Source organism: Tachypleus tridentatus, chromosome 5, assembly GCF_004210375.1.
Source record: "Tachypleus tridentatus isolate NWPU-2018 chromosome 5, ASM421037v1, whole genome shotgun sequence".
NCBI classification, from domain to species: domain Eukaryota; kingdom Metazoa; phylum Arthropoda; class Merostomata; order Xiphosura; family Limulidae; genus Tachypleus; species Tachypleus tridentatus.
The window spans coordinates 23,960,285-24,104,463 of NC_134829.1; the positions used below are offsets into that span (position 1 = coordinate 23,960,285).

The following is a 144,179-nucleotide window of genomic DNA, read 5'->3' on the forward strand; positions in this document are numbered from 1 at the left end:
TACTCTGAACTTCCCCCGTTTGAGCTCTAAGTAGGAAGTAATGTAAGTTTATTTGTTTGTTTTGAATTTCGCGCAAAGCTACACGATGATTATCTGCGTTAGTCGTCCCTAATTTAGCAGTGTAAGACAAGAGGAAGGGCAGCTAGGCATCATCACCCACCGCCAACTCTTGGGCTACTTTTTTACCAATGAATAGTGAGATTGAACGTCATGTTATAATGCCTCCACGATTGAAAGGGTGAACATGTTTGGTGTGAGGATGATTCGAACCCGCGTAGTATAACTAGTTCTTCTACGTGAAGATAGATTGAAAGCATGTTTCGACTCAAATATTGTTTGTTAAAAATTAAAATTAAATTAGAAACTTGGTGAACGTATAATAATAATAATAATCAAAATAGGCTAGTTCTCGTGGTTCACACCATACATGTTATCAGATACCTCTTCCAGAATTTGAGTATTTATACACCAGGAAAGAACAAATGGACATAGAAAACAGTCTAGACATCTTGTTACATGTAGTTTCTTAAATAATACTAATTAAAAAGGGCTTAACTGTGTTAATTATCCTTCGGTCTTCAAACAGAGATAAGCTGAACAAGTTTGCATTTTTACCTTATTAACATTGTTAACTGTGCTCGTTAAGATAATTAACAGCTACGCGTTAAACAAAGCCGTGAATTTCTTCAAACCTTGTAAGGTGTACGAAAGGAATCTAATTAGCAACGATTCCAATTAGATATGCCATTTACAAAAATGTTGCTATTAGAAAGAAACGAAATAGCAATATTAGCCTATTGTTTAATTAACGGTCATATGTTTGTATAAAGCAATAAACTGTCTACGTTGTTCCCAATGCAAACCCAGATCTTCAGTGTTATAAACCATCCAGCTTATCGCTGAGCCATTGAAAGGTTTAATTATTGAAAGCTTTAGGAGTCCTAGCAAGAACAATTCTAACATTCGTGACTGTGTTCGGATAACTTATGAGAAAGCGTTATCGTGTTCACTGCTTGAGAAACAAAGTAATTCAGAGTTCATAAATAATGAGAACTTTCACAGCCCAGCCATATCGTGTGATCCTGAAAAGATCTTAAAATACTTTGGATCGAATCCCCTTCCCATGCATGTGTGATTATAACGTTGGATCCATTCCATTAATGTTGTATAAGAGTGAGGATGAAGTCCTACTAAATTTCAATAGTTAACGATAGATGCAGTTGACCAGCTGTTACCAGTCTATCATTTCGAAATTAGGGACGACTAGCGCAGACTTCGTGTGGCTCTGCGCGAATATCCGGAACAAACGTGTGATCTAGTAATAGCCGTCTCTAACTTTCAATTATTAATGGATGGAAGACGACCAGCACTTGTCACTGCAAGGGTTTTGTCCAGCTCTTTGTGTTGAATAATGTGATTTGTTATTACTTTTATAAGAACCGCACAGTTAAAATTACGGAGAGTGTCAGCAACTTTGCGTCTTGAGTCCTGGACTTCTCCATAGGCAGTATAACATTTTAACCATTAACTTCATTGTTCATTTTATACGAAGAAGAATTTTTTCTTCTTTAAAATTGACGTCCTCAGGATTACCACTAATAGTAGTGAGTAAATATACCACAAACTAGAGCAATTTAAGTACAAATTACTTACAAATATTCTAAGTCATTTTCCATTTTCACCAGCAATTTCGAGATAGGCGTATTAGTTAAAAAAATATATTCTAACATGATAATGTTTCATGAACAAACTTAAAGCAAAAATACAACTAACTGTTTAAAATATGGTTTCATATTTAATAGAAACTAGTGTACATGTATTAAGTTCCATATTAAATCAGTTCCAATTATTGACCATACGTCACTTTCATCACACGTTACTGTGTGTATCGTGTATTTACCATGTTTCACTTTTATCCTACGTTACTGTGTCTAACGTGTATTTACCATGTTTCACTTTTATTCTACGTTACTGTGAGTACCGTGTATTTACCATGTTTCACTTCTATTCTACGTTACTGTGTGTACCGTGTATTTACCATGTTTCACTTCTATTCTACGTTACTGTGTGTACCGTGTATTTACCATGTTTCACTTTTATTCTACGTTACTGTATACACCGTATATTTACCATGTTTCACTTTTATTCTACGTTACTGTGTATACCGTATATTTACCATGTTTCACTTTTATTCTACGTTACTGTGTATACCGTGTATTTACCATGTTTCACTTTTATTCTGAGTCACTGTGTACACCGTGTATTTACCATGTTTCACTTTTATTCTGAGTCACTGTGTGCACCGTGTATTTACCATGTTTCACTTTTATTCTGAGTCACTGTGTGCACCGTGTATTTACCATGTTTCACTTTTATTCTACGTTACTGTGTACACCGTGTATTTACCATGTTTCACTTTTATTCTACGTTACTGTGTACACCGTGTATTTATCATATTTCACTTTTATTCTACGTTACAGTGTGTACCGTGTATTTACCATGTTTCAATTTTATTCTACGTTACTGTGTGCACCGTGTATATTTATCGTAATTTACTTTCTGTCTTATAAAGTTTCTGTGGCAAACTTGTCTTTAACCCTATTTCTTGTATGCAGCTATTCTTGGCTTTAACATAAAACCACTATAATTTAGTTTGATTCTTCAAGCATTACAAAAACAAGGGAGTAATGGAGCTATTATCTGATATAACGTAAAGATAGATTCCGTTTTCTTTATTTAACCTTAGAAATATTTCATTCCATCATTCTTTTGTCAAGTATTCCAGGTGGGACTCCAGTTTTATTCGCTGTAGATTTGAACATTTCTGTTTGAACATTAAAATAACTTTATAACTGGATGCAACAGTTTTCCAAATGCAATTAAATTATTGCAGAAAGAATTATTCATGGTAGCTCTTTCTTCATACTGTGAACCACTGAACGTGTTATTCATGTAACATAATCCACTAGGAGAAGCAGATTATACACGCATGTCTTGCTATCGTATGGGTGTTGTAACCCCTACCCCTTCAAGGAGAAACTAATTAAATTATTATCCTATTATCTAAATAATATCGTACAGAAACATGTGGTCGAATGATTTAAAACTTATATTTTGTTCTTTCAGCTTAAATAATAGAAAGCGAACGTCAGCCTTTCGCTTATGTTTGTACGTTCGATTTCAAAGATAAGCTCATTTCCTTTACAATGATAACTTTGTGTCTCCAAGATAAGCTGTAATCTAATTGTAACAGATTTAGCTCCTCCTTAAACCAGCAGGAGACAACGTCATCAGTGTGAGAACAAAACAATTTTTTTCAGTCTTTCTGAAAAGCAAATAATCAAATTACCAAAAGAAAGGAGTAAGATAAATATTTTGTTTGTTGTTATAAATTAAACTCCCGAATGTTATTGTACAGAAGAGTACTGACTGAAAAATGGTTTTTATGGCATCATCAACCAAATGTGCCTTCTGTTTAGTTGTTTGAGATTCATGTGAAGCCATATGAATGCTGGAAATACTCTTGTCAGGCTAAATAGTGAGATTTTACCCTCTATTTTAGAATGCACTTACAGCCCCAAAGTGACGAGCACGACTTGTGTTTGAGTAGCAAAGAGACTCGAGCCACGGATTCCCATCTCCTAAGTTTTTATTATACTGTATGCTTCTCTCTATGCATATATGCCCGCCAGTGGCTCGGCGGTATGTCTGCGGACTTACAACGCTAAAAATCGGGTTTCAATACCCGTGGTGGGGAGAGCAGAGATAGCCCATTGTGTTGCTTTGTGATTAATTCAAAACAACAACTCTCTCTCTCTCTCTCTCTCTCTATATATATATATATATATATATATATATAATGTGTATGTGTATAAGAGAGCAAATGAAGGAAAGAAAATTCGATTCTAAACTCTCAGAATATCAAACGGTTGAGAAGCATATATGTCATCACTTTATACAATTACTAACAAGTAAACTATACAAAACAGATTATTGAAATAATCGTATTATATTTTCCGACATTAGATTGGTTTATATCATCTTCAAATTAGCATACAAGTCATGTAAAAAATCACGTTTATTGCTGGGCGATTGGAAACGCCACAAATGTTCCCTTATAAACTGTTGGATTTTTATATTTATGGCAAAGCTACCAGGGCTGTCTGTCACTATTCCAAATTTTGAACTACTGTTCAGAGGGAAGATAACCTGTCAGAAACATTCCACTTTCCACGTCAGAAGACTGATTGTCACAAATATAATACACTAACTGCTTAAATTGCGAGGAATATTTTATGACATCATACAGATTTGAGCCCCGGTTCACCAGCTCTGAAATCCAATGTTGTATTAAAGGGCTGACTCTTGTACAAATTGTCTGAATATTTGAAATGGCTATAATTTTAAAGTTTGGCTTGATTTCCTTGGAATTTGCAAAGCTACTCGAGGGCTATCTGCGCTAGCCGTCCCTAATTTTGCAGTGTAAGACTAAAGGGAAGGCAGCTAGTCATCATTACCCTCCGCCAACACTTGGGCTACTCTTTTATCAACGAATAGTTGGATTGATGGTCACATTTTGACACATCCACGGCTGAAAGGGCAAGCATATTTGGTGCGACGAGGATTCGAACCCGCGACCCTCAGATTACGAGTCGAGTGCCTTAATGACCTGGCCATGCTGGGCTAGCTTAAAATTTGATTAGCATGAAAAATGAAACGTCAACCTCCAGCAAAGTTAAAAATCAGCCATCCTGATTTACAACGCTACAACAATAGTTCGATATCTTTCAGTGTACACAGTTTTTGCTATAAAAGAGAACACAGACACATTTTACTAAAAAAAAGACATGAAAGTAACAAAATTATTTGTATATTTTAATATGTTTTAAATAAAAATCTCAGGGTTGGGATAAATGTTTAAAAAAAAAGAGGAAGTGTATACAAAAATTAATGTAAAACTGATGTTGAAGAAGAAGTGTCTGATCTGACTGTTTTAATAGCACTGTCAAAGGGTCCACTGCTCCACTCGGTATTTAGTTGGCAAGTTTACAGAATACTGGTGAAAATTCGCAGATAATGATCCTCTTCCACCAGCTTCTCCATATTAGTATATGTACTCAATATGCTATCAAACTGAATCATACTAAAGAATTATAGAAGGTGTCACGGCGATCAAAGTTTGTGAAGTTAGTACTAAGGAGGTAAAAATTAAAATAACCCGCCAAACTTGTAAAAATTAGAAAATGAATGATGTAAGGGATCTTATTATTCTTCTGTGGCGTACTGAAGAACCTCTCAAGGGCCCAGCATGGCCAGGTGATTAAGGCACTCAACTCGCAATCCGAGGGTCGCGAGTTCGAATCCCTGTCACACCAAATATGCTTGCCCTTTTAGCCGTGAGTGCGTTATAATATGCGGTCAATCCCACTATTCGTTGGTAAAAGAGCGGCCCAAGAATTGGCGGTGGATGGTGAAGACTAGCTGCCTTCCCTCTAGTCTTACACTGCTAAATTAGGGACGGCTAGCGCAGATAGCTCTCGTGTAGCTTTGCGCGAAATTCAAAACAAACCAAACCAAGAACCCCTTAAAGTTTATGTTGATGTGTGGTCTAAAAATTTCAAAAGTTTTTCGTTCCAGACAGACATGAGCCACGATATAGTAAAGAGGATAGATTTAAAATGTCTAATAAAATAAAAAGTAGATATCAAGCACTACTTTTAGAGCTCGCAAGGATCAGGATGAAGTGTGTTACAAGAATTTAATATAGTTTCTTCTACGCTATATCTGGTTCCTTAATAACGTGATCATTCGTGAAAAAAAAAAAAAGAAAGATGAACTCCAAAGAGCCCGTAAGTCTTCAAAGAACAAGATGGTAAAGAAAAATAAACCTTTTAAAATATATATTCCAATAAGTCCCGGATTAGCACAAAATTTATTCAAGTAACTGAGAGTAATTATTTCTTTCATAATTTCACGCAGAACTGTCCAATAGTATCTGCCCATGACAGGAAATATTGAACTTACAGTACAGAGGAGAAGCAGCTAATCAATCGAACCCAACAGGAATCAAAGACACATTTTGCAGCTCAAGCCTGAATAGATTTTACATCCAGGAAAGAAATCTAGTGCAATTAAGTAATGAGAAACAAACATGGGTATCTAATCCGTTTCCTATAACTTGAAGTTTGTCTTAAGTGCTTAATTACATGCCTTTTTTGTTTCTTCTTAAACGGAATGCGTACCTAAATGTAAGACTAAAAAAGTTGGAGTAACCACACGCTGTTTTTAAAAGAAAATGATAACAACAAAAAAGATAGTTCTAGGTTGTGATCGTTCATTCGGAAAGACTAATATATTGATGTATTGAATACGACGCCAGTCAGTAAATATTTTATCTTGGGTGGGAGTCGAATACAGACACTTATCGATAATGAGATTAACTTCAGGAACTTCTACAATTACTTTTGATGCTTTTACCAAACATTCCACATTATAAAGATGGTCTAAGCTGATTCAATTTGACGTTTAGAGCGCCATAGAAGTAAACCCTGAAAAGGGTTATCTTAGTGCAAGAGCTCGATCTGTGCAGATCACAAAATCTCTATTAGGATCGATTAACAAACGTGAAGATTCAAGGTTCTGCCTTTTAGTTAAGCTCCACTATGTGACACGTTACTATACAGAAAAAAGTCAGCTTTCTTGTGAAAGATGAACATCAAGACGGGAATCTCTCTTTCAGAGAAATCTAACACAACTCTGTAAAGAATTAAGAGCATGTTCCGCTATACTCGTGTTATAGTGTTTGTTTGTTTTTGAATTTTCGCGCTGAGCTATATCAAAGACTATACGTTTACAGCTTTCCAGAAACTTGAAATAGAAAACTACAGGACGTAAATAACAAGGACGGAATTTTCCATACTCAACAACAGAAACTTGAAGCATTTATTAACAATAAAAATAAGACTTTCGAAAATCACACTAAAACCAACAACAATAACAATAACACGTCATGATCTTTAACATAAGGACAAAGGTTTCTCCCACTCATACCGTAATGTCCGTTTACAACCAAATACTAACTTTAAACAGATGTACTAACACCATCTGTGAACTACTCATTAATAGCTCCAACGATGTAAACACGTACATTGAATTGTCTCCCAAATAAATTCTACCTCCGACCCCACTAACTTAGTCACTTCTGCATCCCAACGAAACGAAACCCAAGAACGTTTTCAATGTCGTCGGTCTATTCTCTAAAACACTAACTGTGCCTCAACACAAACTTCTTATTAAATGTCTTAATTTTTTCCTATCCCTAAAAATATAGATAACTTTGAAGTTATTTCTGACCTCCGAGATCTTGAACACAGATTAAGACTTCCAGAGTTTTTCAGAAACAAACCACAGTCAAACATTCAAGTGGTTAACTATGACTCAAAAGTACGAAAGAATCTCTCCTATAGTGAACATACCACTCAAAGTACGAAAGAATCTCTCCTATAGTGAACATAACGCTCACAGTACGAAACCATCTCTCCTATAGTGAACATAACGCTCAAAGTACGAAACCATCTCTCCTATAGTGAACATAACGCTCAAAGTACGAAACAATCTCTCCTATAGTGAACATTACGCTCAAAGTTCACTGAAACATGAAAATTAAATTATTATTAAACTGCGACAAAGGCCTGAAAGCCTTAGAATCTTCTCTGAGAAAACTTAGGCAAATCCAGCACTTAATTCGTTACAAACTTAGCTGAACTGATGCTTAAACTTACTGGTTTTGAACTTAATAATGGAAATAATATTTGGCAAGAGGCAATCTAAGGATCGTGAGATACTGCACTTAGACTTCGGTCTCTCTTAACAATGTGATACTTTTATGATCTTGATTTTGTATATTCTGAAGGATCTATATTCAAACAAAAGGCACAGTTATGACAACCAAGATGTACCTAAACTATGTCAACAATTTTATTGTAGACTTAAAGATAAGATTGTTGGAAAGGTTCGCAGACAAACTAACTTTCTGGATATGCTACTTTGATGACATTTTTTCATTTGAATAAGAGACAAAGATCGATTACCGTCCATTCATAGACATGATAACATCTTTCAGCGTTTCAGACTACTCCACTACCGAATAAGTTTTTCCTTAGATGTAAACCTAATATTAAAAGATGCTGTTCCACATACTGATTTGTACCGAAAAGGAACGAATAAACCACAATATTTACATAATCAAAACTGTCACCCTCCACACACCAAATGCAAAAACACATTCAATCAAAACAGTTATTTTAAAGAGTAAATGCTCTTACAGTTAGAACTGTAACCATCACATTAATTATTTGAAACAAACTGTGACTGAAATAATTATAAACAAAACACTATCACCCAACAACTTAAAATTAACAATACACCACGTGAATCTGTCTTGAAACAATTACCTAAATCAAATTCTTTTTGTGTTCCACTGATTATTACCTATCACCCAAAATAATAAAAAAAATTATCTCGGATATTAAAGAGACACTTTTACCTCCAATTTAATGATGAACTGAAATCCATTTTTAAAGAAGTTCCTATCGTTTCTTTCAGGAAAAATAACATCTTATTTTATTCATCCTTAGTTCACGCTGAAGTCAACTTTAAGAAAAACCAGGTGAAAGTCATCGTTGCAATAGCAAAAGATGTCAAACTTGTTGGTTCATGCACAAAACAAACAAATTTTCCGATAAAGACAAACAAATCCATTTCAAATTCACTAAACAATTAACTTGCTCTAATTAAAATGATATCTACTTAGTCCAATGCTGAAAATTTAACTTTCAAAACGTAGGCCAAACCAAAACAACTATAGGGCGTTTTAATGACCACAAATAAACAATCAAACCAAACAAAGAACGTTTGGTCCCAAAACATTTTAACATGTCAGGTAAGCCTCTTAAAAACAATAAACTGACGGGTACATAGATAAATTTTACGTCTAACAGCAACAGGGAAATTAAAGAAGCTTACTGGATATCACGGTCAAATACTGTAACGTCAAATGGCATCAGTTTCGATCCTGGAATTGTTGACCTTTGCAAACTCTCTAAAAAAAATATTCAAAACTAAACTCATAAATAAACTTAGTTTACAATAACAGTAATACTCATGTTTTTACATTTCACTATACTACGTCACATTATTTATTTCCCACCAAATTTTGCCGCTATTTTAATATAAACTTAACTGATTAACATTTCTTTTCACTATTATCACACTTAAGTCTTTTATGCATTGTACACATATCTGAGGGTTGTGGATTCGAATCCCCGTCACACCAAAGATGCTCGCCCTTTTAGTCGTGGGGCATTATAAAGTTACGGCCAATCCCACTATTCGTTGGTAAAAGAGTAGCCCAATAGTTGGCGTGGGTGGTGCTGACTAGCTATCTTTCCTCTAGTCTTGCACTGTTAAATTACGGACGGCTAGCGCAGATGGCCCTCGTGTAGCTTTGCGCGAAATTCAAAAACAAGCAAACAAAAAACCTTTGACATAAACTAAATCTGGCGCCAACAACTCTAGGTTGTGATTGGCTAGTTATCAAGGCCAACTTATTTCGAACATCCTGTTTACGTGACGTCGACATATGTGCCTATATATTTCAGCACATTCATTAATCAAAACCTTTGATTTTCCTCAGGAAGAGTGGTGAACTATCCAAAAGCGCTAGAGTTTTGGGCCTGTTTTAAAAACTATAGAAAAGGTATATATTCAACAGTACCCAACATTATCCATTCTTTTACTTCACCTTGATGTCGCACACGTGGTATCAAAGTGCGAAGTGATTTGTTATAGTAACGAGACGCAAATCTTAAATCCTCGTTTTAATCTTTTAAGTGCATCGTCATTCAGGCCACATCCGGTCTGTACTATCGTGTTGGACAAATAATGTAGTACACCTATTTTACTATGTGAAGTGTTCATTCTATACGTTACCAATTCTCGCATGTAATTCTTTACATGCTTTTCAACTAACTACCACGCAAAAGTGCCTTGTTTATAACATTCGTGTAAAAAAACAAAACAGAAACCTACTTTTACCATCAAAGGTCGCGTGTCATCACATTTATAGTTTGCATCATTTATAAAGAGTACTTTTTATTCAAATGTTAAAAATGTTTACTAAAGTAAAATATTACACACAACTAAATTTATATACATATATACAAGGTGTGCATGTATGACTAAAATCAAATGTGCTGATAAACGTATTTCAGTATTCATGAACTATATTGTATTTTATTTCTAAGTAGTCACGATATTACCTTTGGTACCACACAAAATCAACTTGTTTAGATATGTTACAGTTTCAAGAGAAAAATAAGAATGAAAATTGCAACGAATCATGTTTTTCCGAGATATGTGAAGCAGCTGTTTTATTTTACTCAATTAACAACAATGTATAATATGTGAATTTCATATAACATGAACATCTCTTGGGATATGTGAAATGGCTGTTTTATTTTACTCAGTTAACAACAGTGTATAATATGTGAATTTCATATAACATGAACAGTTTCTTTCGTTCAGTGAAAGAAACTTATTTTTCCACTAATGTTTTACTAAGTTCCTTTTTAGAGCTGTTCCAATACATATATGTAATCACAGAGGAAAACAAACTTTTCTGCTATTCATTTTCCTCACAAAAAGTCTAAGATTGCTTACGAATACAGTTTCATTGCGCTACACGTAATCCAGTTTTGTTGCTGATATCCGCAGGAGACTGGAAAACATAATAAACGTAAAAGATGACACATCAGTATCGCTAAATAGCATCATAACGTTCGTTAAAACAAAACGACAAAAATATTGATTAGTCAGAGGGGCTAAACAATATCGATTAATAAATAGGTTTAGATGACATCAGTATTGATTCATAAAAAGAACTATGTGTTAAAAACATCGATTAATGAAAGAGACTAGACACCATTAACATTTAATAGTGAAATAGACTAGACACCATTAACATTTAGTAGTGAAATAGACTAGACACCATTAACATTTAGTAGTGAAATAGACTAAACACCATTAACATTTAGTAGAAAAATAGACTAAACACCATTAACATTTAGTAGTGAAATAGACTAGACAACATTAAGATTTAGTAGTGAAATAGACTAGACAACATTAACATTTAGTAGAGAAATAGACTAGACAACATTAACATTTGGTAGAGAAATAGACTAGACAACATTAACATCGAATATCGAAATAAACTAGACAACATTAACACCGATTGGTGGAAGAGACCAGACTACATTAACATTGAATAGCGATTTAGACTAGATAACATTAACATTAAATAGTGAAATAAACTAGACAACAGTAACATTTAGTAGTGAAATAGACTAGACAACATTAACATTTAGTAGTGAAATAGACTAGACAACATTAACATTTAGTAGAGAAATAGACTAGACAACATTAACATTTAGTAGTGAAATAGATTAGACAACATTAACATTTAGTAGTGAAATAGATTAGACAACATTAACATTTAGTAGTGAAATAGACTGGACAACATTAACATTTAGTAGAGAAATTGACTAGACACCATTAACATTTAGCAGTGAAATAGACTAGACAACATTAACATCGAATATCGAAATAAACTAGACAACATTAACACCGATTGGTGGAAGAGACCAGACAACATTAACACCGATTGGTGGAAGAGACCAGACAACATTAACATTGAATAGCGATTTAGACTAGATAATATTAACATTAAATAGTGAAATAAACTAGACAACAGTAACATTAAATAGTGAAATAGACTGGACAACAGCAACATTAAATAGTGAAATAGACTGGAAAACAGTAACATTAAATAGTGAAATAAACTAGACAACAGTAACATTAAATAGTGAAATAGACTGGACAACAGTAACATTAAATAGTAAAATAGATTGGACAACAGTAACATTAAATAGTAAAATAGATTGGACAACAGTAACATTAAATAGTGAAATAGACTAGACAACATTAACATTAAATAGTGAAATAAACTAGACAACATTAATATTAAATAGTGAAATAAACTAGACAACATTAACATTTAGTAGTGAAATAGACTAGACAACATTAACGTTTAGTTGAGAAATAGACTAAACACTATTAACATTTCGTAGTGAAATAAACTAGACAACATTAACATTTAGTGGAGAAGTAAACTAGACAACATTAACATTTAGTAGAGAAATAGACTAGACAACATTAAAATTTAGTAGAGAAATAGACTATACAACATTAACATTTAGTAGTGAAATAGACTAGACAACATTAACATTTAGTAGTGAAATAGACTAGACAACATTAACATTTGGTAGAGAAATAGACTATACAACATTAACATTTAGTAGTGAAATAGACTAGACAACATTAACATTTGGTAGAGAAATAGACTAGACAACATTAACATCGAATATCGAAATAAACTAGACAACATTAACACCGATTGGTGGAAGAGACCAGACTACATTAACATTGAATAGCGATTTAGACTAGATAACATTAACATTAAATAGTGAAATAAACTAGACAACAGTAACATTAAATAGTGAAATAGACTGGACAACAGCAACATTAAATAGTGAAATAGACTGGACAACAGTAACATTAAATAGTGAAATAAACTAGACAACAGTAACATTAAATAGTGAAATAGACTGGACAACAGTAACATTAAATAGTAAAATAGATTGGACAACAGTAACATTAAATAGTGAAATAGACTGGACAACATTACCACTAAATAGTGAAATAGACTAGACAACATTAACATTAAATAGTGAAATAAACTAGACAACATTAACATTTAGTAGTGAAATAGACTAGACAACATTAACGTTTAGTTGAGAAATAGACTAAACACTATTAACATTTAGTAGTGAAATAAACTAGACAACATTAACATTTAGTAGAGAAGTAGACTAGACAACATTAACATTTAGTAGAGAAATAGACTAGACAACATTAACATCGAATATCGAAATAAACTAGACAACATTAACATTTAGTGGAGAAGTAGACTAGACAACATTAACATTTAGTAGAGAAATAGACTAGACAACATTAACATTTAGTAGAGAAATAGACTATACAACATTAACATTTAGTAGTGAAATAGACTAGACAACATTAACATTTAGTAGTGAAATAGACTAGACAACATTAACATTTGGTAGAGAAATAGACTATACAACATTAACATTTAGTAGTGAAATAGACTAGACAACATTAACATTTGGTAGAGAAATAGACTAGACAACATTAACATCGAATATCGAAATAAACTAGACAACATTAACACCGATTGGTGGAAGAGACCAGACTACATTAACATTGAATAGCGATTTAGACTAGATAACATTAACATTAAATAGTGAAATAAACTAGACAACAGTAACATTAAATAGTGAAATAGACTGGACAACAGCAACATTAAATAGTGAAATAGACTGGACAACAGTAACATTAAATAGTGAAATAAACTAGACAACAGTAACATTAAATAGTGAAATAGACTGGACAACAGTAACATTAAATAGTAAAATAGATTGGACAACAGTAACATTAAATAGTGAAATAGACTGGACAACATTAACATTAAATAGTGAAATAGACTAGACAACATTAACATTAAATAGTGAAATAAACTAGACAACATTAACATTTAGTAGTGAAATAGACTAGACAACATTAACGTTTAGTTGAGAAATAGACTAAACACTATTAACATTTAGTAGTGAAATAAACTAGACAACATTAACATTTAGTAGAGAAGTAGACTAGACAACATTAACATTTAGTAGAGAAATAGACTAGGCAACATTAACATCGAATATCGAAATAAACTAGACAACATTAACATTTAGTGGAGAAGTAGACTAGACAACATTAACATTTAGTAGAGAAATAGACTATACAACATTAACATTTAGTAGTGAAATAGACTAGACAACATTAACATTTAGTAGTGAAATAGACTAGACAACATTAACATTTGGTAGAGAAATAGACTGGACAACATTAACATCGAATATCGAAATAAACTAGACAACATTAACATTTAGTTGAGAAATAGACTAAACACTATTAACATTTAGTAGTGAAATAAACTAGACAACATTAACATTTAGTAGAGAAGTAGACTAGACAACATTAACGTTTAGTAGAGAAATAGACTAGACAACATTAACATTTAGTGGAGAAGTAGACTAGACAACATTAACATTTAGTAGAGAAATAGACTAGACAACATTAACATTTAGTAGAGAAATAGACTATACAACATTAACATTTAGTAGTGAAATAGACTAGACAACATTAACATTTAGTAGTGAAATAGACTAGACAACATTAACATTTGGTAGAGAAATAGACTATACAACATTAACATTTGGTAGAGAAATAGACTAGACAACATTAACATCGAATATCGAAATAAACTAGACAACATTAACACCGATTGGTGGAAGAGACCAGACTACATTAACACTGAATAGCGATTTAGACTAGATAACATTAACATTAAATAGTGAAATAAACTAGACAACAGTAACATTAAATAGTGAAATAGACTGGACAACATTAACATTAAATAGTGAAATAGACTAGACAACATTAACATTAAATAGTGAAATAAACTAGACAACAGTAACAGTAAATAGTGAAAGAAACTGGACAACAGTAACATTAAATAGTGAAATAGACTATACAACATTAACATTAAATAGTGAAATAGACTGGACAACAGTAACATTAAATAGTGAAATAGAGTGGACAACATTAGCATTAAATAGTGAAAGAAAATAAAAAGCTCAAGTATTTGTTAATTAAACAGTCTTCAATTACATGAATATTTATTACTGAAATAGTCCATGTGACATCTTTAACTGATGAGAGAGCCTTTAAATAACAAAACTTTCCAACTGATAAAGTTTAACTTATGACAAATATTGGCTGATGAAAGAGACTGACAATTAGCTACTAAAAAGTGGCTAAAATACATGAATTATCGATTAGTAAATGAGACAAAATAAAAATATTGATTAGTGTAAGAAACTGAAAGATATCATTATCCATTAGTAAGAGAGATTTAAAAATACCAGTTATTGAAATAAACTGGTCGAAATGTCGACGAAATATTGACGAAAGAAACTAAATAATAAAACTTACCAACTGACGACAAAAATACCGATTGGTGAATGAAACTGAAAGACAACATTATGAATTAGAAAAAAAAGAGATTACAAATTTTTGTCAATTGTTGAAATAAACTAAACAAAATAAAAGTCTATTGACAAATGAAACTAAACAGTAAAACGTACCAACTAATGAGGAATAATTAACGAAGAAAATATGGATTGGTGAAAGAAATTGAATGAAATAATATTGATCGTTAAAAGATACTATTCAACACATATCCTTTGATAAAAAAAATACTATGCGACGTCCATATCAATTAGTTAAAGAAACAAACAACAAACATATCAAATGGTGTAGGGAAATAAATAACAAAAATTTTCGTAGTGAAATAAGTTAAAAGGCAAAAAAAAGTTGAGTGATGAAAGAGACTGAACAGCATCAATCAATATCAATTAGTTTGCAAAGACCAAACATCAGTTTTGGATGATGAAAAGAGACTAAGTTTGTCTGGCGAAAGATAACAAAAATATCGAATACTAAAACAGATCAAACGACATGAAAAATGGTTAATAAAAGACATTAATCAGGGTCAGTGTTAAGCACAACAAGGGAATAATTTAAATACAAATTGGTTAGTGGAAAAAGACTTATAACAATTAATATTAGTTAGCAAAAGAGACAACAATATCAGTTGGTAAACATTATCATCTCTTAATAAAACATATTAAATGATCACAATTGCGGTTAAGTGAATTACTAATTAATAAAAATATCAGTTGGGGAAATATTTAATTAGAACAACACTTGTTTTATTGAATGTACTAATTTAGAGTAATATCGGTTGAGAAATTATTACACGGCAACAGTTTCCGTCTGGTAGAATGTTGAATGAAATAATGTTGGATTGTGATGATGTTAAATTGCACTAGTGTGTAATGGAAAAGTTACTGAATGATATAATATCATTAGGGAAAGTTATTAATCGATACTGTTATTGGATGGTGAAAAAAACGCCCTTTATATCTCTTTATTTGCTTCATATTGCCTTCCCAAAAATTCTAAGTCTTATGTCGTCAGATGTCACATCATCAGTGTAACAACAAATGGTAAAATATTCAGCATTACCAGCATCAAATATAAGTTCATTGATGGATCTGAATAATGCATACATACTATAGTACACTATGTGAATGTGCAATAATCTCTTTGATGGGTCTATACAGTCTATGGATAGATATTCTATGAATCTTTAATGGCTTTTTACAGTATTGGCCAAAATGTTTGTACACTGTTCTAAATTGAAGTTATTGTATACATGCATGGAGTAATTATTGAGTGAATGCTAGAGTAGTAACGGAGAAGGCGTACTATTGGACAAATATGTATGAGTCGTTATTGTGGTCTGGATAAGTTGTTTTGTCCACATGTTCGTCAAAACACACATAAAAACCTGTTTTGTACAAAAATAGTGTATTTTGTATTTTTCGAAACAAACCAACACTTTGTTCAGACAGTTTATCAGTACTTAATGTAGAGTCATGTCTCGTCAAGTGGCAGAAGTTATAGGGCGTCAAATTGTCCACTGTCAAGTAATGATGTGAAGCAAACGAACATTGCCAGAACTGTACAGTGCATCTAGTGTACTGTATCCAAAATTACAAAACGTCATCGGATCACAGGAAACGTTTTATCCAGGAAAGTCAACTGGTAGACGCCGATAAACTCCTGTTCGAGATAACCGTATTTTAATCAGGTTAACACGTCGAGAATGAAAGAAGTCTTGTAATACCTTACAACAGGAATAGCATGAACACTTTCATGCAAAAATTTTAGAAGATGAGAGACTGACCGAACAGTGTTTTTCGCAAAAAGGGCTATCTTCAAACCGATATTAACAAGAATTCACTGCCATCACCGTGTTATTTGGACCAGACAATATGCCAACTTATTTTGACACTGGTGATATGTCATCGTTTCAGATAAATTCTAATTCTGGTTTGTTAAAATGGATGGTAGAATTCGTGTTTGTCATTTGCCTGAAGAACATATAAGAAAATACTGTTTTTTCTACAAGAAACAAACAGGTATGGTGCAGTACATGTTTGAGCAGCTATTCATCACGTTGGAAAAATTGCTTTTCATATACTCTTGGGAAACGTCAATGTCTCCTCGTACAGGCATCACATGATGATGATATTTCTGTCGTATGTCATGATAAAATTTGGTAATAATTTTGTTTTCTGGAATAGCGATGCCGCTGCCCAGAGTGCGTATATTGTACAGAATTATCTCGACCAGGAGGACATTACAAAAATGCCATGGTCAATAAAGACTCTAGACTCTAAAGCCAGTGGAACTGTTGGGTAGAAATGAGTCGGACAACTCATAACCATGACGCTAAACCAACTACTGTAACTTAGTTGCAGCACCTTTTGGTGACAAGTTGGGATAAATTCAAGGTGGGTTACATCAATAACCTCATTGACAACATGGGTGCGAAGAGGACCAACCAAGTACTGAATGTTTAATATCAACTGATATGAAGTTACAGACGTTATTTATAACACTTTGATGTTAAATTTTGTCATTATATGTATATATGTTTTGATAAGGTTTTGTTGTGATAGATGAAATGTGACACACCTTTTACAGGCGTCTGATAAAAATGTTTACTATTCTAATAAATCGTTGATGATGTTCATGACATCTGTCTCGTTATACAAAACCATGTATATGTAGATATTTGATATAACCTATAATTCTCGACTTGGCAGGGCTAAGTTTACTTTATTCCAGCTCAATAATATTGATTTTATTTGTTATAAAATATGTAAACATTTTGGCCAAGAATATACACGAGAAGTTCATCTGTGGGCGTCTGTAATCTACACACACTCACACATAAAACTACCGTCGATGGTTTTATGGTCTCTTAAACACATCCACAATAAGTTTATCATTTGGTCTTTATAACCTATGTGTTCTCACGTGGTCTGGTGATTAGAGCACTCGACTCTCAATTTGTTGGTCGCGAACTTGAATCTCGTAACCAAACATGTTCGCCGTATTAGCCATGAGGAAGCTATAATTTTACGGTCAATTCCACTATTATTTTATCCAAAGTAGCCTAAAAATTAGTAATTAGTGTGATATTGTTTAGCTGTCTTTTATCTAGACTATCAACTCAAAATTAGCGACGACTAGCCCTCAAATAGCATTGCGCGAAATTCAACAAGCAAAATTAAAATTTATGCATGCATACATCCTCAGTTCACCAGCGACGCTTGACAGTCCATGATACGTTCATCGATAGGCCTGTTTATTTGAAAGGTAAACACCAGAAAGAATGTCATTATGGCTTCTTTATCGCTATTGTACGTTTATAAGTTTCATTCATAGTTTTCTGAAAAAAAAAGAAAAACAAGCACCCAGAAAAAAGTGTTTGTTTATTTGTTTGTTTTTCGTATAGCAAAGCCACAAAGGGCTATCTGCTCAGCCCACCGAGAGGAATCGAACCCCTGATTTTAGCGTTGTAAATCCGGAGACATACCGCTGTACTAGCGGGGGGCAGAAAAAAAGTGTGTTTTTTTGTTAATGAAAATGCGTACAAAGGTTACTTTAACGATATACGTATATCGTGATTTCTTCAACATAGAAAAATTAAAGAACAGAATTAGCATGTTCTCTTGTAAAGGGATTTAACAACTAACAATAAAATATTCAGTTTAAAAAAGATGCTGTATGTGGTTACTGAAGCTTCTGGAAGACATCTCTGTTTAAATTATTGACTCAAACACAGATTCTTCTAGTCAGTCTGTTTTATACTATTGTGAGTAATTTAATCTACAATTCGAATTAGTCTGGAGACCTCAAAATGCAAATGTTGCAGCTTATGATAAAATACATTATGAAGAAAATATGAAGATAAGACTGGTACAAGTTCTTGCCTTTGTATTTGATGCCTTCCAGCTTAATGTAAGCATGCATATATTTAAGTAAAACTGTATATCCAAGGCAACGAAAGCTAGTAATGAGTCTATACTATATAATTTTATATTTATGTACGTGTGTGTATTACACACATATATTACAACTTATTTAACCAGAGCAAAATGAAAAATGTGTAGTACACAAAAGATATAAATAAACGCATGGTAGAAGTGTAAGAAAGTGAAAATGTATCATTGTAATAAGAGACGTATCTGCAAAAATAAACCCACACAGTGTCCCTAATTTAGTAGTATAAGCCATCACTGCCCACCGTCAATTCAGAAGTTATACTCTCTTACTAACGACTAGTGGGACTGACCGTACCATTATAACACTCCCCATGACTGAAAGGGAGATAGGGATTCGAACCTGCGACCGTCAGCTTGCGAATCGAGCGTCCTGACCACCTGCCCATATCGATCCCGTATAAACGAGAGAAAGAAACTGAGTTTGTTTATAATTAACAAGACAGCTATGTTAAATTCATCATAATAAATACACTTCAAGTTCATCATTTTCTCAGTATATACGATGGTGTATTTTTAAAATTTTACTCAACCAACGACATGACGAATTACTAGCTTTGGAAGTAGGACCTACCGAAAGGAAAGAACGTATATATTTACCCTTTATCAAATCCTTCTGGAAGTTTTCCATTTAAATTAAACTTCCCAGTTATTCCTGAATTTAGATCTGACTTACAACAGCTTCCCATGTGTTGAATGCTTATTAAACTGATAAACGTTGTGTTGTACTATTGTATGGCTCTTATTAAACTGATAAACGTTGTGTTGTACTATTGTATGGCTCTTATTAAACTGATAAACGTTGTGTTGTACTATTGTATGGCTCTTACTTCTTCAGGCACCTTTCTTCATCAAGAGATATTCTACGGTGCCAATGCCTAATTTATGTTATGGTATCATTTATTTATTTTAATGCACGGCTCAAGTGCTTATTGGCTTGTTTGAGGGCAATTTACTTGTAAGATGGCACATTTTCTGTTGATTAATGTTTAATGTGGAATCTATTATTCAGAAACTATATTATTTAAATAATTATTTACGTTTTCAATTATTCGAGCTTTTAGCTGAATAAAGTTTTTAAATTATTTAAAAATGGTAAAATGTTTTGGAGAAATGGAGACTTAAATTTAGCAAACATTATTTTTTTTTCTTCTTTCTTAAGTTGCTTTACCAACAGAGTCGCCCTCATGAAAAATACTAAATTTAGTGGATCGATACTTATGACTAAATGCACTTAACTGTCGAATCGATGTAGTTATTTATTGCTTTAGGATTAAGAGGCTTTCTAAAATAAAGCTGGCCCAGACTAAAGGCAAAACGCAGCTTGTTAGGCTTAACTGAAGTCTCAAGACTGTGTTACAATTTTGTAAATATGGCCATTTTTTATTGACGTTTTATCATCTTGTGGTATTTCAGAGATCTCCATACTTAAGATTATTGTTAGAAAATTCTTATAAATATATGTGATATTAAAAATATATAACTTCCAAAGACTGTACCCAAATATACAATAAAAAGTGTGTTATTTCATAGATATTTGTAAACGATAATAATTAAGAATTTCAATTACTAACAAAGTAAGTGTGTATCAAGCAGGAAGAAAACATGGAAAACATGTAAGAATGAAATTTATAGAATAGAGGTGACGAAACAACAACAAAGAAAAAAGAAAAATGTCCCTTTTAAGTCGCCAATTCCATACTTTCTTACGAATTGGATTTATAATTAGTCCATGGGGACATAAACTTCCTGCTGTCTTTGTTAAAAAAATTTTGTATCACGTGAATCGAAAACGTTTGTTACGAATTCAGTGAAAACGTCAGAGATCCTAATTTTCTCAGAAACCCCTTTAGGATTCTTGTTGAAAATTAAATTTCTGCATCTTCTATCTCAAATATTCTTTGAAACTAAGAATGTAGTTTGATAAATTACAACAAAGTATATTCTCACGAGATTTTTCAGCATTAATATATCATTTTTAATAATGATAACGTAGAGAAATGTTATATAATTTATTTTGTTTTCGGAAATTACCTTCTCAACTCTGTTTTCGTCAAATTGTAAATTATGGTACTTTTGACAGCAAGGACGGTAGTTGCTAAACGGCAGATTTGATATGCTCAAAGCAGGTAATTAAACATTCGAAAAAAGAACGACAACACCAACATCTCGAATTTTCAGTCACACAAACACTTTAGAGTTAAATGGCAGTTACTGTTTTCTATTAACGTGTGGTTAATATGGAATTTGATGTGATGCTCAGAAACTGTAATATTGTTTGTTCGTCTGTAAACCTTCATTTCCGTCTTGCGCTTCATGTTTTCAAGCAAATATTTTTCAAGTTCATCTATAATTTTATCCCAGCAACACAAAGAAGTTTACGTGATAAAAATGTGTAATTCGGTGAACTAATGTTATGGGCCTGGCTGCTCGTCACTTCACAAAAACGTTTGTCTTCGTGTCAGTTTAGAATGCCTGGTGAGTAGTTAATATAACGTAGAAAGCAAATTACGACATAATAATATTGATATAAGATATATGTGGTACAAAATTATCGTAATAATGACAGTAAAACGCGGAATTGCATTTGTCTTTCCTACAACACAATGATAATGTTATAAAACTTATAAAAACACATCTTTACACACTTTATTCATCTATGGGAATACGCAACAGTATTATTTAAATAATTATTAACATCTTCAGTTATTCTAGTTTTTAGCTGAATAAAGTTTTAAAATTATAATTTTGCTTTACAAACAGGAATACCAGCAACAGGTTTCTCCAGATCCGGATATAAGTGGCTCAATTAGTTTTATAGTTTCCTTAGTTAAAAGTTTCATTGCTTTAAATTCAATAATAATAATAAGATAACGAGAAAAGAGAACTTCGTGTAACCCTATTATTAGTGTAATGATTATTGAGATGCAATTGATATAATGAGCAATTTAAATTTTCCTAGTTTAGTGTTAACATGTTAGAGATAAAAATGGTAACAGCAACTATCATTTGACTTAACTCTGTTGCTAATGTAGAGTTGTTTAACACACAACCAACTCAATTCAAGTACATACGCTAATTTTCCTGCTTTCATGATCAGTGGATAAAGAATATTGTTAACACGTCAGAGATGAGACCAATTTGGCTCTCTTTACAGAACAAAAGAGTAGAACTGTTATAAAACAAAACAAAAAAACATGGTTTTGTTTAATAAAAGTGACAAACACAAGCATTTATTAATCATTTCTAATAAGAAAATCCAACAACTTCCTATTCGGGAAAATCCTGGCCACAATCACTTGATATTGTTTAAATAAGAATATTTCTATAAGATTTTAATCACAGAACTTAATAATTTTAAATTGGTGAATTTATTCTTCTGGATGGTCTTTGGAAATGTTGTTGTGACAACCTGCACTTACATTTGCCAGAAGCCACATCAGTCAACGGTATCATGTCATCGATAAAAGCTCCCTTGGAGTGTTTTAACAACAAAAGTTATTTCAAAACATCTTTCACCCTCACATTTCAGAGGTAGTTTATACCATATTTGATTTCCATTAAAATCGATATTTTTCACCCGAAAAGTGGAGCTGTATAGGTAATTCTGTATTAACAAATAAGATGTTCAGTGCCATGAACGTAATTTGCCTTTTCCTTTCAGCTGGTTGAAATTTACAGTGAACTGCATATATATCTGTTTGTTTGTTTGTTTTAGTGCAAAGCTAAAGAATCCACGTTATGTCCTCCACTACATTATATATGTTTATATATACATATATTAATAATTTTATTTTATAGTGCTCAAAATTACAAGAAAATCCGAGGGCTAGATGTGGCTCTGTGGTATGTATGCCAACTGCGGATTAAATGTCCAACATTGGAGATAAAGTACTACTGTTTAACATGCTTCACACTTTCACCTGAAAATGGTATAAAAGAAACAGTCAGTCCCGTTATTCGGTTCAAAAAGCCAAACGCGGCCCTTTTAGAAGCGAATTCTGTTGGCTGCTTTCTGTATGATGAGTAGTCCTTAATTAGGAGTAATACCTGAATTCTAGAATTCTCGGAATTGACAGCTTGAGTCACCTAACGTGTCATTTATGTTAACAATTTAATTATTAACAGAAGAAATGATTCAATTAAATTTTACTGTTGCCATAACAACAACGTCGACTCAAAACTTTCTTACGTGTCGGCTGTAACCGCTGAAAACGAAAATAAATCAAATAGTTTGAATAAGAAGTGAGTACTAGATAAAATACAAAAATTAATTAACTTATCTTAAGTGTCCTGAGATACAAAGTAGGTTTCAACTGGAGATCCTTAAAATTGTTTCTGGCAAAAAGAGTTGAGAAATAAGAAAAACTTTAACGAAATCTTTTGAATTTTTTTGTAATTTCTATGAAATATTAGGAAAACAAGAAAAATATCTGATAAATGAAAGAATTCCTCAGAGAATATGCTTTAAAATCTTTTTGGATTTTTGGAAAACATTTGGAAGCAAATAGAATTTTTCCGTGAAAATCCTGGAAATGGTGGTTATTTCTGAACAGTGTTTGAAAAACTAGTTTCTAAACAAAAAATATAGTTTAGGAAGCATATCTATAATATAAAACGCCTTCTTCATGGAGATATTTTTTTAAAACTTTAATAGTTTTTAAGAGAATACTTAGAACATTTCTAGTCTTCCATCTAATCATTCACCAAAGACAAATGATTCTGATTCTTAATGCTGAGCAAATGACAGTTGTTTTTTTTTTTGTGTGTGTGTGTGTTTTCTTATCGCAAAGCCACATCGGGCTATCCGCTGAGTCCACCGAGAGGAATCAAACCCCTGATTTTAGTGTTGTAAATCCGTAGACTTATCGCTGTATCAACGGGGACTTTATACATAATGTATACAGATGTTCAAACTAAAGAAAATAAAACATACGTTTAAATTTTAAGTACTGTCATTGTTTACCGTACCAATAATATTCTCTTCAAAAAGGAAAAATGAAGACATTTTTTATTCTCACTGAGTATGAAATATTTCGAGAATTATTGCACTAAACAATATATTTTCCGTGTTTCCGGAACTGACAAATTCACATATAATCTTCGCCCGAAACTAGAACCATTTGTCTGACTCCTTCTTTCAGTCATTAGAGCACGTGACTTTTCAATAAAACTCATGTTGTATGGCGAATTACGTTTTCTATATCCGCAGGATAAAGCTATATTTATGTTCACCCCATCTTTCATGTTATTTTTACTTTTTCTTTAAAGACTCTTTATTAGCCTTACAATATAGCTGGCTGGTGGTTTACGCGGTAAATGATCCACAAACTTCTTCGAATGTCAAAACCACGTGCTAGCTAAAAGTTTGCTCCAGCGAACAAATGAGAGCATCTTTACGCAGGTCACAAACCTCTAGAACAGTTTTTGTCTATCACAAACAGTGCAAAATTATACGCCATTTTTTTAACTTTAATTTTCATTTGACACGACGTCAACCTTTTCTCCAGGAACAGTTTTTTTTCGGCTGAGGTATTTGTTGTTTTTCTTTCTTGTTTCATAAGTCAGTAGCAAATGTTTACATTACAAACTGCTTAATGCATACATGTGAGGTGGAAATCAGGTTTATCTCAGTTGAAAAACACTAGGTATGGAATCGTAACAACAGCTCATTAGGTAAGAGACTAAATGTTGCAGGAAACATGATGCGAATGATATTGCAATGTTCGTCGTTGTGGAAGTAATTACTGTATAAAATTCTAAAGATTGAAACTGTTATGTTCTTGAATTGGTTACACCAATTGTTAGTCTTACACTAAAATAAATGTTTCTTCAGATTTAGCTTCTGCTCCTTGTAATAAAAATATTTAGTTTTTATAGACGCGTTATGACTTTATTACTCAGTAAAATGAATTCCTCTTACTTCAACTGAAAGAATTAGTTTAAATAATATAACTTGATATTTCGAAATAACGATTTCCAGTTGCGAACTGTACCTTAGGTTTGATCTTGAATTGTGCGTGTAAAAACTCAAACTTCGAAAATTTTAAACGTAATGACGTTCGCTTTAAAATGGAGGTTCTCTTCACTGTTTCACTAATGTATCAGTACTTTCTCGATATCTTCTCGAAGCCATCATATTATTTCTACCGCTACTAAACATAGCTGTAGTAAAAGGTGACTTGTGGTTCTAAATTTCCTCTGACCAATTTTTCAATAGCAAGTTAATATACTGAACTAAAGTTTTGAGGGTGTGAATAGGGTGAATATGAAGAACTCACGGAGGTAAATATTCAGCAAAAATCAATACAAAAATATGTCAAAAGACGAGGTTTTCCTCGAGTATTAACTATAAGTCCCCCAGAGGCTTGCGGTATGTCTGCGGCCTTACAGCGCTAAAAACCGGGTTTCGATACACGTGGTGGGCAGAGCACAGATAGCCCATTGTGTAGCTTTGTGCTTAATTTAAAACAACAACAACGTTAACTATAAACTGTATATTCTTAAGTTTGCAATTAAATATAAAGACAGTTTTTATTTTAAAAAATTCCGTTTCAAAAATTTGTTGTTCCACGTTCATACATAGAAACGTACGCGGCTTTTCTGCAATACATCTATGCTTAACCCAACAGTTCTTTAGAGAAATACTACAGCAACTGTTCGTGTTCTTAAAAAATCTCAAGAGGTTCACCTTAATTTGTACGACTATCACATACAGCTCTCGGCAGCACTTGGAACAAATTTATATCAACAGAAAAACGTTTTATGTCGGTTTTTTTAGATGTTGATTCCATGAAAACACCTGAGAACGTTAAAGGTAAAAAATACTGTTTCTGAGTTTAATGGCAAAAATCAAAGTAATAATCTCGAACCATCAACGTTTATTTTATGTTTTGTTGAGTTAATTAATAATGAAATATATTCACGAAAACAAAGTAACTATGATCCAAGGAAACAGAGTTTCAAAACCTAGGATATTTGATGTCACTTTTTGTAAAAAACAGATTATATTGCTATATGCTACCTGCTACAGGAAAAAAAAAAACTGGACTGATGTGCGTCACATCTTACAGGAAAAGGAATGTATTTAATGTCACGAAATACTGGAGACGAAGTGAAATGCTTTATGACATGAAATACATTAGACACAAAATTGATTGCTGCAAGTTACTAATTGCAAGTCACAAATTAGAAAGATGCATGTCACCAGGTACAGGAAACAAACTACACCTTAGAAGAAAAGGAAAAATATTTAACATCATGAGTTACAAGACACATACTGTTTCATGCATGCCATCAGTTACAAGAAAGGAACTGGGTCTTTTCATCCCAGGGAACCATTGCCTCTACTTCTGTTAATGTGAACTTTTCAGTTTCAGACAATCTATGTAGTACAGAAGTGTAGTTTGCTTTCACGGTATGTTACCAGTAATTTAAAGTATTCCAAACCTGTGCCAAGGGAAGGGAAGTGCCACATTGTTAAACATAGGTGCATATGTTTGAAGGCCATAACAATATATATCTATATACAATGGTTTGTTTGCTTGTTTTGAATTTTGCTCAAAGCTACATGAGGGATATCTGAGCTAGCCTTCCCTAATTTATCAGTGTGAGACCAGAGGGAAGGCAGCTAGTCATCACCACTCACCAACAGCTCTTGGGCTACTCTTTTACCGACGAATAGTGGGATTGGTCGTCACATTATAACACCCCACGGCTGAAAGGGCGAGCATGTTTGTGGTGACGGAGATTCGGATTACGAGTCGACTGCCTTATCCACCTGGCCATATCGGGCCGCGTTTTGTAACCTGAATCATGACACTATGCAACAAAATTTTTACTTTTTCTTGTTCCTGGGCAGAAAGTGTTATTTCCCAATTGCTTATGCCTAAAGTAAATGGAAAAGACATATTTTTCTCTTCAAACTTTGTTTTTGTGACCTGTGAGCATATAACGAAAACATGATGGGAGACTATATTTGGAGGCTGATACGTGAAAGTGATTTACATTACAGTCGCAAATCTCGAAAAAAGTACTCACTTTTGAATATTTTTGTATAACTTTAGTATAAATAACATGTAAATCTTGATTCATTGTTTTATTCAGACCTTATGTAAATGAAAATGTGCAAATTTGCTTGTTTTTACATGGAAAATAAATTAATTTCTAAATTTCATTATCCAGGTCACAAAAGCAAAGTTTGAAGGGAATAATGGCCATTTTCTGTACTTTTACAACATAAACAATTAAGGAATAACACATACTATCCAGGAACAAAATTTGTGTTGCATAGTGCAACGAGTCTGGTTAAAAACGCTAGAATTATAAATCTGGTAATAAACGTGTTCGGGCTATGGATCTTCTTAAATGTGTTTAGTTTGAACATATTTTGATTCTGGACCTAAGTATTTTTAGATAACAAACTTGACTAATCAAAACGTGTATGTGCTTTTAGTCTGATTAAATGGGGTTTTGTTTTGGACGTGTGGAAAATATTTGGTTGGAAAACCAAGCACTGATTAAAGTGTTTGGTTGTGTATTTTATTAATCGTGTTTACATTAAGTACTTAATTAAATGTTTCAAGGTTTTGTACTTGGTTAAACGTAATTCTGTTAAAATCCCTTCTTATTTATATTAAAATTGTGAACCTAAGAAGATATATTATCAATTAATTAAATTATTTTTTTCCAGATGGCGGTGGCAACGTTACTGATGTGCCTTCAGTCTGTCTTTATTGTAGGTTCCAGTGCTATTAATGCAGGTAACAGATCAATATATTCTTACCTAGAGTAAACGTTTCTTTGTGAACATATGAAGGAAACAAAACAAAGATTTGTTTAAAGTTATGATGCACTGTAAACAATACGTTGTGAACTTTTATAAGAATGTTTCCATTTGAATTCAACTTGAATTACACCAATCACAGTTTTATTATATATTAAATATGTTTGGCAAAATTATTTAAGTTCCTCAGTTACGAAGCTCGGTAGTTTGGTTAGCGATAGTAGCCTGTTGTGCAGTTTTGTGCTAAAAACAATAAAACAAGTTTAGTTGTGTGTTTTCAACACGTTAATCAAGAACTCTGTAAATAAATAAATACGATTTATGTTAACAATCAACACCATGATAATTAAAACTTATTATCTTGCAAGGCATTTGAACTTTGATAATGAAAATTATAATTACATGTTAAAAATATTGCTTCTGAAGGAAAAGGCAAGGAAACAAATACACCAATGTGAGATATCCTTAAATTATAGTTATTTAAAAATATTTATGTAAATAAAACTATAAGGACGTATTATGAAGAAAATGGATAAATAAACTTTGCTTTCAACATTGCAACCAAACTTGTAGGAAAATAAATCATATGTCAATTATTTTATATTAAATATATAAGGGGCTATCGATGCTCTGCCCACCACAGGTATCGAAACACTGTTTTTAGCGTTATAAGTCCAAATACATACTATGCCATTGAGGAGCAGTTTCTTGTTAAAAACCAAGTTACACTGTGGAATATCGGTGCATGCTACGGGTATCAAACCCCGATTTTTATTATTATAATTCCTTAGACTTAGCGCCTGTGCTACTAAGGGTTAATAAAAAATTAGAAAATAATTTCTACACATTTTAATTTTGATACGAATACTTAGTTTAGTTTACTTATTATAAGTTCGCTATCTTTCACAGTTTCATTTATTGTACCAGAATAATTTCTTCGTTCTGGAGACAGAGAATAACAAAGAGGTTTATCTGTACGTATCTATACGATCTTGCTTGCAACAAGAGTAGAAAGGAACGTTGAAAAACATCATCTAGTTTTATGGCCTCTTTCCCCTTGAGGAAAAAAAAATCAAAATTTGCGTTGATGTTTTTAAGGCAAGACACGGAGAGACGATGTTATTAAAAAATATATGGAATGATATCCTTAATAATTTATTTGTATCTGGTTTTCGTTTCACATGAAAATATATTTTGGTGATTTTTTTTATTGTTGTTTTTCGCGGTGAGGATTCTCAAGCAATTTATGTACATGATATGTTAAATAATTACAAGTAACACCTTTGCACTGAGTATTTTAAATTCCAAATTTGATTTTCAGAGATTCATTCAAATTACTCTTCCTCTGTGTGTTTATGTAATGATATATATCATTCAATCTCTTAGGTTGCCGATGTGTAGAGTTTGATACGACCTATGGGAAGGACTATGGTGTCTTTACATCACCTAACTGGCCAATTCCTTATGACGAAAACATCAACTGCTTATTATACACATTCATTGGCCAAGAAGACGAGCTTATAGAAATAACGTTTGATGAGTTTGATGTACAAAAATCTAACATAGAGTAAGCTGTTTGTCCAGCTTCGTTATGAATTTCAAACTAAGTTTTATTAACGTAAACATTAAATTGTTTTACATTCTAAATGTTGTTACACAAAAACTTCTTTGTTCCTACTTTTATCTTTAAAACAAAGTTAACAATTGAAATGTAGCTCTCTCTTAGGTAGTTTGGTGAATATCAGATACGTTATTACAGAATCTGCATGTTAGTTAACATGTGTTGTCCAGTATGAAGTTGTTTAACCCAAGTTCTCAAAATCACGTTTGAAAATTGATACATTGTAACCATTTTTATTATAACCAGAATAAGTATTATGTTAAAGTATTGAACGAGAATAATGCTTGCATTGTTATTAATGAACTGAGAAGACTGATTTTAAAGTGGAAAAATATTTTGCCTTAATTTTACCGAAATTCAAACGCGTTAAAAGATGAAATTGCTTTTTATGCAAATACATAAATAAATATACAATAGACTCAGATACTGAAATCCTCACCGAAAAGCAGCATAAAACGGTTGACACCCTCGACAGTCTTTCAAAACAACCATAATGACTAAACACTTTACTAGAACCTATATCTAATATCAGATTAGACCACCTTTCACAAGAATATTAACCTGAACTTTACGTAGCACAAACTGCATGAAGTGCTTTTTCACCGACAACAAATGTCTCTGTAATGAGATTCATAGGCGTCATCAGATAATTACTTTGGAAAGGGCGACTGAGATCGGGTTATTCTGCTAGCAAGGAAAATATGAACGAAGACAATGTCATGCTCTTTAAACCATTAAGGTACAACTGTGGTCGTATTTTGTGGTGGTCATGATCGTCCACAAAGTTTAGGTACACTCCAGCCGTTATTTGACCTTTAAACAAAATAAATAACCCAACTTCTACTAAAAGAGTTTTTGAAACATTATATTACACAACTTTCAGAGACACAATTTTACAGTTGTTACAAAAAAAGAAACATTCCCCTCTATTTTCATTTTTAACTGACATCTTTAAAGGCGACAGTGATACTTGAACCATCAAACCACATCAAATTCTTTCCCTTTAAACTCTAAACATTACTGAAATTATGTTTTCTTGTTTACACCCAAGAAATTAGGTCTTCTTACTTGCTTTCATCTGTCATATGACAGTTTCTGTGTAGTCCTTTGCACGTTACAACTAAAAATACTCGAATCTTGATTAAAGCTAAAAGGATGAGTCTACCAGAATATTGTATTTTACAGATCTATCTAGTTCTTATTAAATCGAGCTAAGGCCAGAAGACAGCGCACACATTTCTTTCTAGTAGCATATTTATTTTCTGTCAATTCTTGATGAGTTCCTTACACAAACAAATTTTCTGAACAATCTCAGACAGGTATATTTTGATTTAAAAAAAACCCTCTGCTGAACAGACATCCAATATCTACTCCATTGTCACCAAAACAAAAGTCAGAGCTAATATTCCTTGTCTAAGAATATTATAGTACATCTTTACAACAATAGAGCTTATAATTCATTTGAGACACGTGATCACCCTATTCCACATATGCAAGTGTATGAAATTTTCTATTAATTTGGATATTTTTGAAGAAATATTTACTCCGTATATAAATGGGCTATAGTAAAATTAATGTATTTAAAACAGATGAATGTTCCTTAAAACAGCTTTAAACAACCTTACTTTGTTAGCTTCATATGTACAATTTCTTATAGATTAGTTCACAAACCACTACGGCCCATCATGGCCAGATGGTTAGGGCGCTTGACGCGTAATATACTCGCCCTTAAAGCCGTAGAGGCGTTATAATGTAACAGTAAATTCCACTATTCGTTGGTAAAAGAGTAGCCCAAGAGTTGGCTGTGAGTGGTGATGACTAGCTGCCTTTCCTCTAGTCTTACACTGCTAAATTAGGGACGGCTAGCGCAGACAGCCCTCATATAGCTTTGCGCGAACTTCAAAAACAAACCAAACACTAAACGGTTTATATTTAGTTACGACCTCTGTCTTTATTAATTTTATTTTACTATAACTTTATTTCATGTTAGGATAGAAGTTAACGTTCTAGAGATGTGAATGTTTTTCAATATTCAAGTTTCTTTTGCCAGAATTAATAGTATCATTTGACTTTTATATCTATTTATGCACTCGCTTGCTCGGGAGCAGTTATAGAGGGATAATTATGCTTTCTGAGAACGATATTTAAATGATAATGCAGCGACATATCGCCTTTAGGGCAAACTGCGTTGTCATGGACAACGCATATGGGACTCTTTATAATTGGTGCAGGATGAACTCTTGACAATTTTACAATAAATACTGCAAAAGGTTAGACTTGTGGCTAAGGGATACGTACCACAGCTTTGCCAAAAGAATAATATTCTCATATCAAGGTTACTAAACGATGTAGAACCAAATAACACTTCAAATATTTACTACGAAAGTCGAAAGAGCATATAACACACCCCACACTAATCTGAAGTAGAATCCTGATGTGATAAGTAAGTGTGTAGACCGTATAATGACGAACCCTTCAACTAAAAAAAGCATAATGATGGGTTTGTCATACCATTTGGTAAAGTTAGCAATAAATTCACAAGAATTTAATGTTGACAAAAGTCCATAAGCTTCTGGGAAAAATCTTAAAACCAATGGCTGTTTACACAAGAAAGATGACAAAAAAACAACTAATCACAGCAATCCTTTTCAGCGACATACTTGTCAGGTCCTTTAATATAGCTCGGAAAGAGTTTGTGTCTTTAACCTACTGAATGTTATTACTGTGTATGTAGAAAGTTTATGACAGTGCATGATCGAAGGTTGACTTCACCATAACAGCTTGTTGTACTTGACTTTGCAGCGTTCAGCATTAGTACAAAACCATGGCTTTTAGCATGGGTCCAAAGGTTTCGATTTTACAAAGTAAAATAACCATGGCTTTTAGCATGGGTCCAAGAGCTTCGTTTTTATAAAGTAAAATAATCATAGCTTTTAGCATGGGTCCTACAGCTTTGTTTTTGTAAAGTAAAATAATCATAGCTTTTAGCATGGGTCCTACAGCTTTGTTTTTGTAAAGTAAAATAATCATAGCTTTTAGCATGGGTCCTACAGCTTTGTTTTTGTAAAGTAAAATAATCATAGCTTTTAGCATGGGTCCTACAGCTTTGTTTTTGTAAAGTAAAATTTACCCACTTTGAGGATACTGGAGATTTAAATTATACCGGTTACCAAGAGATTATATTCATTATGATAATCTTAAAATTATATAAGTTGCACGTGTTTCTGTTAAGTACAGTTAATATCGAAGTACTTTTATATCAATTATTTTGTTTTTTTGGCTTGGTTTGAATTTCACGCAGAGTTAGCCATCTCTAATTTAGCAGTAATAACTAGAGGAAGGACAGTTAGCCAACATCATCCACCATCAATTCTTGGGCCACTCTCTTACCAATGAATAGTGGAATTGACGTTATAATTCCCCTGAATGAAAAAGCCGAGCATGTTCGGTGTCGGAGGTTCGAATCCGCGACCCTTAGCTTGCGAACCGAGCGTTCCAACCATCAAGTTTTCGTATCAGTTTTTGTCTTTGAATATATTAACTGATTTATTCTATAAACTTTAACTCTACATTTTATGCACTAGGTGTCGCTACGTGGATTACGTTAAACTTTACCTGCACCTGACAGAACCAGCAGTGAATGAATTCAGCCAAGAAAACTTCATCTTGTGTGGTAAGCTGTCGGACGTGGAGACGACCCACTATTCTGCTAGCCAGTATCTGATGTTTGAGTTCCACTCTGACTGGCGACGTGGCAATAACACAGGCTTTAGAGGGACGTTTCGCTTTCTCAGCAAAAGTAAGTAGTTTACTGTCTACCAAAAATATTTTTTTTTTAAATAGAAAAACAAGAAGGGTTGCTAGGTTACCACGATCTTTGTAGAGATTGAAAATGATCATATACAGCACAGACAAAGATTTACGATCAACCCATCCATTTTTTTCTTTCGAATATAACTACACATGTATATCGGTGCATTTGTGTCTATTTCTCAGTAAACCAATAGTATACTTTCTGTTGTCATGCACCACGCATTATTGAAACAGAACAGGCAAATCTCTATTTTTTACTTAGTCTGATATCGAACAACCAATATACATGTTAAAACAAGTTTTTTAAAATGTCAAAGGTTCTGCGCAGTTCCTTTATTCTTACAATACTGTTTGAAATAAACTCTTTCTTTCTTTCTTTTTTAAGTTATTTATAACTGTTAGAATTAGAGATCAAATAATTATAGGCATTCATTTTACAAGGAGCTAAATTAGAGATTGCAAGCTGGTAATGGAAATAAAATTATTATTCTTGACAGGAAATAATGGAAGCTGAAACTTATTACAGTTTATTTCTATTATTTCAAGTTAAACAATCTCCAGTTTAAACTGGATAAGCGAACTTCTAGGTTGTTGATAACACCTGACGAAACTGCAATAGCGAAATATTAAGTCGATAAATATATATTCTGGAGATAAAATTTACATTAATAGAAGTAAAATTATAATATGCTAGCCTATGGAACATGGTGCTATACGGCAGTGGACATATGCATATGTTCCATTTCCGAGTTCTGGAGTGCCTAATGCAATATTATAGCTCGGAATTTTAAGAGATTGGGATTTAGCAAGTTTATTTTCATCTTACTAGCGTATATATTGATCCCAAGGGATCAGCATAGCTCTGTAACGTTGCTGCGGATCATGTGCGAGGCTCTTAATAGACTTCTATAGAATATTTCCACATTTGTTTTCGAAGACGTTTCTCAGCTGATTGTAAACTGCGGATGAGCTAGATACAAAATCCATCCTTAATTATGGTCCCACATGTGTTATTTGATGATATGATTCAGAACAAATTGTGGCCAGTTCAATCTCGCAAAATCTCTCTGTTTAAATCACATTACGGAGATACCTATATACAGAAAAGGCTTGAGAAATATTAAACATGAAATTAAGTCCAATACCTTACAGTAATGGCAACTCAAGGCTAAAACAAAAACATTTAGAACGCCATTACTAATGATATACATAAATCAGAACTTCAACTTTATCAGATGCTCTCGTACGATGTAGCACACTCCAAGCAATCTCCAGGTCAGTTATGTTAGACTGCGACATGTACGGTGTAGCGTTCTTTTGATAGTCTTCACATCTGTCATGCTCAGCTATCATGTGTTCTGTGTAGTGTTCTATGGATAGTCTTCACATCTGTCATGCTCAGCTATCATGTGTTCTGTGTAGCGTTCTTTGGATAGTCTTCATATCTGTCGTGCTCAGCTATCATGTATTCTGAGTAGCGTTCTTTGGGTAGTCTGCAGATCGTAGTAGTATCCACCAGTCAAACTTCAAAATTTTCATATTTAGTTAATTCGTCTGCAACATAGCGCTCTCTGTGTGAATGTCAAATTTATCATGAGCAGCTACAATTTACTTGGTGTAAGGTTATCCAGCAATCTCCAAATCGGTCGTGCTGAGCTTCCATGCGTTCGGTCTAACATCCTCCAGAGTGTATCTGAACACAATACCAGCAACCATAGTAGATAGCTAAAATAGAACCTGAACTTTTCCATTTGAGATTTTATCGTTTTAAATAATCCCGACATTACCGTATTCTAACTTGTAGAGGGCATGGCAGTGCTCTTTGTCGAACGGCAAAGCTATGATACCGAATCTTAGCTATGTCTATCTCTTCGTTTCTATTGTGAGTTGAGTTCCAGTAACTTGATGAAAGTGAACTTAACTCGTACAGAATAGATATCAGATTACCAAAATATCGATCCTAGCATTGTGATGGAACGTGACTTAGTATCTCTCGAACATCCTGTGTTACTGTCCGTTATCTTCTCCACAACTTGGAAATGACCCTTAGTGTCGTGAGTGGTATCGATGTGCTGTTTTATTATGTCAGAAACACCCTTGGCAATGCATTCAAGTGTCACACTTGAAATGGAAGGCTGTCCAGTATCTTTTGTCAAGACGAAGGTAAAAACCGGATTGAAAGACTTTATACTAACATATTGGACATCCAATAACATATGACAAGATGAATGTAACACCCGTATTGGAAGACCGTCCACTAATATCTGTCAAGATGAATCTAACACCCGTATTGGAAGACTTTCCACTAACATTTGTCAAGATAAATGTAACACCCGTATTGAAAGACTGTTGGCTGACTATTGTCAGGATGAATGTAACACTTGGATTGAAGGACTGGCCACTAACCTTTCTCAAGGTGTAGGTAACACCTGTATTGGAAGAGTGTTGGCTGACTATTGTCAAAATGAATGTAGCACTTGGAGTGAAAGACTGACACTAACCTTCAACTCTTCGAGATGAAATTTATTCACAATTTAAATTTAGGGAAAGTAACGTTTGTGCAAGCGCACATAAAACACCCCAAATAGTGGAAAATTTCGCAGCTACAAGTTATCCGGCAGGACAAAAATTTCCTGATCTGTTTTGTAATGGTTTACGATTTTTCCATAACATGCTCCACTTCTTTGATGTTTGAAGTTTGTTTAAAGTAAGCATTATCTCATAAATTATTGTTAATTACAAAATCCTCAACTCAATTTACACTTCCTTTTCTGTAAAAAAAAGTTTGTTTGTTTTGAATTTTGCGCAAAGCTACTCAAGGGCTATCTGCGCTAGCTGTCCCTAATTTAGCAGTGTAAGACTAGAGGGAAGGCAGCTAGTTATCATCATCCACCGCCAACTCTTAAGCTACTCTTTTACTAACGAATAGTTGGATTGACCGTCACATTATAACGCCCCCACGGCTGAAAGAGCAAGCATGTTTGGTGCGAGCGGGATTGGAACCCGCAACCCTCGGAGTACGAGTCAAACGCCTTAACAGACTTGGCCAACAAGTTTCTTTACTAAATCATTTTGTTGTTGTTGTTTACAATAAAATTGTTTTGTTTGTTTGTTTTTGAATTTCGCGCAAAGCTACACGAGGGCTATCTGTGCTAACCGTCCCAAATTTTGCTGTGTAAGGCTAGAGGGAAGACAGCTAGTCTTCATCACCCACCGCCAACTCTTGGGATACTCTTTTACCAAGAAATAGTGGGATTGATCGTAACATTATAACGCCCCCACGGTTGAAAGGGCGAGCATGATTGGTGTGACGTGGATCCGAACCCGCGACCCTCAGATTACGAGTTGAACGCCCTAACCCACCTGGCATTTGCAATAGAAGAACAAATGTGTGTGTGTGTGTGTGCGTGCGTGCGAGAATCAATATGTTTTCTAATCAACAACCCGGTCACAAATTCAGCTATATACTTGTATATTCAGACTGTGTCTTATTTAACAGTAATTTCAATGTCAGTAAATGGAGACAAGGAATAAAAGCCATTACCTGAAGTTGTTGTTTTTGAACTCCATGCTTTGAAACTGACTTAAGACTACTTGATGAAAACCTAAATACCAAGATTATGATTTCTAGTGAACTTCAGCTATAGATGAAATAACGGAACACGTGTATTTTTATTTAAATTTTCTTGTCCAGTTTGCATGATCGTGTCAATTGTGGCCTTGAACATAATGTAGTTAACAATTTCAATGATAGGTGAATTGGTTTTCGATGTAAACCATAACAGCTAAAAATAGATTAAGTAGGTTCCTTACAAACTTCCCCCCTCGGTGGCCTCAGCAGATAGCCCGATGTAGCTTTGCCATAAGAAAACACAAACATATACAAACTTTCCCTTAGATGACGGACATAACGTGTTACCATATAAACCGTTAACTTTTCAAAACGTGATAAGAATAAGATAGAAGGTTTCTGTACATGCTCATCGAAATAAAATACGATGTGGGTAAAAACGTTTAATCTATATTGAAATACGGACGACAAACACACCGAAACAATATTCTGCTGTAGAAGCGACAACCCGTTGAAATCTAAAAGCAGCTCAGTCATAACTAAGTTTCACTACGCGGAAAAACGCACTCGAGGGAAGCACAAACCACTTCTAGTCGTGGACACTTTGGTCGTAACTCAACTAGGTGAGAAGCAACAACTTCGTTTAATGTTTATTGAGGATCCTATTGAGTAACTCAATGGTAGAGAAAGCAGCTTTTGTAGTGGACAGATTTGTTTCACTGCTATGAAACGCGACGTTTCAACCATTAGTAGCGAATCATATTCAGGTTAACGCTAACTTGAGGGTGACAAGCTATTATGGACCGATTTTTTTAACGCAATAAAAAAAATCCTACTAAAAACGTTTTTTCTTCTACCAACAAATCATTTGTTGGTTAAAAATCTTTTAAAACTAAGTCGTAAAACTTAAAATATTAATTCAAGAATCAACAATCCGTTTGTTGATAAGGGCAATTGTAGAAAATTATCCTTGTAAATAGTTCAACTTATACTGAGGAAACCGCATTCCTGTTGTAACTAAAAGTAACTAATTAGAACAATTTCAAAAAAAATTCAAAAGAAGTAACAACCAATTCGTAACTAAGAGCGTCCAAAACAAAGCGAATAAGAAGACAGTTTTTAAAAGCACAAAACCTTTTGTTGCTAAAGGAAACTAAACTGCAGAAGACAAACATTATGCTAGAAACACACAGCAGATTACTTGTACTCAAGAATAAGACGGTCATGGCTTAGTCAACTCACACTGGAAAAGCAGTTCTTATCGCTAAAGGCTGCTCGGAAAATTTTATTAAAGACATGGAGACAAGTTGGTCGTTACCATATAAGGAATTTAACATAAAAAAAAACTCGGTTGATGCATAGAGAGAAAATTCGATTTTGGTCGTTTTTTAAGTTCTTCGTGTAATATATACTTTTCTTTTCTTTTTGTTCTTTGTTGAGCGCCACCTTTTAATCTAGTCTCTGGTACAGAGAAAGTTATGCATAACAAGTTCAGTTTTATCATTGAACACTTCAGCCACAAAGGGTAATACGCTCCAACAAGAAGAGTACTTTGTTTTCCCATATACCCCTAAATGCGTGATAAACGAACAGAGACAAACCTTTTTACTTCCTTGATGTTTTCTATAAAAGATGTATCACTTCTTTAATGTTTCTGTAAAATACGCTTACTTCTTTGATGTTAAAACATAATTACTTCCATGATTTTTTTGTTGTTAAATACGCATCATTTCCTTGATGTTTTCTATAAATGAAAAGAAACGAATGACTTCACACTAACCCAACGGTGAAATAAGTCTTCATAAACGTTCCGGTTATTATTAACTTAAGAATGCAAACGTAGTTCAGTATGTTTCCTAATCAACATCACCAGTTATTTGTTTGTCTACATTTGTATATATATATACACGTCTGTGCTGTGTGCGTGTGTGTGTGAGCAGAAAAGAAAAAGAGATCCATTCAAATATTTTAATGTATTTTAATTGCTAGCGAACCAAGTTAGGTTCATTACATTCATTATCTGTATTATTTCTTAATCTCCCTGCTTCCAAAAATGTCCCTAACACTGTACATCTTCGGTAGATATTATGGGAACACTGGTATCGGTCATTAGCGAATTAACGTTTACAAGTAGAAATTAACTTTAATGGAAACGTCAAAATCATCGCTAACAGTGAGTGATTATTGAGTGTAACAAAACATACAAAGAGACTGGTTGGGAAGATAAATAAATTAGAGAAGGTTTACAGAAATCAGTTGATTAAAAATGTTTATATGTATGTATCGATTTTCAGGTTTGTTCCAGACAGATGGGGAGCCTCTCCAGGGTTCGGAATGTGAGTACCAGTTTCTTAGTGGAAACGGAAGCCATGGCAACGGCCGTTTCTACTCACCCCTATATCCTAGTATTTATCCAAAGAATATTCTCTGTGCTTATCACTTTATGGGAGTACACAGCGAGAGAGTGCATCTTCTTTTCGAATACGCGAGGCTTCAAAGTGGTGATCTTAGGTGAGCTCAAAATATTTATACCTATCAACTTATCTATCCATTGTGAAATGAACCTGAGTCCTACCAGTGAAATCAGTTCAGAAATGTCACAAGATATATTGTCTTCTATTATTATGAAAACAACGACAACAACAAAAAACTGAGGTGTTCTGTTTTTAACACAACAACACATTATCTGCCCATCCACATATTTCCCTAAATTTAAATATATTTTACATCGCAATAGTCAACTTGTGCTATCATTTTTCCGAGAAGGGGCTGGAGGCCTCCTAAAGGGGTTACTATACACTAGTGTATTTCTGTTTGTCAGTCAATAGACACTCAAACGACGCCACATAATTTATTTCAGTTTGTACTTTCGTGACGTCAGTAAAACATGCGCATGCCACGAATCACGAGAAGAAATAAAGCATGCTATATAAAGTTCAAAAAGAAGAAATCAAAATAGCTGTTACCATTAATTTTGGTTTTATTTACATATTAAGCAGAAAACTTTTTGGAATCCAGCAGAAATACATCTAGTTTTAATTCAATATCTACAACAAGTTAGTTTTACAGTTTAGAAGCTAGAAAATTTTATTTTCTGCACCATAAATATACACAACGTAAACGTATACTGTCATCTTACCAAACATTTAATAAACTTTACTTTGTTAAGCTCTATAACTTCATCTCAGAATAAGCTAAAAAGTCTGCTATCTTATTTTATTTACAATTATTTAAACTGTAGCTTTTCTGTTGTGAAGAAATTTCCAAAAATTACTTTCCATCTGTGATCTCTGACAGAATCAAACTTACAATCTGTCACTTTCCTGCTTTTCAACATTAATCTACGACAAAATATATCTCTTTAATATAGAGCGTTATTAGTGCTTTTAAAAACAATGTCTCAAGTCCCACTCTTCTCTTGGAACTGCTTTCAACTTAACAAACTCCTGCGAAAGACGACAAAGCTAGTCCTAGATCATACCTTTTGACCAACATTCTAAAGATCCTCCACGTAATATCGGATACATTAGATCCTTTAGGCACTGTTGTCTATAACTCAGTTACATGGGAGTCTACGTGTCAGTTACGTCAGCAAAGAGAGGACTGCATTATCACCCGTTTTATTTTTCGTAATTTGTGGAACGATACTTGTTTTGGCATTTTGGCTGTACTGTGAAGAAGTTACACAGTCTCTTGACTGTCTCTTGGTGGTGACTAAAATTCACCTTCTTTCACCATGCACTTGACTTTCCCATTATGTGAGAAACCTGCAGAGTCCAGTTACATTCAGACGTAAACCTACGCGTGACGGCGACATTTCATTGTGGAGTATTTTTGATTTTGTTTTCTTTTGAAAAGTTTAATGAAATGGATCACGATGAATTTGTGTTTCGAAGATTGGTTTGTTTTGAATTTCACGCAAAGGTACACTAGGGCTATCTGCGCTAGCCTTCCAAATTTAGCAGTGTGAGACCAAAGAAAAGGCAACCAATCATCACCACATACCGCTAACTCTTGGGCTACTCTTTTACCAACGAATAGTGGGATTGACTGTAACATTTTAATGCCCTCAGGGCTGAAAGAGCGAACAAGTTTGGTGTAACGGGGATTCAAACCTGTGACCTTCAGAATACGAGTCGAACGCCTTAACCATCTGGCCATGGTGTTTTGAAGATACTACACTGTTTAAATTCAAAGTTGCACAGTGTGCTATCCGTAATGTGCCTGTCACCGAGATGAGCAGGGGTTCGTTTCCCCTCTGTGGGTTCAGCAGATAGCCTGATGTGTCTTTGCTATAATAAAACACACACCGAGATGGGATTCTTAATTTCATTGTTAAGATCTGCTGGAACAGAGAAGGGGTTACTGCGTCATCGTGTTGATTTATTTTATAGAATTCTTTTTCATATATGTAGTTTTTCGAAAGCTTCAGTGTTACTTATTGTAACAGAAAGGATCGTTTATCCCAAATTCCTCTATTATACGAGAGAAAGTTCATTGGCTAATAATTATATGAATTGTTGAGATTAAGGTGTACTAGTGGATCATGTCAAAAGTAACTAGGAAATAAGAAAGGATTCTATTGCACAAACAGGGAAGAGAAAAGCGGCAAAACTTCGTCAAATTATCTCACAGTAACACAAACTATATTGCACGGTTTCGGACTAGGGCTCATCCAATAATGATTCTCAATTCTACGGGCTTTCAAATTTTCGTTTTTTTGTTGTTTTTTTCTATCTAGACGATACTTCACTTCCTGTTCCCACCTGGGGTTGTCAAGTCCTTGGTATTTTCGGAAAACACATTAAAGGGTAGTGAAGCCTTTTACCAATACTGTTCAGTTACATATATATATATATAAAAATGAGCAGTAAATTAATGTGAACTGGTGAATTTTTTGATGTTTCTGGGTTTTTCTTTTTTATTACTTTAATTTTATTTCATTTTATAATACTGAGAATTAAAACATTTTTCTCTGTATCTGATAGTTCAAAACGTTGAGTCGAGATTTCAAGTTCATGAAAAGAACAATAATTACTTTATTTTGCCTATCAGTTCATGCTGAGATCACATAAATCCGTTTCATGTTCTTTGAGTTCTCTGAAATAGTTTGCCAAACATAGCACTGAAGAATACACGTTGTTCCAATAAAGCTGTTAAACTGTTACTTCAACAGTCCATCTCCCCGGAGGACAGCGATAAGTCTATTGATTTACAACGCTAAAATTAGGAGCTCGATTCCCCTCATGGATACAACAGATAGTCCAATATGGTGTTGCTGTGAAAACAAACACACGATCAGTTGCTGGACCAATCATGCCACCTAGACTGTGTGTTAATTGTTACTCGACATCTGCCAGTTTCTGGGTTAATCATAACATCTACATGTGAGTGTCTGTGTGCCATTCCTCGAAAGAGGTTATCCAAGTGTTTTTTACATACATTATCAGTTTCTGGGCTAATTATACCATCTATATATGTATGGCTATTATCACCAGAGGTTATTCAAGTGTTCCTTTCGGCTACTTCAAAGTATTCAACTGCTTTTGGGAGCGCCATGTCCCTTAAAATCATATATAAACGAAAATTTATGTTATTTTTCTGTACGGCGAAGATTATTGGTGTATGGTGTATATATATTTCATGAAGCATTATAGAATGGAAATAATTCGTGGGTAAATTGTATTACTGTATACTACATAGTGAAAGTCATATTTTCCATATATTTATTGAAAAACTCTACTGTAAGTACTGGAAGGTTTTATAAATCAATTGTATTTTTATCAAAGCTACCAGCGCTGTATATCGCCGTCCTTAATTTTGAACAATCGACCAGAGGGTCGGTAAAAGCGTTCTGCCATTCAATAAACACGCAAAAGGATTGAATATCACTGTTATAATGCACACAAAAATTAAAGTACGAGAAATATTCCGTGTGTCGTACGGAATCAAACCCAACTTGCCAGTTCCGAAACACAGAACGCTATCCAACGCCAAAAGCGTGTGCTATTGTAATTTTACTTTATAATGAAGATGGTTGTTCGTTTCTATAAACTTATCGTAGTGATGTGTAGCGAAAGAGATTGAAAGTTTCTGAACATCTATCTTAATACCGCAAAGATGTTTTTCTTCACTCACTCCTTTATTGAAAAATGATGTCTGGAGCGAATGACTCCAGATTTGATTTCTGAAAACAAGCATTTATGGAGAATCAAATATTGGTAGCCTTTTCAGAACGCATCTGCTTGACTTATACCTAACATGTTTTCCAATGTAAACGAAATGAAGCAAAGAAAGTGACATTCTTTACAAAATAAATATTTTCTTTAAGTTATTATTCTCGTGCGTGAACCTGTCGAATAGCAACTACTCATGTATTTAGTGTAAAACAAGTTGGCTTCTACTTGTATCATCTTTTTGTTACTTCTACAGAGGTTAGGTTTTCACTCCGGTGTGTGTATGTTTGTCAGCAAGGTGGTTCTCTGAAATAGCTGAATGAATTAGGGCCATAATTGGTATACATTTTGACTGTGACCCAACTTAGAAAAAATTAGTTTTTGGAGAGTCAGAGTCATGTAATTAATCCCCCCCTTCAATCTCTATCTGTTAACATAACGACAAATTTTTCACACTATCTTTGCGACTCGGCATGGCCAGGTGAGTTAGGCGTTAGACCTGTAATCTGAGGGTCGCGGGTTCGAATCCACGTCGCACCAAACATGGTCGCCCTTTCAGCTGTGGGGTCGTTATAATGTGACGGTCAATTCCAGTATTCGTTGGTAAAAGAGTAGCTCAAGAGTTAGCGGTGGGTGGTGAAGACTAGCTGCATTTCCTCTAGTCTTACACTGCTAAATTAGGGACGGCTAGCACAGATAGCCCTCGAGTAGCTTTGCGCGAAATTTTAAAAAACGAACAAACAAACACTATCTTTGCACTGTAACTCAGTCAAAAATGATTAGATTCTGACGAACCTTGATGGACATGTGTATAATATTGTTCCACATTGTCTACCCGTATCATCTTTGGAGATTTATAAAAGATTGGTTCAATATAAAAAAATAAATTAAACAAAGCTGTCGTCACCGTAACACAGTGAATAACACATTAGTAATCAGTTTATACTTTCATAACATCTCTTGTGGTTTGTGCTAAAAACTTCTGATGGTACTTTCTGAAAACTGGATATTTTTATGTAAGTGCTTTCTACACTGCTTACTCTTGTATGTTAACAGATATTTGGTTCCGTTATTCAGCGGATTATATCCCTGCTTTTGTAGTTAGCTTCACATTCACGTCGTTTTGGTTCTTTTCTACTTAGCTTCACATTCACCAACGTTTTGGTTCTTTTGTAGTTAGCTTTGCATTCAGCAACGTTTTAGTGCTTTTGTAGTTAGCTTCACATTCATCAACGTTTTGGTTCTTTTGTAGTTAGCTTCACGTTCACCAACGTTTTGGTTCTTTTGTAGTTAGCTTCACATTCACCAATGTTTTAGTGCTTTTGTAGTTAGCTTCACATTCACCAATGTTTTAGTGCTTTTGTAGTTAGCTTCACATTCACCAACGTTTGGGTTCTTTTGTAGTTAGCTTCACATTCACTAATGTTTTAGTACTTTTTTATATTTGTATATAGTTTGTATATTTTAAACAGTATTGTTTTGCTCTCCTAAAACCCTGTCTCTGAAATTTTCTATAATTCTTTATTATGTTAACCATATTAATGTTACTCTTCATGGTAGGTATTTACTGCATATAAATATTTCAAACAATTTTCTGTTCAATGAATGTTTTTTAGCAAAAATACTAATTTCACAATTGTCGTATTCTCCCCCAAACAGTTGTCTGTTTAATGCTGATAAAATCGTAGTGCATGACGGGAAAGATCGACACGGTACTGTTATTGGAGAAATATGCAACAGAGCCAGCTTTATGGAGGTGGTGTCCAGTGGTCCAGATCTATACGTGGAGTTTATCAGCAGTAGCCATTTTCCAGGTCAAGGGTTTAGGGCCACTTACGAGTTTGAAAAGAAACATCACAATCAAGGATTGAATATTCCATCAACAGGTACAGTGAATCATTGCTTTGTTCAGGTTTTCTTATACTTTTGTTAGTAATAACGCTAAGTAAGAAAGGTTTGTTTGAGAAAGGGCAATCTGCGCATATCCATCCATAATTTTGAACTGAAAGAGTAGGAGAAAGTTACGTAGTTAAAAGCACCCACACTTCTGGGACTCATTTATTGAGTAGTGGAATTTTGCAGACACTCTTATGGGACAACCACAGCCCCAAAGAACGTCGCGCGTTTCTGCAACACGTTCCGCGAAATATAATCTCATTCACAGTCCGAGCGCGCCAAATATCAGAGCAAGTTCGATCCCAGGGCACTGCGTATCCTATAACAGTAGTACATTCCAAAGTCGATTCGTAAAGCAACCGAATATTAAACTGTTATAAACCTGTTTGTTGGACGTTCTAAGTTAAAATACATAACTGATTGACATTAGAGATAAATATTTGACCATAATTTTATTGGCGTACTAAAATTACAACGCTGTCCTCTCGGATTTGTACACTTCCTTCCGGTGTTAGACTGGCTATAGAAATTAAAGTAATTATTTTAAAATACACAGGTATATTGTAAAAAGTTTTGTTGTGCTATTGGGGAATAAGTGAATAAAGTTTTCTGGAGAATTATTTAAATTAGACAAGAGCGCAATCTAAAATCTTATTTGTACGCACCTATGATGTGAAACCTTATTCGTAAACATCTTTGATGTGAAATCTTGTTTGCCACACATCTCTGATCTGAAATTCATAATGTTAAGTTAAGAGGATTAGCAGAAATCAACCAAAGTTTAACGTGATTTTTTAAAACTATAATAATCCTGTGAAATTGTGCTACGCCTATCACGAATCATACAGTGGCCAAACGCAGTTAAATCTGCTATGAACAAATTGAGTTTGCCTTAAGATTGTTTAAGATTTCGGGTTATTCTTTTGTTGTTGTTCTTCTGGTATTTTCTTTTACAGAACCTGAAAAGAGTGACTCCACAACCTCTGCATTAACAACCCAAACTCCTGGTAAGTCTTCTTACAAGAATACAACTTCTATTTTAACAAAGTGTGCATTTACCAGGAAAATAATTTTTTGATTCGAATTATGTAATTAAGTGTGACTAGCAATAAATACAGTGATAATTTCAATGTATTGGTATAAGTACTTGCATCAGTGATATATGTAATATGTAATATATGTAATGATACATATATATATATATGTATGTGTGCATTACATCCAGCTTGTCATTATCTATGGCAGTGGTTCCCAACCAGGGGTGCTCGCATCCTTTGGGGGTGCGAGATAACATTTGTTTTGGTCACCTTCACCTTTATTCTCAAATAAATAATAACTGAGGGGTGCGAGAACATATTAAATATTTTTAGGGGTGCGGGGCCTATAAAAGGTTGGGAACCACTGATCTATGGTTATTCTTTAGTAATCCTTCTGGTATCTTGGTAGCGCATGCGCTATTTTAACTAAGCTTATGAATGTTAAATAATTATCGACTTTTTATGCACTGCTTGCGTCGTCAAAGGAACTTCTAATACTCGTTAATGTTTCTTCTCACGCACCAGAAGTTGTGAATTATATATTGCAAGCTAGGACACTTACATACGAAAATATGTTATTACATATTTTTCAATTCAACATTAACATGAACTGTGTAATAATAGTACAGTTTAAAGCTTTAGAATTGGTCAGATTAGTCCTAACGAAGCTCGTTGTCATGGAGATGGCCGGAGTTGTTACGTACTTCGCACACATTCGTTGCGTTTGGTTCCCATAGGTGTTGTAATGCCAGTCATTAATAAAGCTGCAAAAATACACAAAATTTTATAACGCCAGATACTCGGAGTAGCGACGTACACAGCGCAGATAGCCCTTCGAACAACCTTCCTCTCCAACGAAACGTAAGAAACAAATTTCTGAAATAAAACACAGTTCTTGGCAACTTAGATTTTTTATGTATTATATCCCAATACTTTTTCTTAACATATCTAGTTATTATTATTGTTTTATTCTTTTTTTCTGGTTAATGTTATCCATAGCAGAAACTTTGCACACTGCTATAAAATGTTATAAATGTTTGTTATATACAATAGCTTCTTGACATAATAAGATACGCTACATAGCGAACATATCTAAACATCTCTTGAGCATTTCACATAGTCTGAACAAACTCGAAGAGTATTAATTAGTTTATACACGAAAATGAAAAGACCACCTTTCGAAGACGCTCGGGTTACAGCAGAGAGCCGATGTGGCTTTCTAAAAAGAAAACACGCGCGCGCGCGCTCAGATTATAGGGTTTTCGTTGTTTTATATTAAGACTGCTCAAACCTACGTGCTTTACGGATAACATGAATGCAAAAACACAGTAACAGGGGTAACTAAATGACAACGAAGTGTGCAGGATGACAGAACATTCCGAAATGCGTGAACTGTAGGAAAGTGCCCTCACAGAAAGTCTGAAAAAACCTCTAAGTCAAGCACTAGCGCCGATTGGTTCCTTGTAATATTATTTGCATAAAGCTTTTGAAAAGTAGCGGAAACTTGGTTGTGCAACATGCAAAAAGCCTTCAGATCATCAATAAAAAAACTAAATGCTGAACACGTAAATGTATCAACAATATAACACTGACGATATGTCTCGAGATTGAAGATATATGAAAGTGTTGAATATGGAGTTGTAAGCAGTCCAATGACCATACCAACAGTGTGGGATTGTACTGAAGATGTTTTGTTCGGCGTACACGTTATTAATTGGGGTTCATTTTGTGAACGGTCAAGATGTCTAAATACCCATGGATAACCAAGAGATGCTAATCCATTACGTCGCAGAGACATGGCTGAGTTTTAGATCAGTAGGCTAATGTGATGTTTTGAAGTAACTATTCTGAAGAATAGATATTAAATATGAGGGCATATTTCAGACCGTACAGAAAGGTTATATCGAAATATCAACCCATAATCTACCTGTCATCTTCAGGTAGCATTAAAGACAAATTGTATGAGACAACTGTTGGGATGTTTGTTTGTTTGTTTTTGGAATTTCGCACAAAGCTACTCGAGGGCTATCTGTGCTAGCCGTCCCTAATTTTGCAGTGTAAGACTAGAGGGAAGGCAGCTAGTCATCACCACCCACCGCCAACTCTTGGGCTACTCTTTTACCAACGAATAGTGGGATTGACCGTCACATTATACGCCCCCACGGCTGGGAGGGCGAGCACGTTTAGCGCGACGCGGGCGCGAACCCGCGACCCTCGGATTACGAGTCGCACGCCTTACACGCTTGGCCATGCCAGGCCCTGTTGGGATGTAGCTGATAGCATACTTCACAGAAAGACAAGAATTAATGAGGCCAAGGAGGTTACGCCATATTAACTAATATGATTACTAACTCCAACCTTCTCTATCACTTAACTTATAAGTATTTTTGACAAAATAATCATGAACTAAGCTAAACAGCGTCTTAAACTCGCTCCAATTCATGCGATTAAATGTCAGGTGGAATCAACAATAATAATACTCTAGCTAATGGCAATCCTAACTCTTCTTTCCATGAGAGGACATTATTATTCTCACTACATCTGTCCATTTCACTTTTAGTTTTCTTAAATCATCAATGCTTGTTTAAGTAAGCGCCAGAAACACAACTGTTTTATACATTTACCATAATTCGTTGTACAGATCCTCTTCTTCAAAACACTGATTTTATTGATAATTAATAGGAGTTTTGTAAAAGAAGACGAGCATATTTCTTGGACATACTAAAAAATACAAGGACCTTATTTCTTATGTGTTATTATAGTAGGAGATAAGAATATTTTTGTTTTGTTAAGAATAAAAGAAGCATATTTGTTATGTCAATGAAGAATGCGTTGTTTCTTGAATCTTTTGAAGTAATGAGAATAACGAAGAGCGTGTTTCTTGAATATTTTGAAGTATTGAGAATAACGAAGAGCGTGTTTCTTGAATCTTTTGAAGTAATGAGAATAACGAAGACCGTGTTTCTTGAATCTTTTGAAGTAATGAAAATAACGAAGACCGTGTTTCTTGAATGTTTGAAGTATTGAGAATAACGAAGACCGTGTTTCTTGAATGTTTTGAAGTATTGAGAATAACGAAGAGCGTGTTTCTTGAATCTTTTGAAGTAATGAGAATAACGAAGAGCGTGTTTCTTGAATCTTTTGAAGTAATAAGAATAACGAAGAGCGTGTTTCTTGAATCTTTTGAAGTAATGAGAATAACGAAGACCGTGTTTCTTGAATCTTTTGAAGTAATGAGAATAACGAAGACCGTGTTTCTTGAATCTTTTGAAGTAATGAGAGTAACAAAGAGCGTGTTTCTTGAATCTTTGGATTTTAAAGTATAGAAAATACTGTACTGAGAATGAAGAAAAGCTTCCTCTGACGATTTTGAGAATTAAGAGCTTACTTCTCTTGAGTTATTAATAATGAAAGAAACCTATTTGTTACATGAAAAAATAATAGCTTATTTACCGAATAATTCTGGAATGGATAGAAGATTATTTCTTCATAGTTATTAAGAATGAATGAAGGATATTTGTTGGTGTTTGTAGATTGTCATTCCTTCAACAAGAGATGATGCCTGTTAAATGTAAGTGTAACCCAGTAGTTCAACAGTATGCTTGCGGAATTTACAACTTGGAAGCAGCGTTTGATACCCGTGGTGGGCAGAGTGGAGATAACCTTTTTATGTAGTTTTGTGCTTAATAACAAGCGAACAAAAGCTGTATAGATTTTACTATTGTATTAAAACATATTTAATAAAACTATTAACAATGATATCTTATTTTTTACAATGTAAACTGACAAGAAATAATGAAATATAATTTTATTTTGTTTAATAAACGGCTATACTATGCTAGATATTCTTATCCAATTACTTAACTATAACGTTCGCATGCATCATTATTTCTAAAAGCAAAAGAAAAAATTAAAAGTTAAATTACTTCAAAAGTCAACATTACAAAATTGAACAGTAATAACGACATGCAGTAACACTTGGTTAGGAGTAAATGACTTTATAATCTTCGCAACTTCCAACAGTTATATTTCTTTCAATTTCACGGTTTATCTAAAGACTCGTTTATTGGCTACTGGCTTTTCGGTAAGAAGCATATCCATGTATGTAATCAAAAGGCTTATTCTTAACACGTGAATGTTTGGTTCTTCAGGGTTTCTATTCATTGTGTTTTAGTTCTGTGAAAACAGAATATTAAATTTTTTGACTTGTCACTTTTTCTCCTTACGAATATTTTTATAAATTTGAATAATTATAAAAAAGTATCTGTTCAATTATTTTAATTGTTCACGATAGTGATAAAAACAATTATGTTTCGGTGTAAAAAGTTAGGAAAATTGTTGTTCCGTATTTGTTGCTACAACAAGGGAATTAAACCTTAAAGAAAATACAAATAACATTTCAGGCCAATTACATCTATGTTTGTGATAATTAACTAACGCTAGTGTTCGGTGTAGCCCATGTATAAAATAAACATTTCTCAGAGGCAGATAGGTCGATGACTGTGGACGATTCTGACGTTAGCTCTAGTTAACATGTGGCTAACCTTGAAAGTACAAACTCAAAGCTTTATTTTATTTTGCTTTTTCTCATGGCCAAGCGTGTTAAGGTGTTCGACTCGTAATCCGAGGGTCGCGAGTTCGAATCCCCGTCACACCAAACATGCTCACCCTTTCAGCCGTGGGGGCGTTATAAAATATGACGGTCAATCCCACTATTCGTTGGTAAAAGAGTAACCCAAGAGTTGGCGGTGGGTGGTAATGACTAGCTGCCTTCCCTCTAGTCTTACACTGCTAAATTAGGGACGGCTAGCGCAGATAGCCCTCGAGTAGCTTTGCGCGAAATTCAAAACAAACAAACAAACGATCATGGCAGGTGTGTTAACTTTAAGGAGATAACCTTTTTGTTTTGCACTAAAACAAAAACGGAGAAAAATTATGAACATAAAATTGTAAAGTTACAGCAAACAACAGTTTTTTACCAGGAAAACTAGTTAAATATTACATTACATTATATAAGAAATACTGAACTGCTATAAGTAGAGCATTCTTAAGACAGAAGACTTAAAGTGTAATGTTATACGGCACGTTAAAACACTTAGTGACTTTGATTTACAGTAAACTGTTACAAACACAGTTTGCCAAAAATGATGCACTTGTTATAATAATGCTTTCCCAACAATACAGGTTATTAGCCTTTGTTTCAGCCGGTTTTATATTACGTTTCTCTTGCTAATCTGCTATCATCTTCAGGAAATGTTTCCGTATCGGTAATGACCAGTATGTAATCTTCTATTATCCACTCGACCAGGGTCGAAGTCTGTCTCATTTAGTACTTTAATCAACTGTAGATAATTCGTTACCGGAGAAACAAAACCTAATTAGAATTCAGGAACATAACAGGTATACAAGACTTGATAATACTGATTTATCTTCAATAGGCCATCATGACATAAAAGAAAACTACACGATAAATTGAAATGATTTTGAAATAATGAGATATGAACTTTCACATGATAAAAAAAACTATAAAAGGTTGTTTGTTTGTTGTTAAGCACAAAGAGCTATCTGTGCTCTGCTCACTGTAGGCACTGAAACCGGGTTTTTAGTGGGGTAAGTTAACAGACGTACTGCTGTGCGACTGGGGAACAATTATTAAAAAGAAATTCCACATCCACCTAACTCGGTCAAAATAAAATAAAATGCAGAAAAACCTGAAGATCCTCGTAAAACATTCATATAGCTGGTTCGTTGAAGATCTGAAGGAGTAAACCCAAGTCAAGTGGATAACTCCCATCAATAAGACCCAGAAACGAATCACTACCAATACTAAATAAACTGGATAAATATGTTAAAATAATTTGGGGCTTCACGAAGTTGTTGAAGTCCATATTGGTGCCTTTCGTCATGCTTTACTTGACAATTGTGCATCGTGACATTAGCAATGTAGCACAGTTTTCAATGCTAAAGATACACCACTCTTCCCTGCTCGTTTTCCATAATGTGTCTAGCGTACAAGAACGATGGTTTCTTATCATCCATTCCAAAAGTCCAGCCACACGTCCTAAAGAAGGAAATAGCACAAATATTTTATTCATTCTCCAGAAGTATCTGACAGTTGAATGGGTATATGGTGTAATCAAACTGAGTACACGTGACTTGCCAAAAATGATGCACTTGTTATAATAATGCTTTCCCAACAATACAGGTTATTAGCCTTTGTTTCAGCCGGTTTTATATTACGTTTCTCTTGCTAATCTGCTATCATCTTCAGACTGAGATGAAATTCTATGAGATTATGTTACGTGATGTTGCTTGGGACGTGTAGACGATTTTAACGACTGACCTTTGAAGATTTTTACCTGTTACAAGACGCCGTCCTTTGTTTACAGTGGCTATGATATAACTTATTGCAGGTCTCTTCCTGGGTGGTCCTACATCCCGAAGTGCATCCACAATCCTTTGTTTTACAAAGTCATCAAGAACAAAGAATATACTTGTCTTGGAAACATTAAATTCCCGATCTGAACAGAGCTTTATCATCTGAATGTGTGAGTAATTTGAGTCTCAAAGGGCTGTTACGTATCCTTTAAAAAGCGAACAGTTTTCTGTGGCAACAAACCACCTACGAAACGCTAAAGAATATCAAAAGGTAGTTCTGATACAGTCCGTTCTACTATATATTTAACATCATCTTAATATAACTTATTTAACCCTTTGTGGCCCGCCATGGCTGCGTGGTTAGGGCGCTCTACCAGCAATCTGAAGTTCGCGGATACGAATCCCCGTCATACGAAGCATAATCGCCATTTCATAATGTGACAGTCATTTCCAGTATTCGTTAGCAAAAGAGTAGCTCAAAAGTTGTTAATTGGTGGTAATGTCTAAATTAGCGCAGATAACCCTCTTGTAACCTTACGTGTCTGAAGTCTTTCATAACGTTCTTAACGGAATAACAAATCAGCTTAGGATAGAACTCGTATTATTTATATATAACAGTTACTAAGCAGTAATACGACTTAGGTGATTGTATAAGCTTCTAATTATGGTAACAGTTTATATCAAATTGTTGAAACGTAAAAAAGTTCTTTAGTGCAACGAGATTCTGTGTCACACAAACTAAAGTTTTATAGCAATATTGTGTGTGTGGGAGTTTCTTATGGCAAAGTCATATCGGGCTATCTGCCGAGTCCACCGACGGGAATCGAACCGGTGATTTTAGCGTTGTAAATACGTACACTTACCGTTGAACCAGCGGGGAACTAACAATATTGTATCATTAGTAAGATTGATAAAAAATTTAATCCAATATTTTTAATGTCAAAATAGCGACTGTTCACCTATTAGAAACTACCCTAGAAACTAGAAAGTACTCAAAATATTACATTGTTTGCTTGTTTTTTGAATTTCGCGCAAAGCTACTCCAGGGCTATCTCAGCTAGCCGTTTAGCAGTTTAAGGCTAGTGGGAAAGCAGCTAGTCATCACCACCCACCGCCAACTCTTGGGTTACTTTTTTACCAACGAATAGTAGGATTGCCTGTAATATTATAACGGCTGAAAGGGCGAGCATGTTTGTTGCGACGGGGATTCGAACCCGCGACCCTCAGATTACGAGTCAAACGCCTTAACCCTCCTGGCCATGCTGTTCTGTTTGCAAACAATAGAATGTCATAACCCTCATCATATGTGAGAAAACGTTGTATTCTTTGAAACTTTTAAGTAATTCGAAACAAACATTGCTTACTTACTCCATATTTAATATCACTGCATAAGAAGAAGTGTCCGATTTAAACATCTTGGATAAAAAGCGATTTTTATTCAAGTATTTCAAACATGCTGCTGGCTTTTTTATTTTTAATGGATGGATAAGATTCTAGTTTTCTTCTTTTTTCTTTCAAAGGTTTTCTTTCGTTTCGGATTTCTCTACTGAATCTATATATGTTTATTTTCGTAGCACTGTTCCTCTGCCTTTTTTCCTTGTTCTTCTTCTAAACTTTCAAAAATAATTCTAAGGACAAACGTTGCAGTAGAACAAAATCAGGTTGGTAAGCGCTGAAATCACAAGCAAACACACACATATATACATATATACATATATGAAGGATTGGATCTTTATTTTTAGATACAGACTGCAGAGCCGAGCCAACCAGTGGCACATCAGAAATTTGGATCAATTGTGTGGTGTATACGTCTTTCGAAAAATCTATGAATCTTTATTCACAGATTCGAAGATCTGTGAATAGAGCGTAGAAGTCATTCGAAACCCTATAGTTAAACCCTTAATGTTTCGAACTTGTCTGATATATTGTGAAGGTTTGGAGATTAGCCTCAGGGCATTCAGTAGGTTGAGAAATAGGACTTGAGATAAGAAGTTTCATTTATACGTCGTATAAATACGACGTCATCTCTTCAAAGCTCACATTTATTCAATCCACGCAATGATATCACCACACAGCAACCGTTTCATGTATCTAAAGCATAGTCATCTAAAACATTACAATTACCTCTATAGGACACATCACAGGCAGGCCTAGGTAGGTATATTGACTGAGCATTCCTTGTTCATTTGAAATGTTTAAATCAATTCGAACCGAACTCTTACAAAAAGTGATTGTAACAACACGTGAATCAACCTGATCTGCTATATAACAAAATCATTAATGGATCCATCTATTTATCTTTCTGTCTACTAATGTAGACTATCACACATTTTGTTATCTTTATTTAACTATTTATCTTTCTGTCTACTAATGTAGACTATCACACATCTTGTTATCTTTATTTAACTATTTATCTTTCTGTCTGTTAATGTAGACAATCACACATTTTGTTATCTTTATTTAACTATTTATCTTTCTGTCTACTAATGTAGACTATCACACATTTTGTTATCTTTATTTAACTATTTATCTTTCTGTCTACTAATGTAGACAATCACACAATTTGTTATCTTTATTTAACTATTTATCTTTCTGTCTACTAATGTAGACTATCACACATTTTGTTATCTTTATTTAACTATTTATCTTTCTGTCTACTAATGTAGACTATCACACATTTTGTTATCTTTATTTAACTATTTATCTTTATGTCTACTAATGTAGACTATCACACATTTTGTTATCTTTATTTAACTACGGTATCAATCTGCAGATCCTTAACATTTCTGTGCCTCCTTTTACGATCAGTATATACCAATCTGTATTCTTCCTTTATATCAGTTACAATAGATATCTATCCATATGCATTATGTAGTTCATTTTAACATCAGAACGAATTTACGTGCGAATAACAGCTGATGCAGTGCATTTATCAACTGCTATTAACTGCACATCAAGGAGTAACGTGCTCAATTCGTTGTGTATACGGACACAAATACCTGCACATCTAGAACGCATACATCGAACCTTCTTTAATATTTATAAAGAATAAACTCGCCATATACCTACGCACACTCACACAAGCGGATAAAAGTAGCTTATGCTGTTATTGTATAAAACTTATCCACTAAGCATCGGTGGTTAATCTGCATTCATATTAGTTCGTATGAGCATAGGCTTAAAAATGCGTATAGTACGTGATTATAAATTCAACACATAAAATCATAAATGCGAGAGACAAATAAAACGTTTCATTATAATTTCCCATTCTAAACCCTTGGCTATGCTTCTATTCAAACACATTTTTAAGCGTAAATAGCAAAAAAAAAGGCGCATATCGCTACCTGTACTATCGATTTTCCGACATATGTTAAATATGTTACGTTGTCTGCAATATAAACATTTTACATCACAATATTACAGCCTCTGCATTACTGGTCCGACTAAGATGAGTCTGAAAAAGCAGTAAATCAGTCTATCTTTCATAAGAATATATGGTTTTTGTTAGCCTAAGTTAAAACCTTAAGTAATTCGAACAGACAACGACGACATAACGCTCGTATAAGGCATTTTCCAGTTAGTTTTAATCTCTCCCTTTGATGTACACGTGATCTCGTGAGTTCTTGGCGCCACACCGCGGCAGAACCTAATACAACAAGTCCTCGAATTTATAAACTGCGCATTCGACACTTTCAATACCCTTTTTTCTGTTCTTAAGCCTACTTTCAGGTTTCAAAAATCGTCACAATTGTATTTATTAATAAGTTCTCGTAGGCCCTTTAATAACATCGCATGTTTAACCAGAACAAGACAGTGAAAACTTGGAAAATCCCATTTCAGCTGGTAAGGGATGTTCTATCTATCAGTACAATTTATGCACAGCACTGAAAAACATAGTTAACATTACCAACATTCTTAAGAGAAAATCATGGTGTAGTTGGCACTTTGTAAACAAAGTGTATCGAGACTACTAAAGGTCAGTTTATGAAAATCTCTATTCACACACACATATATATATATGTCATTGTTATTCTGTATTAAATGTATATCTACAATATCTAAACAATGTTAAGATAATACTACCATGTTGTTACCACGAGGATATGATGGAGAAAGAAAACTGTCATACAGATACCTACGATAGTAAAGTGTCTTTAAAAATGCACCACTGTCTTTTAATAATTTTCTCATGACGATAAAGGAAGAATTTGATTCAAAAATATATTATTATTAATCTGTATTAATTAGTTCTCTCCCTCCCCCACAGTGGCATAGCGGTATGTCTGTGGTATTTGTTTTGTTTTTGTTTTGTTTTGTTTTGTTTTCACGGCCGGGGTCTGACGTGAGTTGATCGTTTGGGGGCCCAACCTGCGGACTTATAGAAACCTGGTTTTAATACCCTTGGTGGGCAGAGCACAGATAGTCCTTTGTGTATCTTTGTGCTTAATTTCAAATCGAATAGATTCTTGAACAATAAATATTGTTGGTCCCATGAAGTGTGTGGTACACTTGGTAGCAAAACATATACTTAAAAATTAAAACACTGATTGTTTATTACTTTTTAATAGGGCCAGGGGTGGCCTAGTAGTAAGTGTGCTGGAATGTTAATCCTAGAACATATGGATCGTGTTCCGTTGCCGCAACGTCGCAGTCTGCACTGTGGAGCCGTGGGTGCATTATACAAGTGACGGTTAAATCCCACTGTTTGATTAGAGTAGCCCAAGAGTGGGTGGTGGGTGAGTGCCTTCCCTCTGTTCTATCAGTTCAAATTTAGGGACAGCTAATACAGCCTTCTTTGCCCAGTGATTACCAAATGGTCTTGTATTAGAATGTTCACTTTTTTTCTATCCTAATAAGCTGAAAATAATTTTAACAAATATATTTCTAATTTACTATCTCTCGTTTTTCTTGGATCAATATTTTTTCAATAAATGGTTGTACTACAAAGGTTTTGTTTCGAACAGCTGCGAAGCTGTATGTCCCAGATTTTGACTGTTTGATCAGAGGAAAAGCAGATGTTCAACAGCAGTCACAACCAGCTCCTAGTTTGCTCTAATCGAAAGGTGGGGTTTAATTGTCACTCTTATAACGCATTCATAGTCTCACAGTGCGGGTTGTGAGTTTGCGACAAAGGGGTGCAAACAATGAACCCTCAGATTCACATACCTACACATTAACCACAAGGCCATATCCGGGTCGTGTCAAGAAACATGTCCTCCCCTTTTTCCACACGATGAGATTTATCAAGTGACCGTAAATTATTCTTTTTATCAAGATTATATATCACAACACTATTACTTTATAATAATGTTTTAATACCTAGAATTATCCTTTAATCATAGTTAAAGGTCCACATACATACATATATATATATATATATACATTCAGAATTACTCAGCTTTAGAAAGTCAAACGTGTTTCGTTTATTTGAGTTATAATTTTATAAAATGATCTATCGACAATGCTTAAACAGCTGTTGCGGCATCTGCTTTAGCTTAAGAAATAATAATCTTCCCAACTGAGTTTCTTCAAATATTTTTCTTTAAGGAAGGGGCTAACACATTTTTTACTATCACAATTAATTACTCGAGGGATAACGCTTTCGTTTTTATAACAGCGAGCAATTAAGGGGATAACTCTTTCTTTTTTTATAGCAATTAACATTCAGGAGATAGGACTTTCTTTTCTATAACAATTAATTACTATTAATTAATTGTTATGGGATAGCACTATTATTTTTATAACAATTAAGGGAATAACGTTTTTATGACAATTAATTAAAATCAAAATAGCTTAGCATTATTTCAAAATTTAATACACTGTAGAAATTGAAATCTACATATTTTGTTTCCAATTCAAAAGTCCTCTTGTGGGACATTGGCAAGTTTACTGAGTTACAACGCTTACATCTGGTGTTCAATTTTCCGCGGTGGACAGTCACACCTGAGAACCCAGTATGGCTTTTATCTAAAAGGAAAGAACTAACCAATTCAAAACTACTGAGCCTCTATACAGACAATTTTTAAATCAGAAAAATTACATAAATTTGTCAAATTTTTTACATAAAGTCCATCGTCATCCCTTAGAAAGTAGAAAACGCTAGAGAGATGTTGTTGATTAATAGACTAAAGCTGGAGGTAATCAGACCAGTTACGTTGACAACTTAACGTTCGAATGGTAGATGTCAGCCCTTAAGATAGATGAGTGATCTATAACTACGAAAGGCCTAATCATTCCCATTAACTCGTTAAAATAAATAGAAAGAGAGATAACTCGATTCAGCAACCTAATGAGCGCTTTGCTGGAAATAATTAAAGAAACAGACCGATAAGCAAACTGAAAGTGATGACGTGTAGGTAAGGACGTCCAATAGCAGAGAGAACAGTCTTTCTTCAGTAAAAATGTTTTTATTATCTCAATGTTTCGGTCTGATCTTACTTCTGTAGTCAGTAGATCGTTAATTTCCTGAAGAAGCTGCGATGCAAAACGTCTGAATAAATAGACACAAATAAATATCTAGATACAAATTATCTTTAAATTCGTCTTACTCAACAAAAGTAGTAATTACATTAAAAAAGTAAAGAAACCTCTTTTGTGTGCTAACCAAGAAATATGGTAAATCAAAACTATTTTATTGATAAAATTCTTGTCAAGCTGAGCATATTTGTCCATGTTCTCTACGAATTATTGTGCTCACAGCCAGACATGGAGCTCCACATAACCAAATCATACAGATAAAATAGCCACAAAGTCCCTCCAGAAAGAATTACTATGAGAAGTCCGTATTCCAGAGTACATCACGAAACAACAAGAAAAGGGTTTCACGAGGTCTGACCACAAATGATTGAACAGCTAGATTTGAGTGATCCTAACAAATATACACATCCGTGGTAAAGGGAGATTACTAAAGAAACTTCAGCTCGTTCACTAAGAGAACTAGCCCTTATTCTGGTAATTGAGTTTACTTTCCCCAAGGAACTAATATAGAGTGTATTTCAACAGAAGGTCACGACTACCAGAAGAGTAAGCAGTAAATATACTTGACCGTTAAATTCACTGCATCACGTAGTAACTCGTTCTAGTCAGGTATTTATTGATCATAGTTCGCGTTAATTCTGACGAGTAAAAAGCAAATCAAAATACATTTACAGTTTTTTTCTTTATTGGGATTTTTTGTTTGTGATACTGAAATTACGCGCTGATAAAAGTACTTAGTTATTTTTTTAAATTAGACCTAATTAAACCCTCAGGTTATTGCATTGTTTTTATATTGTTGGCCACCAACTGACAGGATGTACCAACTGCATCATGTTGAATAATTTATTTTACTCCTATTAAGACATCTGGTGTAAAAAAAAAAAAGTCCAAACTTTTTGGGCAAAATTACTCATTTTCTAAGTAAAATCTCAAAAGTAATCTAGAAATAAATTGGATTCATTACAATATCGATATAACTTATAATTGTAGTATTTTGTGCGTGATTCAAATTTTATTGGGCTTAATTTCCATAATCATTATAAGATACTAGTTGAAGTATCCGTCCGTTATGATAAGTGAAATAAAATCTCGTTTTTAACAAAGAATAGAAAATTGTGAGAATTCTATCAACATGAAATAAATGGGGGACCAACCCCAATCATGACCATCTTTTATGTTATCCTGTATCACTGACTCAAGCTGTGCTGATTTTGTGGGTTTTTTTTTCTTCTGAAATTAAATATGAGATCAGATACTTTATTATCTTTACTGTTCACCAATCTAGTAGCTACATGTTGATGTAGGGTCAGCTTCTGAGTAATACAATTATTATCAAAAGAACCTTTTTTTTAACATTAGTTTCTAAATATGATAAATGCAACCATAAAACACAGTTTTTACATTAACTTTTAAATATTGTAATTTTAATTAAAAAAACAGTTTTTTACACTGGCCTTTAAATACTGAAAATGTAATAAAAAGAACAAAAGTTTACAGTGATCTCCAATTAATGTAATTGCAATTAAAAGAACCAATTTTTACATTGAAGAACCAAAATTTACACTGATCTCCAGTTAATGTAATTACAACTAGAAGAACCGGTTTTTACATCGATCTGTAAATACTATAATGACAATTAGGACATTCATAGACTTCATTATTAAAAGCACAAAAGTAAATAAACCTGTCAACTCGGCAATTACCAAGTCTTGAGAGGTGAATTGAAACAATTTTTATACATTAGAAAATTAACCATTTATGACAGTAGAAATATGACTTGTAGTCACAATCCTTCACTTACATTCAAGGAAAATTCATGAGCATTAAAAATGTTGTATGGAGTAATTACAACTTACAACAACATTTAATATACTTGAAGGAAAGTTATTCATGTTAATTATTTTAACTGCAGTTAATGTGAAATTTATCATTCATTTTAGGCCTCTTTAAATTTCTTACACTTCTTCAATTTCCGTTGTTTAAACTATGATATGTGTAGAATAAGAAAAAAAATGCTTTGCAAATGCGTAAACACGATATAGTGTTGGTGATTTTTTTTACCTTTATACCTGATATAATCTTGTATGTTGTCTTAATTTGTGTTTTCGAATGCACGTGCTGTCTTCCTAAATATTCTTTTTATTTTGCATGATAACTAACCCTAGCGTACGTCTTTGGAATGATTCTGATTTTACTGTTTTAATAGATCAAGCCCATCATATGTGGATCAGCAGCGACGTCTCCAGAAACGGAACCATCTCTAGCCCTAACTACCCTAAACCCTACACCTCTAATGTCCACTACTCGTATTCGTTCTCTAGTAGGGGTAAGGAAAGGGTTCAGATTATCTTCACAGACTTTGATCTCTTCATGCCGTTTACCATAAACAGGAAGTAAGTGGAAGTGTTAAGAACATGTTCCTTCCGTTAGAATGCCTTAAATACGTTGTAGAAAGTTGGTTTGGCTGACAGAGACTCAGGAGCCAATAACGTTAATTTACAAAAGCAGAGAATTATGTAACAGCTATTTGATTTTTCTGAGCACATCTGTCGTTAATACCATACAAAAGCGCTTGTTTGAAATCTTATATAAGTCATGTAGTTTCTGTAACACAGAGATATAGAAAGTAATTCGTACTTGGAAGTCAGTTGACTCTCACAGGAAAAGGAGAATTTCCTGGTCAACAAATAGGACGAACAAAAAAATCAGATTAAGTTTTTTTTCTCTGTTAAGGTTTGATTGATGGCTGAAAAATCTCATCTTTGAGCGCTCACTCGAACTAATGTTTATTTTTAGGTTTAAATTAAGGCACCGTGTTCACTTTGACAATTTTTTTACTATAATTACTTTAAAAGTAACCCAATCCATTTCAAGATTTTCACTTCAATAAAGACATAACACAATTTAATATAGAAATAACCGTACTTTGGTGAGTCATAACTTCAATCATGACTTAGTAAACACTAATACAAAAATAAACACACTTTAATGACTTTTACATTAAGTCAAGACTTGCTAAAACCTTTAGTAGAAAAATAAATAACATTTTTCAAAGTTTCTATAGTAAAAACTTCTAATATAGAAAACCACTGTCGAAAGTTTATTCCGACGAAGACTTAATAAATAAACACACTTTTGTAAGTTTTAATCCAATAAAGACTTAAAAGGCCTTAATAAACAACAATTGCTTTTGTAAGATTTTACAACAATCAAAAAACGAAACAAAGACGCACTATTTGTAAGTTTTTACCACAGTCAAGATCGAATAAAACCCTTCACACAAACGTTTGTTCGTTTGTTTTGAAATTGATGAAAAGCTGCTCGAGGGCTATCTGCCCTAGCCGTTCCTAAGTTAGGAGTGTGAGACTAGAGGGAAGGCAGCTAGTCATCACCACCCACCACCAACTCTTGGGCTATCTTTTACCAACGAATATTGGGATTGGACGTAACATTATAACGCCTCTACGGTTGAAAAGGCTAGCATGTTTGGTGTGACGGGGATTTGAACCCGCGACACTCGAATTACGAGTCGAGTGCCTTAACCACCTGGCCATGCCGTTCCTTCCCATCTAATTAAACGCACGCACTTAATCCAAGAAAGACCTAATAAACTCTGCATTAACTTAATTGGGTTATTAATGTAACCAGACTTTAAACTCTTTACAACTGTTCGGTTGAGTTTGTTTGATGATTGTACGAGACTAGAATCAACACACATAAGATTATGAGATCCTCATGGTATTATTAAAATCAACACACATAAGATTATGAGATCCTCATGGTATTATTAGAATCAACACACATAAGATTATGAGATCCTCATGGTATTATTAAAATCAACACACATAAGATTATGAGATCCTCATGGTATTATTAGAATCAACACACATAAGATTATGAGATCCTCATGGTATTATTTTTCCTTATTAAACATATTTCCTCGTCTCTTTTGTTCTGCTGTTATATTCCCAGAACTTAATATTTTTATTTTTTATTGGACAAGATCTAACATGGATATAGAATGTTTTAAATAAAAATATATCATCAAAGTATCAATTTTCTGTTGTTAACAAAATATCTAAAATGTATTCATTAAAAAGAAAAAGAGTTGGTATCTGACTAACAGAAAAGGATAGACCCCTAGTGGCACAGCGGTATGTTTGCGGACTTGCACCTCAAAAACCCGGAGTTTTATACCCGTGGCGGGCAGAGCACAGATAACCCATTGTGTAGTTTTATTTTTAATTGTGAACGAATAAACAAGATATTTTCAGTACAGATTATTTTATGAGCAGCGTTGCTTCATGTCACTTGGTGGACAAACGTAAAGATATTCAATCATTAGTTATATACAATGTCCTTTCTGATTAACTTTGTCCCGAGTTGTAATTATCTTAATTGATCATTTCAGTTCATTTATAATGAAAGCTTGTTGATGAAACAATTCACCAGACAATGCGTATTTCGTCACAAGCAACCAGCTTGTACGCGTATGTGTGTCTCTGCGAGACAAACTTTTATTACACAGAACTGCCGCCAGGGGAAGTTGGATGAAACTTCTGACGTCAATATACTGCAAGTTTTGTTCATATAATAAAATTCATTGTCTGGTTATTTGTCGCTTAAATTACATTGTTATTCAATTTGCTTCGTAGGCCAAGAAAAACAAACAAAGAATAAAAAAACAGTTGATGTATTGTCATATTTTGGGAATATGCTTTCTACCCTTACATTATTCTTAGCATGAAAACCTCGAAGGAGAACTTTGCTTGTAAATTATAATTAAAAATAAAACGGTTATGAGTGTTAGGGTTTCTGTACTGTAGTATTAAGTAGCTGGAATAAAGTCAAAGTGTTACGAATTATCATATTCGAAACAAAATGAAAGTGTAGATGTTTGGTGTAGTAGAGAATGACCATGGGTCAGCGGTAAGTAGATAGCCCATTAGAAAGCTTTACGCTAGTGTGTGTGTGTGTGCTTTCTTATAGCAAAGCCACATCGGGCTATCTGCTTAGCCCAACGAGAGGAATCGAGCCCCTGATTTAAGCGTTGTAAACCGTAAACTTACCGCTGTACTAGTGGGGGGCTTTACGCTGGTACAGCGATAAGCTTACGGATTTACAACACTAAAATCAGGTGTTCGATTCCTCTCGGTGGACTTAGCAGATAGGCTGATTTGGCTTTGCTATAAAAAACACACAAACACACACGATAAACAAAAACAAATCTAACAAACAAACCAACTTTAACTTTTATGAAATTCATACTTCAACAATTTTTGACATATCTAAACCAATTTTCATGTACATGACACAGAAACAAGTAAGAATTCTCAATAATCGCTGTACTTGAAATTCTCTTAAGTTGAGTTAGAGTAAATTAACCAATGAAACGTTTTCTTCCTTTATATTAGCTAATTTTTTTGCGCCTATAAATATCAAGCGTGAGGCGTATACCCGATTTCTACCAGACCACCCTCAAATTGAAATTCTTTTAGGTAGGATTAGTGTAAGTTAATCAGAGCAGTCTTGGACATGGTTAAATACACCAATAAAAAAGGTCTGACCTCCTGAGTCCAAAACTGTAGTTAGGTCTCTAATTGGTCAATATTTTGTACTTTTAAAACTCAGAGCCGTTCAATAAGCTGCTATGCCGCGTCTAATAATAATAATTGGTCAAAGAACTTCGAGGAAAATGTACTAACCTACCACTTTGGCCCGGCATGGCCAAGTCGGTTAAAGCGTTCGACTCGTAATCTCAGGGTCGCGGGTTCGAATCTCCGTCGCACCAAACATGCTCGCCCTTTCAGTTGTGAGGGCGTTATAATGTGACAGTCAATCCCACTATTCGTTGGTAAAAGAGTAGCCCAAAAGTTGGCCGTGGATGGTGATGACTAGTTACCTTCTCTCTAGTCTTCTTACACTGCTAAATTAGGGACGGCTAGCGCAGATAGCCCTCGAGTAGCTTTGCGCGAAATTCAAAACAAACAAACAAACCTACCACTTTAAGACAAAACTAACACAGAACTGTGGAACTGATACACAATCCTGTCATTCGTAGAACAATAATCTTACATAGAGCTTTGGAAGTAATACAGTAGCTTACCGTTGATAGAGAAATCTCACGAAGAAATTTAAACCTAATACGTCAGCCACCGCTCGTAAAGATAAAATATATCAGCCGACAGTTCTTAGACAAATTTCATGCAGAAGGCTGGACACAGTTGACAAGCTTACAATCGTACATAAATCTTCTACGGAACTTTGAAACAAATATCACTTGAGGAATTGTTTGGTTGTTGATTCTGAATTTCGTGTAAAGATACTGACAGGTTATTTGTGCTAGCCATCCTTTCTTAATTTAGTAGTGACAGGTTATAGGGGAGGTAGCTAGTTACCCGTCGCCAACACTTGGGCTACTCTTTTACTAAAGAATAATGGGATTGATCGTTACATTCTAACATCCCCACAGCACAAAGATACACAAAGAGCTATCCGTGTTCTACCCACCACGAGTATTGAAACCCGGTCTCTAGCTGTGTAAGTCTGCAGACATACGACTGTGCCACTAGGATGCGTGTTCGACGAAGGCGATTCAACCCTGCGACCGCAGGTTGAGCCTACTAACGATCAGGTCATGCCAGACCCCGGCCGTAAAGAAACAAGAACAACTGAGCTTTGAATCTGAGCGAGACTTACATTATTGCTCACGCATTCGTTAGATCGACAGACAAGTTTCATTCTTAGCTCATATTTGGTTTTGCTTTACTTCTTAACTGTACCTCTCAATAATTTAAATCATATTCAGTGTGTGTTTTCTTTGCTTTCCAGAGCTTAATTTTGAATTCCTAAACTAAAAGGTATTGGTTGCAGGTGTGAGGGTGTAGATAATTTGGTGGCGTTCATTAACATCAACGGTGAGAGAAGATGGATCGACAGATTTTGTGGCAGAACCATCCCACCACAACTTATGGCCAACGGGCCTTTCATGACTCTCGAATTTCAAAGTCTCGACTCAACTACCTCTGCAAGGGGCTTCCACGCCATCTACCGGTTTGTCACCAGTATGTGACCTGGTAATTCCTAAATAAAAATGATTTGTTTTAATTTCTCCCGGAAAAATAGAGGAAAAATCTGTTGTTGAATCTGTTTATTAGATATTTTATAATATGATAACTTGATAAATCTTTATCAAATATGTTTAGAAATAAAGTATCAGTTTTTTTTATCGTAAACGCAAAAGCTTTTTATTGCTTATATTATGATTATTCTACGAATATAATTAATAACTGACGTTCGAGTGAAGAAGATATTATAACATATCAAATACATTGAGCCTGTTATATTCAGTATACTATTATTAAAGGAGGGGGTGGACGTGTTCATTCTCGAAACACAAATTTATTTGGAATAAAGGTATTGGTCATCTTGAGATCACGTGTATAGTAAACGACCTGTCCTGTAACATCTGTATAACCAATACATAGAGCGAGACACGATAAATGATAAATCTACGATTTTGCATAGGGTTTACGTTTCAACGTACATAATTAAAGTCTAAATTACGAATTATCATAGCTTGTCTCCTAGTTCCAAATGTTGTAGTTCTATTTTTGTTTTGTATTATTTTGTTATATCGTAAACATACAGGGCATTTTTCACTCTCTGATAAAAAAAAAGAATGCATCTCTAATAGAACGATTATTTGTTGTTGTTTTTTAATTTCCTGAAAGCCTTTCAATTTTTTTATTATTTTTTTCATCTCTGATATAAACTGATATAAATCTCCATTCTGAAATATTTTTCTGTTTTTCTACCGTTCTCTTCTTTTTTCTTCTCTGTCTAATATATCTAAATTTGTTGGAGGAGAACCGTCTAATCTCTTAAAACAATAAATGAAATGTCAGATAAAGAATTGTTTTCGACATCGCTACTAATGGTGAACTACCAAGGAAACGATATTAGTTACTTTTCCAGAGTGTCAGGTTTGTAGACGTTAAATCTTTGATTTGTTTTGCTACATTCAATGTAAAATAAACAACATTTGATTGCAGTTTAGGCGCTTATTAAAGTATATAAAAGAACAAAATACGTTTGTCCATTTTTTCTTTAGATTTCGGTATAAATGTGGGATCCCAAGACAACCAGTCAGGTAATAAAAAGTAAAATCTATATGCATGTTGTTATATTAGCTGAAAATAAATGCTGTTTTATCTACGTTAGATCATATAACTTTGTTTGATTACCATTATCGTACAGCGTTAAAGTTATCAGTGTAAGGTCGTAGCGATCGGACATGAACGTTGTCATGTCTTATAGGGTTGAGCACTCTATGTTAAAAGAATTTTCAATATGCAAACTTATGCAAGTTATTTCACAACCACAGCCAATATAAAGTCGTTGTGAAAGAGAATGTATTATAATTACATGTTGATATTGTTCAGTGTTACGTAGGTAGTGTGATACCACCGAAAACGTATTATTTTGTGGAACTGTGTGACACAGCTCTTTCCAACATCATACATTCGTATAATAAAAGTTATGTCCACATGGATAATTTATGATATCGAAGATGTTGATATCTCTTGTACGTAATAACTTTGGAAAATAAAGGAATATGGGTCAACTTGGGACACCAAGACTATCCAGAAAGAGACCTGCAACAAGGTTTACTCCAGCCATTAGAAGCAAGGTTCAGCGTATCTTAATAAGTGAGAATCCATGAATTCAAAAGGCAGTGGCAAAAGCTGTCTATACGCCTCATACAACAGTATGCAAAATGATTAAAATGATGAATATGCAGAAACGAAGTCAACAGGGTATGGAATAACCAAGATATGTCATACTTCCACTTCAACAGTCGTAAATGTCAAACATATGGAGAATGAAAAGTGTATTCCATTTTTTTTCAAAGGAAAACATATTAGAGATTTCTGTGTGATTAGACTGTTGAAACAGGCATTATAAAGCCACCATTCACGTGCACGAGACGAATTACGGAAAATATGGGGAGAGATGGTGTGCTTTGGAGATTAAATAGCCTCACAACAGGACCTTTTGCGAAGGAAACTACACTACAGATCTTCAGTTAGAACATTTCAGTACGTGGCAACATTGACAGTAACAACGTGGTGAGGCTCCAATGTCGTTTTAACGTAGCGTACTCAGCTCTTTGTAAGTTTATACGATCACATACGTTTAAACACTAATTAGTAACTAGTTGGTTTCTTTTTATTTCTCACAGGTTTTCTCAATACTTAAGACAATAGTCCAACTATAGGATAAAAACTAATTAATAACTAGCTATAAAATAATATTAACAATATATATATATATATAATAAAAAAATAAATGATAATAGAAATCTCAAAAATAGTTGTTAATTAATGATTAGACTTAGATAATTATAAAAGCTTCTAAAATATGACAACAAGTGGCAGTATTTATTTATATTTTTACGTTTCCTATTCCTGACATTGTATGTTCACTTTTACTTTTACCTGATAATATATACTCGTATATAGGTATTTCTATTATACCAACATAGTTTTAAAATGTTTAGATTAATGTCAGATTGCACTTGGTTTACATCACCAATGAACCAAAAGTTAAATAGGAAAGCTAAATATAATTTCACACAACCTTTGTTTTATAGCAATATCCACAAAAGCTAAGCACCAAGCTATTGAAAACCTGGGTGAGGCAAATGAACCTGAGAACATTTTATAAATGTAAATACATGAAACTGTAGGGTTCTCGCCAGCCAAATGGGGGACAAATTACCTTGCAGCTGTTTTATTAGATATTACAATAAATTAGGTTTTTCGCTCCCTAAATAGGTGTCACATTAATCAAACTGCAACAGATGTTTCCTTTAAAAAAATTACACGAGACTATAGAGTTATCTCTAACCAAACAGGAAACTTGTTTATTTCATAAAGAAATTTTACTAAACAAATGGATGAAAGATTAATTTTTTTAAATTTATTTCAAAAGCTTGACCTAAGAGTATACGTGTGTATGTGTGACACAATTAGGCATGGAATTGTCATCAAATGTGTACACAACTGCAAATCTTCACTAGACGCATGAGTGGCATGTTAGTGTTAGGATCAAACTAAAAGTTTGTGACAGATTAAGCAAGCAGTGTCACCTCACACTTCACGTTTTTAATTAAATAAACACATGGGTGTGATAGACTAAAAATGTCTGACACAGTAAACAGTAGAGGGTTCATAAAACTTGTTGAAACTATGATAGACACGTGTGAAATATATAACACTAAACTGATCTAGCGCTACAAATGGATGTGTTGCGTTCAAACTAACAGAGTAACACATTTATGACATATTGCATAGGTAGATCATCGTATAAGCGTGTGTCACGTTTCTCTAATTATTTGTGATACCGACAACATGTACAATATTTCGTAAGGGTTTCATTATAAATAAGTATGCTGCCCGTTTTCCTTCTAGTTTGTGGCTATGTCTTCAACAGCTGGGAGACATCAAACGGCAGCTTCACGTCACCGAATTACCCAGGACTCTACCCACGTGACAGCGAATGTCATTACTTCTTCTACGGTAGGGACACTGAGAGAGTTCACATCTCGTTTACTTACTTCGACGTAGAAGGCGTGACACCGTAAGTGTTAAAATAAATTAATATAGGCTTAGCTGCAAGTCTACAGAATCGCTTAAAAGGCTTTTAGGATTTTCGGTATCAAAAATTGAAGAGCCCAAGGCTTAACAATAATATAACAAGACTGTTTTATTTACTACTAGACAAAAGTTGACTAAAGTTACATTGCATTCCAGACTTATATGTTATTAAAGCCATTGTTTATCCTAAAATTGAGGGAAACTTGTATGTTAACGTCACTGAATTTTCTCGATAAAATCATTGAATCAATACAGTGAAAGCTGATGGATAGAATACACCTATATTCCACTTGATGCATGTGATGCTACTTGAACATTTACCCAATAAAAGAGAACTGCCGTTGATAAACATTGCAGAGAATAAGTTACGTTAGGTTTGAAACATCACTTTAGTTAGTTTTTAACGTTTTATTACATCCAGCGGCGTACCTTAGATCTATAAAACTTAAGTGAAAAAAGGGCACGTTTATTATAAACCTTTTCAGATTTCATTGTTCATGAATTTCTTGAGAGAATATTTCTTTTTTTGTTTACAAAACGAAAGAAAGGAAAGTAGTAGCGAAAGCCAGAATGATGTGATGAAATTCGATAAAAAAAATTGTGAGAAAACCCACTTTTGTCTACCAAATTTTAGTTCTTATAATTTTATTGATAAACGTTTATGGCATTGTGCACGAAAAAAAAATTCTTACTGATGCACGTGAAACTGGAAAATACATTGTTTTCTCTCACTAAATCATGGTTGTGTTGGATTTAGAAAAGTCATATATATTCATTCTTTTTCAGTTAGTTATCGGTTCGTGTAATTTAGAAAATACAACAAAATTTCAATAGTCCCCGTGTGTTTCAGGTGTACAATGGACACGGCAAGCGATTACGTTGAATTTTCCAACTTTAGAAAAGTCGACATGGGTGTTCACCGCCACTGCGGCATCCAAAAACCGAAAAAAATCAAGTCGGACGGAAACTTCTTCCGAGTGACCTTCAAGTCAAACAACCGATTTGATGGAACGGGTTTCGAGGCTTTTTACCACTTCCGAAATTATGTTGGTATGTGGTTTTTACACAGACTGTGTTTTGAACCCGGCATGGCCTGGTGGTTAAGGGCGCTCGACTCATAGGTCATAGGTTTAAATCCCCATCACTAAGCATGCTCACTCCTTCAACCGTCTGAGGTATTATAATGTGACTGTCACTAGCACCATTCGTTGATAAAAGAGTAGCCAAAGAGTTGACGTTGGTGGTGGTGACTAACTGCCTTCCCTCTAGTCTATCACTTCTAAATTAGGGACGGCTAATCCAGATAGCCCTCACATAGTTTGGCGCGAAATTCAAACCACACCAAACCTGCTGTTCTTTTGTTTCCGAATGAATGAAATGGAACGACCGCGAGGAATTATTCGCTGGTTATCTAACGTTTTGGAAAACAGAAAATGTAGAGTAAATGTTGAAGGAACATTTACTTCACTCCACAAGCTGGTGTCCCTCAGGGAGGGGTGGTTAGCCCTATACTCTTCATCATGTATGTAAACAATATGCCACTGAGGGACCCGAATCATGGATTCTCTTCACAGTTCGCAGATGATGTGGCAGTCTGGAAAAGTGCCGCAACACCCACGATAGCAGCTACTAACATACAACCGCAACTAAATAGAATAAGTGAATACTGTCAAAAATATAGAATAAAAATAAACACAGCAAAAACACAAGTAATAATCTTTACGAAATTGACAAAACACAAAAAACAACAGCCAGAATTACATATGAATGGCACACTACTCCAGATTGCCCCATCAGCAAAATTTTTAGGTCTGACCTATGATTCAAAACTAACTTGGATCAATCATGTGAACGAAATTAAAAATAAAGTCTGGCGAAGAACTAACTATGCTAGGAGTCTAACTGGAAAAAACAGTGGAGCATCAACAGACAATATACTAAAAATCTATAAAACATATATTAGACCTGTAATAAATTATGCAGCTCCAGCATGGATAACTTTAAGCAATAGAATAATTAAAACCAAACTACAAAACACATTCCTCACAACTGCATACAAAGTTCCAAGAACTATATCATCTCAGTTCATTCACAAATACTCGAACATTCCAACCATACCAGATAGACTCCTACATAGTACAATAATGTACTTTAATAAGAATTGGATGAAAAACGAATTACTATGCGAACTAGACAAGTACCTCATACATGATGAAGCTGGTCCTAAATATCTCTCCCCACTTAACTTATATTTTAATTATAAAAATAAATAATATATATATATATATATTAAATAATAAAAAAATAATAATAATAATAAACTAATAAATATATATATATATATATATGTATTAAACAATAATAAGAATGCCACCAACAAACTTGACATTCTGCTGATAGAATAAAATAATCACTATATACGAGCCACAATACATGGACATTGCCCTGAAAAGGATCAAAATAATATTCAGTTCTACAATTATAAATATCAATCCGTCAAGAACATAAGTACGGGAAGGAGGAAGAGGTCATAGAGAACCTGACCCTTCAGGGTATGAACTTTTCTTACCCAAACACCGACAACCATTCACGTTTTTCCGTAGAAGGTTGTTGTTGTTTTGAATTAAGCACAAAGCTACGCAATGGGCTACCTGTGTTCTACCCACCACAGGTATCGAAACCCGGTTTTTAGCGTTGTAGTCCGCAGACATACCACTGAGCCACTGGGAGACCTTTCGTAAAGGAAGAGGTATCAAATAGCGCCCGAACCTTTCAGATAGCGCATAAACACAGCCAAAACACTGATAGTATTCCGTTGTGTTTTCTTGGGCGTAACAAAATTTGTTCTTCCGCTTGAAGATCAGTAACCGGTATATGGGAGTTCTAGACTAGCATTTAAACAAAATGCATTGTGATGATTTTAGTGTTAAACATCAGAAGTTACCTGCAATTTGTTAGTTAGTTTCTCTAAATTAATTTATCAAATTTACAAGTGTTTTCGTATTAAATAATGTAAATAGTGCGCACGGATTGAAATGTGAGTGTGTGGGCATAATATGTCCAAGTGTATACGTTTATAAGGTATTGATATTTCGGATAAAAGTAATTCTAACAAGGAGAACAGCCAACCGGTTAAACAATGCAATCTAATCTGGCCAAGATTTTAGGGCGCTCTATTCTTAATCTGAGGGTTGCTGGTTCGAATCCCCGTCACACCAAACATGCTCGCTCTTTCAGCGGTGGGGGCGATATAATGTAACGGTCAATCCCACTATTCGTTGGTAAAAGAGTAGCCCAAGAGTTGGCGGTGGGTGGTCAAGACTAGCTGCCTTCAGTCTAGTCTTACATTGCTAAAGTAGGGACGAATAACGCAGGTAGCTCTCGTGTACCTTTGCGCGAAATTCAAAACAAACAAACTCACTAATCTTCATAAATAAGAACGTAAGAAAAGTATATTGAATTATTTGTATTCATTTCTAGGTTGGTTTTCAGTTCTGATGCAGTGAACTTGATTGGATAATAAGTTAATATAAAGTAATTAAATGACAACTTCAAAATATCTAAAAGAATAGATAACTAAAGTCAATATACGTTCACAACGTAATTAACCAAAATTGTCGAAATATTCACAAATTGTAGATAAATAAAACGATAACGTATTCTATAATTTACATGGACAGCAATTTCAAAGTTTGTACGTAACGTACAAAAACAATGTCAATGTATGTATGCCACGTATATTTAACAGCAAAGTCAAAGTATGTACATAACGTATAGAAACTACAATGTCAGAGTATGTACATAATGTACTTAACGTGAAAGCAAGATCCATAATTCTCGCTATACTATTAAAACATTGTGAAAACTGAGTGTATATGGAGGATATTATACAAAGAAAACTACTCCGAGAGAAAGACACACTCTGTGACGTATCATTAAGCCACCAGAGGAATGTTCAGGCGAGACGCCTACTTTCATTAGCAGCAGAAGGACAGCAGCAAAACTTACGCTTTCAAAGATCATTAAGCAAATTTTACTATTTTCAACGTCAGTAATAAGCGGGTTAGATGAATTAATATTTTAGGCCTAGTCAATGTAGTTGCCATAATTGAACATCGTCTGCTGGCCAATGAGGTATCACAGAATATCTCTGTCATAGACGATTTTTGTTTTACTTGCGTGTTATACTCCATGTAACTTCTAATTTTCACGATGCTCCGACAGTGATGCGTGAATTATCATGTTTATAAGTCGTTGTGCGTCTTCTGTTCTGTTTTTGTTTTTCGTTCACTCGACTGTTTATTTGATCTCGCAGTTGTTTTAGGTACTTAGATATTATTTTACTGAAATGAACACAAAATATACAACTACAAAATAAAACTAACATGATCGTTGATTTAAATCTTCTAAATTTATTTTATATAGTTAAGAAAACTTTGAATGACAAAACTTTGTTGTTCTCTTTTTCAGGCGTGTAACACGTGACTTAGCATATTTGGTTTCAAATCAATATTTTTTTGTGACGTGTTAAGCTCCAGCCAAGGATCTTATTTCAAATTTATAACATACCAAATGAATAGACATTGCTATAGATATTTGTTTAAAGCCTTGGAGAATACTTTACTTGATAACGGTGGGGAGTATGTTGGATACAAAGAGTACATTTATAGAGTAAATTTTATTCTTTATCATTTATAAAATAAATATACCCTGTATCAAAGAGATAAAGCAAAATTGGAACTTCCCATGTTTTACCTACAACCACGCAAAAACTAGTATTAGAAAATAAAGTAATTACTGCTTCTTAGTTAATTTTTATACAAACATTTGATGGACTTAGAGACCTTAACTACAAAACACTGGTCCTTCAGCTCCCGTGCTTGGAAACAAAAAATTGGTAGTTGTGATTTCAACTCTTCGCAGTTCATAGTATCCAATTTTAAAAGGGCGTATAGTCAGTATGACGTCAAAGCTGCTTGCTTAAAATCAAAATAATTGATAAAATAGTGAGTTGTATTCGACTGCTCTTACAAATGAGCTATTTGGAGTACATGTTTTTAACATTTGGAGCCACTTGATAAGATTTGAACGTCTCTCAAGGTCACTTGATACATTATTGATGGTATTGAAGACTGGTAAACGTGAAGACCACTACTTTTGATTTCTTTTCTTCGAATAACTTCTTGACTAGTTTGAGTGAGGGTGGGTGCTATCATCCATCAAGCTGAAATCAGGGCCAGTTGCAACAGCATATGGTACCACAAATGAACTTAGGATGTGAATTATATCACGTTTGGCAATAATAATATAATTCTACAGAGCGTAAACGTCGGTACGTTCTTCAATAGCACAACTCCACAAGATGTAAAGACCGTTACGTTCTTCAACAGCACAACTCCACAAGATGTAAAGACCGTTACGTTCTTCAACAGCACAACTCCACAGGATGTAAAGACCGTTACGTTCTTCAACAGCACAACTCCACAGGATGTAAAGACCGTTACGTTCTTCAACAGCACAACTCCACAGGATGTAAAGACCGTTACGTTCTTCAACAGCACAACGCCACATGATGTAAAGACAATTACGTTCTCCAACAGCACAACTCCACAGGATGTAAAGACTGTTACGTTCTTCAACAGCACAACTCCACAGGATGTAAAGACCATTACGTTCTTCAACAGAACAACTCCACAGGATGTAAAGACCGTTACGTTCTTCAACAGAACAACTCCACAGGATGTAAAGACCGTTACGTTCTTCAATATTTATTCTTCCTCACACCATACTTGTCCCACTTCCATAACCCTCACATTCCTTTATTAAAGTGAAGTGGATCTGCCAAGCTTCGTGTTCTAATTAAATGTTATCCATTAAGAATTATTGATTCAGCCTCGGAGCCTTTGAGGTACGATTTCAACTGGGTAGAGTAGAAAGACAAGGATTTGCATCTTTATGTTATTTGTGATGAGCTTTCTAGTCTGGATGTCCGAACAACTGTACAACTGACTTAAAGGCAAATCTACGTTCTGCTAAAGACACCTGCAACCATGCTGCTACATCCTGCTGAGATTGGCTTTCTTCTATTTGACCTATGACCATCCACATGAGCTAAAATTCACGTCTTCTATGAGGTGTAGCTATGGTTTGTGTGGTTCACTTCAAAGTGAAGACTGAGATAAGGTTATGGTGAGACCACTGTAAACACAGTACAGGCCGAATGTTCAATCATATGCATTTCATATTATATGAATGATCACCAGATGTATACTAACAACCATGAATTGATAAGTGAATGAGATTATTTTATAGCAATGGTTTCCATCTTTTCATAGCTATAATGTTAAAAATTCTGATAATCCTCTGGTTGTTTTGAGCAGTGTAAATAAAAACGAAGACATGTTGAAAATTAATCGTAATTTTGTTATTCAAACGGGTGTCTCTGTTGTTGATTGTGTTCATTCTTGAAACCTTGATTACGCACTAATGTAATAAGCTTCCGCAAGAAACAGTAAGGTCAATAACAGGCCACGCATCTTGTAAGATTTTCAACAGATGACCACCGTATGTAGAAAAGACTCGCAGACTGTGTTTAAACAAATAAAAGCACAAAAGTATACTACTGAAGCCTTAATAAATATCTCGTTCCGATTTCTTCAGAATCATCTTTCTTATGAAAATAGCCGTTGACTTTGAAGACTTTGACTTGTGAGCCTTCGTCAACTTCAGAATATTGTTTATGGCCTTCTTGGGGCTGAGGACTCTTTTTCTAAAGTTACAGATAATGGCGTTGTTGGAAATTGTGTTGAAATGTGGTTTGGGTGCCTGTTGCTATTCTAAACCATCTCTGTGTGAGCTCTATCATTTCCATAGAGAACATTGAAAACTAATTTCCTGGGAAAATGTTATTTTGCTCTACATCATTTAACAATCTCAGTAGACAAAAAAAAAAACCTCATAAAAAACTAACTCACTGACTCACCAATTGTTCTCAATTAATATTAGTTTCTAACAAAAGGAAGTTACCGATATGGATCACAACTGAAGATGATGTATATATATAGTAATGATCACAACTTAAGATTATACATCTAGTAATGATCACAACTGAAGATGTATATATCTAGTAATGAGCACAACTGAAGGTTATATATCTAGTAATGATCACAACTGAAGATGTATATATCTAGGTTTGATCACAACCGAAGATGTATATATCTAGTAATTATCCCAACTGAAGATGTATGTCTAATAATGAGCACAACTAAAGATGATGTATATATCTAGTAATGAGCACAACTAAAGATGATGTATATATCTAGTAATGAGCACAACTAAAGATGATGTATATATCTAGTAATGAGCACAACTGAAGATGTATATATCTAGGTTTGATCACAACCGAAGATGTATATATCTATTAGTGATCACAACTGAAGATGTATATATCTAGTAATGATCACAACTGAAGATGTATATATCTAGGTTTGATCACAACCGAAGATGTATATATCTAGTAGTGAGCACAACTGAATATGTATGTATCTAGTAGTGATCACAACTGAAGATGTATATATCTAGTAATGAGCACAACTGAAGGTTATATATCTAGTAATGATCACAACTGAAGATGTATATATCTAGTAATGAGCACAACTGAAGGTTATATATCTAGTAATGATCACAACTGAAGATGTATATATCTAGGTTTGATCACAACCGAAGATGTATATATCTAGTAATTATCCCAACTGAAGATGTATGTCTAATAATGAGCACAACTAAAGATGATGTATATATCTAGTAATGAGCACAACTAAAGATGATGTATATATCTAGTAATGAGCACAACTAAAGATGATGTATATATCTAGTAATGATCACAACTGAAGATGTATATATCTAGGTTTGATCACAACCGAAGATGTATATATCTAGTAGTGAGCACAACTGAATATGTATGTATCTAGTAGTGATCACAACTGAAGATGTATATATCTAGTAAGTATCACAACTGAAGATGTATGTATCTAGTAGTGATCACAACTGAAGATGTATATATCTAGTAAGTATCACAACTGAAGATGTATATATCTAGTAATGAGTACAACTAAAGATGATGTATATATCTAGTAATGAGCACAACTAAAGATGATGTATATATCTAGTAATGAGCACAACTAAAGATGATGTATATGTCTAGTAATGAGCACAACTAAAGATGATGTATATAGCTAGTAATGAGCACAACTAAAGATGATGTATACATCTAGTAATGAGCACAACTAAAGATGATGTATATATCTATTAATGATCACAACTGATTAAATGGTAATTAAAAACGTGATTCAAGTAGAAATTAATCATATTAATATTAAATAATTTACTATTAAAATAAATAAATAAATTGATGTTAATAAAAATCGTAAGTCTAATTCTGCGGTGTAATGACCAAAATATATTTGGTTAAAATTATAGTGTGCCCCCTGCCCCCAGTGGCACAGCGGTAAGTCTCAAGACTTATATCTCTAAAAGACGGGTTTCTATAGCGTAGAAAGCCCATTGTGTAGCTTCGTGTTTAGCAACAAACAAATACAATTTCTCCACTTTAATCTAGTTTACACCGAAACAGTTGTTGTTCAAGCAGTTGATGACGTAAATAACATCTATATCATCATTATATCTTTCGTTTCCCAGCCAGCTTGATGAACCCTGGCACTTGGCGAAACAACTCGTCGGCACTGGATATAACAGAAAGACTATGCCTAACATATTATTACATTCTCATTTACTCTTGCTCGTATGTTCTTTTAACATCTCTCTTCGGAAAGAAATATGACAATCTCCCAGCTATAAGTCTATCCGTGACGTCATTATATTATTGAATGGTGGTCAAATCGATCTTAACCAAATACATAGATGCTAAGGATGTCGCTTTGGCGCCACGGTTTTCGTCTGCTAGTACGTGAAAATCCTTCATATAAATGCATAATTAACCTTTATATGTTGGACAGTTATTTTTTTGTGTCGTCTCAAAATAATGTCGTACAACATATAGTTTAGAGATAGTTCTCAAGTTACTTTCATTCCTCCTCGCGTTGTCGTGATTTTACAACGTTTTTTTTAATAGAAAAAACTTATTTGTATAGTTCATTCTTAAGTACTGGGCCTAAAATAATAATCTACAAATCTGTGTATAAAGGAGCCTGCTACCTGTTCTGTCTGTAGTTTCCACACACACACGTTTTTCCCGTAATTATCATACATTTTCTATGACAATTTGTCTCCAGTTACACAATGGAGTTTCTTCCTGATATCCGAAGCAAATTCGTGATGTGTTATATAAACTGTGTTAATTCCTTTGTGCGCTGTAATCAATGGATATTGGATATAAAAACAGGAACTTCAAACCTGTAACAGCCCGGCATGTGTTAGGGAGTTTGACTAAGGGTCGCGGGTTAAAATTCTCACCCCACCAAACATGCTCGCCCTTTCAGCCGTGGGGCATTATAATACGTCGTTCAATCCTACCATTCGCTGGTTAAAGAGTATTACAAGAGTTGGCGGTGCACGTTGATAACTAGTTACCCTCCCTCTAGACTCTCACTGCTAAATTGGGGACGGCTGTCGCAGATAGCCCTAGTGTAGCTTTGCACGAAATTCAAATCCAACTAAACCTGTAAGGGCTGATTTTAGTTTAAATCTAATCACTCTTTTTTTCTACTATATCTGTATTTAAAAACAAGTAAAATCTTAAAACATAAAACATACTTGTGATTACGTTCGTTAGCTAACTGTGAAATTTAAAATAAAATGTTTTAAAGTCAATCAGAAAGCTGTGAAACTTAAACAAAACATTGTGTTGTTAAATTAGTAAACATAAGTGACATTGATCATACATATCTGTTAGGTATTATTATTTTCAAGACTTGGAATGTGCTTATTCTTCCACATAGGTGAAATAAAGCATGAAGAAGTTTCATGTTCAGATTCAAACCTCAGTTTGTTACAGTAACAGCTTCAGATGGAGTGCTTTACCATGTTGAGAAAGTGAAAACCTTTCTGAAAACTCTTCTGCTGAAGTGCTCTCGAATTCTCCAATGATCAACCCCCTCTTCTTACACTAAGCCTATCGATCGACTTTCGAATATCGTAAAAACTGTGGTTACATCATAAAGTTTGCCGAAGAAGCGGGAATTAGTTACTTCGGGTTTAAAGTCCACTCTGATTGGCATAAAGTAACACCTGTACCAAGCTGTTAAACTCATACGTGACGCGCTAAAACGACTTTAAATAAAACAGTAAGACTCTGGTGAAGCCTACAACGAATATTTTTCTTAGTTTATCTCTACAGAAGAATATTTTATCTTACGAATTACCTTCCTAAATGTCTGGATGACACAGCGGCCAAACACATCCTTAATTCGAATGCTCATTACGTTTGCGCGTAAACGTTTTAAATGCTTTATAAATCCTGACGTTTGCCATTTTTAGTGAGTTTTTCTTTGTCTGTTGTTGTTTCTTTCATCAACGGTTTCTTTGTTTCAGAACGTTCTTCTGTCTCTCTCATTAACAACTTCATTTAGTCTCTTTCCTACTGCATTTTCGGTATAAATATAATACATAGTTACGTATTCCTTTGTAACACACTTTCAATACTATCTTTCAATGCGATTTGTTTGTTTGTTTTTGAATATTGCCCAAAGCTACACGAGGGCTATCTGCGCTAGCCTTCCCTAATTTAGCAGTGTAAGGTTAGAGGGGGAAAGCAGCTAGTCATCACTACCCATTGCCAGCTCTTGGGCTACTCTTTTACCAACGAATAGTAAGATTGCCACTCACATTATAACGCCTCCACGGCTGAAAGGGCAAGCACGTTTGGAGTAACCAGGATTCGAACCCAAGACCCTCAGATTACGAGCCGAGCGCCCTAATCACCTGGCCATGCCGGACCCTTTCAATATGAGGTGAAATTTTAATGTTCGCCTGTACGTCACGCATTGAGAACATTTTAATTAAAAACGTTTTACGTAATTACGCGTTTTGACTTCAATGTTTTATTTATTACGAAGAATTTATTAGATAAAAAAAGATTATATGAATATTTAATAGCCCCAAATACTCTTTTTTTTTATTATTATGCAAGTCTTAAGTCATGTTTTTTTTTTCTGGGTTAAATGTTTTACCTATATTTCTATATGTATCTGTGATACAATCCTGTGTTAATTGATTTATGTTACTCGGTATAGCTGTGATACCATCTTGTGTTAATTGGTTTATATCGCTGTACACAGCTATGTATCTTACCCTTAAGTATCAGCTAGTTGATATTGTTTTATATACCTGTGTATACTATCTTTAAGTGTTAATTGGTTCATATTACTGTGTTTTTTCATCATAACTTTAATTTTAACTGGTTTATATCACAATATGTGTTTGTATATCTTATTCTTAAGTGATATAAATGTATTATATCACTCACTTATGTACCTGTGTATACTGTCCTTAAGTGTTAAATGGTTTATATGTGTCTACATACACTATCATCAAGTATTAGGCCGTAATCAGAAGGTCGAGAGTTCGAACCCCCGTCGCACCAAATATGCTCGACATTTCAGCCCTGAGGCGTTATAATGTGACGATCAATCCAACTATTTATTGGTAAAAGAACAGCCAAAGAGTTGGTGGTGATGATTAGCTGACTTCCCTCTAGTCTTGCACTATTAAATTAGGGACGGCTAGCGCAAATAGCTCTCGTGTAGCTTTGCGCGAAATACAAAAAACAAACAAACCTCAAGTGTTAGTTGTTTATATTACTATCTATATCTTTGTATATTTCTCTTACGTGTCAATTGGTTTGTATCACTGTATGCAACCGTGTATCCTATTTAAAGCGTTAATTAATTTACGTAAATTATATTTGTATTATCTGTTTTTATCAGATAGTAAGATTTATGTTTCTTATATGTATCTCATTGTCTACGTGTGTGTTCACCTTTTAGCACAGTTGCTAATGCTATTTTGATTTTTTTAGCACAGATTTCATACATTTGAAAATAAATAACTGAATTTTTATTATATGTTTTTGGTTCATATGGTGGCATAAACATTTAACATTTCTGCGTAAACGTATCTTATCTTGCATATTGTGAAAAACAATGAGCGAATACAAATAGCTCAGCTTTCCTGCTGTTATAAGAATGGCAAGCTATCATGTTTCGTTTAGTGGATAGTGTTACTGCCGGCTTACTATTAGACCCCGACATCTATTTTCAATTATTAGTTTGATTTCCAGTGTCCAGAGGTCGCCAGAGAATTTGTGGATCGATATTTAGGCCTCGTGACAACCAATACCATTATTAGAAACAAACCAAAGAAACCCCCAAAACTAAATTATATGATAAGACGTAGTACACATAAAATAATCTTCCAACTAATAAAACGTCCCACGCACATGACTGGAGCACGAAGAACTGAACACTCTAACTAAAGCTTTTTGATAACTTTTACAAAAACTGTTTATTTTTATGTGAACACACGACAAATGCCCACAGCTAATATATTTATTTTTGTGTCTGGAATTTTCTTAAATGTAGATGGTACAATATTATAACTTTTTTTTTCTGTTCATGTTTATCACATTATTTTGCATATTATTGACGTATACAAGTCTTATTATTTGTTTGAAACTAATGATCAAACGTTGGGTGTTTTCAGATCCTTTCACTGTCAAAAGGGTTCGTGGAAGTGCGGGAGCTCCAATGAAATGTGAGTACAATTATGGTATTACAATAAATGTTCTGAACAAGTTCCGTTGTGAATTGTCTTTGGTCATCTCAGTCTTCGATATCACCCGTATGTATGCGAGTTGAATTTATGGAAAAGAAATTTAAAAACTTAAACAGATGTAACATAAAACACAAGACTCAAGTACGTTAATATTATTAAAAAGTGAGAATAAAACATTGTGAAACGAAACATTAAAAAGGAGGTGACGTTCCTTTTCAAGTGCCAGATCATATACGTTTCTGCTGAAGTGCCTGGTGATATGCTTTTCTTCTGAAGTTTCAGGTGATACACGTTTCTTTAAAGTAACTGACGATATGCGTCTCTCCCTAAGTGTCTGATGATATACGTTTATTTTCAAGCTTCATGATATATATATCGCTTCTAAAATTCCCGATTATATGCTTCTTATCAAGAACCTGATAGTATGCGTTTCTTATCAAGTACCTACAGATATATGTCTCTTCTGAAGTGCCTGATGATGTACGTTTCTTTTGAAGAGATTTATCATATGCGTTTCTCCTGAAGCACCTAATTACATATTTTTCTTCCGAAGAGCCTATTATATACTTTTTTTCTGATGTGTTTGATGAAATACGTTTCTAGTGAAGTGCCTCTATATATACGGTTCTTTCGATCTGCCTCTTGATTTCAGTTTCTTCTGAAATGCTGATGTGTTTCTTACCTCATGGTATACAGTTCTTATGAAGTGCGTGATGATAAAGGACTCTTCTGAAGTGCCTCATAATATGTCTCTTCTGAAATGTTGATGTGTTTCTTACCTCATGGTATACAGTTCTTATGAAGTGCGTGGTAATATTCGTCTCTTTCAAAGTGTCTGATGAAATACGTTTCTTCTGAAGTACCTGATGATATACTTTTGTTCTGAAGTGTTTCTTATGAGTACATAATGATATAGGTTTTTTAAGTGCCTAATAATATGTTTCTTTCGAAGTGTCTGATGATATGCATTCCTTTTAAAGTGTCTGATATAATGTTCTTCCTGACATGTCTTAGGATATACTTTTTTTTTTTTTTGAAGTCCCTGATGGTATATGTCTCTTCTGAAATGCCTGGTGATACGTTTCTTATGAAGCACCTAATGACATACTTTTCTTCTATCGTGTTTTATGATATACGTTTCTTTTGAAGTGACTGATCGTATACATTTCTACTGAGGCACCTGATTATATGCGTTTGTTCTGAAGTGTCTGATATAATGTTTTTTTCTGACGTGTCTGATGAGATACGTTTCTTTTGAAGTACTTGAGGATATACGGTTCTTCTGAAAGGCCTGAAGATATACCTGTCTCCTTAGAAGTGCCTGATGATATACTTTTCTTGTGAAGTGCCTATGTTATATGTATCTTTTGAAATGTCTGAAGATAAAAGTTTCTTCTGAATTGTCTCATGACATTCGACTCAATTTCATAAGAAATGTCGCTCACTTTTTAATATTTCTGTTTTGAATAACGTTCTATTTTACTTGGCTTATAGTTTTAGTATATTGGTTAGGCCTCCTCCACTGAAGCAAGTTGAATGTACCCAGGAAGGGTTGTTAGTTAAACCCTGCTACTTGTAATACGTTTACTGCATTGTATAATATAGCATCAGCCATTGTAACTCATATTACTGATACAAATACCTATAGTTATACACCATATACAAGGGAAGTCGATCTCATCAATTATAGCTACAGAAAGAATGTTAGAAAGAAAACAGGCTATAGTCAGATCAAATATACACAGACAGATACTAATAATGTACTAATACTTATCTTTTATACAAAATACAGGTTATGGTTAGGTAAAATGAAGGTGTGTTTTCAATAGTTTAATAAACTTTTTTTATAAGGATGTTTGCATATTTTAATAGTAAATGCTATCCAAATTTATTGGAAGAAAAATAAAAAATACGGAAATATAGCTCGTTCTACAAAAACTTACGAATGAAAATCACTTTACAATTTGTTTTATCTTAAGGGACCTTCAAACGAGTTGTTAAGACAGATATCCAGGTCAAAACTGTCAGACAGTTCGGAAGACGAACAGTCCCGTTAACGTCAATACGCACGTGATTCTCGTGAGGGTTTCGTTTCCGAAGCAAATTCGTTTGTGATCTCACCGACCTGCTGTAACCAAGAGCGAACTAATAATAAGAAAAATTAGGATTCTTAACAAAGTCCGACTATAAACGCAGAAAAATTAGGATTCTTAACAAAGTCCGACTGCAAACGTAGAAAAAATAGGATTCTTAACAAAGTCCGACTATAAAAATTATTCGTGAAAAAAATTTAATTAGCCCATTTTTGCGTCACACACCATCACCTTTTCACATAAGTATTAAAACGCCATACATTGTTAGCCACGTGAGGTTTTTGTACTGATCGTGTTGTATAAAAGTATACGCTGAAATTTCACGTAATAAAGCGATTGGCTTCTACCTTTGAAATTGAGTTTTAGAAATAAAAAATAAGTTTAAAATATCTTTATCCATGTGTTCTCTACAGACCTCAGTACCTAAAAATCTTTTATATTGGTTTGTTTGTTTAGCGCAATGTTCCACAATAGGCTGCCTGTGCTGTGACAACCACGGGTATCGAAACCCGGTCCTTAGCGTTATAAGCCTTCAGGTGTATCTCTAAGTTACTGGATGGGGGAGCTTTATCTTGAATTTTGTATTATTCTACCGGAATGAGCAAAACACGTGCTTATATATTTTGCATTAGGCATTGTATAAAATCGGAAACCACATACAACAGTGCTATCCATACCTTATAACCATATACAACAGTGCTATCCATACCTTATAACCACATACAACAGTGCTATCCATACTTTATTGGTAAAAAAAAAGAACTTAGAGATAGACTAGCGGACGAACAGACAGATGTACAGATATTTTAATGAAGTAAAACTACCGTCAAACTATTCCTATGCAATGTTTTCTGTAGAGATTCGATAGATTTGAATTCGCGAAGGTTGTCTCTTTATTGTGATTATTATTATTTTATTGTACTAAACTGCGAAGCCGTGTTATTGATTTATTCCCACTTATTTTTTTCTTCAGGTTCAAATCGAGAACAACATATAATAACATTTTTCTTCATTACCGAAGTGTTCTGTGTGATATTACATCGTGTGTTATGAAGAAAAAGCTACATACCTCTCTCCGCTCTGAAGTGTTACTATTACCCTGAAGTGCCTACATTACAGAGCATTGGCATCCTGGCTCATTTCCTGTGATATTTTTGACTCAATGCCTGACGTCACAATCTGGGGTGATATACGGCGCTCTCTATGAACAGGAATGTATGCTAATAATGTTTAAACCAGAAACGACGGCCTTGTACATGTAAGACGTCATTGTAGTGTCTAGCAGTGTGAAATGAGCTTCATATTTTATCCAAAAGAAACCAAGTGTTAGAAGGGGTATTTCTTGTAAAGTGCGTTTATTGTCGTGAACCCACGTTACCAGTTAACAACGGAGACTGTGTAAGTCCGGTTTAACTAAAATCAAGTGGAAAGAAAACTCAAAGTGCCAAGGTTTAGACCACGTCTTTCTTAATTATATCATTTAAAAACGATTTCAAAATATTTCTCATAATATTATTACTGTTATTGAAAATGGTATTGCTAGAAGACCGTTGAATTGAAATATTTGCCACAATCCAATGTCGTATATATAGCTATTATTAGAGCGAGTTTAAAACATTTATCTTATAAAAGTTACTGATAAACAAGAAAAGTTATTGATTTTAAATTAATTATTTTTTTTCGTCACGAAATAACCTAATAAGGATCATAGTTGAAATCCTTAAACGTATTATTTCTAGACACTTGGTTAAGCTTATGAGCATAACCTGATTACCGCTTGGCAACTTAACAAGTCTTCGACCCACATAGCTAGCGACATCTTTTGAAAGTGTTTCGAAACTAGTCTTTTATCAGAATATTTAGCACTAAGTAGAGTCGTGCTTTATCCTAGGTTTTATTTAATATCAAAGAAAAATGCACCGTAATGTATTATTTTAGTAAAAGATGCTAGTTGTACATAATATTTGTGAAAAATATATCTCAAAAATAAATATAATGTGTTATTATTCATTATCATATGGTTGACTTTTCATCAAGAATATTTTGGTACATCAACAGTTATTGTGTTTCAACCTGCTATGAAGCACTAATAATTCTATCGGACGCTGCTTTTAAAAGTAAACAACTGAAGTTATTCACGATGATTGATTTTAGAAACGTAAATGTAAACGCTGGTTGTGAGTTTAAGTCAATGGTGAAATTTTTAGCTAATTTATTGTTTTTAGTGTAAAATTACACAATACATTATTTGCACACTGTCCACCGCAGGCAGACGATTCTCAGACGTTTGTGTTATAAGTCCTTAAACTTTCCGCTGAATTACCGGGAAGCCTATTTTCAAACTTTGATAACAAGTTATTTCTCATCTGAGTGTATTTTTCAATGGGTATTTAGTTGAGGAAAAAAATTAAGGTAATTTTTTTATAGTTTTTATGAGTACAAAAACACACAAACCATTTTACCCTCAGTGATATTGAACTCAATAGACGAAAGAATATTTTTATTTGTGGAAAGTACAACTCTGTGTCTTTGAAAATTGATATAGAAAACTAATTTAACATTTTTCACGCTAATCACAATGGAAGCTTTTATCTCGTTTTGCACTATGTCATTTGGAGGGAATCGAGAGGGTTAATAACTTACTTACTTCTCACAATATCATCTTTATAAGAAACTATCTGAAAAGAAACAAAACTTACATCGTGACTAAGTTCAACTTAGAAGATTAGATATACATAAGTGGCCCTTATGTTTTAGGAATTTGAAGTAACCTAATATGTTATAACACAAACATCTTTTAAATCTTATACACTTTCGACTTGGATCGAAACCCCTTTTTTATACTTATACGTCTGATACAGATTTCTCTCACAAACTTTATATGAAAGTTATATAAAAGAAGGTGAGTTATTACGGTTCGTCTGTGTTGTCATTTCTTAACATATAGTAAGAACATTACATAGTTTAAAAAAATCGGTCAAATCGGAAGAGAATTCATAAAAATCATAATTTTTACGGTAACAGTTTGTGTTTTTGACATAGTATGGGTAGACGTTGGTAAACTGTACTGAAATACGTTTGTTTATTTAGAATAATCACGCAAAGCTGCAAAGGTGTAATCTGCGCCTGCAACATTAGTCCATAATATTGAACAGACTAGAAGAACTAAATAAATCAACTAGCTAATCAACAACACTCACTGACAATTATGAGTGCTGTAATCTAATAGTGGAATTTGACCGTCATTCTTGTAACGACCCAAAATATGAATGAGTTTTGCTTTTCTCGTGACAACGTAGACTCACAACAGTCCAGCTTGGTAACCATTATATCTCGACTTTTTTTTTCAAATAATGAAAGATCTTGAGACATAGTTTGTAGTGTAATATATTAACATCAACTGTACAGTACAGATTATCCTAAAACCAACCTATTTTTAAGAACTTTGTGATTAATTAAAAGGTACATCAATTCTCATACCTTTATTGTTAAAATGGTCAGTAGATGGCGGGAGATACTAAAACATTGAAAGATCTCATCCAAGTTCTTTGAATAAGCCTACAATGCCTTATAAGAAAAAAAACAAACAAAGAATAGTGTGTCAACTACATCATATTGACTCTGTCCAGTGCTGATGAGCCTTTCGCACAACACGAGGGCTCATCAGACCGGCTGGAATGCCATAAACATAATAGTGGTGAGGGCTATTTACAAAATGAAGTTCATCTGTTATGCCAATTGAATTGTAATTATTATGAATTTTTATATCAAAATCCTATAGGATTAGAACTATAAGAACTAATAACACAACATTATTTATTTATTAACACAGATTATTTATTACTATTATTATCAATTGAATGTCAAACGTTTTGTTGTGGTTCTGGATCAAAATAATAATTACATGAAAATGATGGGTGATGCCAAAACAGCATATGTTCATTATGTTTAAATCTTGAACGAAACTGTACTCACTAATTCTCCCTACCCGTCCTTCAGATGTTTTATCTGTCTTAATTTCCTTTCGTTCACCACTGTGTTTCCTCATTCTTACCTGCATTATACTATCTGTACACACAGTGATCTCTTTCCTCATTCTTACCTGCATTATACTATCTGTACACACAGTGATCTCTTTCCTCATTCTTACCTGTATTATACTATCTGTACACACAGTGATCTCTTTCCTCATTCTTACCTCTATTAGACTATCTGTACACACAGTGATCTCTTTCCTCATTCTTACCTGTATTATACTATCTGTACACACAGTGATCTCTTTCCTCATTCTTACCTGTATTATACTATCTGTACACACAGTGAACTCTTTCCTTATTCTTACCTCTATTAGACTATCTTTACACACAGTGATCTCTTTCCTCATTCTTACCTCTATTAGACTATCTGTATACACAATGATCTCTTTCAAACAAGGTCTGAAACGACCTGGTGATGCAACTTAATTTTTGTGTTGCAATTCGAATTTCTTCCTTTGGGATCGTAATAACACGACGGTCGTCCTATCATTTGCTAGTAAAAGAGTAGTCCAAATGTAGGCGGTAGGTTGTGTTGACTAGCTGTTTTATGCCCATTACGAGTATCGAAACCCATACTTCTTTCGGTATGATTTTTCTTTCTTTGTCGTCCATGATTAGAGCCTGTTGTGTCATTCATATCCATTATTCATTCCTTCACTGAAAGTTGTTTCACTTTTTATTAATAACTTCAACCTTTCCAGCTTGTTAAACAACACCTTTTATTAATAACTTCAACCTTTCCAGCTTGTTAAACAACACTTTTTATTAATAACTTCAACCTTTCCAGCTTGTTAAACAACACTTTTTATTAATAACTTCAACCTTTCCAGCTTGTTAAACAACACTTTTTATTAATAACTTCAACCTTTCCAGCTTGTTAAACAACACCTTTTATTAATAACTTCAACCTTTCCAGCTTGTTAAACAACACTTTTTAGTAATAACTTCAACCTTTCCAGCTTGTTAAACAACACTTTTTATTAATAACTTCAAACTTTCCAGTGTGTTAAACAACACCTTTTATTAATAACTTCAACCATTTCCTCGTGATAAATAAAACTTTTTTATTAATAGCTTCAACCTTTCCAGTGTGTTAAACAATACTTTTTCTTAATAACTTCAACCTTTCCAGCTTGTTAAACAACACTTTTTTTATTAGTAACTTCAACCATTTCCTTGTGTTAAACAACATTCTGTATTAATAACTTCAGTATTGCTATCACAGTATTTAACACATAGTAAAACAGAAATATTTCACAGTATGTTTTAAGCAAATGTTTGTTTCGGCGAAAAAACTACATTGGACTAGCTGCTGTGTTCCCTGCAGAATCAAACCACGAATTTTAGAGTTGTAAACCCTTAATCTTACGGCTGATCCACCAGGGGACATATTTCAAAGAACATTTATTAACATAAAATTTTAATTTTGCTTTCAGTGTAATAAAACTAAATAGAAATTTTGTGATAACATAACCAATAGTTCTTTTTTTTCTAAGATTTTTTAAAACTTTTAATAATATAAAGGTAAAATATGAAGGTAAAAAAAAATAGGTTAACAACACTATACCTGACATACAAAATGTCAACAAGACCGCAGTGTCAATACCAAGTTTTATCAGGCTGACTGAAATACGACATACACAGTAGTGATAAAGACGGTATTTATATTATTAAATTTTCATGTATAACTATTATGGTGTGAACTAAATTAAGTTGGTACAGTGTAATTACCATCAAATAATTTACAAATAAGGACAAGAGCTAATAACACACTATTCATTTCTTTTAATGTCATTTGGTTATTATCATTTATTTTTACTTGAACTTACTTTACTGTAAGAAGGTCTAAAAACTCTAACATCGAATTTAAAAACAGTACATTTATATATATTATTATGTTCATCACTGAAGAAGTGAACATATAATGAGGAAAAAGAGACTGACATATAACAAAATAACACAGGTAAACAACTGTAGTAAGAATATTTTCTTTTGTAAGTATTTGTGATAATTTCAATGGTGAAATGCTCTTCATGACCACTACATTGAAGCTGATGTCTTGAGACAGATATAAGAATCGGAAATAAGGAAATGACGTAGTAGTATGTGTTGATAGCTTCCTCTAAATAGCCAAAGTTCGAATTGGACGGGATCTTATCTCTTACAAATTGTAAAATAATGTACCACATTAAAATGTATTACATATGTTATAAATTAGGAGAAATAGGCATTTAAAAAGTGGTCAAATATTATGATTTTTATCGCTTGTCTTCTTGGTCTGGCCTGGCATGGCCAAGTGGGTTAAAGCGTCCAACTCGCAATCTGAGGGTTGCGGAATCAAATCCCAGTCGCACCAAACATGCTCACCCTTTTAGCCATGGGGGCGTTATAACGCCATGGTCAATCCCAATATTCGTGGGTAATATCGGTGGGTCGTGATGACTAGCTGCCTTCCCTCTAGTCTTACACTGCTAAATTAGGGACGGCTAGCTCAGATAGCCCTCGTGTAGCTTTGCGCGAAACTCGAAAATAAACAAAACAAGTTCTTCTTCGTTTATTCCAGTATTAAAATGATTAAGTAAATTAATGCGTCTTTTTCAGGTTTTAATAACTGAAAAAATAAAGCTAATTTTATATTAGAAAATACTGTTATGAAATTAAACATTATTTTGTATGGAAACGCATTAAACATTTTTAAACATGTTAAAATGTTATTCTAATCTATAATGGACATAGCGTGTATGTAACCATAATTGTCCCTAGTTGCACAGCGGTATATCTGCGGACTTAAGCATTAGAAACGGATTTTCGATACTCGTGGAGTGCAGAGCATAGAAAGGCTTTTTTTTTTCTGGGGGGAGGGGTAAGCGTTGCAAGTCCGCACACATACCGCTAAGCCACTGGGGCGGAGGGGTTAGCTTTGTGCTTAAATACAAACAAAATTCACCACAACTTCTGCACCATCTATTGAATAGCACCACAAACAAACATCTATAAAAATGTTACACTTTCGGTATTCAAGAATTGGACAATTATGAAAATAACTCTAGCATGTGCAACAACCATTTATTTATAAAAGAATCCAGTTTTTAATAAAAGTACTCTACTCTCAAGAACATGACCTTCACTAGGACTGTACTTGAAAGTTTGATTATGTATTTAGTGATTTAATTTTAAATGTAGTACTGAAAAACTGAAATTCTTTAAAATATATTATGCTCTCATCCGTATAGCAAGCGGACTCTGTCATATTTCCAGCATTCATTCATTCACTAGCAGACCGAGATCCCCAAATCTTAAAATCAAAAACAAGTGCCAACCACTATACTTACTAAAAACATCGATTTCTTAAAACACGAAGCTAGAAAACTGCTACTTTATCATCTGTAGACTCATTTTCTTCTGCCAGACTTTTGTGATAACAACGAAGCAAGTACGAGCCCAATACATTACTTTATTCACAAACCACTCACAAAAATATTTACATGTACTCCATACTCACATGTCATTTTACAATAATAAGCAACCTAAAATATGCTGAGGCTTAACATGGTTTAACAGTTGGTATACCAGACTGAGGATCGCAATGTCCAAAATACATGATATGATGGCACTGAGCACGTCCCGCACGTCCAGGTGTGGGCACGTTATAAAAGTGGCAGTCAATTCCTTTATTTAGTACAAAAAGTAGAACAAAGTTCTTCAGGTGATAACTGCTGATGGCTCATCTATAGTTGAAAATTAAAGACGGCTACACTTAACTTTGACCGTTTAGTCCTGGTCTCAATGAGGTGTCGTTCCAGTTGGAAAATTTCCATTTCAAAAACATCCTGTACTTGACTTACTAAACATGTCATGAGGTTAGACCACCAGTAAAATAACAAACATTCTGATACATACTATGTAGTGTAGTATGATACTAAAAAAAAAGAAAACTCTTATACTTCGAGAATCAATTTTGGGGTCTTTCTGATATGCAAGTTAAATAGCTTTCTGATTAAAAAAATGTTATGTTGAAGAGTAAAGAAACCAAAATTAGGAAAAACAAATATGTTTATTTCTTCCTTTTGAAGATAATTTATCATGCTGTGATGTAGTCTACAGAAAGCATAATTCTTCTCGTAATTCATGTCATGCGAACGTTTTGTTGACGTCACGGTAGTACAAATTTCAACGTTAGGAGTTCTTTATTTAACGTCATTTTAATGTATTGAGACTGACTGACAGACAACACACACTACTGTATAGTGGTATAAATAGTTAAAATAGGTGACCCCTCCAGACGCCCTTCGACTCACTTTCGGTTCAGTTATCAAAATTGTTAGTAGATGGCATCTAAGCTTTAATCTATGATATTGGAAAAAAACATCCAGTTTAAGTAGATAGAGAAACATGAATAATGTTAAGATACATTTATAATACATCCAATTATGCACATTATTTAATCATACTTGGCTTTCTTTATTCATTAAAAGAAAGAGAGACAAACGAAACACACTGTGTTACATTCGTGCTAGAATGCTATAATAAATATAACTAAGTGGATTTTGAAATATAGATCCAAGTCGTGATAAATTTTAAATGACATTTATTCGTTGTTAAGCACAAAACTACGCAAAGTTCCATCTATGCTCTGACCATTACAGGTATCGAAACCCAGTTTCTAGCGTTGTAAGTCCACAGACCACTGTATCACTAAAAAGCCGGCGAATGAGAGAAACATACTTTTATATTTTCAATTGAATTATTGTTTAAAAAAATGAATTTTTAAACATATTTAGTTCAAATCTATAATTTCTATTCACATATTATGGAGAAGCCAAGATGATATCACATACATACAGAAACATCTGCCTCAATGTCAGTCAACACTACTTTTGCTACTATTAGCGTCAGCAAAACTGGTGTTATGAAGCATTTGCGGTTTTAAAAGACTACGCTTTTAAAAATAAAAACTGAGAAGTATTTTAATAATCTACCTAAACAACACCCAAAACGTAAAACCCAGCCTGCAAAAATACGTACCGCTTTAAATACCTCTGTAATTAAATCTGTTCCTGTATGACTTCCTGGAAATAGCCAGTCTTAGCAATAAGCAAATTTACGAAACGACAAACCCACCCTTTGAAACGTCTTTCACCCACACAAGAAAACATTCTAGCTTCTGTTACAACTATAATAAACACGAACCTCCAACCCAAGCGACAAGCAGATGCAAAATAATAAAAAAAAAAACAAGGATGGACATGGGGGAGTTCAGGAGGTTGGGGTTCTTTTTTTCTAGAACAAAATAATAAAAGATAAGTATGGTAATGAGTTAGAAACGTTCTAGAACAAGTAGTAATTACTCTACATTACTTTAGTTTCCAGCTTTATATGTATATGTGTACGTAGGTATGTCCAGATGTGGAGCTAACAAAACCAAACTTAGCACACGAACCCAGGTGGTCCTGGGGGTGTTCTTATCGATATGGTGTAGTTTCTCTTCGAAAGGGTACCAAGGGGAGTTAACCGCCTCCTGAACATCACCCAGGAGTGATTGGGATCTAATATTAGATTATCGGGGGTCGCTGAACCTGAATATATCTATCTGGGGTTCACGCGCTGTTCAATATCCCGGAAGAACCATATTTAGTTTTGTATTTCTGTATCTTCGTCTTCTCGACCCCTCCCACAGTTTTGGGGCTAATAGAACCAAACTTTACAGGCGAACTTGAGTTAGTCTGGGGATGGTGTACGTATTGATATGGCTTAGTTCGCTCTACCAATGGAATGCCAAGGAAGTTATAACGCGCCCAAAACCTCACCCAAGCTTAATGTAAGTTTTAGGGGTCGCTGAACCAGAATCCTCCAAACAGTGTTAAAAATCCTTATCTTGATGTGTAACGACATACATTTGATAAGAAATTACACTTCACAAATTTAATCCACTTATATCATAACATTTACTGTCTTTTTAATAGAAACAGTTTATCAACCAATATTGAGTCTATCGTACCTCAGCAGGTCTAGAGAACACTATTATAATCGAAAGGCCTCGTCGGCATAGTTATTATAAATCCAGCGAGGTTGACATGTTATTATGCACTCTTCTTTATCCCTCAGTAAGTTTGCGTACTTACAACATTAAAATAAGTAGGATTCTTTGTGGTGAACATAGCAGATAGCCCTAAGTGGCTTTCTTCAAAGAATAACAAATGTATTCCGAAATTATTATTATGTTGTTGTTTATGAATCAAGCACAAAGCTACACAATGGGCTATCTGTGCTCTGTCCACCACGGGTATTGAAACCCGGTCTGTAGCGTTGTAAGTCCGCAGACATAACGCTGAGCCACTGGGGGGCAGTTATTATTATAAAACAATGTTGTATTCAAAATTATTCCTATTTGCCCTCTTCCAAGATCATCAAAAGTTATTTATCCCTTATTCAGAATTATTATAAATAAAGTAACACTTTCTATTAAGCTTTAAGCTTATGGACTTATAATACTAAAATCCAGAATTTGACACCGTGATATAAATAGAGTAGGTAAGCGCAAATCAATAGCCACTAATTGTACAGGAATGTTACATACACATAACACACCATTACTGTACAGATATGTTACATACACATAATACACCATTACTGTACAGGAATGTTACATACACATAACACACCATCACTGTACAGGTATGTTACATACACATAACACACCATTACTGTACAGGAATGTTACATACACATAACACACCATCACTGTACAGGAATGTTACATACACATAACACACCATCACTGTACAGGAATGTTACATACACATAACACACCATTACTGTACAGGAATGTTACATACACATAACACACCATTACTTCTAATGGTTTAGTAATCTCACCAAAATTGCCGCACCATTATTTTGTTTGTTTGTTTTGAAATTAGCACAAAGCTACTCAAGGGCTACCTGTGCTAGCCGTCCCTATTTTAGCAGTGTAAGACCAGAGGGAAGGCAGCTAGTCATCACCACCCACCGCCAACTCATGGGCTACTCTCTTACCAACGAATAGTAAGATTCAGCGTAACATTATAACGCCCCCACGGCTGGGAGGGCGAGCATGTTTAGCACGACGAAGATGCGAACCCGCGACCCTCAGATTACGAGTCGCACGCCTTAACACGCTTGGCCATGCTGGGCCCTGCACCATTATAGCCAAGCCTCTAACATCTTTTAAGCGTGTAAGTAAACGGGTGTGTGTGTATGTTTTCTTACGGCAAAGACACATTGGCCTATCTGCTGAGTCCACCGAGGGGAATCGAACCCTTGATTTTAGCGTTGTAAGTCCGAAGACTTACCGCTGTCCCAGTGGGTGACGAATGTAAACGGAAACTTCACTGACTTTTATTTCTTCTTCAAGTAATATGATACAAAGTGGCTTATCAGTCAAATATTGTAATATTACTTCTTGTTATTATGAATTGTTACGAACAAGATTTATTACCAGATCCAATTTTCACTATTTTTCACCCATTATCAACTTTAAGGTTCAATTTTTCTTTTACCGAAAATGCTAAATAGAAAAACCATAAGAAATACCAATGTTTAACAATTTTTCAAGATTTCTACATTTGCTCTATAGTATTAAGAATCTTTTCCAAGATGTTGCATACGAAAGCTCCATAACTTTGTTTGTTTTTGAATTTCACGCAAAGATACATGAGGGCAACCTGCGCTAGCCGTCCCTATTTTAACAGTGTAAGACTAAAGGAAAGACAGCTAGTCATCACCACCCACCGCTAACGCTTGGGCCACTCTTTTTACTCATGAATAATGGGATTGACCTTCACATTATGATGCCTACACGGCTGAAAGGGCGAGCATGTTTGGTGCAACTGGGATTCGAACCCGCGACCGTCAGATTACGAGTCGAGCGCCTTAACCACCTGGCCATGCCGGGTCCCCATGGCTGAAAGGGCGAGCATTTTTGGTGGGGTGAAGATTGAGCCCTAACCACCTGGCCATGCCATGCCAGCTTCCATAAGCAATTCTAATGTTTCTCACATTTATCAGGATCCTTGCTTACATGATACCCCATCTATTGTTTGAACAATTTACAGGAGGGCGCATACAAAGCTCGTTAAAGTCCTAATGTTTAACCTTTTTTATCAGGATTCTTCTTTACATAACCCATCATCTATGTTCAGCATTTTTAGAGGATGTCACATACAAAACTCACATCCATCCTAAAGTTTAACATTTTCACAAGTTATGATGGATCAGTACTTATCACCAATGCTAGTTTTCAACTTATTAAATGATATTTACAATATTCAATGACAAAATATATTTTGTTATTAGTATTTTCAAGGTACAAGTGTTTGGATGTGTTCTTACTGTAGTTCAATTAATTCTTAAATATAAAGCTACACAATTGGCTCGGTCAACCTCGAATATCTCGAGCCGATTTTTAGTGTTAAAAGCCCTCAGACTTACAGCTGAGCTACCAGGAAAGGTGTGGGAGAGCATTTACCTAAGGAAAAACAACAAAAACGAAACATACAATGATAATTATCTGACGGTGCAGACGTAAAAAAAAAAAGCGTTTAGTTAGAATTTACTGACCAACACTACAGCTGTATCTTACAAGGTTCCAGGGTCTTCCCTTAAAGTGTGAAATACGAAAAGAATATGGTGGTTAGTCATGTTATTCAGGCCCTTATTATAACGTTAATTTAGGGATAGCCACGAAGTGCTGCTATCAATCACAGCCAAGCCTACAACGTCGTGAAAGTAACGCCCTCTTCTTTTTTCTTTAATCTTTTCCATGCGTGCACGGAAACTAAACCTTTTCTAACCTTTTATTTTCTAATTCACGTTGTGTGATGTAACTGGAGTTCTCACTCGCACAAAACAAAAGGGATAACATCAAAATCGTTTTGTGTTAGGCTTGAGTAATTACTACAAATTTAATGCCACGAGAAAACTTTTAAGGCTTATTGTTGTTTTCCAGGCTATGATGTAACGAATATTAAAATTTCTAAAATGGAGGTGACCCTCCCAGAAAAACACCTGAACAAAATAATAATATCTATCCTCTCTCTAGAGTACGTTTGACATAACTATCATATATCAACCACATTATTTTCAGAGAAAGATAATTTTCCCTATACTTGTCATTAAAAGGGTAATCTTGTCTAGTTCGATAGCAGTACCAGTTTGAAACCATAGTATTACAGGCCCCAACTTTACGCTAAAGAGTATAATTTCCTGGTATACAACGAAGACCGAGGCACAAACTCTTGAGTGATAGATAACTTTATTACGAAAGGCTATATAATATATATTTTTAGTATAAATAATATAAAATAAAACGTAAGATAAAGTATATTACTAATCATAATAAAATAAATGTTATACAAAACTGCAGGTGAGTATACAACAAGGACAAGGCAGTAGATTGTTTGTTTGTTTTGGAATTTCGCACAAAGCAACTCGAGGGCTATCTGTGCTAGCCGTCCCTAATTTAGCAGTGTAAGACTAGAGGGAATGCAGTTAGTCATCACCAACCACCGCCAACTCTTGGGCTACTCTTTTACCAACGAATAGTGAGATTGACCGTCACATTATAACGCCCCCACGGCTGGGAGGGCGAGCATGTTTGGCGCGACTCGGGCGCGAACCCGCGACCCTCAGATTACGAAGCGCTCGCCTTAACGCGCTAGGCCATGCCAGGCCCCAAGGCAGTAGAAGGCACACATCAAAGCAATATAATTCTTATTAAAAATATGGATATAAATATAAACAATGCCTTGTCGAAATTCCACCATAATAAACAATCTTTCATGGAGAAAATAATATAAAAGATAGAATGCGCAATAACGTTTTTATATAAAACAATATAAATTCGGGCCACACTCCCCAGTGGCTCAGCGATAAGTCTGAAAGATTATAACGCAAAAAACCATGTTTCGATACTTCTGGTAGGTACAGTACAGACAGCTCATTACGTACCTTTAGCGACAACCAACCAAAATAGGGGCCCTGTGAACATTTACAGCATGTAAAAATGTTCTGTTCTGAGACGTTTTATTCGTTTTGACATTTTCCGAAATGTCAAGATAATTTGAGTTTATTTGTAAATACTTATGTAAAAGTAACTTGTAGTAAAGTACTCTCCTTTCCTTTGGTGTATCTTTCGTATTTTATCTTGCTTAAATATTACAATCCTCAACTGTTTTTAATATACCGTAAGATGATAAAACCGAGCTAGAACGTTACAACGCTCTGGAAAATTACGAAATTCGTAATGTCACAATTGTTTGAACAATGATTAAAATTTAGAATATTACAAAGTTCTGACAATATATATAGATGACACATTTAATCTAACAACTATCTTAAGCGATACTGGCATTGTCGTAGTTATAATTTAATCAAATGGAAATAATGTCCTAACTGAAACAAAAAATCGTTTCTTTGGAATTAAGCACAAAGCTATACAATGGGCTACCGTTCTCTGCCCATCACAGGTAGGTATAAAAACGCAGTTTCTAGCGGTGTGGGTCCGCAGACAAACCACTTTGCCACTGAGTACAATCAAACAAAACAAACTACTGTATGTAATGTATGGTTATTTTTTCAACCTAATATCCATTTAGAATAAAAAATAAATATATTTTAAATGAAAGAAACAAGCACTAAGAAAAACTCTTCCGTTAAGAATTTGGAGTACAATACCTACTAAGCCTAATATTATGGTAAAACAACTGGCTTTCAAACTCTCTCCTACCGTCTCAGAAGGTGCAAGTTGATTCTATCTTCGTTTTCAAAACTGGCATTAAATGTATAGGTACAGATTAATTTTCCCTTTGTTTTAAAAACTTACATTAAACCAGTAGGTAGAGGTTAATTTTCTCTTTTTATCAAAAATTACATGAAACTAATAGGTACAGACCGATTTTATATGTCGTTCCAAAACTTACATTAAATCAGTAAGTACAGACTGATTTTCCCTGTGTCTTTAAAACGTATGATGTGGAACAAAATCAGAAGCACTTCATTGAATTTTCCAGTCACTCACACGCACACACTATCAACATTCCACCTGTCAACCTTATTCAAGACATATCCAGTTTCTGAACAATTAATTATATCTTGAACACGTGATTACAGCTGGTCACTGGAGAATAACTTTTTCACTAATTAACGGAAATAACATAACGATATTTATTCGCAGACTGTTTCACTATTACAGCTTCTCCAGGGGATATTCATACCCTGGAAATGTTCCTGTTTACACTCCCATTTTATGTGTAATAAAAAAATAAGGATGATCTGTAGAAGTGTTTGACTTTTACTTCGACACTACGTGTTGAAAACAAGGATTCTAGAAGTGTTTTTATTTCAACTTTCACTCCACATGCATGGAATGTAAAGTTCGTTTCTACGTCTGATCTTGTTTCTACTTTAATGCTGGACGCAGACAGCGAGTTGTTAGGATTTCAGATTAATGAACATGTAGGCTATCGAAGCCATAACTGCGAAATATTGAGCCAATAACGATACATTCTGGAGATTTAGATCGTTATTTCATTCACATTAACAGAAATAAATGTCTAGTAATAAACTCCAATCCACTGTCAACAGAGTTAAAATAGTAACATTTTCAGACAGGTTAAACTCTGTGTAGCGACGTCTGATTTAAAGTTATTGTTACATTTACTTGTAACGATATAGACGAACAGGGAAGAATAAATTTTTAAACCGTACACATATAACACTTAAGAAACCTTGTTTCTGACGTCATACATTCAAGATGTGCCCTCCTTCTTTCGAGGCTCGACATGGCCAGGCGTGTTAAGGCGTGCGACTAGTAATCTGAGGGTCGCGGGTTCGCATCCCCGTCGCGCCAAACATGCTCGCCCTTTCAGACGTGGGGGCGTTATAAGGTGACGGTCAATCCCACTATTCGTTGGTAAAAGAGTATACCAAGTTGGCGGTGGGTGGTGATGACTGGCTGCCTTCCCTCTAGTCTTACACTGCTAAATTAGGGACGGCTAGCACAGAGAGCCCTCGCGTAGTTTTGTGCGAAATTCAAAAACAAACAAACAAACCTTCTTTCGACTGACATAAATAAAGATAAAACAACTGAATTTTTCTTTACCTTCCTTGCCGGCGGCTTTTCCGTAATATAACTGAACAATTTGGGTTCTATTCCTGCAATAAATACATCACGGATTTTCCATTGTACAGCATTATGCTTAACAACACTCGGCACATTTATAAAATGATATAAATCATAACGAAACAGTGCTATATTCATTGTTTTTGTTTTGTTCCTATTATTTCTCTTATTTTTTCAGTGTTAAAGCTGTATTTACCCTGTAAAGACCACTGAGAAAATCAATAATATCAATTAAAGAGTGACTCCACGTGATAATTATAATTTAAAACGAGCGAAATTAACGGAGATGTTTTTAACATAAAATGTTCTTCAAGCCTAGCTTAATGAAATGGTGAGACAATATAATAACATTGCAACTATTTATATTTGTGACGTACGAGTATTGTTTGTTTGTTTTTGAATTTCGCACACAGCTATTCGAGGGCTATCTGTGCTAGCTGTCCCTAATTTAGCAGTGTAAGACTAGAGGGAAGGCAACTAGTCATCACCACCCACCGCCAACTCTTGGGCTACTCTTTTTACCAACGAATAGTGGGATTGACCGTCACATTATAATGCCCCCCCCCCAACAGGGAGGGTGAGCATGTTTGGCGCGACGGGGATGCGAACCCGCGACCCTCAGATTACGAGTCGCACGCTTAAACACGCTTGGCCATGCCGGGCCAACGTAGGAGTAATATTAGTATATAAACATTTAAACAAACCTTTTTTTGGGGGGCCCTTTAATTATTGCACATTCTTTAAATTTCAAATACTGTGTGCACTGAATATTTATAAATGCTATTCTAAGCCCCTCAGTGGCACAGTGGCATGTCTGCGGACTTACAACGCAAGAATCCAGGTTTCGACACCCGTGGTGGGCAGAGCAGAGAGAGCCCACAGTGTTGTTTTGTGCTTAACTTCGAAACAAACACTATTCTAAACTCAATCATATTAGAAATAATGGCAGTTAAGGGCAACATTACTTCCCAAATTTACATACAGGTATTTGTTAGTGTTTCTATTTCTTAATGTAATTTTACGAAGCTCAATTATTTTTGAAAAAAAAAAAATCTTCATAGAAGTCTGCGAACCACTGAGCTTCTGGAAATACAACAAAATAAACTGATTTATGACTCATATTTCATAGCATTATCTGTTATATTATTCCTGCCTCCTGTAATCTATATTACAAAGCTGCATTTTAGAAAACGTTTTGCGCCTTTTTCCTTACAACGCCGAAAACTGAGTTTCGATGCCCGTGGTGGGCAGAGTACAGACAGCCCACTGTGTAGCTATGTGCGTACTTACAAACAAACAAACCTTATTCCAGGAAGAGATTATAATACCAGTTTTGAGGTGTTCCGTTTTCAGCTTGTACGATATATCTGTATGCTATCTTATTGCGCAAAAACTGAAATTTGTATTTTGTTATTCGACATAGCTTACAGTGCTTGGTCAAGAGCCTTAGACTTGACCAGTTTTCCTCCAGCCACTCCCTTCAGGAAGCAACTCCCATAAAACTGACGAAATCACCCATTCATTCTATCTTTATTGCTACCGAGAGGAGTTGAGCTATTTCCTCCCTCACCAGTGGTAAAACTACAGCTGTAACAAAAGACAGTTTCATAAAACTCTTCCTTTTGCACATGTGGTCAGTCCTACATGGTGGTCTTCTGCAAAAGCTTTCATGTGCATTGTATGGTTTATTTTCCCTCTATTATTTTTAATGCAAAATATTATGAGATCGATCGAAATATGTGTAAAAATAATAGTTTGAAAATTGAAATTATGAACTGTTAATATAGATAAAAATGAAAATAAATAAAACAATCAGAGGTCGAAAAGTTGGTTGTTGTTTTGTTTTTTCTACGTATTTTCATGTATTTTCGTTGGGTGTGTAGTATTTTGCACGATGGCCAAAACAAATTCGATATGATTGTCGCGGTATTTATTTATCAAACATTACAAGTTGGCCTAAAAAATCTATATAAACTTAACATGAAGTTTTTCTACTTCGTAATTATTAAGGATTTGAAACCAGCATATTTTTAGTAAATGCGTCGTTGAAACTATAATTTGTAAACAGCATGATATATATATATATATATATAAAACATTTACGTTAAATGAGAAGATATTTGGACGGAAAAGGAAGAACAAAAACAAACATGCATCTTCCTCTTATGCTGATGATGACGAGAAATCCACTTGAAGTAAAAATGTATCGCAAGACGTCTGATACAGGTATTAAAACTTTTATTAAAGTACAGAACAACGTTTCGACCTTCTTAGGTCATCTTCAGGTTAACCTGGGCCCGGCATGGCCAGGTGGGTTAAGGCGTGCGACTCGTAATCGGGTTCGCATCTCCGTCGCGCCAAACATGCTAGCCCTTTCAGCCGTGGGGGAGTTATAATGTGACGGTCAATCCCACTATTCGTTGGTAAAAGAGTAGCCCAAGAGTTGGCGGTGGGTGGTGATGACTAGCTGCCTTCCCTCTAGTCTTACACTGCAAAATTAGGGACGGCTAGCGCAGATAGCTTTGGGCGAAATTCAAAAAACAAAAAAGGTTAACCTGTTATATGTTAATAACCTATTTTTACATGAAGATAATCTTCAGGAACGTTACAGACCGCAATGACAGAGATCCTTTTTGTCATAATGACTAGCACCTCTATAATGTTACAGAAATAGACCGAGTTTTTAACAGCAGGACAACAACTGAACAAAAAGGGGTTGAATACGATATCACTATATGTTAACAGCGTTCAATTCGTCTACATGTTGACAAACTAGACTTCTTTTCGGTGATATTTCCTTACTAAATCCTTATCTCCACAGGCACTTTCCGCCTAAGCAGGGGGAAGTCTTGTAACTACGAGACCCCCTATTGTACCTGAGAGGCCCCAGGATAGCCAATTAAACCGACCCCACTCAAAAGATCCCGACCACCAGCTTGTAGTTACCAACAAGTGAAAGCCTGTTTTTGGCTCACGCAGAGTAAACCTTGTAAAACCGCGTTCCGACGTTTTATTGTACGAATAACAAAGGGGCTGTTTCACTATTTACGCTAAGTCAAAATACATTTGGTTTTCGCTGATGTGATGATACATGGTGCTTTGTTGCTGGGTTAATACTTCTACAAATTTAAGTCTTCCAACCTTGTAGTTCTCTTCCACAGATGTTGATTTTTGTTTTACAAACACAGTTCCAAATTAAATATGTTACAAATACGATGAAAGCATACGTGAAACATTTGTACATGTTAATAATATAGTTTGATTTATCTATTTAACACTACTAAAGGTTAAAATATTTTTTTCATGTGAATACCAATGATAACTCTCTAGTTTCTGAAACTTCTGAGATATTTATGAAACTGTAGTTTTATCGCAACAAAATCACCCTTAATTGCAAACTTGAGTTCAAAGATAATTACGAAAAAGAAAAAAACAGTCTAATGTGACGTTTATATATTAAGTCAGTTAATATTATTGTCTTACACTTGTTGTGGGAGATAATTCGTTAAGTGAAAATGACAAATAAATTATGAAAGAGAACAAATGCGTGTTGCTGATGCTTTAGCATAAATCTACGCAATACGCTATCCGCGGAAAATTGATTTCCGAATTTTAGCGTTGTGAGTCCTCAAACTTACCACAGACTCACTGGTGGACTTAAGTATCTTGCAAATTCTAGTTAAAACTAAAATGGGGTAAACTTATTTAATTATATTACCGTGATAATCGTTTATCGGTAGGTTTTTTTTTGGGGGGGGTGTTGTTCAGCGCAAGACTTCACAATAGGCTATACGTGTTCTACCCACAGCGTGTATCGAAACCAGAATTGTAGCATTATAAAACCCAAAACTTACCGCTGAGCCACCAGAGGTATTATCGGTGCGAACAAATATATTAAAGTGCTAATAATGTTTTATGTGCTTGAATGGTAAATATTGCATTAACCTGTTCATCAAAATTAATTAAATGATTAAGTAAATTGCATGCAATACTATTTTTGAAATATAATATTTATTTTAAAATGCTCTATTAAACAAAAACAAATGTAGTAATTTTTAAGCAACTAAAGTTAGAAAGAAAAATAAGCAGTTCAGCAACATTTTGTTCATAGAATAATATTCTAAGCTTACGATGGCCAGGTGGTAAGGCAATCGACTCGTAATTTGAAGGGTCCAAATCCCCGTCACACCACAGATGCTCACCCTTTTCGTCGTGGGGGGCGTTACAATATTACGGTCAATTCCACTATTCGTTGGTAAAAGAGCAGCCCAAGAGTTGGCGGTAGGTAGTGATAGCTACCTGCCGTCCTTGTAATCTTACACTACAAAATTAGGGACGGCTAATGCAGATAGCCCTCGTGCAGCTTTGCGCTAAATTCAAAACATACCAAACTAAAAACTATACATGGAAAGAATCGCCAAAGAACAGACAATTGTAATTTATTTATATTTGATTATAATTTTCTTGTTATAAAAACGAGATGGAAAAACACAGTTAAAACAACATTTTGAACGACTATACGAAGAAAGAAGAACACTTTATGAATGTAAGTTATTGAGTTTCACGTTAATAATATGGTTTGTTTTTATGGCTGTCTGCCGTCATCCCTGACTTTTAACTGCTGATTAGAGGGAAGGAAACTGGCGGGCTGCGCTCACCACCAACTCTTGGGCTATTCTTTTATCATCGAATAATGAGATTGATGGTCAGATTACAACGCCTCTACGGATGAAAGGGTGAGTAGCTGATGCTAGGTTTGAATCTTGCAACCCACAGATTGTAAGTTGAGTGTCTTAAACATTGGTAATACTAAGCCTAGTATGATAACGAAATATTGACTTATTTACAAGTCTAATCTATTAGATTAATTATGACTGCAGCTCAAACCTGTGCGGGAAATATGTCTAAGTAATTAATGTGTTTTGTTGTTTGTTTTTCACTCATAGCATTAGGTTAGTCTAATGTCGGCTACAGCATAAAAGCTAAACTGAAAGTTTACTTTTAATAAATGTCAACTCGAAGTAAAAAACCCTCTAATCGTTTACTTACTATTTTTTACATTTACTCAACTAATGAGCCAAGGACCGTATAAAGTACAACATATATGCCTGTGTATTGTGTTCATTATGGTCTTCTGTCCTTATTTCCTAACCTTTAAGGCATAATGGATAAATTAATAAATTAATACAACAGTACAATGGGATAGACATAACATTAGTTTAATAATAGACCTAGGCCTATGAGTTGCTTTTGTTGGGGTGTGTCCCACTACTCATGACCAAGTATCTGTTTCAGCTTTAGTCGTGATTGATCGCATGTTTTAGTGGTTTTGGTCATATTTGGATTACGTGATTATTTCGACCAAAGTTTGAACAGGCAATCCTTTCGGTTATGTGTCTGTGCAACATGAAGGACAGATAAAGTTACCAAACGATCACTGGCTAAAAAAAACAGAAAACATTGTAAATAGTTCACGAGACATACTGCATTGATCACACTAACAAAACTAGTGTAATATACATAGTTACATATTTCTTTAAATATGGTCCTACGACAGTATACTGTTATAACGTATTTTTGTGTTACCAAAATTTTAAATGTATAGAACAGAATACAATATGCGTAGCAAATTTAAATTTTGGTTTATATACACCTTTTCTACGTACCACTCGTTGCTTGTATTTTTAAGCTAAGCTAATTTTCGTAATGTTAAGAGCTTTTAAGTGAAAGTTAATATTTAACATTTTAATATATGTAACCTACATTTTTATTTACGAAGAACAAATGGTGATGTTTATACCACGCAAAGTTTGTATAACGGCTTCGGTCTAGTTTCAAATTAAAACAGTAATTTTACTAACACTATTTTCTATCGCTCGTTATTTGTGTTAATTTAGGCTAAAGACTATTATTACACTATATATAAGATTCCTGAAGTTGTTTTCAACTGCCTGTTATTTGTGTTAAGTTAGTCTAATTGTTAGATTTTTTACAGGCATTTAATATTTAAAATATAAATATATGTAATTCAAATATATATTTTTAACAAACAATAAAGTTCGTTTAAAGACATAGAAATACTTACATTTATTCGCTGTCGCTCGTTATTTGTGTTAAGTTGGGATAGATGAATGGAATTCGATATTTCAAATGTAAGTACGTAACTGAATAATTTTACTGAATACAAAATACACAATTCAGCATAAGTAGCGACTTGGTTCTTTAGCACTTTTCTTCTTGACATCCAACAACTTGTAACAGCCGCCGAGACGGCTATTAATTTAGCTAAAGTTAATAAAAACATATTTTGTCAATAGGAATGAAAGGCTCTTGAAGACTTTACTACAACTGTAATCTAAGCAGTAAAACTTTTTAAGGTTATGATAATCTAATATAAATGTACCAATATTTTATTAAAAATACACAGAACTAAAATCAAGGTTCTTTGATAAGTTGTTGAGGTACATTATTTATGACAAGTATAAAGAACGCTATTTCGAAAGTCTTCCGTCTATCTTGTTTAAGTCAAGAAGATGAAAGCGGGAGACTTTTCAAATATCATCGTCTATTCTTGTGTTTCTACAACAGGTAGTTTCCGTCGGTTAGACCAAATTTCATCAAGAAATCAATGTTTATTCAAAAAGACCTTACTTACCTCAGTTTAAAGTTCCATAGCAGAAAGTAAAGTTAAGCTTATTAATTGGGGTAATTAAAAGTAAAGAACAATTAAGAAATAATGTTAAAAGTCAGTTGATTACAAGAACACAGGTGTTTTACAAATAGGTTTGCTGGAAAGCTTATACAAAACTGAAGATATTTATTTCTCGCAATAATTAAAACGGGATTCATGTCGTAATTTAAGAAAATAAGAATATATTAGAGTAGGTTTATGGCTAAGAAATGTTTATTTAGTTTCCATTTTGAAAACTCAACATACATTGTTTTATTAAATTTGAAATCAGATATTAAAAAAAACTAAAATGTGTAATGTTACTCGTGTATATCAACAGCTAAAGCTTCTCTTGTATAACTGAAACACCATATCCCTAAGTTTCATACATTAAACAAAATGACGGAATATATAAATTGAGCCCCTAGCGATATGGTTAGTGTCAGTATTGTCATTTTCAAAACACTAAAATGGCCGTTATTTGCAAACAAAGGTTTTTTATATGTACTTTATTGTGATATAAATAGTATGATAATATTTGAGATAAACATAGCTCTGTCTGTATGATATATGTTGGAATCACAGTGAATAACAAATTAGGGAAAGTGGAGGAAATTATAAGCCCATCGTTTAAAAAAGGACAAGATATTTCACAATATTTTTCATATCTTTCTTGAAAAAAATTGTATTTATTCCACTGACGTGCCCGTGTATCATAATCAAACACTTCTATTGAATTCTGCTGTCAAGGCTTATGCAGCAAGAATTATAAAGCAAATTAACGATTAACGTTAACATGATTAATGGGTAGCTATATGTGTCGCCATCTATTAACTAATACAATAACTATATTTTAACGGCGTAAGCTATAATATTACTTTAATAATTATTTTAGAATAGTTTACAGAATTGACTGCGCAATTATTTTATTTAGTTTTGTTCCAGTGAAATCTTGCAGTGAATGCAGCAAAGAAACTGAAGTAAAATAAAAAATCGAAGAAGTAAATAACGTACAATTTTAAACAGTTAGATATCTAGAATGATTATTAATATTAAGGACTGTATCTTATCTTCACTGTTTTATTCAAGATATGTGTTTAAATAATTATTATCCACGTGTACATTCTAACTCATCTTCATATTAGAACAGGTTATAAGGGTAATCTACAGTTAGCAATTGTATCCATGGGAATTTTAAACATAATTTGTTATTAGTAATTTACAACAACAAAAAAATACTTGTGAATAAACCATAGCATGGATTAAACGTTGACACTATTAGCTGGCTAATGGGGCCATCTGCTGGCAGGATTCCCTACCAAGTAGCCATGTAACCTTCAAATTACTAACTGCAAGACCGAGAGAACTGTGATAAATGGGCTACAACTCTGCTAGAGACGCCCAAGGCGGTTCAAAATGACAAGTCGATGCAGCGGCGAGTTCAAACACTTTCTTTCCAATTCCGCCCCTTCTCCTACGGGCAATACATTAAGAAATGAACTAACATAGTATGAATACGCTTAAAAATGTAGTACCCAAACAATTCAAAATTCTCTTATCTGAGGATGCTGATGAATACTTCTCATAACTTTATATCAAGTAAAATAAGAGAAATATGATAAGAAGTAAACTTTTAAGTGTTTCCGTCCTAGATTATGCTATTAAAACTTTTGAAACGTATATATAGCTGCCTACTTGCGGATGAATATTATACTATTTCAGTAGTCTCGCGCGGAACTTGTTTAGAACTTTACAAGAGGCGCTCGGGTAAGCAGTACACAAATAGTACAAGGTGAAAAACTGTTATGGTGCGTGTTAACATCACCCGATGAGTTTAGATTCAGTTTACATTCTTTTTAAAGTGTTAGAGATGAAATTCCAGCTGAGTAAATTCAGATGAGTTAAAAGAGCTACTTTCGCATGTAATTTTAGTATATCAAGTGATCTATTGAAAGCACAAGACATTCGAGACTGCCCTAATACGTGCGTTATTGAAGAGTCAACGTTTTTGGTCGACTGTATTCTGCAAACATGACAAGTATCCTATTAGTGACGATTCTTTACTTGACTGTGATAACGTACAGGCTGGAAGCAACGTTAGAAACACATCATAAATGTGAACGTATTACCATCCCAATGTGTCAGAATATGCCATACAATATGACAAGGATGCCAAACTTCATGGGCCACTCTGATCAAGCGGAGGCAGCTATTCGAGTGCACGAGTACATTCCGCTAGTTAAGATCGGCTGCTCTAGACATCTCAAGTTTTTCCTCTGTTCTCTCTATGCTCCCATGTGCACCGAACAAGTGGATATACCGATTCCTTCTTGCCAGTCAATCTGTGAAGAGGTGAAGTCCAAGTGTCTCCCTGTGTTACAGCGATTCAACTTCGAATGGCCTGATGCTCTTAATTGTACTCGTTTACCCGTTCCACAGAGAAACGGACTTTGTATGGAGTATCCGAACATAACGGAAGAACGTCACTCTCTATCCCAGGTATCTGGGAAGGACGACGGGAAGAACCCTAACTTGTCCCATCAGTACAGTGACAACTCACCGCAAGCCCACTTCGTACCTCGCCGACCAAGCCTTTACCCTTATAGCATCAAGACGTCTAGCCCCAATAGTAAAGTACCCGACTTTTCTCAAATCCCATCCTTTGGAACTTCTTGCCCTGAAAACTTCGTGTTTGTGCCATCTCGGAGAGCGGGGGTTGTGGAATGCAGCCCACGCTGTGATAGAGAAGTTTTTTTCACTAGGAAGGACAAGAACTTCGCAGAAATCTGGATGGGGATTTTTGCGGCCGTGTGCTTCATGTCTACCTTATTCACTGTTTGCACCTTTTGGATCGACTCTGCACGTTTTCGTTATCCCGAGCGTCCAATTATATTTCTCAGTATGTGCTTCTGTATCTACAGTTCGGCATATCTGATTAGGATATTTTCGGGACCCGAGTCCATATCGTGTGAAAAGACAGAGAATGGCGAACCCTATTTGATCAAGGAAGGCCTAGAAAGTACCGGCTGTATCATAGTATTTCTTCTGACTTATTACTTTGGCATGTCCGCTGCTGTATGGTGGTTAGCCCTCACCTTCACTTGGTTCTTAGCATCAGCTAAAAAGTGGGGGCACGAGGCCATCGAGTCGCGAGCTTCTTATTTCCATCTTTTAGCTTGGGCTGTTCCTGGAGTATTAACCATTGTCGTCCTGACTTTACGACACGTGGATGGTGACCAGCTGACCGGCATGTGCTACGTTGGAAACTCGGACAAGGAGGCACTTCTCTGGTTCGTTATTGGCCCTCTATGCGTCTTCTTTGTGCTTGGCGCCACTTTTATTATCCTTGGTTTTGCGTCTCTTCTTCGGATCCGAAAAGTAATGAAAAGTGGAGGTAGGAATATTAGTAAACTAGAACGTTTAATGGTTCGGATTGGAGTATTCTCTGTCCTTTACACAATCCCAGCACTCGGCCTCATCGCCTGTCACTGGTATGAATATTCTAATAGGCCAACATGGACAGCTACTGCCATGGCAACTTTGCTTACGTGCCCATTACGAGATGGAGATGGTACTTGTAGATTAATAGACAGTATACCAAGTGAAGAGATATTCATGTTGAAGATATTCATGTCGCTTCTTTTGGGCATCTCCACTGGAGTATGGATTTGGAGCAACAAAACTTGGAATTCTTGGATGATATTCTTCAACAACAAGCTACACAAGAAGCCCAGAAGAAACTTCAAAGCTCCTAGTGTAGTGTATCACACCCCTCACATAGAATCAAGCAAGGCCACGTGCAGCAGAAAACACGAGCGTCAACTTCAGCAGATACAAGTGACCAGAATCTGAACTGTAGGGCTATCTACAAGTGATGTCATATTTCAGTCTAATAATGGTGCATTGACGTCTGTTTAACTCATTTAATCTGATGTCTTTCATTACTGTAGCCAAGAATAATGTAAATATAACATACATGTACATATATATGTAGTTAAAATGTAACACCTTATACGGAAACCGACAGTCAATCAGTGAACAGAACGAACTTTTGCATCTTAATTCCGATATATCAGAAGAAAATTGTTAGTTTTATTTTTTCACGGACGTTCAGAATAGAGTTGATTTTGTCTCGTAATTGTTTAACTGTATAGGATGCATAAATTAGGGGATTTTTTGTTGTTTTTTTTACTAAATAAATCAACATGAATGTGTTTGTAGTGAAGATATGGGGTTATACATTAAATCACTAAATTGGAATTGTTAAGGTTTGTTACTTTAGCCAGAAAAGTAAAAACTGTAATTTTTTGAATGCCAGTGTGAGATTTATTATAAATGAGAGTACGTACATCTGATTGGCTTGTATTAGGACTAGTTTGATATTTTATTTGGGGAGGGGGCAGTAGCCGACAACAGGTATAAATTACCTTGTATTTCATATGTTTGTTTGTTTGTTTGTTTTGAATTTCGCACAAAGCTACTCGAGGGCTATCTGTGCTAGCCGTCCCTAATTTAGCAGTGTAAGACTAGAGGGAAGGCAGCTAGTCATCACCACCCACCGCCAACTCTTGGGCTACTCTTTTACCAACGAATAGTGGGATTGACCGTGACATTATAACGCCCCCATGGTTGAAAGGGCGAGCATGTTTGGCGTGACCGGGATGCGAACCCGCGACCCTCAGATTACAAGTCGCACGCCTAAACACGCTTGGCCATGCCGGGCCCGTATTTCATATGTAAGCAGTTAAGAAACAAATAGCAACATATATAAAACTTACAAATACCATATACATGAAGTGTATTAACACATTGTAACAGTTACTTTCGATGTTAAATACACACGAGTTCTGCAATTGTCCAGATAACAGTCTAAATAAACGACGCTATTATAGTTATTGGTTCCTGAAATGAACAATGTTACTTCTAGGTAACGAACCCATTTGTAACTTAATAAAAGAAACATTTTTGTGAAATATAGAAGGATTAAAGTAAGAATTGTTTTTTTTAAACGCACCCTATAGTATTTTTCATTGTTTGTGAAATGTACTTGATGTTTAGATTGTGAAAGAAGCAAACTCACGAAAATGTTTGTCGTTCGTATATATGTGTGGTAGTGTAAAAGATTCGAGCATAATTGGAAGTGTTCGTATTTTTAAGTCGTTTAACACTACATCAATATTCAACGTTATTCGGTGTTCTCATCCTGATCATGTTTATAATTAATGCTATATGTTATGGTTTGAGTAAAAAAAATCACTCATTGTCACAAAAACGAAAACTTTGTATGAATATGTACATAAATATCGCATTTTTATTATTACAAATTGCAATTAAAATTACTTTTCTATTAAAAGAATAATTTCATATTCGTATCAGTACATAGCCGACTATATATACGACATGATTCTCATACCATAGCTTCACAGAAACATCTTTAAGTGTATGGTAATTATAAGTAATATATATTAATTCACCATTTTTTAACAATAAACATTTTAATCACAGTTTAGAACACTATTAAAATTTTCCTCCATATTTATCTAAATCTGCTAAACTTGGAATCACGTGATAATTTGGAATTATTAATCATTCTTTTGCACTTACATAATCGAACGTCTTTACCAGTTTACTGACTTCTGACATCATGTAGCTTTCCACGACAAAAGCGTTACGTGACTAATTGCATCATCATTAGGGGCGTCGCTAGGTTTTTTCCTTGGGATAGGGGTCAGTTGTGAAACATTAATACACTTAAACCGTGGGTCAGTAGCAGTCCATAGCAAGGTTCCTGCTGGATTAAAGAAACATTAGCAAACGAAATAGGTCACGGATATAAAATTATAACCCCGCATCCAGTACTTGATGCTGGGGCTAAGACTCGCAATCTAAGACTCTTCTTTCCCCCCCTCAGTTATTCACCATGAAATACCATTATGATATAGTTACATGAGGCGAAATCACGTGTTTGTTTTCTATATTTTAGAATATCTCGAACACTTACACAAGAATTTTAAAATTTGTTTGAAAAGATCGAAACCAACTATTCATTTTTAACTTCGTTTGCAGGCGATTTCTTTAGGAAATGATTCGCGAGATATCACATGAAGTATAATATGTATCATGTTATAAATGTGGTCGGTTTTCCATTAGCGATAGAAATTTATATTGAGAGTGAAGTTACAGATGGAGTCTAGTTAATTGACTGCATGATTACCCATGTGAATGTGGAGACCAGTGTTGCGTATATCCTATGACGTCAGAATCTTCGTCGAGCATTAACAACATAATAAATTGATAAAGCACTAGAACCATAACAGCGTCATACTAATTACAAATTCCTTTTTGATTTGAATCAAAATTTTTGTTTTTTCATAATGAATATTTTCAATTTTTCCGCACGTCTGCTATTTCCTTTTTTAAAAAAACTGATTTCAACATGTTTTTAACTTGTACATGACAAAAATAAAATGTTCTTTCACTGAAGTGTAAGTTATGTGTATTTATTTTGGATATTTATAAAGATTTTTCTTCTTTGCCCTATTTTATGAGACGCATCTACTATATAAAGCAAAGTGTGTATTCGAAAAACAAACAAACCATTCGTGTATCTACCAGTTCATATCTGTTCTATATATATATCCACATTTTTTTATCAATCAGTACCAAACTTGAAACAGTGATGCAGGATGACATAAGGACCCCCCTCATCTAATTTCAGAAAAATACCACCAATCCAGCACAATTTGAGACAACGACATAAGATGATGTGTTTGTATTTTCTTATTCCAAAGCCACATCGGGCCATCTGCTGAGTCCACCGAGGGGAATCGAACCCCTGATTGACACAAGATGGTATGGGCTCCCTCATCTAATTTCATGTTGGTAGAATTCTTAAAAACAGTACGTCTTTCTTTAAAGTATTAGTACTTTTTGTGTATTTTGATTCTATTCTTGAGCTTATTATGCAAAGAAAAGAAATTAGAAGCACAATTTCCTATCCTTTGTTACAAACGAGTTTTTATTTCACCCGTCCAATGGACAGGTATTCCAGCTTGTTTAGTACAAAGGTTTACCTTGAGAAAAATGTGCAATATTTCAGCATGTTTGAAACAAGATTATGCATACGGTATTTTTTTCTTCTCACGCACGACAGCTACTTTACCAGACAAGGGTTAAGTAACTAGTAAAGGAATTATTGATAATGTTTTATCTTATCTACATAACGATAATTAGAACTTTTTAATCCTCTAAAAAAGTCTGTAAAAACAGTTTTATATTACAAAAACGCTTTCTAATGTGAAATAGATAAATAAAGTTTAATCGGTAAGGATTAAATATATATATGTATATGAATTTCTATAGATAGGCCTAGAATAAAACAAAGATAAACAAACAGATAAAAGGGGAAACAGGCTAACAAAAGATAGATGGATAGAAACAAAAACTCTACAATTAGTGAACCTCGGGCTTGTCATGAAAACAACAACAACACAAATGAAATGCATACAACAAAGGCTGTTTTTAAAATTCTCGTAGACCATTGAAAATTAAAGGCTTATGTGAGGTTAAACGTGCGTGATGTCACAAAGTTTGTTATTGTTAACAGAGCAGTGACGTAATATGCTGATAGGATGGTCAGGTACAGGAGTTCAGACATTAAAGTTCTCGTGTTGTAAGAAACTGTTCCAGATAAAAAATACAGAAAGCGAATTAACGAAACTCAATTACACACCTGAAAATAAACAAGAACCAGTTAATAATGATAAAGAATCCTAAATTATTTACTATGTGTATTAAGTACCCGAACTTTAACTTCAGTCATGCATGCCTAAAGCGACGTTCAAAACACTAAGAAGACTACGACCAGCTTAAATACAATACAATACAACAGTTAAAATACAATACAATACAATAGTTAAATACAATACAATACAATAGATAAATACAATATTTCACTTATCTACTATAAGATTAATTTGTGTACGTTTGTGGAAAACATCTAATGCATTTTGTGTTTCACGTGAATTGTCTTTTGTGGGAATCCCCTTCAGTCGAACACGTGGATTTTGTTTGTAATATTTCAAACTGAAGGTTGTTCGGGCCAGATTTAGTGCCTTGACATGATTTTGAATATATATTATGACAATGTTTACGAATTTTCTCACTTGTAGATATGTACAACATCTAGCTTATGCCTATGTTTGGAAAGAGCAAAGCAGTGTTGATGACAAGACATATGAAATATAAATCTTGAAACGTTCTTTACATCAATTTCTGGTGAAAATTACTAGAAGAAATCGTCAATAAATCTTAAACACGTGCATGTATGGACGCTTCAATAAGGCACTTCATTTAATTTACAGTTTTGTATTTTTGTGTGCGATATTTGATATCTGACGGTGTCAACCTGAACATGACTTTACGCAACATAAATTACCTCTGAGATTCAAGTATAGGCATTTTTATTCAGAAGTACTGGTCAGAGAGAAAGAAAAATGAGTCGGCATCACCAGCTGCTTACGCGGCTACTCTTTACTGAATAGTAGGACTGACACTCACGTTTATAACGCACACACAGCTGAAACTATAGAGCTTATTCATGGCATATCGCGTGCTCAAACCTAAAAAAAATATATACGTTCCACAGTTGGACACGTTAAACAATAAGCCATATATGTGCAATAACTTGAGAAAGTCATTATTTTTGTAAACTGCTTAAACTCATTTAAGATAGGAATGACCAAAGGACACAGGGAAACATAAGTGTAGAGGAAATCTGAAGGTCTGATCTGTTTCTCACAGGCTGATGACGTCATAGTTCGATGTTATGTAATTACCAATAAGGTTTTACTAAGACCAATTTCCTCGTGGACTGTCTGTCCTCTATAGGACATACCAAGGTCACAAACTTTTCTGGGTAAGTTTTTCTGAGTTTCATTGTTACTGGAAAAGGAAGGTTTGCCTTTCGAGCTATTAAATTTGTTGTATTCTGATTAAAATTCATAAATATTTGTACACATATTGGTTTACAAGCGGTAGTAACTATTATCGGTTTTTAAATGTTGTCTTCTTTTGTAATGGAATAACGACTATGAAGTTTATCATAGTCGTTATTATTAACTCTTCGAGTTTGATGAAACCAGCTATTGACTCGACCAGTTGACTGCTACATTCCCTTTCCAACATAATTGTTACATTTTTCAAACATGAATATCAAAATACTTTTGTTCTTGCGCTTACAAACATGAATCCATGTACATAGATATCTATGTGGATATGATGAAACATGGCTGTGTGTGTTGAATTTAAGGCCATGTGTATGTATGTGCAGAGGCAGAACTGTTGTACATGTGTTTATACAAATATAACTCTAGTCGTATAAACATAACATGTGCATGTACGTGTTTCTAAAAGCATATTAACGTGCAACGATGCGAGTGTATGTAACAGCGCATGTCTTTGTATATGTTTTAAATTATGTTTTTCAAATATACTCTTCTTTTGAGTGCGTTAAATAGAACAACTCGTCACAGAAGTATCCGTTTGAGGGTTGTGTACCGGTCGTGTTTGAGAACCCTCTGGTTGTCCATTTCCTCGCGTGTGAGTAAATAGTCATGATAGTCGTTATCTACAAAACCAGACTAATGAAAACTACTCAGAAGACGCGCTATAGACAGAACCATAGTCCTAAATAGCCAAGCCCTGTAAAAGCGGCGTCTTTCATCAATATAGAAAAGATTAAACGCGAACATACACACGGGAGCCGCGTCGTTAGCAACCTCACAGTGACTGTCTATAGAATGCCACAAAGCTTTTTTATATCAAGTAGAAACTTTAATTTAAACATCCTGGAGTTTACAAAAACATCGTTCAACAACTATATTTTTATTTAAATTATTTTATTTTTTTATTGCATTGTAACCATCTTTACTAAATATAATTCAATAAAGTTCGACAAAGTTAAACAAACCTTGTTATTCTCGTGAAGTTTGTGTGAGTAGAAAGAACGAAAGAAAAGCTACAACCACAGTAGCCATAGTGACGCCAGGAATTAATTTGGCAAGAGATGTTCCAGCAAAGAGAAATGTGTGAAATTTGTCAGAGCGTGTTTGTGTGGCTGGACAACACGAAGTAAAGAACTCTAGCAAATGAACAGCTAAATAGCTATTGCGTTAAGGGAACAATGTATTTTTATTTAACACGTGACTGTATTTTAATTTCAATTACACTAAACAAAAAACATCTAACGTCAATTAGGAAATTTCTGGTGTAAACTGGTAGCTAAGATCCCCGGATGATGACAAGCTCCGATGCTGAACAACACATTTACAATTCTTTCCCTGAACTATTCTTAAAGAGATTTGAATCAGATGGAAGTTGGATCATAAATGTGCCAGAACCATGATGTATGAAAATAACAAAACTGAAAAATAGACCCGTCTCAGCCCATTACATAAATGATTGCAAAACGACCACCCTGTGTTCTAATGATAAAGCCGCCAATAACCTACGAACGACAGACTCCAAGAAAACACAACTAAACAATACCTTATTAAAACAAATATTTCTCATAGTTGACAGTCGCCAAAAATAATATCTAAAGATACCGGTTTAAAGTAGTCAGATTAAATTGTTAAAAATAACCAAGAGCTGGAAATATGAAGTAAACGTTTAATGTTATATAAATTATAAAAGGTATGCCAGCTAGGACTAGTTTATTTAATTACTTTAGAGTTTTAATGTTTGTTTTTATTAAAACATTTTAGTTAGATTTATAATATTATGGGGTGTGAAAAATACTAGCTTAAATGAAGAATCAAAATTAACAAAACCTAACATTTAAAATAATTCCGTAACTAATATTGGTTACGTACCATACATTATAAACAAGTCAATCTAGTGTGGATTTTAGATACGTGATCGAGTTCAAATAAAATACGTGTTAAATGCAGGAAAAACTGTTATTGATTTAAACACCTGGTAGTAATCAGGTAAAACTTGTTCTAAGTAAAAGTAAAATTCTTATTGATTTAAACATCTGAAAAGGATCAGGTAAAGCTTGTTCTAAGTAAAAGTAACACTGTTATTCATTTAAACATTTGGTATTGGTCAGGTAAAACTTGTTCTAAGTAAAAATAAAATTCTTATTGATTTAAACATCTGAAATAGATCAGGTGAAACTTGTTCTAAGTAAAAGTAAAACTGTTATTAATTTAGATATCTGATATTGATCACTTAAAACTTTTTCTAAATAAAGGTAAAACTGTTATTAATTTAAATATCTGATATTGATCATTTAAAACTTGTTCTAAATAAAAGTAAAACTGTTATTAATTTAAATATCTGATATTGATCATTTAAAACTTGTTCTAAATAAAAGTAAAACTGTTATTAATTTAAATATCTGATATTGATCATTTAAAACTTTTCTAAATAAAAGTAAAACTGTTATTAATTTAAATATCTGATATTGATCATTTAAAACTTTTCTAAATAAAAGTAAAACTGTTATTAATTTAAATATCTGATATTGATCATTTAAAACTTTTCTAAATAAAAGTAAAACTGTTATTAATTTAAATATCTGATATTGATCATTTAAAACTTTTCTAAATAAAAGTAAAACTCTCATTGATTTAAGCATCTAGTATTGTTTAGGTAAAACACATGGTAAATACAAATTAATTTGATATGGAAGAAATAATTGGTATTTCTCCGGTAAAAACAACGTACAGGTCAGCCATCATGGTCTACGCTCACGCTCCTCTTATTATAACTAATTATACTTGTGATAAGACATTAGTATTGGACGTATTATATTGTTAACATTAGATTCTATATTCACTCTCTAAAGGTTTATTAAGCAGTAAAAGATTGTGTAATAGTATTTCAATTAGATTATCTCCGTCATATCCATAGGCGTCGCTTTTCACAATCAACGCTCATTAGATCGGTCAGGACATGCCAAACAGAGTACAATAAGATACTCGTTGCAACAACACTTATTATGGTGTGAAGGCTTTTTGTAAGCTGATATTTTTTTAAATACTGAGATAAGTGCTAAATACATGTCAACCTGGTAGGGCTTAAAACACCTGGTACTGTGTACATAAAGCATAACCAACATACACACCTGATATAGATTTGAGACACGCGGTATTGCTAAAGTAAAACATATAATAACTAGAAGCAAATACCTATTATTATTCAGGTATAACACGTGCTAAATACAAGCACATTTAAACACATGTTAGTTTGTTGTTATTGTTTTTTGGCATCAAACACTTAAGATGGAAAAAAGTAATTGTAATATAGGCTTAAATACCTTGTACTTTTCATCCAAAAAACAAGTGGCAAACCTAAACCTTACATAGATCATATATTTGATATTTCAATTAACCACAAACCAGATACTCAGTTTATAGTGTATTTTAAAACTAAAACAAAAGTTACAAACATGTCAACCTTACAATAGGTTTAAATATTTAGGGTGGTTGAGACAAACTAAGCTATAACTATATTAATCCAACAGCACCATGTTATATACCAGGTACGACTGAGGTAAAATACATCTTACAAAGGACTCACTGTTATTTTGGCTTAACTACTAAGACAAAAGAAGCTACCACTAAATCAGGCAGTTTAGTTTACGTCATCTGATTAATTTTATTCAGGTAAAAGGCGAAGATATAACCAAGTGAGCCTGATATTTTTAGTTAAATAAAAACTACAAACAAGTCAACATTATATTTTTCAGACGAAGCTTCAAACGTGTCATCTTGTTCCTGCTTAAGTAAAGCACAAATGTCAAGTACGTCATATTAAATCTATTTTAAAATCTCATCAGCTCGTTGTAGTATATGTTCCCAAGTCGAAGCGTACTCTACCTAACGATCGTACATCTTAACAATAGCTTTTAGAGTAGTTCGAATTGTAGAATACTGTCTTAAGGCTATCGTGTCCAAAACTCGAATTGCAGAATACTGTCTTAAGGCTATCGTGTCCAAAACTCGAATTGTAGAATACTGTCTTAAGGCTATCGTGTCCAAAACTCGAATTGTAAAATACTGTCTTAAGGCTATCGTGTCCAAAGCCCACTAATCGTCTCTATCTACTTTCTGAATTCCATTTAGTATATGAGAACAAAAGTTTCACAACACCTGTTTCAATATATAGATCGTAGATAAATCCACAGGTAACTAAACTTGTATGTCTTCGTATTGAGTACGGCTCGATGTAGGTCTCTTTTCGAGTGGTCCCGGTACTCTAATTTGTACTATATTCATTCGTTTATCAATGCCATTAAGTACAAGGTGTATCTTCCTGTCATGGTAATTCTTGACCTGTATTTCTTTGTATGAAATAACATGAATAACTTTTTAATTTTTCAGATGTTTAAGGTATGCAAAAGTTGAATGGATGTTACGGAAGTGACTTATATACATCTGTCTTATGTCATTTTTCCAAACAGAGATCCTTCTTGATTATTTTGCTACTGTTGCTTTAAACATATGGTAAGCTTTTTTCTCAGTCCTTTGTGTTCGTGAATCTTCACCAGTTACTAGTCGATGCACTTTGCTTACGAATAATGGATTACGGGTTGTTGCAGGTCTCTCTCTAGATGGCTCTTGAAACCCAAGATGATACTTATTCCTTTTATTTGGAATGTCATTACGACTTGCTTCTAAAAGGGCTATTACAAAATTTTATCTATAAAGTGGTCAGTTTTCTTTGGCAAAACGCTACCAACGAAACAACGTATACATTTATTTCTGATAAATTCTTTCCACTGAAATTCGCTGACTTGCAAATTTAAAATATTTTAAAGATAACGAACTTTAACTGCATGTAGAAGCTACAAACAAGTAAGCATGGTTTTGTTCAACTAAAACACTCAAAAAGAAGAAGTGAAGCTAGTGCACACTTATTTATAAATTGCTAGTTTTATTTAAATAAATCACAAAGTGTGAGAAGTACAAGAAGTACATTAGATTTGAATGACTGGTGTTGTAGGAAATACGTTTTTAATGAAGTAATTAGGTGGTCAGTTCAAACACTCTTTTGGTTGTTTATACATAGTAACATTGATGGACAATTTACTTTTGGTTGTTTATACATAGTAACATTGATGGACAACTTACTTTTGGTTGTTTATACGTAGTAACATTGATGGAGAATTTACTTTTGGTTGTTTATACATAGTAACATTGATGGACAGCTTACTTTTGGTTGTTTATACATAGTAAAATTGATGGACAATTTACTTTTGGTTGTTTATACATAGTAACATTGATGGACAACTTACTTTTGGTTGTTTATACGTAGTAACATTGATGGACAATTTACTTTTGGTTGTTTATACATAGTAACATTGATGGACAACTTACTTTGGGTTGTTTATACATAGTAACATTGATGGACAACTTACTTTGGTTGTTTATACATAGTAACATTGATGGACAACTTACTTTTGGTTGTTTATACATAGTAACATTGATGGACAATTTACTTTTGGTTGTTTATACATAGTAACATTGATGGACAACTTACTTTTGGTTGTTTATACATAGTAAAATTGATTGACAATTTACTTTTGGTTGTTTATACATAGTAACATTGATGGACAACTTACTTTTGGTTGTTTATACATAGTAACATTGATGGACAACTTACTTTTGGTTGTTTATAAATAGTAACATTGATGGACAACTTACTTTTGGTTGTTTATACATAGTAACGTTGATGGACAACTTACTTTTGGTTGTTTATACATAGTAAAATTGATTGAAAACTTACTTTTGGTTGTTTATACATAGTAAAATTGATTGACAACTTACTTTTGGTTGTTTATACATAGTAACATTGATGGAGAATTTACTTTTGGTTGTTTATACATAGTAACATTGATGGACAGCTTACTTTTGGTTGTTTATACGTAGTAAAATTGATGGACAATTTACTTTTGGTTGTTTATACATAGTAACATTGATGGACAATTTACTTTTGGTTGTTTATACATAGTAACATTGATGGACAACTTACTTTTGGTTGTTTATACATAGTAACATTGATGGACAACTTACTTTTGGTTGTTTATACATAGTAAAATTGATGGACAACTTACTTTTGGTTGTTTATACATAGTAACATTGATGGACAACTTACTTTTGGTTGTTTATACATAGTAACATTGATGGACAACTTACTTTTGGTTGTTTATAAATAGTAACATTGATGGACAACTTACTTTTGGTTGTTTATACATAGTAACATTGATGGACAACTTACTTTTGGTTGTTTATACATAGTAAAATTGATTGACAATTTACTTTTGGTTGTTTATACATAGTAACATTGATGGACAACTTACTTTTGGTTGTTTATACATAGTAACATTGATGGACAACTTACTTTTGGTTGTTTATACATAGTAACATTGATGGACAACTTACTTTTGGTTGTTTATACACAGTAACATTGATGGACAATTTACTTTTGGTTGTTTATACATAGTAACATTGATGGACAACTTACTTTTGGTTGTTTATACATAGTAACATTGATGGACAACTTACTTTTGGTTGTTTATACATAGTAAAATTGATTGACAATTTACTTTTGGTTGTTTATACATAGTAACATTGATGGACAACTTACTTTTGGTTGTTTATACATAGTAACATTGATGGACAACTTACTTTTGGTTGTTTATAAATAGTAACATTGATGGACAACTTACTTTTGGTTGTTTATACATAGTAACATTGATGGACAACTTACTTTTGGTTGTTTATACATAGTAAAATTGATTGACAACTTACTTTTGGTTGTTTATACATAGTAAAATTGATTGACAATTTACTTTTGGTTGTTTATACATAGTAACATTGATGGACAACTTACTTTTGGTTGTTTATACGTAGTAACATTGATGGAGAATTTACTTTTGGTTGTTTATACATAGTAACATTGATGGACAGCTTACTTTTGGTTGTTTATACGTAGTAAAATTGATGGACAATTTACTTTTGGTTGTTTATACATAGTAACATTGATGGACAACTTACTCGTTTGTTCACAGAAAACTTGCTGTTTTAACAACAAAATTTACGCTAATGACGTCCATTTTTAAAAGCTAATAAACCTTGTTCGCAAAAGAGGCCACGAACCGCCTCTACCCCTAGTTACATTGTAAAAAAGAACAACTTCGAGTCCCCTAACTTTTTAAAGTGTAAACTTGATCGATGTAGATTCGCGTCTATTATTCGGCTCAGTTATCTCTAACTACATGACCACGTACACTCTCAAATATCTAAATAACAACAACAAAAAACACTAATCACTTGTAATGGGATATCAGATATCCTCCAAAATATTTGTCATATTTTTGACAAAAGGTAAACTTCTTGCACATGCTGCACAAACAGTAATTTGTACTGTCACGAGCTCAATAAATAAAACTGAATCTTATTAATAAAATAACATTCTAGTATTGTACAAAAACGTAGCGTTGCGTCTCAAAATTATTGATTGCAATACCAGAAGTGATATGTGTATATATATATATATATATTACCCAAATTTTATACACACTGATTACAATACCAGGAGTAATATTTATATATAAATTACCCAAATTTTATACACACTGATTACAATACCAGAAGTGATATGTATATATATATGTATTACCCAAATTTTATACACACTGATTGCAATACCAGAAGCGATATGTATATATATATATTACCCAAATTTTATACACACTGATTACAATACCAGAAGTGATATGTATATATATATTACCCAAATTTTATACACACTGATTACAATACCAGAAGTGATATGTATATATATATGTATTACCCAAATTTTATACACACTGATTGCAATACCAGAAGCGATATATATATATATATATTACCCAAATTTTATACACACTGATTACAATACCAGAAGTGATATGTATATATATATTACCCAAATTTTAAACACACTGATTCCAATACTAGAAGACATGGGTGTCAAACCTGGCGATCTAGCAGGAAATTCTACACTTCCTCTTCGTCCAATCTATCTGTCTGGCATAGATATGCTCTCACGTCGCGATGGAAGTGGGGAGGAGCGCCATGCTGCTGGAAGAAACCCTCTTCTTTTCCAAATTGTTCTTGGATGCGTGGCATGGCAAACTCTTGTAGCATGTTGAGATAATTCAATGCTGTTACGGTGTCTTGGAAAAAGAATGGTCCGATGAGTCCCCTAGTGGACAGACCACACCACACAGTCACTCCAGGCAAATTCAAGTGATGTTCCTCTGTAACATGTGGATTTTCTGTTGCCCAGTAGAAGCAGTTGTGTCGATTTATTGAGCCATTCAGCTTAAACGTTGCTTTATCACTCCAAACAATTTTGAGTGGAAATTCATCATCGCCTGCACATCTAGCAAGATACCATTCACAGAACTCAACCCTTCGATTAGGGTCATCTTCATTCAGAGCGTGAACAAGCGATGAGATGAAACTTTTGAATTGGGAACGCTTCAAAATGCGATGAACGTTGGATTTAGGGATACCTGTTTCATGAGACAGTTGGCGCACTGATTTTCTTGGAGAATTCAGAACATTATCAATGACCTCTTGCTCTCTTGTTGGGCTTTTTGATGATCCTTTTCGACCGGAGCGACCCTTTCTCATATGGTGGAGAGTTCCGTGTTCATCAAACTTGGCGATGATGCGTGAAATGCTGGAGCAAGATGGCGCATCCATATGGAACTTTCTAGTAAAACGTCTTTGCACTTCAGCTTTGTTTTCGACTTTCCAAAAAGTTTTGAGAATGAATATTTTGTGCTCGATTGTAAGCGAATTATCCGCCATCCTTGGACACAAGTCAAATCTGAAACAAAAGAAACGGTTTATTAGCTATACACAGTCAAAGAGTGTAAACGTTATTTTGGGACACCCTGTATATATTACCCAAATTTTATACACACTGATTACAATACCAGAAGTGATATGTATATATATATATTACCCAAATTTTATACACACTGATTACAATACCAGAAGTGATATGTATATATATATTATCCAAATTTTATACACACTGATTACAATACCAGAAGTGATATGTATATATATATTACCCAAATTGTATACACACTGATTCCAATACTAGAAGTGATATGTATATATATATGTATTACCCAAATTTTATACACACTGATTGTAATACTAGAAGTGATATGTATATATATATATTACCCAAATTTTATACACACTGATTGCAATACCAGAAGTGATATGTATATATATATATATATTACCCAAATTTTAAACACGCTGATTCCAATACTAGAAGTGATATGTATATATATATATATTACCCAAATTTTATACACACTGATTGCAATACCAGAAGTGATATGTATATATATTACCCAAATTGTATACACACTGATTGCAATACTAGAAGTGATATGTATATATATATATATATATATATATATACTCAAATTTTATACACACTGATTGCAATACCAGAAGTGATATGTATATATATATTACCCAAATTTTATACACACTGATTGCAATACCAGAAGTGATATGTATATATATATTACCCAAATTTTATACACACTGATTGCAATACTAGAAGTGATATGTATATATATATATATATATTACCCAAATTTGATACACACAATGTATAAATTTTGACCATATTTACAGCACATGATTGTCATGTATGCAAAATTTCTCTGTGACCAATCTTTTTATATAAAGAGCCCTCTATACATTTTATTCTATTCAAGGAACTAATAAGCGGCAATAACATCTCTACACTTTGGGATTGTTATATGATATAGTTAATCCTCTAGTAAAGACGTTCAAGCTACACTTTGGGATTGTTATATGATATAGTTAATCCTCTAGTAAAGACGTTCAAGCCACACTTTGGGATTGTTATATGATATAGTTAATCCTCTAGTAAAGACATTCAAGCTACACTTTGGGATTGTTATATGATGTAGTTAATCCCTAGTAAATACGTTCAAGCTACACTTTGGGATTGTTACATGATATAGTTAATCCTCTAGTAAAGACGTTCAAGCCATACTTTGGGATTGTTATATGATATAGTTAATCCTCTAGTAAAGACGTTCAAGCTACACTTTGGGATTGTTATATGATATAGTTAATCCTCTAGTAAATACGTTCAAGCTACACTTTGGGATTGTTATATGATATAGTTAATTCTCTAGTAAAGACGTTCAAGCTACACTTTGGGATTGTTATATGATATAGTTAATCCTCTAGTAAAGACGTTCAAGCTACACTTTGGGATTGTTATATGATGTAGTTAATCCCCTAGTAAATACGTTCAAGCTACACTTTGGGATTGTTATATGATATAGTTAATCCTCTAGTAAAGACGTTCAAGCTACACTTTGGGATTGTTATATGATATAGTTAATCCTCTAGTAAATACGTTCAAGCTACACTTTGGGATTGTTATATGATATAGTTAATCCTCTAGTAAAGACGTTCAAGCTACACTTTGGGATTGTTATATGATGTAGTTAATCCCCTAGTAAATACGTTCAAGCTACACTTTGGGATTGTTATATGATATAGTTAATCCTCTAGTAAAGACGTTGAAGCTACACTTTGGGATTGTTATATGATATAGTTAATCCCCTAGTAAATACGTTCAAGCTACACTTTGGGATTGTTATATGATATAGTTAATCCTCTAGTAAAGACGTTCAAGCTACACTTTGGGATTGTTATAAGATGTAGTTAATCCTCTGATAATGATGTTACAGCTACACTTTGGGATTGTTATATGATTTAGTTAATCCCCTAGTAAATAGTTCAAGCTACACTTTGGGATTGTTATATGATATAGTTAATCCTCTAGTAAAGACGTTCAAGCTACACTTTGGGATTGTTATATGATATAGTTAATCCTCTAGTAAAGACGTTCAAGCTACACTTTGGGATTGTTATATGATATAGTTAATCCTCTAGTAAAGACGTTCAAGCTACACTTTGGGATTGTTATATGATATAGTTAATTTTCTAGTAAAGACGTTCAAGCTACACTTTGGGATTGTTGTATGATATAGTTAATCCTCTAGTAAAGACGTTCAAGCTACACTTTGGGATTGTTATATGATGTAGTTAATCCTCTGATAATGATGTTACAGATACACTTTGGGATTGTTATATGATATAGTTAATCCTCTAGTAACGATATTACAGCTACACTTTGGGATTGTTATATGATTTAGTTAATCCCCTAGTAAATAGTTCAAGCTACACTTTGGGATTGTTATATGATTTAGTTAATCCCCTAGTAAATAGTTCAAGCTACACTTTGGGATTGTTATATGATGTAGTTAATCCTCTGATAATGATGTTACAGATACACTTTGGGATTGTTATATGATATAGTTAATCCTCTAGTAACGATATTACAGCTACACTTTGGGATTGTTATATGATTTAGTTAATCCCCTAGTAAATAGTTCAAGCTACACTTTGGGATTGTTATATGATTTAGTTAATCCCCTAGTAAATAGTTCAAGCTACACTTTGGGATTGTTATATGATATAGTTAATCCTCTAGTAAAGACGTTCAAGCTACACTTTGGATTGTTATATGATATAGTTAATCCTCTAGTAAAGATGTTCAAGCTACACTTTGGGATTGTTATATGATATAGTTAATCCTCTAGTAAAGACGTTCAAGCTACACTTTGGGATTGTTATATGATATAGTTAATCCTCTAGTAAAGACGTTCAAGCTACACTTTGGGATTGTTATATGATATAGTTAATCCTCTAGTAAAGACGTTCAAGCTACACTTTGGGATTGTTGTATGATATAGTTAATCCCCTAGTAAATACGTTCAAGCTACACTTTAGATTGTTCTATGATATAGTTAATCCTCTAGTAAAGACGTTCAAGCTACACTTTGGGATTGTTCTATGATATAGTTAATCCTCTAGTAAAGACGTTCAAGCTACACTTTGGGATTGTTATATGATATAGTTAATCCTCTGATAATGATGTTACAGATACACTTTGGGATTGTTATATGATATAGTTAATCCTCTAGTAACGATGTTACAGCTACACTTTGGGATTGTTATATGATATAGTTAATCCTCTAGTAAAGACGTTCAACGTACACTTTGGGATTGTTTATGATATAAATGTTTACTGTTATTTACTACCAATTCGGTTTCTTTTAATTTACAATTTAATAAATAACTGATACACCGTTTTGAGATTGTTCGTTAAATATGTTCTAATGGAAGCTCCTTTGAAATTAATACCGTTATTTTTACAACGATGGCTTCGGTAATCCAGTACGTGTTTCAGAGTTTCACACAATATTAAAAATTATCTACGGTATTGCATTCTCTGCGGAATTCGGTAAGAACCTTTATTTCTAGTTTATTGATCGAGCACTTTACTTGTTCTATAGTGCTTTACGCTGACAGCAGTGACTATTGTACCTGTGTAAGTATCTAACGCCATACGGAAATACTTAGAATTATTATTCCCGATTTATAAGCAGGTTCTTCTCCTGCTCTGGAAAAAAAACACAACAAAAATATATGCAGAATTTTGAGACGAATTAGCAACCGATAACATTTTAATATGTATAGAGCTGCACGATATGATATCTGTACTCTGTCCACATTAGACAATCGAACCCCAGATGTTAGCGTTATGAGTTCGTATACATACCGCTGACACATAGGGGGCGCTGAAGAAAGTTTTTTCACATCCTTGAAAAGGAAAGAGCTGTTAGTTTTATTGTGAGTCGTATAATACAACTATTTTAAAAGAAATAACAGTCCCCCGCGAGTGCAGCGGTATGTCTTTAGATTTACAACACTAAAATCAGGGGCTCGATTCCCCTTGGTGGGCTCAGCAGAGAGCCCGATGTGGCTTTGCTATAAGAAAACACAACACAAGAAATAACAGGGAATAAAAGTTAATGAAATACGTTTTTTCCTAGAGAAGGAAAAACTCTCTTTGTGGATGAATATTTGTAATCCTGGAACGGTAAACAAAGCAGTGTGAAAGGTTTACATGATTTAACGACACGTAGACCCTACAGCGTTGGTTTTCTTACCTCTTGTAAAACATAAACTAACCAACCGGTCCCGAAAGGTAAGAATTTGCCGCATTTGAAATCTGAACGAGTAAATGGATTTCGTTTATTCTGGTTTGATTTGTTTCTAGAAGTATAATTTACAACAACAACAAAAGAATGTTTATGTCTTTTTTTCAAATCCACAAATATAGACGTTTGCGTGTATGTGGTTGAGTTGTACAAAGGACTGCTGTAGTTGTTGTACAACTCTGTCAGCTCGATCCCAGCGAGGATTGAATTTCATGACAGTTCTATATACGGACCTCTGTTGGTTCTAATGTAGGAAAGAACAGAGAGCAGAAAACATACAGAACATTTTGTTGCCAGGCCGACCGGGTACAACAACACAGAATCCTTGTGTATGAAGTTTGTCTCTACAAAGCTAAATGGGTCGTCCTAAGAACACCGACCACCCAGAGGAAATTTGCCAGTTAAATGTCCTCCCCTTTCAACCCCCCTACTCTTTATGTATTGCATGCATGTACGAGGTCCTTTTCGACAAATAGACCATGTCTGTAGAAATGCTGTCTGAATAGGCATTAGCAGTGTAAAAGCTGACCGAACCATTTCTTCCTACGCTAACGTGTTCAACACGTCGATCTCAGGATGATAAAATCTATTACTCTACCTGACACGGCCATTTTAACAGAAAGAGATGTTATCTCCACTGAGTGGCTGAGTTAGAAAGGCAAAACTGCCAAACAACCAGCTTTTTGCTGATTATAACCTGTAATGTACAGGCAAAAATAAATTTATTCTTACATAATACTAACATTCGAACAGCCCAACGCTAGGTATATATAATTAGTTCACTTTAACCTGACCTAGAATCACACTGTGCCCAAATGTTTAATTTTTGAGAAGTAACTGTCATAAAAAATGCATTTCTATATTCGTGAGACAGAGAACAGAAAAGTTTTTATATTAAAAAACTAAATTAAGAGAATTTAGGTAAATATTTTTAAACAACTCGGTTTTGCGCTCGCACTAACAGAACACATACACAGACTTAAATGTGTGTATATATATCGAATCTCTGTCGGTGTTTGGGTAAGAAAAGTTCATACCCTGAAGGGTCAGGTTCTCTATGACCTCTTCCTCCTTCCCGTACTTATGTTCTTGACGGATTGATATTTATAATTGTAGAACTGAATATTATTTTGATCCTTTTCAGGGCAATGTCCATGTATTGTGGCTCATATATAGTGATTATTTTATTCTATCAGCAAAATGTCAAGTTTGTTGGTGGCATTTGTTTATTTAATATATATATATATGTATATATATTATTATTATTATTTAATATATATATATATTTATTTATTTTTATAATTAAAATATAAGTTAACTGGGGAGAGATATTTAGGACCAGCTTCATCATGTATGAGGTACTTGTCTAGTTCGCATAGTAATTCGTTTTTCATCCAATTCTTATTAAAGTACATTATTGTACTATGTAGGAGTCTATCTGGTATGGTTGGTATCTGGTATTTGTGAATGAACTGAGATGATATAGTTCTTGGAACTCTGTATGCAGTTGTGAGGAGTGTGTTTTGGATTGTTTGTAGTTTGGTTTTAATTATTTTATTGCTTAAAGTTATCCATGCTGGAGCTGCATAATCTATTACAGGTCTTATATATGTTTTATAGATTTTTAGATAGATATATGAAATTCTATCACCATTAGAGAATGTTTTAATTGTTTAGATAAGATATTAATTATCATGGTGTCTAAAGCACATTTATGTTTATGTTTAACGTAGTGTAAAAAAATTGGCGGAAAATTGCGAACTAGAAGTTGATTTACAAGATTATACCTTACATACTCTAACTTACTGTTATTAATTAAAATGTAAATGCTTAAAATATTCACTCTTTAAACTCTATCATTTATATTTTATTTTTTATTTTACGGTTCTTTCAGGAAATAAATCTTAGACAGGTTAAGTCGGTGGATATCTGTTTTTTTTTTTATGTAATGGTAACCGTATCTGTTCGGCCGGACTGTTCTGATGGTCACTGAGCTCGACCCATAATCGCGGGTTCGAATCACCTTCACACCAAACATGCTCGCCCTTTCAGCCGTGGAGGTGTTATAATGTGACGGTCAATCCCGCTATTCATCGGTAAAAGAGTAGCCCAAAAGTTGGCGGTGGGTGGTGATGACTAGCTGCCTTCCCTCTTATCTTACACTGCTAAATTAGGGACGGTTAGCCCTCATGTAGCGAAAATTCAATATAGATTTATCCGTATCTACTTAATATCCGAAAAAGATGGATGACTCTTAAGTAATGCAATCTGTATCTGCAAGTGACTGCTTTTTACCTAGAGGCTGTCTTTATCTCTTTATCATAGAAAGTTTATTATGAAAGATCTTTCATAATATTTCTATTGAATATTATACATTGTTTATAATAAAAGAATATGATCAAATATCCATAATTTTACAAGCGTATTTACGCTAAAAGTAGAAGCATCTTTCTCTGTCGTGCTGTATACACAGCGAACCGTAGAGCCTTGTCAGTTGGTATAGACAGCGAACCGTAGAACCTTGTCAGTTGGTGCAGGTGAAACATGTGCGGAACACATTTATAAAAAAGGAAATTAGATGGAGCTCCAAATAAACCTTGAAACCGTATATGCTTATCACATGACACCATTAAGACTTTAATTTAAAAATGCGATTTTGATTCTAGAAGTTATTAATGTACTCATCGGTTAGAAGAAGTGTTACAACTGTCTGTCTAATGTTAACACTCATATTCAACATTCCGTGATGCTTGTCATTAGAAACTCGCTTAGTTTTGCTATCTTATCTTGTTCCACCTCACTGTAGAGGACACACAAGGGGCAGGACCTGGGGACACCTCCCCCTTAAAATTTCGACCTGGTAGCGAAGAGCCCCTCTGAATGGGGAATAGAAACTTATAACCTTGGAAAATCAATGTTTCAGTTTCGTATTTAACAGTTACAGTTAAATAGTAAATAATGCTCCCCACACACAAACTCAATATACGTTTCCCTGCCTATGAGAAGACATATCGATTATTTCATGTGATTTGTATTAATATTATATGCTAGTGTATTGGTATTTTTTTTTAAAAAATGACTCTTTTCAAGATCACCCATAACAGTTAATTTTATACGTTTTATATATCTTTACCATCTGGCAAAACCGTAAGTCGTATAGTTTTTACCACCGTTAATACACAAACTGATTTTTTGCCAACTCTCTGTTTATACATATATACAAAGGTAGGATTCTTACACGAAAGAAAGCGTTATTCGCGGCTTATGTTTAACTTAGATAAACAGAGAGAATAAAAATTCGCACATAAAAAAAACAACAACTGTTTACATGATATAAGGCAGTTGATAAATTCCTGTAGTTGAAATGAAAGTGCCGCGTCTAAGGACAGCTTATCACAGTAACAACAGAGATTGCCGCTCCCTGAGTAGCTATTTGCCGTGCGGTTCTTTTTTTGATATTTTCAACTAATCCCTGGTAAAGACTAGAAAATACAAGTCAAGCGCTGCACGTTTACTGTGTTATTTATCCAAACACGCAATTTATGTGCGGATAAATAACATGGGCTCCAACGTAATCGGGGTCTTGTTTTTTACAGTTTTCGTTCATTCACATCTTTTTCCTGTTACAGTTTTTCTCCTTTGGCAGCGCATCATAAGTCATGTTTCACAGCATTCCTATGACTGTTTCCTTCGTTTAATTATCTTATTAAACTATTAAGCAAAATATTATGGCACATGTTTATCAAAATAAATCTTTAAGTGTTCAGATTTTTCTATCTTGTAAATTCTCTACAAATGCTCTTTTTATTGTGCGTCAGTTTTGTTATATGGGGCCCGGTATGGCCAGGTGGGCTAATGCTTTCGACTCGTAATCTGAGGGTCGCGGGTTCGAATCACCGTCGCACCAAACATTCTCGCCCTTTCAGCCTTGAGGGCGTTATAATGTTACGGTCAATCCCCCTATTCGTTGGTAAAAGAGTAGCCCTAGTTTTACACTGCTAAATTAGGGATGGCTAACGCACACAGCTCTCGTGTAGCTTTGCGCGAAATTTTAGAAAACAAACAAAGAAACTTGTTATATAGTAGCTGGAGTCTCTGTCTATTGGACGGATGAAATAAAAATTCATTTGTAACAATAGATAGAAAATTGTGCCTTTACTTTCTTTCATTAGCATAATATAGATTAAAGTACAATAAAAGTACTTAAAGGTGTCAAATTAGATGGGGTATCCATCCCCTCACGACCTTCCTCATGTTGTCTTGTATAACTGTCAGGTTTGGTGGTGGTTGATTAATAAATATAACATGTAGGGAAGAGATATGAAATAACAGATATACGACCATCTTGGTTTTTCCTGGACACAAGCTTTGCATTATATAGTAGATAAAAATGTTAAAAGTTTATCATTTCCTACTTTCAGAACACCAGATTTTTCCCAAACTCTCTTTGTTTCTTTTCTATTTCATTTTCGACAGGTAAGATTTCGTATTTCTCTTTCTTCTCATTTTTCTACATTCATTCTTTATTTTGTTTGTTTTTTAATTTCGCGCGAAGCTATACGAGGTGTATTAGTCCTAGCCGTCCATAATTTAGCAGTGTAAGGCTAGAGAGAAAGCACCCACCGTCAACTTTTAAGCTACTCTTTTACCAACGAATAATGAGATTGATCGTAACTTATAACGCCCTTTCGGCTGAAAGAGCGAGCATGTCTGAGCCTACATTGATTCTCCTTGGTATTCTTTCTTTTTAATTTTTTTTCTGTCTCTCACTTTGTAACTTTTCTTCTGTTATGCGTATTTATTAGTTTTCAACAAAATCACCCACCTAGTTTCTGTATTTTTTCCCTATCTCTCTCTTTCAACACATACTTTCTCTTCATATAAATCTCTGCTCTTTTGTTTGTCTCTTTTTCTGTATCCAAAGCTATATCGTTTATATTTGTCTTTTCAGCTATAAACACACTCGCAATCTAACTTTCCTTATTCAGATAAACATTGTGTGTGTGTGTTTTCTGATAACAAAGCCACATCGGGCTATATGCTGCATCTACTGACGGAAATCGAGCCCCGAATTTTAATCCTGTAACTCCAAAGCGGGGGACGATAAACGCTGTTAACTTCTTGTCTCACAAAAGTTTTTAGCCCTCGCTTTCTCTTTGTTCGTACATAAATCTCTAACTTCATCCTGTAATTAATATTTACGATCTATTTGTTTACTGGAAATCAGAAATTTTAATAAGTAATTTGTAAGGGGAAACTTCTAATTTCACACCATAAAGACTCCAATTACGTGTCCTGGGACGCTTGTTTGAAATCAGACGGATTCGATAGGAGCAGAAACATGGTATACGTCTTGGCAAAAACAACCAGAATCAAAACTAGCGCTGCACAACTAGAACACAAACATCCGATCCACTTCCCTGCTTTCAGCCCTCTAATTACGCCGCAGACAAACCCAAGAAACGTTTCGAGCGAAATGAGGACAATGACAGAGTTAACAGCAGTTCCTGAACACCGACCTCTGTTTATCGAGTTGCCAGGTTTGCCCGGACGCCAGTGAAATTAGTGGCTACTGCAAGCAACAATATCAATAAAAAAATAAAAAAACGTCTTACCTTAAGTACAGATATCCAGCAAAGCAATCATTTAGTGTCCTTAAAAGTAGCATTCTTTGTTTTTGTATAGCTCACGTGCAATTGAGTATGCAGTTTTAAACATATTAGTTTTAAACGCAAACCTCAACAGTGATGTATTTGTTCGGACCCCACTGCGAGAATAGAACTACAAATCTTAGTGCTGTAAGCTACGGCTGCTGACCCGCAGTGAGTTGGATATACGACAATCCTTCTACATTTGTAGCTATACTTGAATGACGTCACCAAAGGGTGGTTAGGACAACGTTCATATCTTTACTTCAAGAAGACGTTCATTACACTTAGTACACTTGTAAGCTACCTTTAAGGGTTTTCAATCGTTTATTTTATTTTCCATTTCAACAACCAGGAAGCTAATTCTATTCATTAAGTATCCGATTAAAGAAATTCTGTGTTTGGTTTATTATCAGAAACTGAGCTTTGTATATATATAGATATATTGTGTAAGTCGGGTGATTTTATTATTCGTTTATTTATAAAAACCAAAAACTAAAAATAAACTACCGACCTTCTAGTCAGCACCCGTTGTCGAATCAACAAAATTCTATTGCTGGTAGGTACAGGAATCGTATCTCTGATAATTTCCTATTATTGTTACAAATGCCAAAGAATATCTGATAACTGAAAGAATCTCAACCGCCCGGGGTAAAATATAACCATCCTATAGCATTTCGATTTAATAAAACATAAAATTTAAGATCGAGAAAGCATTCATTACAAGCAGTTTTGAGAACAACAAAGCAGCAGTCGCGTAGATTGTCTACTGATGATACACGCTCTTTGCACAAGGGAGATGAACGTTGCTGGCATCTGTCGGCAGGAAAAGTAATAAAATTAAAAAATAACTTGTACTTACTGCTTCAGTCACGTTGTTCAAGTCATATATATATATATATAGTTCACATATACAGAAGCGTATAGCATTGTTAACTGAAAACAATTCGCGCTAGTTGAACGTTCAGGTAAAAAAAAGGACTTCAAAGGAGTGCCGATTACCACTGGCCTACCCCAACATCCGTGTTCTGTATAGTTAGTTTTACCTTTGATTTGTGTGATGTGACCCTGAACCGAGGTATCATTAAGGCGTTAAAGTATTCATGGCGCCGCTCAGCTCCGAACGTTGTGGTAACAAGAGACCAGAAATCTGCGATTTGAGCGAACTGCTGCACGGTTACCCTCAGGCAAGTGGTTGTCTCTTATCGAACGACGTTACGGACGACCGCTTTATAAGCTACCTCGATGATTTCAGTGTTAGATGTAATTCTAAGAACTTACGAGTGAAGTACATCAAGGTGATGTAAAGTAGGTTTAATTAGCCACTACATCATGTGAAACCAAACACACACACACACACACTTAATCAGCACTAGAGAGTTTGAACGTTAAATTGTTAGTGTCCTCTCTAGTTTGTTTTAATTCAGTGTTTAAGAAGTCAGAAGATTTTGGAAAAGGTCGTTTCTTAATACTTTAGACCATAATACAATCATGGCATAGTAAGAAAACAACGACCGAATATTTTAGCTGTTTAAATGACCAATAAAACTTTACGTCGTTTAAGATGATTTTGAATTATAGAATAGCAAGAAATACAAAATTATTGTACAATATGTTTAAAATTACATTATTCATTGTTGATTTAATTTCCTAAAAAACATAATTAGATTTAAATAACTCTCTTCAAAATATTCACTAACAAGAAAAAACGCCTTCCAGAGTCACATGCAAAAAGACATTAAAAATACTAGTTTTTCTAAACAAGTCTGATTTGAAATATGTCGTAGAAATGTTTAAAGAAATGTACAAAAATAAAATGATAAAAAATGGAAAACAGCGCAGAGTATTGTGAGTATTGTGATTTGTATCACGAATATTTGGTCTACTGATTTTCAAAGCTTCACCAACTTTCGATGTTGAAAACTGTGACGAACGAGGAATGTTTAAACAACAAGAAATTGTGCCTGCTCCAAAGTTTCTTTTTGAACAAACTATTTGTTCAAATCAAGCGTATAAGGAAAATGTGACTTGCCAAGCTATAAAACTTTTTACAACTTGAGGCTGAACGTTAGAGAATACAGAAAGCGCCAATTAATAAAGTTTTAATTAATTTGTCACATCCTTCCCCCCAGTGGCACAGAAACTGAGATTTGAAACCCGTGATTGGTAGAGCACAGATAGCTCTTTGTGTAGCTTTGTGTTTAACTTCAAACAAATAAACCCAATTCTTACAGCATACACCCCCTTCAGTAGCTCAATGAAAAGTCTGCAGGCTGACGTCGTTAAAAACCAGGTTTCAACACTTTTTGTTTGTTTGTTTTGAATTTCGCGCAAAGCTACTTGAGGGCAATCTGCGCTAGCAGTCCGTAATTCAGCAGTGCAAGACTAGAGAAAAGGCAAGTAGTCATCACCACCCACCACCAACTCTTGGGCTATTTTTTTACCAACGAATAGTGGGATCAACCATCACATAATAACGCCCCCACGGCTGAAAGGGCGATTATGTTTGATGCAACGGGGATTAGAACCCGCGACTCTCAGATGACGAGTCGAGTGTGCTAACCACTCATGTGAGTAGAACACAGCTTGACCATTCTGTTGGTTTGTGCAAAACGACAACCAAAACCCTTGTAAAAAATGATGAATATATATAGTACTGCTATCCATGGGGTTAATTTTCGTTATGTCTTGTCACGACTTTTAATTAACAAAGAAACTTTAGTTTGAGTTCTTTTTATATGTTTACTTATGTCTCAAGTTGCTATTTCAAAGATGAGTAATACTTTAATTTGATATTCCGTTTTGATTTCTTGAAGTTTCAGTCTCAGCGAATCAGTGTACGTTCATCCATAATTTGCAAGACAATTCTTGAACTGCAAGAAACATCATGGCTGTTGAATCCCATATTTTAAAGTATCCCAAGTCAGCAAAAAATTATCTTAAATAAGCACTCTAACGTAGAATCTTCTGCAGGAAAAATGCCTCAGAATTAGGAAAATTACTCTCAGAAAAAGGAAAGTGACGCACGAAACCTAATTCAGAACCAAAGGATTTCCAAGTCCGTAATGCGAGTTCTGGACCTTGACTGTAGTGAGTGAGTGTGCTTTTCTTGATGACGAGAAACGCACTTAAAGTAAAAATGGCTGGTTAACGTGAAGATAGCCCAGAAAGGCCGAAACTTTGTTCTCGGCTCTATTAGTAAAGGTTTTAACACCTATACCAGCCGTTCTGGGTGTGTTTTTGTCACACATTCTCTCGCTTTACTCGGTTAAATAAACCATGCACCCCCTCACATAAACACTTTTAATTTATCTCCTACACCTGTTGAGCTTTAACTAAAACAAAATATTTCCTAGAGTTTAAAAACAATAAATCTATTGAAATTAAAATGAGATGACAGAGATTTTGGTTGCTAATTCAGACGTGTATTATTAAACAAATGAAGCATTATGACATTACTTATTTCCCGATTTTTTTTTCTCTCTTAACCTTACGTATAAACGTTTAAGTTATGTTCTTGAAGTTCTTAGAACATGGAAATGAACTTTGCTTCAATATAATTAAACAGTTTAAACCATGCGTACTCACAAAATGTGTATTAAAGACGGGAAGTTCACCCTGGTAGTCCACGGTATATTGTGTAGTTTTTGAACAAGTTTCTAGCAGAAATAAACCCAACTTTTATTACAGAAAACAACAAATCTAAACCTCAGTCTTCCTTTTTCCGCACTTTATAACCATGAATATCAAACTTCACTATTCGATAAGAGTAACTCAATGTTCAGCGATGGCTGTTGACATCTCTCTAATCTGTAAGTCAAAAATAAGGAATAGTTAGCGCAGATAGTTCTTGTGTAGAATAAGGGACGGCTAGTGCTAAAAGGTCTTTTGTTGCTACGCTGTATAACTGACACAAAATAGTACATTATTCAGACATTTGATCACACCACCCTTCTTGTCAAACAGACGTCTCTGTTTATACATTAACAACTATCGCTCTAAGTTCTACCATAAAATACATCATTCCTTACCCTAGTTTCTAGGCCTACACTCTCTATGATTTGTTTCAACAATTGTTTGCAATAGTATGCCCAATTTCAAGGGTTCTTACACAAAATGCTTGAACAGCGTGTGTTTGGTATTTAGGTATAAAAAAATATTTACTTAGACAATTTCTAAACCCAGTAAGCTTTTTCCTGCTAACCTCAGTACAACTACCTCAACAGAAACGTTTATTCTCTGGTGCATGCTTTACCGGTTCTAAAAATCTTGGTGATTATTAAAATAAATATTAATATTCTTTTAATATTAATATTCTTTTAATTTTTTGTCTAGCTTTATAAGTATATTTTATTTCTGGTCACAATCTTGTTTTGCAGAGTTACAATCTTGGTGGTTGTCTAACTTCATAAAGATACTTTATTTCTGGTTACAATCTTGGTGGTTGTCTAGCTTCATAAAGATATTTCATTTCTGGTTACAATCTTGGTGGTTGTCTAGCTTTATAAGTATATTTTATTTCTGGTCACAATCTTGGTGGTTGTCTAGCTTCATAAAGATACTTTATTTCTGGTCACAATCTTGGTGGTTGTCTAGCTTCATAAAGATACTTTGTTTCTGGTTACAATCTTGGTGGTTGTCTAGCTTCATAAAGATACTTTATTTCTGGTTACAATCTTGGTGGTTGTCTAGCTTCATAAAGATACTTTTGTTTCTGGTTACAATCTTGGTGGTTGTCTAGCTTCATAAATATACTTTATTTCTGGTTACAATCTTGGTGGTTGTCTAGCTTCATAAAGATATTTTATTTCTGGTTACAATCTTGGTGGTTGTCTAGCTTCATAAAGATACTTTATTTCTGGTTACAATCTTGGTGGTTGTCTAGTTTCATAAAGATACTTTATTTCTGGTTACAATCTTGGTGGTTGTCTAGCTTCATAAAGATACTTTGTTTCTGGTTACAATCTTGGTGGTTGTCTAGCTTCATAAAGATACTTTATTTCTGGTTACAATCTTGGTGGTTGTCTAGCTTCATAAAGATACTTTTGTTTCTGGTTACAATCTTGGTGGTTGTCTAGCTTCATAAAGATACTTTATTTCTGGTTACAATCTTGGTGGTTGTCTAGTTTCATAAAGTCTAGCAATCTTGGTGGTTGTCTATATAAAGATACTTTATTTCTGGTTACAATCTTGGTTTGTCTAGTTTAAAGATACTTTTGTTTCTGGTTACAATCTTGGTGGTTGTCTAGTTTCATAAAGATACTTTATTTCTGGTTACAATCTTGGTGGTTGTCACATGGTTTGTTGTCCCTTCATATTTTGTTTCTGGTTACAATCTTGATAAAGATACTTTATTTCTGTTACAATCTTGGTGGTTGTCTAGCTTCATAAAGATACTTTATTTCTGTTTTTCTTTTTCACATGGTTTGTTGTCCCCTCCTGGGACAGTGGTAAGTCTACGGATTTACAACGCTGAAATCACAGGTTCGATTCCCCTCGGTGGACATGCGAGATAGCCCTATGTGGCCTTGCTATAAGAAAATATACACACACATTCACATGATCTGCAGTTCGAAGTCGTGTTCTTGTAAGTTTATCAGCGATCTGGCGAGAAAGAACGAGTTGATTTACATGTTGCACAATTACTACCATCAGTTTGTGATCTCATTCTATATATGACACTATTACTACCATCAGTTTGTGATCTCATTCATTCTATGTATGACACTATTACTACCATTAGTTTGTGATCTCATTCATTCTATGTATGACACTATTACTACCATCAGTTTGTGATCTCATTCATTCTATGTATGACACTATTACTACCATTAGTTTGTGATCTCATTCATTCTATGTATGACACTATTACTACCATCAGTTTGTGATCTCATTCATTCTATGTATGACACTATTACTGCCATTAGTTTGTGATCTCATTCATTCTATGTATGACACTATTACTACCATCAGTTTGTGATCTCATTCATTCTATGTATGACACTATTACTGCCATTAGTTTGTGATCTCATTCATTCTATATATGACACTATTACTACCATCAGTTTGTGATCTCATTCATTCTATGTATGACACTATTACTGCCATTAGTTTGTGATCTCATTCATTCTATGTATGACACTATTACTACCATTAGTTTGTGATCTCATTCATTCTATGTATGACACTATTACTACCATCAGTTTGTGATCTCATTCATTCTATGTATGACACTATTACTACCATCAGTTTGTGATCTCATTCATTCTATGTATGACACTATTACTGCCATCAGTTTGTGATCTCATTCATTCTATGTATGACACTATTACTGCCATTAGTTTGTGATCTCATTCATTCTATGTATCACACTATTACTACCATCAGTTTGTGATCTCATTCATTCTATGTATGACACTATTACTGCCATTAGTTTGTGATCTCATTCATTCTATGTATGACACTATTACTACCATCAGTTTGTGATCTCATTCATTCTATGTATGACACTATTACTACCATCAGTTTGTGATCTCATTCATTCTATGTATGACACTATTACTACCATCAGTTTGTGATCTCATTCATTCTATGTATGACACTATTACTACCATCAGTTTGTGATCTCATTCATTCTATGTATGACACTATTACTACCATTCAGTTTGTGATCTCATTCATTCTATGTATGACACTATTACTGTTTGTGATCTCATTCATTCTATGTATGACACTATTACTGCCATTAGTTTGTGATCTCATTCATTCTATGTATGACACTATTACTGCCATTAGTTTGTGATCTCATTCATTCTATGTATGACACTATTACTACCATTAGTTTGTGATCTCATTCATTCTATGTATGACACTATTACTGCCATCAGTTTGTGATCTCATTCATTCTATGTATGACACTATTACTACCATCAGTTTGTGATCTCATTCATTCTATGTATGACACTATTACTACCATTAGTTTGTGATCTCATTCATTCATTCATTCATGTATGACACTATTACTACCATTAGTTTGTGATCTCATTCATTCTATATATGACACTATTACTACCATCAGTTTGTGATCTCATTCATTCTATGTATGACACTATTACTACCATCAGTTTGTGATCTCATTCATTCTATGTATGACACTATTACTACCATCAGTTTGTGATCTCATTCATTCTATATATGACACTATTACTACCATCAGTTTGTGATCTCATTCATTCTATATATGACACTATTACTACCATCAGTTTGTGATCTCATTCATTCTATGTATGACACTATTACTACCATTAGTTTGTGATCTCATTCATTCTATGTATGACACTATTACTACCATCAGTTTGTGATCTCATTCATTCTATATATGACACTATTACTACCATCAGTTTGTGATCTCATTCATTCTATGTATGACACTATTACTACCATCAGTTTGTGATCTCATTCATTCTATGTATGACACTATTACTACCATCAGTTTGTGATCTCATTCATTCTATATATGACACTATTACTACCATCAGTTTGTGATCTCATTCATTCTATGTATGACACTATTACTACCATCAGTTTGTGATCTCATTCATTCTATGTATGACACTATTACTACCATCAGTTTGTGATCTCATTCATTCTATGTATGACACTATTACTACCATCAGTTTGTGATCTCATTCATTCTATGTATGACACTATTACTACCATCAGTTTGTGATCTCATTCATTCTATATATGACACTATTACTACCATCAGTTTGTGATCTCATTCATTCTATGTATGACACTATTACTACCATCAGTTTGTGATCTCATTCATTCTATGTATGACACTATTACTACCATCAGTTTGTGATCTCATTCATTCTATGTATGACACTATTACTACCATCAGTTTGTGATCTCATTACATTACATTGTGTTCTTGAGTATAAAAATATAACAGAGACGTTAACAATATGCGAACTATATTATACCCAATATATCCAGTGCCGACGACGCGTTTCACTAATGCCAAAGTTCATCAGAGAGACTAGAATACTGTAGAAATTGTGGTGCTCTAAGCGCGACACCAGAAATAAGCACTTTATCTTGTCATGTGCTTAAAAAATGACAAACAATACATGTTGTCCAGACTACATATCATGACAGCCGTTACATTTATATAAAAGGTATAATAAAGTGGCAGTTATATTACCGTTCATTGTCACTCTATGTTTGTGATATGTTAAGACACTATAATACTGTTCACTTGTACTTCATGTTCAGGGTAAATAAGATAGTAGTTATGTTTCAATTCAGTTTTATTCCACATATAACAGGTCACGTAAGGTTCAGGATAAAGTATGGCAAGGAACTCTACACTTTTTACTTCAGATTCATGATATGGAAACAGCTGCTGTGTAACCTGTCCTCACGTATATCACATATAAGTAAAGTGAAAATCGGTTTTATTTCATATTCATAGAAGAGTATAGCATTACATGTGTTGTTATATCAACTCCCTCTCTCACTATTTTTTAATTTTAGCTTCAGAGCTCACCCGATCTTCGGCCCAGCATAGCATGGTAAAAGAGTAGTCCAAGAGTTGGCGGTGGGTGGTGATGACTAGCTGCTTTCCCTCTAATCTTACACTACTAAATTAGGGACGGCTAGCACAGATAGCCCTCAAGCTTTGCGCGGATTTCAAAAACAAACAAACAAACACCCGATCTTTATAGATCATTTTCTCGTAGCTTTGTTGTTCTTTTCGTCTAAAACGTTTGTGTCAGATTCTAAAATAAAACCCATCTGTCCACCAAAAAGTGGAAGTGGTTACGTCATTTGTATCATGATATGGTATGATAATTTATTATACGACTCAGGGTCACTTTTAATCACGGTGTTGTTTGGTAGCATATACGATGCAGCACACTTATTCTTCGTGCTAAT

General features: G+C 34.2%; 3 protein-coding genes across 6 annotated transcripts in view; 2 read left to right on the forward strand and 1 right to left on the reverse strand.

The window, feature by feature from the left end:
• The first annotated feature begins 27,912 nt into the window (after window positions 1-27,912).
• LOC143250722 (suppressor of lurcher protein 1-like) lies at window positions 27,913-86,500 on the forward strand. Of its 2 annotated transcripts, XM_076501660.1 has the most exons (13): window positions 27,913-27,982; window positions 29,392-29,572; window positions 33,211-33,425; window positions 39,305-39,521; window positions 44,846-45,072; window positions 46,039-46,089; window positions 61,181-61,367; window positions 65,848-66,038; window positions 67,088-67,126; window positions 69,450-69,618; window positions 70,486-70,685; window positions 82,353-82,403; window positions 85,491-86,500. In XM_076501660.1, exons 1-13 carry the CDS (start codon window positions 27,913-27,915, stop codon window positions 85,568-85,570), a joined length of 1,878 nt encoding a protein of 625 aa, XP_076357775.1. In that variant the 3' UTR covers window positions 85,571-86,500. The 2 variants fall into 2 exon arrangements, with proteins under 2 accessions (XP_076357775.1, XP_076357776.1); XM_076501661.1 differs by lacking the exon at window positions 70,486-70,685.
• A 22,643-nt stretch (window positions 86,501-109,143) lies between these two features.
• The window catches only part of LOC143250725 (frizzled-10-B-like), a 255,452-nt gene continuing 220,416 nt past the window's right edge, over window positions 109,144-144,179 (forward strand). For 2 of the 3 annotated variants that reach the window (XM_076501666.1, XM_076501664.1), the window contains exon 1: window positions 109,144-111,829. In XM_076501666.1, the coding sequence (XP_076357781.1) occupies window positions 109,416-111,236 (1,821 nt within the window). In that variant the 5' untranslated portion in view covers window positions 109,144-109,415 and the 3' untranslated portion in view covers window positions 111,237-111,829. The remainder of the gene's footprint in view (window positions 111,830-144,179) is intronic. The other variant, XM_076501665.1, reaches the window with a different exon arrangement.
• Window positions 122,892-135,988, reverse strand: LOC143250246 (uncharacterized). The gene is made up of 2 exons (XM_076500721.1): window positions 135,751-135,988; window positions 122,892-125,276 (listed from the first exon to the last, which is right to left on the reverse strand). The coding sequence occupies exon 2, from the start codon at window positions 125,255-125,257 to the stop codon at window positions 124,436-124,438; it is 822 nt and encodes a 273-aa protein (XP_076356836.1). The 5' UTR covers window positions 125,258-125,276; window positions 135,751-135,988; the 3' UTR covers window positions 122,892-124,435.

Bases quoted from the DNA above. Each gene is read 5' to 3' on its own strand.
- LOC143250722 (XM_076501660.1), top strand. From the start codon at position 27,913: ATGGCGGTGGCAACGTTACTGATGTGCCTTCAGTCTGTCTTTATTGTA. The intron at 66,039-67,087 runs GTATGTGACCTG...TTTTTTCTTTAG, and splicing joins CATCTACCGGTTTGTCACCA to ATTTCGGTATAAATGTGGGA. The intron at 82,404-85,490 runs GTGAGTACAATT...TTTTTTCTTCAG, and splicing joins TGCGGGAGCTCCAATGAAAT to GTTCAAATCGAGAACAACAT.
- LOC143250246 (XM_076500721.1), bottom strand. From the start codon at position 125,257: ATGGCGGATAATTCGCTTACAATCGAGCACAAAATATTCATTCTCAAA.